This window comes from Hemibagrus wyckioides, linkage group LG14 (assembly GCF_019097595.1).
Source record: "Hemibagrus wyckioides isolate EC202008001 linkage group LG14, SWU_Hwy_1.0, whole genome shotgun sequence".
NCBI lineage: Eukaryota > Metazoa > Chordata > Actinopteri > Siluriformes > Bagridae > Hemibagrus > Hemibagrus wyckioides.
In genome coordinates this window covers 7,833,660-7,955,555 of record NC_080723.1, presented here as the reverse complement: position 1 = coordinate 7,955,555, position 121,896 = coordinate 7,833,660, and the positions used below count along the sequence as shown (strand labels likewise).

Sequence of the window (121,896 nt, the reverse complement as noted above, 5' to 3'; positions counted from 1 at the left end):
TTGACCAGAGTTCTTGTGGGGAGAAGAATTTATTGAAGGTAGCAGTGTAGCGGGTCTTCGACAGCGATGTTAGCTGGTCGGTCTTCAAAGCATCTTAACCCAAAGGTACTGTCTGTGTGATCAGACTTATACTTGGTAACAAAAGGTCTTCAAACAATAGACAGATACCATTAGGACCTCCTACTGGAGACATTACAAAGGACAGGATGGAAGGGCCACCAGTTGCTTGCTTGAGCCATTTGGTTCACACCTTTACATATACATATGCTAATTACAGGTGGGGCACAGGCACAATGTAATGTCAGACGTTGATTATACATGCAAGTAACTAGATACAAAATCCTTCATTCACCACAGTAGATGTCTGCGCAGAGCACACAAAGCAATCAAGGACTGCTCCCACCCGAGTCACAAACTGTTCAACCTCCTTCCATCCAGGAGGAGATACAGGTCCATCCTCACCAGAACCAGCAGGTTTAGGGCCAGTTTTTTTCCTTCAATCATAAATCTACTGTACGGTCCACCCTGTACATTCGGTTAATATAATATTTTTCACTGTTATACATTCTGTTATAATATAATATTTTCTCACTGTGTAATATAATTAATGTACATATTGTCCATTTCATAGATTACACCTAGGTTTTTTATCTATCTGTCTATCTATTTATATACATTTATATATACTATATTTATACATACTATATACTATCTGTATATACACTGTATATTATCTCTGTTACTGTTGTACATACATTGTACATAATGCACACATTTTTAGCACAATTATAATTACACCTGTCACTTTATCTGCTGTAAATACTACTTGCACCTACTTCTCTATGCACACTCTAACATAGCCTTATTTATCGATGTACATATTTACATATTTATCTGCACTTGTTCATTTGCCCAATTTCTACTATTTGCACTTCTGGTAGATGCTAAACAGCATTTCGTTGCTATGTACCTGTACTTTGCAATGACAAATAAGTTCTATCTAATAGTCCAGCAGTAGGTGGCGGTAATACACCAACCACCACATTACTGAAAGAAGAAGAAAGAGCGCACGAAAGCAGGAGGATAAATGAGGAGTAAAAGGGCTTTTAAGGTGTAATGGATCGCTTTGACAGCCAAAATAGAAAGACGGAGTCGAAAGTCACAAATGCGTTGATCTCAGTACCATGGGCTCGTTTCTCCACCTGGCTCGAGTGTGTGTGTGTCGTTACCTTTGATCTTGAGCTCGGACAAGCCATAGAGGTGAGTGACAGGCTTATATTTATCCACATGCTGTGGTACTGCACTCACATCACTGATCAACTGAGATCTAGCTTACATTTGTCACATAGTGCAGTATACACAGCTAGCAAAGTGACGCTGACCAGGAGGCTGCTGTAGGTTTAGATCTATGCCGGTGTTTGGCCAATCAAGGCCTCGTTAAGAGTACTGAGGATACCAATAGTGCTGAACGTACTGAGGATGTTATTGGTACTGAGGATGCTGAGGATACTGAGAATGTTACTGCGACTGAGGATGCTGAGGGTATTGAGGTTGCGAGTATTGCAGAACCCCAATTTTCAGGCTTCTTTAGCTGAAACAATTTTAAACAATATAAAAGCCATTAAAAAGAGTGAAACTTAAAGAATAAGAAGAAGTAGAGAGAGAGAGAGAGAGAGAGAGAGAGAGAGAAAGAGTTCCAGTGAAACACAAGTTTGTTGAGGTACAGGTGTGAGAAAATGAGACAAGACATGGCTCCAACACAAATAAACTGTATGGTTTACTCTAGTGCATTTTTGGATTCTCTAATGATAAATTTGCCCATGATGATCTGAAAAAGCATGATCTGATCTGAAAGAGCATGCAGCTGGTTATAAATGTGTCTGAGCATCTAGAGAGCAGAATACACAGAGTGGAATTTGCACATATGGTGTGCTGTTCTTGTATAAGTGACAGTCAATTATTTTTCTTGCAACAACCCTACTGTAAGTACTGCTGTGTTTCTTCCAAGATTTCATCAAATGTGAGAGAGAGGCTCTACTTGCTTGCGCTTGCATTACTCTGAATGCTGTCTCAGATCTGATCCTTTGGATTTCTGTTTGCTTGTTTAGCTCTGCCAGTAATACATCCTTTATGAGTCTTAAATGTCTGCAGTGCTACAGGACCTGTAACAACAAGAAATTAATTTTTCTTGATATAAATTTAAATTTAGCATCATTTATCACTTATCCAGTAACAAAATCTCTCTTCTTAATATGAAACACTGTACATTACAAGTAGACTAGCTTAGATATTAAAACACACACACAAACACAGATGTTTCAGTGAGTGTGTGAGAGAGAAGTGTAATCTTGGTAAAGTACATCTAATATTTTATTTGTTAGAAGCATTATCTCTTAAGAAGACATGAACTTGGCTCCTGTCAGTGATGAATTTAACATCTCTTCTTTAGCTGCTGTAATAGATTCCCCATGTGTGTCCTACGAGATTGCTCAGCCCTGTAGATCCACTTTCCCCAAAGTAAATCTTTTTATTTAATGTGCTAAAGACTTCATAATTAGTCAGACACACAACTGTGGTCCAGATTTCAGTTGTGAAAATTCTTTGGTGTGACAAACATTTTGAGATAAATTTGCTCACTTTTTTTAACTTATCCCAGACAACTGTATCAGATGTGAAGTGTTAGTTTGGCAGAGGAATCATGAGGTGTTCTGACCTTACTACCCTTTAAAGTTTGTGCTTGAAAATTAAAATAATGAAATTGATAGTAAAAGAATTTATAATTGCTGGAAAAAGGATTTTTGTGCACCGGTGTCATTTTCAAAAAAGGCATAATGGTGAAGTGACTCCCTAAAGTTCATTAAACACTCTAGTCATCTCCTGTGTGCTGCTGTAATCTGCGGTCCGTTCCTCCGTATTATTTTCATTTATTTAGCTCAGCATTCAGAGTAAAACATGAATGAATGTGGTTTATGTCTCAGTCATGCTCATATCTATTTAGCATATTAGATGACCTTGAAAATGAAAAGATAAGACGAGAAGTGTAAAGTAAAGGTTCAGCAGGTGTGTCTAGTGATTCTGTGCATTTCTCTGTTTACTGCAGCTCTAAATGTGCATCCCTGCCTTTGGATGTGTGGAGTTAAGATTTATTTATGGATTCAGCTATTCACTTACAAATGAGGCTAAATAAAATAGAATAAATAAATGCAGCACATTTTGTCATTTTACAGTGGATTGTTGGATCAATTTTACTGCTTCAAAAAATCATCCCATATATTACAAGCCATTAGGGGTAGCATCTGTTACAGCAGTATATGCCTTGCCTTGTCTCTTTTTGTAGTTGATCTACCCAAATGATGCTAAACTTACAGAGAAAGAGGTAAGTGCATGAGGTATGTGCATTTTTATGATAATGGTTAATTAGCTGCACTATTCTGTGTGTCTAATTTATTTTTTATTTATTTATTTCCCCAGAAAACAAGCATATGCTATTTAGCATTTCCTGACTCATTTTCAGGTAAGTTCAATCACGGTTATGATCAGAATGGTTAGATCCATGATACAGAAACAGTCCAATACCAAAATAAAAAAGTAGTCAAAATCATAGCTTCCAATGCTAAATAAATTGTAATTTAGTAACATCATATAATAAATGTACCAATACTAAAACACTAGTTATGTAACTGTGGTTCAATGCCCACCACCAAGGTCAGTGAGAAGCACCAGGACACCTTTTTGTGCCTATGTGTAAATGCAAAGACATCTGGAAAGTCACAAAACTACCAAATGACTTAGTGCTTGAGATGAGAATAACTCAGACCATAGTGTCATGGGAAATCAGCCCACCTTAGGACTGACTGGAAAGCTTTTCAGAGATGACTGCCACACTCACCCCACTGGGATAGTTGATGTTAATCTTGTATCCAGTATCATCCAAGTAGCAGCAGCAAGTGTCATGCCTCTGAGTAATACCTACAGTATGATAGGAGGTGTGGCATGTCCTGACAGATGCCTGGTATCTGACACGCCAGTAAGCCAACATGGCACACAACAAGCACCACTTAGGGGGTCAGTTTCTGTTCAGATTAGGGAGCCCCATGACATATGAACATACTATCTGTTATTAAATCTCTTTAGGGAGACCCAGTTAGGCATCTTGTATTAGCTCATGATATGTATCTTACAGGACAAGTGTAATACCCCAGTCCAGGGTCTTAGAACTGAACTAATGAAGGTCCTTTCTTGCTTCAGAAAGGCTATGACTAATTTATGTGTGACACTATACACAGTGACAAGGCACACAGTGTCTTTCACATATTATCCACTTCAAGGGGCCGAACCCACAAATGCAGATTATCTAGTCAAGGTTGCCAAATCAGTTTGTTTGTTTGGGACAACAAATCTGTTCTTGGAGCAAGCTAGCAAGGTATTCGTTTCACACTGAGAGCAGCAGTGAAAACACTGAGGTCAGTCATGAGTCATGGGGACTGGTCAGGTCTGCTAGGGAGATACCATGTTTGAACAACAGGAGGTGCAGTTCTTTGATGCTCAATTTCAAAGGAATTGTTGATAGCTTAAATGGTTTTGCCATGGCAAGGTGATCAATTAATATGCCTTGTCACACAAATGAAAAGTGTGACATAATTCCACTGTATGCTGTGTGATATGGATGCAGTTCACATGTGAACACAGTGTACACATGGGCCTTAAACTAAAAACCAACTTTTCAATAATTAAATGAGGGAGCCTAGTTAAATTTAGACATTTTTTCCCCAAACATTTTTGTATTTAATTTGCTTGAAAAGCTCAAAAAATAGGTCAGACAGGAGATTAGATGAGAATATCTAGTTTGCTAGATATCTACTTACACCAAATTTCATAGTCTTCTTAGATGGATTACCGCTCATGCTGAGCAGTGTGAGCAGTGGCAGCACTACAGCATACACTTCTATGTTGTAATACCTTTATTTTCTTTGCCACCTGTTTTATGTCCTGCCTCCACCTCAGCATTGTTATTGGTTATCTCCCTAATATTTCCCAATTGCTCTTACCTGATTTCAGTTTGCCCCTTGTTGAGTTGTGTATTTATTTTCTCATGTTCCTTTGTTCATCTTGAAATATATGCTCAATCTGTCCCAGCAGTGGGCAGAGATTCTTGTTGCCATACATGACACCCAGCAGTGAGCGTCTTTTAGAAGGGATGGCCAAGTTTAACCCCAACGTTAAAAATCATTTGCTCTAGCCATTTGGCAGTAGTTCACAAGCTACTGTTCAAAGAGGAGGACTGGAGATGATGAGGAAGTGAAGTCTCCTGTAGAGCTCCTTAGAAAGGCCCCTTCCTCCCTCTGTCCTGAGGTTCATGACATGGCCTCCCACAAATCTTGAAAGAAAGTGGAGAAATAATACCGGATGGTAGTTGCTGATAGGGTATTTAAAGTGTGTTTTTTTCAGGATGCTAGTTTAAATGCATTGCATGACCAGATGTTATAGAGTCATTAATAATATAAGAGATGAAGAGGAGAAGGGCTTGTGTGATGGAGCATTGTGAAATGGATGGGATCTAGCAGGCATATGGTGGAATTGCAGGATGATAAAAAAAAGATGTCTATTGTGATTTATATGCTGAAGTCACATGTAGTGTAATTTTGTCATCTGCCAACAGGATGCCTTGGGGACACACAGTTCAGTTTTAGGCTGCGGCAGTCTGTGGGACGAGTGAGTGGCATGTGGTTTGGTGACAAAGATGCATACAACAGGGAAGCACCACTAACGCTGCAGGTAACATGTAATATCATTGAATACAAAATAATTATACAGTATCTGTCATAAATTACTAAGTCATAGAGCTCTATTTTTATTTCCTTGTTAGAAGGAGATGGCTTACTTCTACGGCTATGTTTACTTTAGACAAGTAAAGGATGTCTCTGTCAAAAGGGGCTACTTTCAGAAGGTGAGACGATGGAATACAATAAATACCTTTATTTCTTCATGGAGGAATCTATTTATCACTGGGCTGAATGTCTTCAGTTTTGCTGTATTTGTTCCTAAATTAATGTTTGTTTGATTGATTGTTTTAATAAATAGATAAAAAAGTAGCAGTCCTTTTATTGGTTCAGTAAAGTTCAAACCAAGGAGCAGTACCTGACTTTTGACTGATTTCTTTCTTTGTTAAAAATATAATTAAATATAAATATATGTTAGCAGCTTAAATTTCCAATGAAAATGGAACATATACAGCAAACTGAAAAATCCACTGGAATTGAGAAGATTGTTGTAGAACTATGTACCATATTGTACCATTGGTAAATATGGGTTTCATGGTTTTAGGTCAAGGGACTGGGATGGTCATGTCAAGAGATTGAATCTGTGGTCATTTAACAATTATTGTATGTATTTAGACATGATGGCATATGATTTGGATCATTATCCTGCTGAAAGATCCAACCAAGGCCCAGTTGTAGCTTGGCACATGCATTCAGATTTAATTATCCTGTTATTTAGTGCAGTCCATGATGCCACATCCTGTGGCTAAATAATACTGAATTTTAATATAAGCAAATGTGAAAGCTGAAACTTTCCCAAATGGGGCAGCACTTCAAATGTCTTCGAGCATAGTTATAATATAGAACATAAACTGAAGATATACAAGGTGCCATGGTGAGCTTGTAATCATGGTGAGCTTGTAATCTGCTGTTGTCCTTTGGCTGCTCCCTGTTCAGGGTCGCCACAGCAGAACATCCAATCCACATATATGAGGATTACTGACTCAACTCTGTTATTTTATCTGGGCTAGGGACTGGCACTGAGAGTTAACCCCCAGTGGCTGGATTGGTGTCCTGGTGGTGAAAGCACTGTATCCTGCCGCTGGACTACTAGGGAGAAATTAAGTTTATTCACTAGTGAAAAATTAAACCATGGATGGCCACATAAGAATAATTCCTGATATCCAACCAGGAAAAATTTTCAGAATGAAAATATACATTGCAGTTATAAGGCTATCTTGTTGTTAATAAAATGTAATCATGGAGGTGTCTATGGTTTTTCACCACCCTATGGTCACTTAAGGACAGAGGTTGAAAATTTCATAATTTAGAGCTCTAAATGACCTCAGAAGTGGGAAGTCAAACACATCATATAAATAGAGCACACTTAAGGTACCTAAGATTTTATAGATACATATTATACATATACATAGATACCAGTGGCGGACCATCAGGGCCAGCAAGGCCTTCTCTGCTGGCCTAAACAGCAGTAATCTGAATCACTGACTTGCATTTTAATATATTTAGTATATTTTTCCATGAATGTGTACTAAATTTTTCCCAATAGTCTATTCTCTACATTCCATAGCTTTTCTCTCAGTTGCGCTGCTTCCAGTAGTGTATATTTATGATAAGAGTATTTATCCAATCATATTTCAGCTAGTAGCTTAGCTGCCCGGCCGTAAGGCCTTCAGAATCAATAGTGCAGGTGCCCAGAGCTTAAAATAAGTGGCGATGAAACTGTTCCATTAACCAATCAGATTTTGAGTTGGCTTCACTGGGGCCATCTAGCAGGCATTCGATTACATCAGCAATTTCCCGTCCTTTGATTGGATAATCGGAGTAGTCGGAGGCAGCGGCCCTAGTGTTTCTATATTCGCTGGATCTCATTTCGGATGCTGCGTCCTCCAGAGATTGCAGTTTGCTGCATACGGCATCAGGAATGTCTTTTTGAGAAGAGTAACCGTAATAAAATTGACTATTCCTTGTGAAATACTGTAGACTAACTTCTTTTTTACTTAACGGTTATTTAACGGTTGATTAGTATCTATTGCCGTGGCGTCTAGGGGCGATTCTAGAATTTTCATTTAAGGGGGGCTCAGCCCCCAATGAGGGTATAATAGTAAAAAATAAATAAATAAAAAAGGAAAAAAAGGTTTGACTAACAGGGTAGGATGGTACACCTATTGCAGCATTCCACTGTATTGCATCAATGTGTATAACATTTGAGTACTGAACAAGACAAATACGAGTCTTCCTGATCTCACACACACACACACACACACACACACACACTTGTCCTCTGATCCTCGCTCTGTGACGGATTGAAGAATGCGCTGAAAGACGGGGAGGAGCCGAAGTCTGCAGACGTTTTCATATGAAATTTAAAGGGGACCTAGGCGATCACGAATTTGTGTACAGTTTATGGAGAATCGCAGAATTTTAGGAGGGCTGAGTAGAAAATGGCCTAGTGACGCCCATGGTGGCATCATAATGATGGTATAGAGGTGGATTAATTCAGGACACCATGACACCAGTGAAGGCCTAGGTCTGAAATGCACGGCCTGCCACTGATAGATACATATTATTATACATATTATTAATATGTTTTTTATCCTAGAACAAATATAGTTGATTCTTTTCATTTACTTCAACAAAATTAACTAATTAACAACATTTAATTTACCAAGGGTGCCAATAATTGTAGTGCACAATTATCTGTACATGCATTTCAGCCCATTTTACACATTTCATGATTTTTTCCCCCTCAAATTAAGAACTATCTGTACTATCATGATCTTTGTAAATAAAACTAAACATCGAACTATTTTATTCCTGGTCCTAGTCTCTGGTGCTGGTCTCCAGACTGCCGTATGTTTACTTGTTCCAGTCTCTACTCCAGATCATTGCTCCTGAGTACTTTGAGAAGTCAGAGCCTTGTTTGGAGGCAGGTGAGTTAGACCTGTTTAACAATCGCCCTATTTAGATGCTATTTCAGGTTTATATGTTTAATAAGGGATGCACAGGTTTCTAACATTGTGTTGTAAATAATAAATCAAAAATTGCATAGCTGATAGCTATAATTTTAAAGTTATCAGCTATGCTAATTAGCTAATTACATTCATACAGTATTATTTATTCATACACTAGCCTAATGTAGTGTGTACAACCGTGATTAGCACACAAATAACTAGTATGATATATGTCTTGTAAATCTGTTGCAGTTTGCAATGAGATTGATCAGTGGCCCCCACCTGTGCCAGGCCAGACTCTCAGTTTGCCTGTGATGGGAGTCATATTGCAGGTTTGGATTCACCCTTCATTCATGCTTGTAGTTTAGTGGTAAAATGTGCCATGTCGAATCAAGCTTGGAAATGTTTACTTAAATGCTATTCATACCAACATCATCAGTGTTTTGTAATATTTAACAAGTGACTTATTGGGATATAACTGTATACAAATTCATTATATAGACTGAAAAGATCATTTGTCCTAAACAAATTTAAATACAGATATGAACATGTTCTCTCTTTGAGGAAGCTTGCCAGAAAATTTCAGACTAGGTATGTCCATCATGATCTCACAGGACAGAATAAAAAAAAAATATGTGCAAGGTTTTTTGGTTTTCTATTTTATATGTGGTCATTATACACAGAAACTAGCAGCCGTGCTTATGGGAAAAAAGCTGACACAGCAATAATGGGAGACGCACTGTTTGGTTTTAGCCTAACCTAAATATTGCACCAAATTTCTGTCATGTACAAACAAAAGTAATGTGCTTTTTTTATATATTTAGCTGTTGCTCCATATAGCTTACTGAGACTGCACGCTGTGCATAGAGCTGTATGACTCAAGAACTAAAGTAAATGTTGGTTGGTTGTTTGGGTTGGATTGGTTGCATTAGCCAACCAGGCCAAATCCAGTTGATGGGTTGGTTAGGCTGATAAGTTGGTTTGTTGGTTGATTGGTTTTTGGTTGATTGGTTGGATTGATAGGTTATTCGGTTGGTTGGTTTAAATTAAGCTTGTGTAATGCTTTATTTTTTAGGTCAGAATTCCTTCAAAAGAGGACAAACCAGGAGGAAGTCCAAGCAGACAGGGACCGAAAGAGGTATGAGCTTACTTTTCATGTGTGATGATGCACTTAGTTGAAATGTTGATTGATTCCCTTTTATGTTTGTGTGTTATGTAGAATCATCTCTCTTCTCCCATGGTTTTTCCTACCATCCATGAGCTGGATCTTTTCAAGTACGTATGTGGCTGCGTGGTTTTATCTGTTGCATAATTAATCAAAAACTGCTCATGTAATAATACATATAAAGGGCTGTTTACATGTTAATACGCATGATTAAATTTAAGATCATAAGACAATATTTTTTAATTGCATTAACACATTTCTAAGGTACTATATATGCCACTAGAATCTGCTCATGATCCAAAACATACAAGCTCATTGGTTAAGCATGGTGGAGGTAGTGTCATGGCTTGGGTTTGCATAGCTGCTTCTGGACCAGGCTCGCTAATCTTTATTAACTGATGTTTGTAGCAGCAAGATGAATTCAGAGTATTATAAGTGAAGAGAATTCTTAGTATTATAAGTTTCTGTCTGAAGATTTTTTGAACATTATGTTATTTATTGCATTATCAGGATATTATGTCAGAATATAGTTATACCATTGGAGATAGTAGAAGATACTTTTCCAATTGCACTGCAAATTTACAGTATGTGTGGATTTTCTCTAATTTATCTATCTCTAATTTATTTATACCCAATCTGTGATTATGAATAAATACATCTCCTGTAATTAATACTATTACTGTTTGTTTTGCCAACTGAGTAAAGAGTGAAAGAAAATTAAAACATTGATGACCCAATATAAAGTCATATAAAGAATTAGAATAAGTTATTGATCTAAACTGACCCAGTTGACCTTTGACCCGATCAGGTGTTTCCAGTCTGTCCTCATTCACATACAATTGCTGTGGGAGCTGACGTTGCTAGGAGAGCCGTTGGTCGTCATGGCACCCTCTCCTTCAGTGTCCTCAGAAACTGTGCTGTCTCTAGTTAGGTATACTCATTATTTTGCCTATTTTGTCTTTCCCATTCTGACCATGAATATTAGGAAAAATAATAATGCAGAAACATAGAAGCAGAACATTGTGTCTGCTTAAAGAGAAATATATCTAATGTTATACTGCATTTCAGTGCAGATAGTAAATTATACAAACCTTTCCAAAACTATTGGATGGGCAAGGCCAGTTCATTTGTTTTTGCTGTAGACTGAAGGCATTTGGGTTTGAGATCAAAAGAAGAATATGAGAAAAGAGTTTAGTATTTCAGCTTTTGTTTTCAGGCATTTGTATGTAGTTGTGTTACAGAAAATAGAACATGGCAGGGTTTTTTTATATCAGACAATTCAATATTTGGATGGAACATTTCAATATTGGAACATTTGGTGTGCCCCATTAGATCGATTGCTTAAGCAGTTAATAGCTCTGAATCTCTACTCTTGGTATCACTCTTTATTCTCACCTGTGAACACTGTATTTTTTTTTTATTTTATTTTTTTTACAAATGATAAGCTATCATGAAGACAGAGCTGTTGATAGGAGAAATGCAAAAGAAAATAGAGAAAGTCAGAGACCTTGCACAAGCATTGTGCATTGACAATACATCAATGTACAGTGTCATGAAAAGAATCAAAGCAGCTAATGAGCTATGAAGAAAACCCCCAAACAACATTCAGTGACATCAACAACAACCTCCACAGGGCAGAGGTGGAGGTATCACAATCCACAGTTCAAAAAAGTCTTTGAGAGCAGAAACATAGATGCCATACCACAAGATATACTGCTCAGAAAAATTAAAGTAACACTGAAAATGCATCAGATCTCAATGGGGAAAATATCATGCTGGATATCTATACTAATATGGACTGGGTAATGTGTTAGGAATGAAAGGATGACACATTGTTTGATGGAATGAAAATTTTCAACCTACAGAGGGCTGAATTCAAAGACACTCCGAAAATCAAAGTGAAAAACTGATGTAGAAGGGTCATCCATTTTGCTGAAATTTCATTGCAGCTACTCAAAATGGTACAATGGCTCCCATGAGCCTGAACCGAAACAATGTCCCAGAGGTGTTCTATTGGATTTAGGTCAGGCAAGCATGGGGGCTATTCAGTGGTATCAATTCCTTCATCCTCCAAGAACTGCCTGCATACTCTCGCCACATGAGGCCAGGCATTGTCGTGCACCAGGAGTAACCCAGGACCCTCAGTATCTGCTCCTAATAGTTATATTAGACTTTTGATCTCTAACCCAAATGACAAATGAATCTGCCTTACCTTACCAATCGTTCTGGAGAGCACGGTATTTACTTTGGGCTTTTTTCAGCACAAAAGTGTTTCCACCCAACTGCAGATGAGCCAATCAAGCATGAGAATCTGAAATCAGTGACAACAGCATAGGTGTCCTAAATGCTCCCAGGATTTAAAACGTTGTGGAGTTTTGTTCTGGAGTTGCCTTTTGATATGCACCAAAATGTAGTTCAGATTTCTTTTTGCTGAAGTGCTTAAGCTCATTTATGCTAAAATAGGGTGATCTATAGTTAAGTATCTGCTGTCTAATTCTGTCGTGTTCACTTTTTTTTCCCAGCTGCATCAGTCCACTGAGGTACTGCTGTGATTTTCGGCCTTACTTTACCATCCATGACAGTGAGTTTAAGGAGTACACTACCAGAACTCAGGCACCGTAAGCACCAACACATCTAAACACAACCACCACAAATCTACTTTGTGAAGAATTATTACAAATGTTCAGGCATTTTTTACAGGATAATTAAATACCAAAAGAATATGCAATAATTTCTCTCCTCTTTTTTATGCTTGTAATTTCAGGCCTAATGTACTACTAGGTGTTACGAATCCTTTCTTTATAAAGTCCTTTCAGAGCTGGCCTCATATCATGTGTCTGGGGGAGCTGAAGATGTCCAGTAAGTGGCGCTTTCTATGACATTCTTGTTGAATCAAATGCATTTCTTGTTGCATAAGTTAATTTAATTCAATAGTTTGTTCAATATCTAATTTTAGGAGATTTGCTGAAACAAGTTAAGGTCAAGAAACTGACCAAGTTGAAAACACTGGACACAAAACCAGGTGCATATAAATGCATTTCTTTAATTTTAATTGCAAAAAGCATAATGACTACATATTGTAAAATTAAGAACATCTGTCTGTATGTGTCCATCACATTTCTGTACGGTTCTGTTTCATTGTCAAGGTATATACACATTATACAAAACATTTATTCATAAAGACAAAGCCCTGATCAAGCGACTCTTAAAGGTAAATAAATCTGAGCCCAGTTAAACTCAACATCTTAATAGCAATGTTTCTTGAGTCAACTAATTCAAATCTTTCACAAACACACACACCAAAACACACTTACGCACTCATTTTCTGTAGGGACTTCAGAGGAAAAGGCCTTCTGAGGTGCAGAGTGCCATCTTGAGGCGGCATTTTTTAGAACTGACACAGAGCTTTATCGATCCACTGGTGAGGACTTTTTAAGTATAACAAATTAATAAATATCCTGATAATAGAATGATTAAGAACCCTTTTATGTTTTACAGGAGCGATACGTGGACAGCCTGATGCCACTGCAAATATCCATGACTCCTTGGAAGGTTAATTAAACTGGATTCTAAACTGATTACATTTTAAATGTTAAAGACAAATTAGCATTCATGCTAAAAGACTTGATTGTTTCAGATGTAGCAACTTAAAATGAATGAATATTATTCATATACCTGGTATACTATTATTATTATTATTATTATTATTATTATTATTATTATTATTCATGTAGACCAGGTATATGGGTGTAAGGATCAGAAATATGGATGGGCTGGAAAAAAATAGTAAAAGAGGGAAAAATGTGTGTCTAGACCCCTCCTCAGATCCGCCTCTTCAGTCAGGATGAGTTCTTGGGCACTCTGGATCATGCTGGGCCTCAAATCAACTCCATGCACAAAGGAGACTGGCTGGGCCTTTATAAGTAACTCAGTGTCTACAGTTTAACACTCTTTTCTTGGTCGGTGAATATACTGCTAACTCATATTTATCTGTTTTAAAGGCAATTCTTTCAGTCTCCTAATTTTGATGGCTGGTTTCGTGCAAAGCACAGGGAAATGACACATAAGGTGGAATGCCTTCATTTAGAAGCCATCTGTGATGCTGTGAGTACTAAATAAACCTGATACAAAATTTAAAATCCCTGGAACATACTAACATTGGGCCTCATTTGTCAAGTCAAAAAGCTTTTATTGTCATTTTGACCATATATAGCTGAAAAAAAACAAAAAAAAACCCTTTTTAGTAAAGTTTTATGTAAATGTTTGTGTAAGCCAAACCAAACTAAATATTCCAACTAAAAAACACGTTCCTATAAATGTTCCTGTGAAGTGTAAATCATGTTCCTGACACAGCTCATTTGCATTTATTGATGCCCTCAAAACTCCATAAACGTTCAAGCACACTAACAACTGTGAGTAGGAAATGATAGATCAGGAAAAAGGCTTTTGATTTATTTTAAATATTTTAATTAAAATATTTAACATTGTATTAAGTTTAATAAGCAAGTGCTTAAGCTGGGGCGAAGCACAGAGAGACTGGCCCTTGAGGTTTGTGTTAGTTATTAGTCATATGTTATTTTTGTGTGTTCATTTTGCACACACTCAAGAGCATGAATACCAAATTATTTGAATATCTGTTCATATCATGCTGGATAACTAAGGCCCATTGTATGAAAGAAATTTCTGCTGCAGTGTATTAAAATTGTTTTGGTGTCTTTTACTTTTCACAGGATCTGCTGAGTTGGACAAAAGACAAGTCTGAAGTGGAGACTGTTGACCTGATTTTAAAATTGCGTGAAAAATTGGTTAGTGATAGAATTGTGAACTAGAAACAGCATTACACCTGGTTAGAAGGAAGTGTCTTCAAAACATTTACTACTTCTCCTGTTGCATTTGCAGCTTAATTCTTCTAGATGATTGAAGTTATAGTTATTGTTACAGTTTCTCTTAGTTTTCTCATCTATATTTAAAAAAACACACTTGTAAAAGATCTGAGGTTAACTGAAGACTTGTCTGATTTTTTATTCCTGCACTAGATGAGAGCTCATATGCAGCAGCTTCCAGTGAAGGAGGAATTGCTGGACAAGCTAGAGAGCTACATCCATTCTGTGGTCAGCTCTCTGCCAGATGATCTGCAGACAGTACTATACAAAGACTGACATTAAAATGAGTTTAATGCAGGAATCAAAATTAGAGTTCAGCAGGTAAGCTCCATTTCAGACAGGAGTTCTAGCATTAATCAAAATACAGACATCCTCCTGAAAGTGTTTGAGGTAGGAGTATATAATATATGTGTAGCATCTGCGATCTGTGTGCCACATAGAAAGTGACACCATGGGGATGAAGGCTTGGTGTGTGATTCTGACTTTGTGGAAAAGAACCACCTCTGGATGTGATAGTCAGCTGTCCATATTTTGTCCATATTGTGTACTGTCCTATGTACCTGTTATAATGACCTCAGTACACCTCTTAATTTAATTAAATAACAAACTGTCAATCAGTAAATATAGTTTCAGATTTGAATGGAACTGAGTGTACTGCATGAGATGACTTTTGGAGACTCAGTCAAAACTTTTATATAGTATAGGAATAATGGTTGTAGTGACAGTTGTCAGGATTGTCTTATACAGTTTATATTTAGATTTCACACTGACATATTTATAAAGTAAAAGTGACCCAACACACAAGTATTTATTTATATTATAGAATTTATCTATTCTTGGGTGTTTTCATTAAAATATTAGTTGGCACTGAGAGTTTATGTTGATCTTTAATGTATTTAAATGTGTGTTAAAGAAAATGTGTATAATAAGTGTGATGTTTCCTATGTTTGTACAGTCACATGACAAAAGAATATTATTAAGGAAAAAAACTGTTGTGTGGAGGTAGATTTGAAATATACATTTAATAAGGCACTGAATAATTCTTTCTGAAAGTAAATAAGCAAGACTTAAGCTCCCAAACACATATGTAACTTTACAAAAAAAGTATACATTACACCATGACTTTTTATATCTGTGAGAAATGTTGAGGGAGAACATAACTGGTGACACAATGGTTGCTTTCATGCAAACAACTGTACAAGTCTAACTTTATCACAGGAAGATTATTATTAATGGTAGCTGCAGAGTCACAAAATTGCAGTTGTTGATGCTCCAGTAAGGGTTTGCTGAATTCAAGGCAATAATCAGAATTGTTTAGCAGAACCAGATACTCAGTACTGTAATGAAATAATCATCAGGAACATAATCCAATTACCAAGAAACAGCAAATTATTGTGCATAACTAAAAAAAAAATCTGCCTTGGGTATTCCACAAGAGGCCCGCTTTCTTGTCAGTTGTATGTTTATAATCACATATACACACTTCTGAACAAGCTTTCAAGGCCTTGTTTACTAATCTTGTACAAGGAATGTGATTAAATGATTGATTTTTGATGCTTTATAATTCATTATTTACTGGCCAATAAATATTCTAGATAAATTTGGATGGATTTATTCACCTGACATGTCAGAAAATCCACTGAGGTTTAGCAGAACAGAATTACTCTACATAAACATATTCTGCACCATTTTTTTTGTTATAAGCTTAAAAGGAAAGAAGAAACTAGTGGAAAATAAATAAATGCACTGAATCACAGTATCATCTCTTCCTGGGTGTCCACCAACTCTGTACTTGCTGCTTCATGACAGACTGCCTTTCCTGAGGGCTGAAGTGTAAGATGGTCAGGATGGCCAAGAGCGTTTGCTGACGTCCTTTTGAGTCTTGTAGTGTGAGGAATCTATAGATGACATTTTTGAGGTATTCTAAATTAGCACCATCTCTGCTCTGGTCACGAATCCTCTTGTCCAGCTGAGCCTGCAACTCATCGATCTCCTCCTTGTGCCTTTCTTCTGTAGAAAATAATTTCCCCTGTAGTTGATGCAAGCCTTCCTCCAGCTGATGCTTCTGTTTGCGCAAAGCTGAAATTTCCACCTCGTTTCGAGCCAGCTGTTCGGCATACAGTAGCAAATTGTTTTTTTGGGGGCTGGCTAATTTCAGAGTGTGAGCAATCATCTCACATTCCTCGTGTGAAGAACTGCCACTTTCAAAATCAATGTCGCTTTTAACTCCTCTCTCTGCTGCACAATCACTAACAATCTGTCCTTGAATGCTTTCAGCTCGAAGTTTTTCTAGTTCAAGGTCCTTCTCTTTGAGTAATGCCATGGTGCGCTCCCTCTGCTTGTGCAGCTCTTCCTCAAGATGCAAGAAGTTCTCTCTGTGCTGAGCCTCTAGCTTCTCCAGGTCCTGCTTATGAGCCTGCTGAAGGGCCACCAGTGCCTGTTGATGCTCCTTAATTTCCTGTTTGTGCATCATGTTGGCTTCATCTGACTGGACACGCAGATTGATGTACTTTTCCTTCAGTTCAGCCAGTTGGTCTCGAGCTTCCTCAAGCTCCTTGGTCTGGGCACTGTCTTTGCCATTCTTATTCTTTAGGACCACCTGTGCTCGGACTTTGTAGCGTTCAAACTCCTCCTTCACCTGCCGTAGCTCTTGCTGATAGTATTGCACTGAGGCCTTCTCCACATCCTGTCCTCTTGCTCCCTCAATTATTTTCTCAATTTCCAAACTTTGTTCTGGAGATTTCTGTGCAACCAGCTGCAACAGCTTCTTAACCTTCTCCAGCTTATCCTTCAGCATGTTCACATCCAGATTCATTTCATCAAGGCCAAGGTCACAGGCGGTGGTCCTGGTAGTGCTGACCGCAATAGATAGGGCCTTGTTCTCTGCATCCAGCTGGAGGATATGCTCGCGTTGCCTCTGAGCATTTTGCTGGTCCTTCTGCCTGGCCTTCTCACAGGCACCCAACAGCCCGGACAGCTCAGAAACCCGCTCTTCAAGATTTGCCACTCGTTGCTCCTCCAGCTTTGCCTGCTCCTGTAAGCAGGCTTCTGCCTGAGCAACCTGCACAAATTTAATTTGAAATTCAACAAATATAACATCTAAGCAAATGTCAGTAATAAGCCTTATATGGTTAAAGAAGAACTGTCAGAACAAAGCCATACCTTCTGAATCTCCTGCTGAAGTTGCTGGTTAAAGTGTGCTTTTAGATCAGCAATCTCTTGCTGCAGCTCTATCACCTGCTGTTCAGGCTTGCTTCTCTCAGCCTCCAGAACCTGCAGACTTGTTCTCAACCTTTCACACTCCTGAGTAACCTGCTTCAGCTGCTCTTCATAATCTAACCCCCGGTCTTTGCTCTGCATGGTTTCTGCAAGGGTTTTCCTGGCATCCTCATACCTAAGTTCAACATCCTGCCTAAGGCTCCTCTCCTCCTGGAGGAGTTTCTGAAGTTCACGAAGCATGTGGCCATGGTCAAGCTGTTCTTGATCGTGTTGGTGTTGCTGCATAATCATACGTGCTCTGCACTCTGCTAGCTGTTCCTGAACAGCTTGGAGTTCAAGCTGGTGCTGCTTATGTGCCTCCTCTGCTTTTTCCCGTGCCTCCTCCAACTCTTGCTTCATTTTACGCTTATCAGCTTGGAAAGAGGCTTCCATTCGAGACTTCTCCTGTGTAACTGTGGCCAAAGAGGTGGTCAAAGTAGAGAGCTGAGACTTTAGTTGGTTCACTCGGCGGTCCGATTCTGCATTTGCTGAGGCTACAGTTTGCTCCACATTCGCAGGGCTACTAGAACTGGCACCATTTTCCAGTTCACTCTTCTCAGACTGCAGAAACACGGAGTTACCTTCTCCATGACCAGCCTGGTCTTCATCTGCTGCATCACTCTGAGTGCTGCTGCTAGTCACAACACTTTCAAGCCCTGACTCAGCAGCGTCCAGGCTGTCATCACTGTGAATTGAACCATGGTCTTCGGCATGGTCGGTGGTCACAGGACCCTGTGCAGACACAGTCAGCACTTTCAAGCTAGCTTCCAACGCCTCCTTCTCCTTCAGTAAACTCTTATAGGCCTGAACAAGATCTTTGAAGCGGGTCTGGTACTGGATGAGCTGCTTCTTCTGACTCTCAATACATTCAAGCAGTTCTTTTTTGCTCAGGCCTCCACCGAAGCTCATACCAAATTTCTCCATGTTGAAAGTGACACTCGACTCATACACTCAGTGAGGTTTCATGATATCAAGAGTTAGCTATGTAAACCTGTAGAGGTGTAAGAGAAACAGCTCTATAACCGCAATGTTCTTTCAACAATTCTACTGACTTCATGCTAAGTTAAAAAACAAATAAAACACTACTTATGCTTCATCCACGCTAATTATAATAACTGCTAGTATAATTAAAAAACTTTAAATATTACATAAATCAGATACACAGTTGTTGACACCGGACCGTTGCTATCATAACAACTATCTAATAAACTACATAGCTTGTAGCTGTTCCATTTGCTAATAAACAAAGCAAACACAGAGGACAGTAACAATTCACATTGTCCTGATAGTCTTAAAGCGAAAACAGCGAAACAACACCTACACCTTAAAAGTAAAAGTCTTCTTGCTACGTATTAACCTTACTCGCGTCTCTTCCTGCTTCTCTTCCACAGAGCGCATGAGGAAGTGATGTCAGTACGTGACGCTCATGGGGATGTATTCAAAAACATTCAATGCATTTTTTATTTTACCACCAAGATTTCTTTCAAATAAGACTAAACATTTCTTAAATACGATTTTATTAAATATATTCAATTATATTTACAATAACTGTTGCTATGTTAATTTACTAAAGAATTCGTAAACAAAACGGGGGGCGGGGTGACCCAGGGCGGCGACAAGTTTCAGTGAATGATTGGCTGATGCGGTTGCAGACTGTTACACAACCAAAACAGCACGAGAGGACTCCCTGCGCCCCTGGAGACAAGGTTCTCGGCAAGTAGTCTCGCGAGAAAAGAGCACTCTACCACGCGTCTGAGATTCTCTGCATACAAAGCAAGCACACTGCTAAGTTGATCAGATCAATTATTAAATGTTGATTAGAAGCGCTTAAATACAAAACAAACAAATTAATTGACTAATACATTACAGAAAAGTAATAGATTAATACATTACAGGTGTACATTGGGTTTAGATCAACAATATTACAACTCTGGAAACAAAAAAATATATATTAAGAGACCACTGCAAACATCATTTTCTCAGGATTCACTATTTAGAGGTAGGTGTTAGAGTAAAGAACATTTTTGTTTTATTCTATAAACTACTGATAACATTTCTTCCAAATTCCAATTAAACATTGTTATTTAGAGCTTTTATTTGTACAAAATGACAACTGCTCAAAATAAAAGATACAGAGTTTTCAGACCTCCAGCAATGCAAAGGAAACAAGCTACTATTCCTATTTAAACAACACAATACTAATGTTTTAACTTTAAGGAACAGTTTAAGAATCAATTTTGGTGGAATAACCCTGATCACAGATTTATCTTGGCTGATCTTTCACATTGCTGTTGGGTGACTTGATGTCACTGCTGGTTCAATATTCAAGCAGCTCAGCTTTGTTTAGTGACTTGTGACCATCTGACCTCTTGGTCACATTCCAGATGTTTTCATTCTGGCCATGACAGAATCTTGATGTGGTGGTCCTCTATCCACATCTTTATTAACACAGCTGTGTGACATAGAGCATTGCCTTGCTGGAAAATCCGAGCAGAAGGAAGCAGGTTTTCTTCCAGGAAATCCTTGTACATGGCTTGATTCTTGCACCCTTCTGAAGCACCACCAGATCACTCTTCCTCCACCAAATTTCACAGTGGGTGCGAGACCCCATGGCTTGTAAGAATCTCCAGGTCTCTGTCGAACCATTAGATGAGCAGATGTTGGCCAAAGCTGAAGTTCGTATTCATCAGAGAAAATGACCATGTTCCAGTTCTCTACAGTCTAATCCTTATATTCTTTTGCAGACTTCAGCCTGGCTCTTCTTTCTCATTGTTGAAGGGCTTTTTTCTTGCCTTGCATGACTTCAGTCCTGCCTCTAAGAGCCTGTTTTGAACCGTCCAAACCATGCATTTTACTCCAGCTGCCATTTGCAATTGTTTTTGCAGGTCACTTGAGGTCATCCTACAGTTGTCAAGTGACATTCAAATGAGTTGGCAGGCATCCTGGTCAGTGGCGAGTCATTTTCCCCCTTTGCCAGTCTGTATCTTAACCTTGTTCTTATGAAACGCTGTCTTTGAAATTTTACAGATGGAATCAATGACACTCACTGTATCACTCTGCCAGTAAAGCCAGAATTTAACCCCTCTTTTCCTCACTCAAAAATTTTCATTCAAAAATTGAACTCTTTTATAGCATGGTTGATAGTTACTTTTCGACTCCAGTTACTTTTGCAGTACTACTAACACTGTTTTTGCCATCCAGCTGATTTGAAGAGGATAGTGATGACAACATCAGTGGTTTATATCTTTTCTTCATTAAAAAGATTTGGTTCATGTGAACACCTAATCAGTACTTCATTAAGCAGAATGAGGTGTGCCTCATTGTTGGAATTCAACAGACACTAGAATGGAATGGCTGCCATAGATTTAGAGATGCTGATTTGATCTCTTAATTTCTCTTCATTTTTTCCAGAGCTATATATAGTTCTAATTATTTGGCTAGTTCTAATTAGTTGTCTGATTAGTAGTCAGGATGGTTCTAGTTAGTAGGGTCTGTTGTAGCTGGTTAGATTAGCTCTAGCTAGTAGGGCTGCTTCTACTTAGTCAGACTGGTCCTCCTTACGTTAACTGGTTGTAATTTATCAGGCCACTTCAGTTCATATAATATTACAAGGCATCTTTTCTTTCAGTACTACAGTATGTTTTGTTGAGTTACTAATTTAGCTGTTTTAACCCATTCTTTTTTCTCTACTTAAGGCTTCTGGAAAACTATAAACAAAACAGAAACAAAACGTACACAAACAAAAATGCAGATTTGTAAAAGAATTTTCTCTTTATTAACACTGATGTGTATGGTTATCATGTTTATTCATCATCTGCACTCTTAATGCACCCTAAAATTAAAAAGGGAAATATAACAGAAATAACAGAAAACTGATATAATAGAAATATCTAGCATTGTTGTATAGTATGCTACATGCTGTACCATAATGAATCAAATACGTTTTTACAGTGGTGATTGACCAAAGACACTTCACTTCAGAAGATTCCTTTGACAGCACACTATAGCTCATGGTTTAGCATGACAAGCATAGCTTATATTAACGTTATTTTTAATATAATGCTAACATTTTCTTTGAGATCCTTACCTGTGACCATATTGCTTTCTTTTACAATATGACTTGGCCATTGGGAGGCATTATTATGTTAATGTGAAAATTTTTGTGTATTTAAGATATGTCCAGCTTCCACATTAGTGTTTCTGCTCTTGATGACAGCCAGAGGAAAGAAATGCAGTGCACAGCTTCAAGTTAAACTGAACTCCTCATAGATTTCATGTGCTGCACAGGTTCATGCTGTATGTGCTGTTTTAGAAGAAGACAGGTAAGATTTAAGGTGACAGGGAATATATTCAGAGTGTTGTAGGTATATTGGCTCAGATCCATGCACTCCTTTTCACACTTTGAAAAAGCTCCTTCACACGATGCATTTCCTCTTTCAGTCCACAGGAGGCATCCTTTTGCTCTAAATGTTGTTCAATCTGTATGAATAGAAAACCACAGCTTGAACCATCAGCCACAGATCCAACATCAGCCTTATATTTATCTGTTAAACACTAAACATACTGATATGTTTTACTTTCTTCTTTTCTGTCTTTGCATCTTGTTGTGTATCACATTGCAGTAAAGCCAGAGAAAGATGGTAAAGCAACACACACACTGTGATTCGTACAACAAAATGTTTCATGATGAAACACAGCATGTGTTGAAATGCCTGAAGCAAACGGAAGTGAAACTAACAACACAGTTCCATGATAACCCAATGAAGAGAAATGAGCAAAATATATCGGTTAACTTGACCGGTGATCTAATCAGGTTAGGATTCAAAATGCAGTTAATGATTTTGTTAATGTTCCTTTTGTCTTATTGATCACATATATAAAGTGGCCTTATAATCGATACAAACAAACCTAGATGTTTTATTTTATATAATAATAATAATAATTATAATAATAATTATAATAATAATAAAGTTTCAAAAGCCTGGAACAACTGAATATTTCCGATGAGCATACAGAATACATACAGGTTGTTTTTTTAACCTGTATTACTATACCATAGAAATACAGGGCTTTTCATTCTTTCTCTCATCAATATTTTATTCAGAATTACATACTATGTACTTCTGTTCTTGATGTTCTGTGGAAAGATTTCTATCTTCTTGTCTAATGTTACTGTGTAAGCAACAAACAATGTTTTAAAACAACAACACTATCAGAATCTTATGTAGAGTTGGACACACTCAGAGTGCTATTGGGGTTTTAGTGGTAAATAAAAACCAACTTATATTTACAGTACCCCCTTTTTTTTCTGTGGTATTCAGTGTCAAATAGAGATTAGTTAGATTGTGTGTGTGTGTGTGTGTGCACGTGTGTGCATGTGTTAATGCAACAGAAGATCAGTGTGCACTGAGAGTTGCCGGAAATAAACATAAGGTTTCATAAAGCCTTCATGCCTATAGACCCACAGACCTCCACTGAGACACAGTGACAACCAATAGAAATAGAAATTAAACTTCTAGAAATTAAATAAGAAAACAAATAAAAAAGTCTAGAAGAAGATCTGTTTGTTCCATACCTCAGTGAAATAGCGCTCCATGTACTTGTACAACTCTCTTAGTGCTGCAGGTTCATTGAATTCATTCTCATGTTTCTGTAGGACAAGAAAGAATAAAAGTACATTTTTGTAGAAACAGCATCTTAGCTGTGCTACCCAATAATAATAGAATATAGCAAACAATATACATTTGTATATAATTAGGTTATTTTGCATGCGATGTGTGGCAGACCTTTGACTCTTCTTGGAGAAACACTTTAAAATCCTGATTGCTGACAGGTGTCTGATCCTTTACCAGCTTATAGTACATCTTCACTTCTTGTTTATAATGAGGAATGTCTTTTGCATACAGAAGCTTGTTGGTTGGTGCATGCTGTTAAAAAGAAGACAGAGGACATTTTTTTAAAATGTGGAATTTGTTAACTGGGACAACTTTATTGTCTCTTCAACCCATCGATACTCCTGCTGTTTTTGTATATTTAGTGTATGAAGTGGTATCATGAATAATCCTTGCAAGTGCAAGAGGGAGCTTTATGTGACGGGGTGACAGTGGGTTTGGTGGTTTCTAGGAGCTAACGACACAGAAACTATATTGCAAAAATGTCTTTGACACACATTGACCGATGTTGTAACAAAGGGTAGGGAAGAGAAAGAAATTGTTCCATGCATTTGGCTTTAAGGCAACTAAATTGAGCTTTTTCACACTTCCATGTTACAAATAAGGAAGTGTAAGTAATAACTTTTAGAACAGTCTGTGCTTGGGATGAGCATGCTTAACTCACTTATATGGAGGAGGAATAGTTACATAGCAACAGGAGCAGGTCCTGCACACACTGCTTGCTTTTCTGAATTTGTCCAAAATATTTCGCCAGACAACAGAATGAACAGCTTGCCACTGTGTTTTTACAAGCCGGTAGTTTTCAAGTTGTCAGACTCTTTGAAATGTTACACATGTGGGTGCTGCCTTTGTAATGTTTTCCCAAATCCTGATGAACGAACAAAACCATTTCATTTTTTCCACTAGCTCAGTGGCAAATGAGTAAAAGGTCAAGTTCAGCTGAACTTGAATTATTTGTATATTTAGGGAAGCTGCTGTGAATGTGAGCTGTATTTGATTTTTGATTTGTAGATCATTTATTTGGTTACCTTGCCCAACTGGTGGTCTGTTAGGGAGAAGGAGTCCATGAAGGCTTGAGCTATGACAGACAGGCAACCATCCAGGTGAGGTGTCTTTTCAAGGTCACTAAACACAAAGTCAGGGTTCTTCAAAATGTTCACCCAGAAGCGCAGTGGCAGGCTGAGAGGGAAAAGAGGATTACATTTTTTAGTTCCTATGTTTTGTTGCTCATATTAAATAAATCTATCAGATTTCAGGGTCTTTCTTTGTCTTGTTGGGTCACAATTAGGACACTGGTCCAGTTGCTGAGACTAACCTGGACAGAGTGTATTATAATTGATGTATTATAAGAATGAGATGTATGAGGAGACACCTGTAAGGTAGAACATCATTTCCCAGCAGGCTGTCTGGCCCTAGCAGGGAAGGCCTTGCCAGACCTGTGCAAGGTGGAGAAAGCTCCTCAACCTAATGTTGCCCTGATGGTTGATATTGCTGAACATTACACCATTGTTGAGTGGACCAGTAAAAGCTAATGTCTATGAATCACCCGCCTGTCTGTGAGGAAGGTGTCAGAGTTAATTATCTTTCTCTCTCCGGTGGGGAACTGATCCCACCCTGACTAATTCTAATTCTCTGTTTACCCTTTATTCCTTTTACTGATCTATGTACGTATTTTAGTCCTCTGCATTTTGAGTTCAGCTGCACTTCTGGAATGTCCACATTATACTGTATAAAATATATCCACAATAAAAAGATATATTTTATATATTTATATATACTGCAGCTGCTGCATTGGAGGACAGAGTTAATGTTATATACAATTCTCTATGTTCAAACCTGTACCTGTTCGTTTTCCAGATATGAAGAACATCTGGATCCATGATCTTTTTCTTCTCAGCTTGTGAATCAAGGAAATCAAAGAAGTATTTCACTGCCAAGGGAGCTCTGTTGTTGGGCATTCCCCAGATACTCCGAAAAAGTGTCTCCACAAAGGTGTGCACTGCCACCTGATAGGGGTAATGAGAGGATAACTCTATCTGGATGTGTATTGTCATAGCACAACGTCTACGTCTTTTTTACATTAAAATAAATATATATATATATATATATATTTTATAACTGTAGATAAATTGGCACAGCTACAGCTTGTCCATTTAAAGTTTAGCAATGTTTAGCTGTTGACCCCTGCTGTGTGGGGTTCCCACCTATCTTAATAAAAAATAAATAAAACACTGTTTAACATTAACCTTTCTACACTCTTGTGTGTTGAATTACTTCAGTTTGTTTGGAGAAATTAGACAAATTCCTTTCTGTTTAGAAGATATGAAATATAAATGAATAACAATCTGTGAACACACACTTTGTTACCACTGATGTAACAAAGTGTGACACATGTAATCGCAAATTCAGTAATATTATCATCTTTAATAAATCTAAATAGGTAGTGCATTACAACAATCTCCACCAGTATTTGGAAAACTGCAGTGAGATAAATGCACTACATATTAGTGATGGCTTTAAGGTTATAAGCACTTGTTAGGTAAACTCACAGATGTTAAATGCCTATAATCAATGGATTGTGAACAAGTATTGACTAGTTGATTAACAACAGTTCATTCTTGCTCCTAAATCCAGTTTGCAACAAATAAAAAGTGGTTTATCTGACTCATGTTCTCTAATCCCACCTTAGTGGCAAGTAATTTGGTGAGATAAATCTCTTTGAGCTTCAGTTTCTTCCTCTCTGGGTGTTCGCTCTGGTCTGTGTCGATGTCTGGGTCAATCTGCAGACAGCAGAATCACAAACATTGATTAATCTAATATTCATAATTTTTTCAGTCAAACCAAATAATGCAACTTTCTCAAATTCACCCAGGCTCTAACAAAAATAAAGGAAAGGTCATTTTGAAGCCATGCACAAACACACACACACACTATAGACACAGTTGTTTTGTGTTATGACTCACCAAGTGGAAATACTTTGTAGTGAAGTTCTGATCATCTGTAACAATGAAAAATTATTAAATACTTAATACTTATAATATTTTTATTAAGATTTTTGTGTTATTCCAAGTGTTTGTTGCAGTGGTTCAGATTACTGTTCTTCCCAGGACCATTGACTCACATGGTTAGTGTATTGCACAAGCAAAAAGAAGGATAAATCCATAAGAATACACACAAGCCAAATCTCATGACATATATAAAAAGGTTAAGATTAGGGTCAGTAGAGTTAAAGGTAGGTTTAGCCTCAGGTGCAACTGACTACAATTTCTGTAAGTAGCATAAACTACAACTAAATAATCAGTGCTACATCCTGCACACATCACAATAGCTTGCAAAGGTTCTTTTAAAAGCAATGTCTCTGTAAAATCAGTCATTTCATAGTATGATACCATGTATCACATGTCTAGTGAGTCAGCAGAGAAGAAACTGCACTGAGTCAACATGGGAGCAAAAGTAGGAAGAAGCTTCTTCTCTTTAGAAAAAAGGAACAGGTGACACAAAAGGCATAATGTTTCACACTAACCAAAATAGTCTGTTAAAAAAACCTCATAAACTATAAAGCCAAGTGAATCTTAATATCATTATGTTTATATCAGTTTGTTAAAGGATGCAGGACTTTAGAAGTAGACTCAAGTAGAACTTACTGTTATACATGGTTAAATGAACATGATTAGAAGAAAACATGCTATTTAAATACATACATGGTTAAATTATTATAAATGTGAGTAAATAAATTATTTCACATAATATGTCAATATGAATAAAACCTATATGCCTCTTTCCCCCCCCACACAACTCCAAACAAGAACATGCACGTATGAGGCAGTAACCAAAAAAGAAGTAATTGTGACATTTGTTTTTGCTATTTGCTTTTTGTGAAAACTTACACTCACCTTTTAAGCTGGTCTGTGGACTAAGTGGGGCATGAACCTTTTTGGTGATTACTTTAATTGAAGCCCCATCTGGGATCTGTGGAATGAAACAAGATGATACACTCACACAAAACATAGGCACTTCCTTTTTTGAATCACTGTTGGGATTTTGTAAATATGTTCCAAAGTATTTAATCTAATACTTTGTGTGGTAATCTAAAACAAGGTCACATTTTCCCTCAGCTCTGCATATAATAGTGCTTTATCCGAAACAGTGTATTTGATACTTACTTGATAATGCTTCAATGTGTTCAGCATAGTCACCTCCCCCTGAACCTCAGAGCTTCCATCTATTTCCTCCAGTGGCACGTAACTTCCTTCCTTCATATATTCTATCAGTGTATAACAAAAGATAGAGAACTATCAGGTACAGTAAGTAAGAAGCCTCAATTGACCGCAAGATTTTATCTAATAACAATAAAAACCATACATTACTATGTAGCAGACAGCCCTAAAGGACCTCGACCCCCCCCATTCCCTGCTTAGACATTTCTATAATACAAGTTATGTACAAAAAGACTGATTTGTATTGTCTCCTGATTTCGTAATACAGATGTCTGTTTCAAAGACAAATAGTACTACTATTACTAATACAAGGAAGGATATAGTGAAAGTATAATTGGTTGTGAAACTAAATGTAGAAATCTGTGGGGAAATGCAGCAATTCTGGGTATTATAATAAGAAAAATAAGATTTGACCAGCAATGACCTTATATTTCATAACTTCTTGTCATGCAGTTTTTTGAAACTTGAAATACAGTTCCAAAAGGATGTCTCTTTTTTGAACTTTAATATTTACCCTCTTGAATTCCTCTAAACATTTTGTAATGCCATAATCTGAAAATTAAATGGATTTAATTGTGATTATATGCCAAGAACTTTAATATTAAATGGGGGAAAATCAATGTAATTCGTAAAGGGTTTTTTGACAGACTCTCATTTAATCCCAATACAGTTTGATGTTGTAACACTACAAAATGTGGAAAAGTTCAATGGGTTGAATACTTATGAATAGCACTGTGTATGTATTGTTTCTGTCACAGACTGCAGATCAGAATTTTTGTATATATACTGACCAATGCCGATATCTCTTAGTTGTTGAGTATATCGGAATCCAAATTTGCGCTGGAAGGTCTGCAGGATTTTGTCCTTCACCTGTTCTATTGTATCACATGTCAGGACGTTTACTTCCAGTGGTTCACTCACTTCTCCCTCTGTCCCAACAGCAAACAGCACCTTCAACTTCTGTAACAGGCAGGAGAAGGTGAAGGACAATTAATGGTTATAATAACTATGTTAGCATAGTACAGGATTCATACAGACATTTAAAGTGTGCACATTATTTGGGATACAATAAGGTGTTTTTTCCTACAGCTCGGGAGTTGTAATATCTGTGAAATTTTGTGCCTCTTATGTGCCATTTAAAGGCAGCTGAGTATGTAAAACAACTTACCTCTTAATCAGGGACTGTAAAAGAACCGACACTCTCTAATTTCATTGCAAAAGAGATCATTTTACATAATTTTTTACATACTATGTGGTGATAATTTAAGAACGTTCAAGATTCACTATTGCCCTTTAGTGTCTTGGCTTTAGCAGTGGTCTAAAGTGGAATCCTGGTCTGCTGTATTTATATGATGATAAGGTCTAATTTCTTGCTATTTATTTCAAATGCCAAGCGTCTGTTGCCCCAGTATCAAGCCTTATAAATACTAATTTAATTTTGTATACTATATGTTTCAGGCAATCCCTGTATTCATACCAGAACAATATTTTAAGCACTTGGGCTCTGTTCTCATTGGTTTTGGGTAACAGAATATCTACACAACACCTTATTGAGTTTAACTGAGTAAAATGGTTGAGGGATTTGGTCTCCTTCATTTTAAATCCTACTACTTGGCTGCCCATGTATATTCAATACATTTCAATTGAATGTTTTTTCTACATGTTTTTAACAATAGACACTGTCACAAAGCATTTTTACAGAAATACATACATACATACATATAGATTTACAGTGAACAAGACACAGGCAACAATGGAGAAACTCCCTGAGAAGACAAGGAAAAACCCTTAAGAGGAACCAGACTCAAAAGGGAACCTATCCTCATCTGGGTGAAACCGGATAGTATGATTATGAGTCCACAGCTGTATACTATAAAGTCAAGCAGTGCAACGTCTGCACACTAGTTAAGCTCATTGTTGTGGCTCAATGGTTAAGGCTACGAGTTAGCCTTAGATCAGAAGGTTGTGTGGTCCAATTTTATCAATCCTAAACAGCCATGATGGGGTCCTTCAGTATCCTAAATGAGCAAATGTATCTTATGTCATTTTGTAATATGTAAGATATGTAAGCAACCCATGTTGGCAGGGCAGTAAATTACTGTAAATTCTACAATATTTTTTACAGTGTCTACATTTTGCCATTCCAAATCAAAGCTGCATGTTTGATATATACACATATATACATATATATATATATATATATATATATATATATATACACTATATTGCCAAAAGTATTCGCTCACCTGCCTTGGCTCGCATATGAACTTAAGTGACATCCCATTCCTAATCGCTCTAATTCATCCCAAAGGTGTTCTATTGGGTTGAGGTCAGGACTCTGTGCAGGCCAGTCAAGTTCATCCACACCAGACTCTGTCATCCATGTCTTTATGGACCTTGCTTTGTGCACTGGTGCACAGTCATGTTGGAAGAGGAAGGGGCCAGCTCCAAACTGTTCCCACAAAGTTGGGAGCATGGAATTGTCCAAAATGTCTTGGTATGCTGAAGCATTCAGAGTTCCTTTCACTGGAACCCAGGGGCCAAGCCCAGCTCCTGAAAAACAACCCCACACCATAATCCCCCCTCCACCAAACTTTACACTTGGCACAATGCAGTCAGACAAGTACCGTTCTCCTGGCAACCGCCAAACCCAGACTCGTCCATCAGATTGCCAGATGGAGAAGCGCGATTCGTCACTCCAGAGAACACGTCTCCACTGCTCTAGAGTCCAGTGGCGGCGTGCTTTACACCACTGCATCCGACGCTTTGCATTACACTTGGTGATGTATGGCTTGGATGCAGCTGCTCGGCCATGGAAACCCATTCCATGAAGCTCTCTGCGCACTGTTCTTGAGCTAATCTGAAGGCCACATGAAGTTTGGAGGTCTGTAGTGATTGACTCTGCAGAAAGTTGGCGACCTCTTCGCACTATGCGCCTCAGCATCTGCTGACCCCGCTCCGTCAGTTTACGTGGCCTACCACTTCGTGGCTGAGTTGCTGTCGTTCCCAAACACTTCCACATTCTTATAATACAGCTGACAGTTGACTGTGGAATATTTAGGAGCGAGGAAATTTCACGACTGGATTTGTTGCACAGGTGGCATCCTATCACAGTTCCATTCTGGAATTCATTGAGCTCCTGAGAGCGACCCATTCTTTCACAAATGTTTGTAAAAACAGTCTGCATGCCTAGGTGCTTGATTTTATACACCTGTGGCCATGGAAGCGATTGGAACACCTGATTCTGATTATTTGGATGGGTGAGCGAATACTTTTGGCAATATAGTGTATATATATATATATATATATATATACATTTCAATTTAAATATATATTCTGAATTTTTATATCCTTGTACAACTGCTTTGTAAAAGTGCTCATTGCTATACAAATAAAATTTAATTGAAATTGAATGTGCTTTATCTTTAAACAATAAAAGATCAGTCATTGTCTGTGTCATCCCACCACAGGCTAAGACTGCTTTTTATGTCATTCATTTTCTCTATTCCTATTATTCCTATTATTAAACACATTACACTATGCATAATCAAAACCAAGAGTAAAAAAGTTCTATGATAATAATAAATTTTAAGACATGGTACAAGGAGAGAAAAGAGAAAACCATGATTCAGAATGAAAGGGGTAAAAATTTGCAATCACTAAAATCCATGGTCAGAGTCAAAAAGAAAGAATCTATAACAAATGTGAGTAATGCAGCATAAATAGCAGGAAATAAGAAAGGAGCAAACCAGAAGGCTGAAGTTGAAGCCCTGAGCCTGCCACAGGAGCCAGTCTTCATTCAGTGTGTACAAAGCTTTTTCAGTCACTGCATCTACTGGTCCTTTACAAATCTGCTGGTTTAGAGCTGATATCATTAGAAAGAGAGGCTGGCCAACTGACTCCTGTGAAAATAATCACACAAGCATATGCAGTCAATATATAGGCAGTGTAAGATGATGTAAAGACATGTGTGACTGAAAGTATGGACTAACCCTAAGAAAGCCATAAAGGCATATGGACATCCAGTTGGTGAGAAGTTTTTCTACAATAGACTCTGTACGACGCAGCATGAGTTTAGGCTGAGCGTTGCTGGGCTGATCCATTAGACTCTGGAATAAGTTCTCCATTAGCTGGGTGAGGTATGGCAGGTCACTATGCAGGGTTACAGTCAACAGTGATGCCACTGTACACCTGAGAGCCAGCCAACCAAACAGACCAACAAATCACAAAGACTGACATCTCAAACAATCAGGGCAGAGCAAGTTATAAGAAAAAACACATGGATTATGTTGGCTTTTATGCTATATTATATATCAAAACAAACAGGAAATCATGACATTTGTGTGTGACATCACACATTTGAACCAAAAGAACTGATCAAGCTCAGAGTTTATTGCAAGAGAAGGAAACTTCTATGTCTCACTTGTCCTTTAGGCTGAAGCTCTTCTGCTCCTCCAGAGCATGGACAAAACATGTGAGGAATGTCTGATCTTGAATTAATGAGGAGAAGGCTTGGCATCTCTCATCCATCTCTGACTTCACTGCATCCTGATCAGAACACATAAGAACCAACACATCCTTTTATTCAGAATATAAAAAACATAATTTTCAGTATTTAATAAAGATAAGAGTAGTTAAAACTGCTATCAAACTCTTCTCCACAAGTTGCCTAATTCCATAAAAACAGATCTACTCTATCATAAGCATACTTCAGCAGATTTATATTAAACCTCTTGTCGGATTTGAAGTGTTGCAGAAAACCTTTTAAGTAACAGGCACAATGAATGGCATCACAATCACAAAGTTACACAAATTAAGAATGTGTAAACTGATTAACTAATTCTAACAAAAGACACTCAGTGATGCTTTTTCTTAGATAGTGGAGTGTTCTTAGCCTAGTTTTTCTTCATTTCTCTGAATTAAATTACATTTACATTTCTGGCATTTGACAGATGCCCTTATCCCAAGCAACTTACAATTTATCTCATTTTTATATATCTGATCAATTGAGGGTTAAAGGCCTTGCTCATGGTCCCAGCAGTGACAGCTTGGTGGGATTTGAACTCATTCACAACATTCTGATCAGTAGTTCAATGCCTCAACCATAAGCTACCAAATCAGTAACATGTACAGTGACTTATACTATAATTTGTGGGTGCCATGTGCATTAATTTACAAAATTTTACTACATTTTTTCATAGCAAGGAAATGTCACTATCAACTGGCACACGTACAGGGGTTGGACAATGAAACTGAAACGCCTGGTTTTAGACCACAATAATTCATTAGTATGGTGTAGGGCCTCCTTTTGCGGCCAATACAGCATCAGTTCGTCTTGGGAATGACAGACACAAGTCCTGCACAGTGGCCAGAGGGATTTTGAGCCATTCTTCTTGCAGAATAGTGGCCAGGTCACTACGTGATGCTGGTGGAGGAAAACGTTTCCTGACTCGCTCCTCCAAAACACCCCAAAGTGGCTCAATAATATTTAGATCTGGTGACTGTGCAGGCCATGGGAGATGTTCAACTTCACTTTCATGTTCATCAAACCACTCTGTCACCAGTCTTGCTGTTTGTATTGGTGCATTATCATCCTGATACACAGCACCGCCTTCAGGATACAATGTTTGAACCATTGGGTGCACATGGTCCTCCAGAATGGTTCGGTAGTCCTTGGCAGTGACGCACCCATCTAGCACAAGTATTGGGCCTAGGGAATGCCATGCTATTGCAGCCCAAACCATCACTGATCCACCCCCATGCTTCACTCTGGGCATGCAACAGTCTGGGTGGTACGCTTCTTTGGGTCTTCTCCACACCGTAACTCTCCCGGATGTGGGAAAGACAGTGAAGGTGGACTCATCAGAGAACAATACATGTTTCACATTGTCCACAGCCCAAGATTTTCGCTGCTGGCACCATTGAAACCGACGTTTGGCATTGGCACGAGTGACCAAAGGTTTGGCTATAGCAGCCCGGCCATGTACATTGACCCTGTGGAGCTCCCGACGGACAGTTTTGGTGGAAACAGGAGAGTTGAGGTGCAAATTTAATTCTGCAGTGAGTTGGGCAGCTGTGGTTTTATGTTTTTTGGATACAATCCGGGTTAGCACCCCTTTCAGACAGCTTCCTCTTGCGTCCACAGTTACTCCTGTTGGATGTGGTTTGTCCTTCTTGGTGGTATGCTGACATTACCCTGGATACCGTGGCTCTTGCTACATCACGAAGACTTGCTGTCTTAGTCACAGATGCGCCAGCAAGACGTGCACCAACAATTTGTCCTCTTTTGAACTCTGATATGTCACCCATAATGTTGTGTGCATTGCAATATTTTAAGCAAAACTGTGCTATTACTCTGCTAATTAAACCTTCACACTCTGCTCTTACTGGTGTAATGTGCAATCAATCAATGGATTGGCCACCAGGCTGGTCAAATTTAGCCATGAAACCTCCAACACTAAATTGGCCAGTGTTTCAGTTTCATTGTCCAACCCCTGTATATATATAAAAATCATCACTACATTTTGTTTAAGCTGCAAAAACACAAAATGAGCAAATCTTTAAATCATGTTTCCATGTTTGTATGAGCTAATCAGACTTGAAAGTAAACATTTTCTCACCTGCCCAATTTCTTTGATCATCTGGTTTGCCAACGGCCCTCCCTAAATATAGTAAATTATACTAATTAAATCCCACAACCACAAAATACAAATCATTTTAACTGAAACATTAGACCAGGGGTGTCCAATCTTATCCGCAAAGGGCCGGTGTGGGTGCAGGTTTTCATTCCAACCTAGCAGAAGCTATACCTGATTCCAACTGGCTAATCAGTAGATCTTGGCTTTCAGTAGACTCAGGTGTGGCTTCTGCTCAGTTGGAAAGAAAACCTGCACCCACACCGGCCCTTTGCGGATAAGATTGGACACCCCTGCATTAGACAATCAGAACACACAAACCTCAGGAAAGAATATTTTCAAAGCAAAATGTTTATAATCTAGGTAAGGAATGGCAGCGACATTTTCAACCAGATCTGAACTTTCTGTCTGCAAATCCACAAATCCTGTATAAAACAGAAAATAATCACTTTAAAATCAGGAGTTCATTTTAAAGAATATTAAGAAACTAAAACTTAAAATCTTACTTGTCACTTAGCACCTCGAGAAATCTATGCTTCTATTAAGCCATTAGGAAAAAAATCTAGTAACCCTCAAGGTTCCCTTTGAAGAACCCTTTAATTGTTCTTTCTGGAACCATGCACCAAAATATTTTCTTTACCAGAAATGAACTAGAATGGTTAAAAGAAGCTACAAAGACATACCGATACCAAGAATCTTTTGAAAAGCCTTCTGTCAAATATACAGAGCTACAGCAAACAGATTCTTCTAACCTTGTCTGATCTCACTTCTGATTTCATTTTCCAGCATTTCCAGATGCTCGTTCATTTGTGCATTCATCTGCTGCTGGCTCTTACGGTGGATAAATACTCCAGCTAGACAAAATGACAGATAAAAAAGTTCCAGGCTTTAAGCTGCAACCAGTGTCCAAGGACAAAAAAAATCAAACATAGAAATCACAATATGGTAAATACTCACCAATAGCACCAAGAACAATCAAAATGATTAATGCCACAAGTATATATTTATATTCCAGAGTCTCCTGTGTCAAAATTTTGGTAACATTGCCAAATCTAATCTAAAACAAAACAAAACAAAACCTGTGCATCACTATTCAGCTGAGTTTTTAGGGTTCAAAGTAAAAAGCAGGATTGCATAATAACAGCTGATTAAAAAAAGAATAAAAATAAATAAATAAACAAATAAATAAATAAAACATACCTTGAGCAAGTCCACATTGATTTCACTGTCCTTATTTCCAGAAATCTTACAAATCACAGCACTGGACTTAACTTTCTCTATTATACAATCAAATGTCCTGTCTTCCTCTAAGGCCCACACCTTTAGATCCTCTTTAACTATATTTAATATATCTTCCTTTTTCTAAAGAGAAAAAATAGCAGTAATAATGAAATCAAATAAAGCAATAGACTCTTTGTTACATTGTACCTGAAACAGTAATAATCATCTGAAATGTTCACAAATCCAATACTGAGCTATCTAACACACTAGCACATGGCTGTTCACTTAAGTCTGGATATTTATCTTTTTACCTTTTTAATTAAAAGTCATATTAGAACATGGAAGGCCAAACACAAGGCAATTTAGCACTTAGTTCCTAGCAAAGAAGAATTAATTTCCCCTATTTAAACCTGCTGGTTTTTGAATTTAAGTAATTCTGAACAACGGGCCACATTTATCACTCTTTGAGTAAAGCTGTGTTTAATGTTTGCATGAGCTAAAACAAAGTGACATTTTCTCCTGGATTTACAAATGTTTCAGAAGTGTTGTTTTTCTTTCTAATGATTTTCCTCTCCTATAAATCGCTCCTGATAAGGACATATGCTAAACATATTAAAAATAAGCAATATAAATTTGACAGAATACTCTAGATATTAAAGTGCAGATTATATTTGTATTATATACTGTATATAACATTGATCATGTTTTACAAAGGCTTACATTTGTTAGAGAAGCTACTTTTCTTATGTATAAATTTACACACACTCAGGAACTCAGGTAGGATACAAATGTTTTTTGAGTTCATGAGATTTCCATGAATGCCACATTTCTTGTGTAAATGCTTGTATAAGTGATTTAGGAACGAATCTGTTTGTCCAGCTTGTTAAATGAGGCCCAATGCAGTTAAAACAACATGAGTGTGCTAGAAATCACATTCTAAAATGCTGTCCTACCTGTATGGTGACCAACACTTCATTGACCTCCTTAGAGGTAGAGAAGCTGGTGAATACTGGGTCTGGATGGTAAGAGATTTTACCTGGACAGACCACTGTTGAGTTCACCACTATAAGAGAGACAATGAATGGTCCAGCATCTCTGAATTCTCCCTGATTGTGAGTGTGAAACCAAAAGCTCTAGGAGAATATAAAAGATAATGGCATGAATAGGAAACTGCTACAGGTGTTTCTTTGTGCAGCTGGCTAACAAAATGAAATTGTCTAATTAACAAAATGAATTCAAACCACTTTACTTCTTTTTTGAGTTCTATTGGTTTGAATCTTAAATGTAGGAGAACAGCATGTGTAATGGTCTAGAAAATAGAAAATGGAATAGAAAACCATGTTCAACCAAATGGTTCCATATTCAATAAGATATCAAGATACCTTTTTTTCACTGCAGGATCACCTTCAGTCTTCAAGTTCTTCTACTAGGTTTGTTAGTTCACAGCATATAGTATTGTCAAAGTACTAAATTCACTGCCATTTAAAAGCAAATCAAATTTCATTTTGCGTTTAGTGATTGAGATTATAGGACAGTTTTGTTGTAAAAAGGAACAAAAGGAACACCTCTCAGACCTTTTATAGTAATTATAGTACTGTAATTATAGTACAATTATTGTAAATTATCAGACAATGGAGGCCCCTGTCTGCAGTTTATTATATTTATTAAATTCTGCCTATTCCAGCATTTGCAGCTGTTTGGTTCTTTTTTTCTAGTTATACTCATGTTGTTTTGGGAATTTCTTGCTTTTTTGGACTGTTATTTTGGATGCATGCAGAAGTTTTTCTCATTCTAATTTTATGCAGTGTACAGAGTAATTTGCTATGATATCACACATACTTAAGAGTCTAATCATTTTAACAGAATTCATCGCTGTGCATTTCATACCTTGTTGTCTGAGTTGAGGATGATCTCTTTGGAAGATGTGTGTATACTGACTGCATCCACAAACTCTAAATTGCTCCCCAGCACTCTAATCTTCCTTTCACCACTGAATGACAGATAAACAATAATGTATACAATTATAGGAAAGCTCCAGAGTATCAGATTAAGATACAGAAATATAGAGTACAATGAAGTTTAAAATGGCTAAACTGCATGAAGTGAGGATCACTGTTCACAGTTCCTTTTGTAAAGCAGATATGTTTATTTTTAGAATAATCTGTTGAAGTGAAAGGGAAGTGAAACCAGTCAGTGTTAACTTTCAGGAAGTGAAATCTTTTTTCATCTTTAAGCTGGCCACACAATTAGAGCACCAGAATATCCTGCCTCTGCTGTTCAAATACATAGATTCTCCAAAGATCAGTTTCATTGTGTAAAGCTAGCTGACAAGAAGTCCATTTCTCTTTAACTATATGCTCTACTGGTTTTCATATGTGCACAATACTGAATAGGGTAGCCAAAAATACCAAAAAGATACAATAAAAAAAATTGTGTCCTAGTAAACCAGTATTGATGTATTCATTAATGGAGACTTTAAAGCACTTTTGTACGTTAATCTGAATAAGGGCAAATGCCATAAATGTAAATGTAATGTAAATGTAAATGTATTTATCTCTGTTCTACCTGGACCAGGTGCTTCCAGGCTGCAATTCCGTACAGGTGGGCTGGGAATTATATCTGATGGTGGCATTACTATGACAACGTCCATCTGCCGTAACAACACACACCCTCATAATTTCTTTGTTTCCATTAGGAATATGGAACTTCAGTGTGTCATTAGAGCGCACCAAGACTGGTGTCCTGGGAACAGTTGATGCACAGAATAAATCAAATCTGTCTACAAGCACACAAGCACACAGACATTCAGTAAAACTCACTCCTTTAAATTGCAGTCCATAAAACCTTGGAAGCGAATTTTCACAACCAGTTCCAGATTTTTCCCTTTAATCACTGCATTGTTTTTGCCATGGAAGGAGACTTCATTAGGCCACACAGACAGGATCTCTGGCTAATGGGAATAAAGACAAGCAATTTGATACTGTAATAATGATACTTTAATTAATGACTTTATTTTACAAAACATTGTGCATTGGTCTACTTTTCCGTAAGACATCATTTAAAATAACAGATAAAGTATAGATCTATTTTTACTTTTATTTACTATGTCAGATTTTCAGGGGATCAAATCACCTGAGCTTGACTTAAATTCTTCTTGTAGTCTTCCACAAACGTCCCACAATAAATGATTGTTTATCCTGATTATTGATTATTTATTATTAATATAGCCATGGGGGTAACAGTCCAGTGATAAATAGAGAGCGTTGTGTCAGGAAGGGCATCTGGCGTAAAACATTGCCAAATTTAACCATGCGAATCGTCAGTACTCTAAATTTCATACCGGATCGGTCGAGGCCCGGGTTAACAACAACCGCCATCAGTGCCGTTGACCTACAGGGCGCTGGTGGAAATTGGGCTACTGTTGGTCAAAGAAGTAGAGGAGGGAGGAGAGTGTGTAGACAGAGAAAGAAGAGGAAAGGTAAGAGTGTAGGACTGAGAATAGGAACTCTGAATGTTGGTACTTTGACAGGGAAAGGTAGAGAGCTGGCTGACATAATGGAGAGAAGGAAGGTGGATATAGGATAGGAGCAGGATTCAAGCTGTTTTATTATGGTGTGGATAGTAAGAGAAATGGGGTAGGTGTGGTCCTGAAGAAGGAGTTTGTAAGGAATGTTATGGAGGTGATGAGAGTGTCAGACAGGGTGATGAGTCTGAAGATAGAGGTTGAAGGGGTGATGTTGAATGTTGTTAGTGGTTATGCCCCACAGGTAGGTTGTGAGTTAGAGGAGAAAGAGAGATTCTGGAGTGAATTAGATGAAGTGATAGAGACTATTCCCACGGGTGAAAGAGTGGTGATAGGAGCAGATTTTAATGGACATGTTGGTGAGGCGAACACAGGTGATGAGGAGGTGATGGGCAAATTTGGAGTTTGGACTTTGCTAAGAGGATGGACATGGCTGTGGGAGGTGTCTAAGGCCAAGCAGAAGGCATATGACGAGTTGTACACTAGGTTAGACACTAGAGATGGAGAGAAGGACTTGTACAGGATAGCTAGGCAGAGGGATCGAGATGGGAAGGATGTGCAGCAAGTTAGAGTTATTAAGGATAGAGATGGAAAGGTGCTCACAAGTGAGGAGAGTGTACGGAGGAGATGGAAGGAGTACTTTGAAGAGCTGATGAATGAGGAAAATGAGAGGGATAAAAGAGTAGAAGGGGTGAACTCTGTGGAACAGAAAGTAGATAAGATTAGAAAGGAAGGCTTTGAAAAAGATGAAAAGTGGAAAGGCAGTTGGTCCTGACGACATCCCGGTGGAGGTCTGGAAGAGTCTAGGAGAGGCAGCAGTGGAATTTTTAACTAGTTTGTTTAACAGGGTTTTAGAGAGTGAGAAGATGCCTGAGGAATAGAGAAGAAGTGTATTAGTGCAGATCTTTAAGAATAAGGGTGACGTGCAGAGTTGCAGCAACTATAGGGGGATAAAGTTGATGAGCTATACAGTGAAGCTATGGGAAAGACTAGTGGAAGCTAGGTTAAAGAAGATAGTGGAAATTTGTGAGCAGCAGTATGGCTTCATGCCCAGAAAGAGCACAACAGATGCAATTTTTGCTCTGAGAATGTTGATGGAGAAGTATAGGGATAGTCAGAGAGAGTTGCACTGTGTGTTTATAGACTTGGAGAAAGCATTTGACAGGGTGCCAAGAGAAGAGCTGTGGTACTGTATCAGGAGTCAGGAGTAGCAGAGAAGTATGTAAGAATGGTGCAGGACATGTATGAGAGGAGCAGGACAGTGGTGAGGTGTGCTGTAGGGCAAACAGAGGAGTCCAAAGTGGAGGTGGGACTCCATCAGGGATCGGCTCTGAGCCCCTTCCTGTTTGCTATGGTGATGGACCAGTTGTCAGAGGAGGTCAGACAGGAGTCTCCTTGGACAATGATGTTTGCAGATGACATTGTGATCTGTAGTGAGAGCAGGGAGCAGGTGGAGGAAAACCTGGAGAGGTGGAGGTTTGCGCTGGAGAGAAGAGGAATGAAAGTCAGTCGTAGTAAGACTGAGTACATGTGTGTGAATGAAAGGGAGGGAAGTGGAACAGTAAGATTACAGGATGAAGAGGTGAAGAAGGTACAGGAGTTTAAGTACTTGGGGTCAAAAGTCCAGAGTAATGGAGAGTGTGGGAAAGAGGTAAAGAAGTGAGTGCAGGCAGGATGGAATGGGTGGAGAAAGGTGTTGGGAGTTCTGTGTGATTTCAGCAAAAATTTCAGCAAGAATCAAGGGGAAGGTGTACAAGACAGTGGTGAAACCGGCCATGCTGTATGGTTTAGAGACAGTGTCACTGAGGAAGAGACAGGAGTCGGAGCTGGAGGTAGCAGAGCTGAAGATGTTGCGGTTCTCTTTGGGAGTGACACAGTTGGACAGGATTAGGAACGAGTACATCAAAGGGACAGCTCATGTTGGACATTTGGGGGACAAAGTTAGGGAGGCCAGATTAAGATGGTTTGGACATGTTCAGAGGAGGGACAGTGAGTATATTGGTAGGAGAATGTTGGACATGGAGCTGCCAGGAAGGAGGCAAAGAGGAAGGCCATATTATTATTTAAATTCATATTATTAAAATCAGGTTTGTGGGCCTCCTCACCCCTGCATCTATGGGGTTCAGGTCAGGGCTTTGTAAAGGCCACTCCAGTACTTTCACTTTAAGCCATTTTCTTACAATAATGGGTGCTTGCTTAGGATCATTGTTCTGCTGGAAAAAAACTTTGTGAGTGAGTTTGAGCTTCCTGGCTGATATCCAGAGAGTTGCTTTAGTATTTCTACTAAATACTTAGTATTTATGCTTTAGTATTTCTACCTTCCCTCCTTGCAGCAAAGTCAGTCAGTTTTCCAGCAAAATCCCCCAAAACATGATGCTGCCACCCCCATTCACCCTTTTTCCATATACAGCACTTATCATTATGGCCAAAAATTATGAGAAAACTGAAAAGGCTTGTTATCTCTTGCAGACTCCACTTTTTTATACTTTATTACTAGTCTTTGAGTAAGAGATTCTTGCATAACAGCCTTATAGGTCCTATATGGTCATACAGGACAAATTAGAATTAAAATGTTCAATACTTACAAAATACTAAAGGCATAAATCAAGATAAATCAATTTTATTTCTAAAAGAAAAACTTAAAAGTTAAAAAAATCTTTAAACAACCCGATGAAAGCAAACTGAATTCCTCTTTCACAACAATTAACTTCCTCCTCACCAACAGAAACCATGTTCTCACTAATACTGTGTGATCTTTTGTCACTCACCATGTAGTTTCTATCAGATGAAGTCTCCTTGCATATGTCCTAAATAGGGAGAGAGATGCATTTTTAATGTTTACTGTTTTTAGTATTATACTTATAAAACTCACATTCAAATTCCAAATGTTAAATTACTACCTAAAAACAGAATATTGTGCTGAAATATTAGTCATGATTAGATAAAAACAAAGAAGAAGAAAATGTCATTTAAGATGAAAACAGATCAAAATCAGATAAAATTCTAAGATGAAATCAAGTATAGATGCAAAATATGTGTATTTTATCTCACTTTTATTAATGTTGATAGTTTGAAGGATAAGTTGACCACTTACAGCTCACTTTATAAAAGTATTCAGATCTTGAAATAATCAGTACTTCAGATTAACATTTCTCTCCTCCATTGTCCTCTGAGTGTAAAATAAACTATTTATATAAATTATTAAAGGGACAATATCACACAAGAAAAATGGGCTGATGTCTGAGATCTGCATAAAACTACTTTCCAAGTAGTGGAAGTAGTCTGTAGTTAACTCTGATTTGTGCAATTCTGGTACTGACTCATTACTATGTGTGCATGACTCAGCTCTGAATGGGGAATTGTTTCAGTTATTGGTAGATTTGTCTGTGTTTTAGTTGATCCAAATATTAGCATACAAGATTCAAACCTCAAAAACATTTAACAAAAGAAAATATGGAAATATAACCTGAAAGAAGATGAGAGAAAGAAGATAACATGAAACATAAGTAAGTACAATTAAGCAAACATGAAAAACAGGAACAGAGAAAAGGCAGCTCTGTTCAGAAAAATAAATAACAAATAGACAGAGATAATGTTGCAGAACACAGGTATATTTAATAATGATCAGAGAGAGATAGGATAAAGCTAAAGAACAAATACTAACTAAAATAGCACAAAAATGTTAAATGGTGTTATGTTTCTGTTAGTTTTGTTAGCTATTACAGTAAAAAGAATTACAGTGCTTTTGATATAAGAAAATGTTGAGCACCCTGACAGTTGCAGATAACACTGGGCTACACAAGGCACATATACTACACATGAAACTAAAATGTAAAATCCAAAGAGGTAAGAAATCTTGGGTATATCTAAAACAAGTTGAGTTGGTCAGGTGGCCTATATCATATTCCAGAAGCAGGCAAAAAAAAAAAAAAAGAAAAAACACTTGCATGTTAAATAAAGATAACACTAATAGGGCAGGAAGTATATAACAAACAAACAAACTGATTAAGCCAGTGGCTACAATAAGTGTGGTGTAGAAACTTTATAGATCAGACCAAATATTCTCTAAGAAGTTACATTATATATTTGTTTAAAATTAGGTTAGCTAAAGTTAACCAGAATAAAGAAATTAGTGAGACATGCTGTATTTAGCTGAGTACATTACATAGGCTCACCTGTATGTGTAAATATGATGCAGATACAGGAGTCCAGGTACAAGTCTTGTTATCGCTTTGCCAGTAACACCCAGCTGAGACACAGGCTGCACAACTAAATATTAAAAACACATTACACTAAATCAGACACCTGACTCTTAGTGTGATCTAGAATATCATATAGTGTGATCTTACTACCTATATTTAATTTTGCATTTTAACCTCACAGACCAGTCAGTACACAACAGAATAACAGCTTACAAGGGCCAATCATCACAAAAAGGCATGATATTCAGTTTTCGAATCCTAGGTTTCAGGATTGAATGCTTTCTTGTTAAGCAATGACAAATTTAGAAATAAATAAAATAAAATAAAATGAAGTCCCAAAGTAACAAGTAAATACAAGTACTGGTTCATAATAACCAATGCACATTTAGAGACTACCAAAAGAAAACTGATTCTGACCTCAACTACTAAAGGAAATGAGATGTGTTGAAAAACTTATTAAGGCTATTTTGTACACTAGAAACATGCAGTCCTCCTTTAACCATTTTAGTGAATCAGTCTGAACATGTTTTTACACACAGACCTTCATTAATTAAGGGTTTAGCTGTATGTAGATGCATATTCAGATCCAAACATTGTCCGAGATGGCCAAACCTGTCACAAATTGCCCAGCAAAACTTGTTCTAGTGACAGATTGTTGGTTACAAAAGGGATTTTCTTACTGCTCATCTGAATGCATATTCTCTGTGATGTGTGGGCAACTCTTCAGTGTCAGGCTCTCTGTCAAGGTCTGATTACTGATAGTGGCTGTCACTATAACTTTGAGTCCTGGGGAAGTGGAGCAGAATGACATGTTGTTAGATCAAATCAACTCATTTTCTTTACCAAGTCTATAAAATGTAAAATGACCCACACAATTCTGAAGAATACTGTGAAAACACTGACCATCAGAAGGCAGGTGCTCTTCGGGGAAATTGCAGGAGCATTTGGGAATACGTGTAACTGTGCTAGACCTTTTACACAGATCCACAATTCCTGCCTTGAATGTACATGTTAAGAGAAGACCTTCTGTGGCATCCAGGTGAAGCTGTAGACTCAGATTGATCTGGAAGTGAACAACAATCAATAAAATTAATTTAATTAAAATTAAAAGCTGTAGCATCTTTACCTGCACTTTATGACAAAACTATATACTGATCGGAACTGCTCTGTGTACAATATTGTATTATGCTGTACTGTACTGCCTATCTTGTACTGTTTGTACATATTTGCACACACACAATTTATTTAAAACTGTATTAATATACATAATTCTAATTTGTGTTATTCTCTTTAGCTTCATGTTTTAAGTAGCACCAGGGCCCTAGAGGAATGTTGTTTTACTGCACTGTGTACTGCAACAGCTATATATGGTTGCAATGGCATTAAATGCTTCTTGAGTTGATTTGACTTTACAAGAAGAAGAAGGAGAAGAAGAAGAAGAAGAAGAAGAAGAAGAAGAACTGTATATTTCCAAAATAAAGTTAAATGATCTTAATATTTCATTCAGTAACCTTTACCTCTACAGACAACATAGAAACCTGAAATGAAATTAGCTCTTTCTGAATAGAATCTTTAGAAATGGAGATCCAAGTTGAATTCTGACACTTCTTCTGCATACAGCATCTAAAGTGAACAAAAATGAGTGGGAAAAATTTACAACCTATTGCCAGTGGGCTGCTTTTTTGATCATATAACCACAATAAAACTGTTGGATATCATGAATAGGCAAGTAAGCAAGTAGTTCGATAGGTCTGGTCATGTTCTGAAGAAATATAATCATCAGAACTCATAGTATGCATTCTACAACATCACACTTTAGATAAGTAAAAATGACTACTATTAATACTCAGGTAAGGGGTCATCCTGCCCAATCACTTCTCTCATAGTTCACATATCTTAACTAGCCTCACTCATGAATAATTTTCGGGTTCCTATATAAACTGCTAATTAAAATGCATCAGGAAGTAGCTAAGAAAAATGACAGTAACATGAAGTGACTGGTGGGTAAGCAACAGTGTCCTGTTTGCATAATTATTGAGGCAGTTATTGCAATCTTTTTTAACTGCTGCTGAATGTTTGGAATCTTGTATAGGAATATCTATGTATAGTTGTTGACCAGTTTGGAGCAAAGCTTTGTGATCAGGCAGTAATGAGGAATGACTATATCCTTCCTGGTAGTTCAAACTAACCTTTTTGTTTTCACCACAAAACTGTCACTAACTCAGTGTTTTTGCAGCATTCTGTGTAAACTATTGAGACTGTTGTGGGTGAAAATTTGGTTGGAAGAAGAGTTAAAAAAATAAATATAAAAGTTACCTATTTGTGACCCCACACCAGCCACAGAGAGGGTCCATGCTGCCAATGCAGGCTCTCAAAGTGTCAAACATACCACACTGAGTCACTGCAACACGGTTAATCTACAAAACCCACACACACACACACACACACACACACATTAGAGTTTAATTATTTGCTCAAACTGCTGCATTGAACTGTCTCCCTGCCTCTTAAACTCCTAAATTAATTTTACATGTCATTTAAATGTGCAGCAATGTTTTAAAAAAAATTAATAGAGATGGCCGTTTATCTCAGTTTGATCCTAGAAAGCCAAATGTGCAACACAGCTTTAACTTTAGAACAAACTCACCTGATTTCCCAACGCTATGTAGATATAACTAGAATCCACTGGGTCAAAATACATTTTGGGAAACACCATCCTGTCATCATCAGATCTGTACAGCACTTTTGCACAGGAAGATCTATAATCTGTGTCCAGCACAAGCTGTTAAATAACAGACAACAAGGCTTGGAATAATTATGTGGTGTTTTAACACAATGCATGGCCTTTGACAGCCATAAAGTGTGATATGTCACCAGTTTCCAATATAGAATGGAAAAGTGTGTACATCTTACTACATGTTTGCCAATGCCATAGTTCGCCAGTGCTTACAGATATAAGCACTGGCAATATATATATATATATATTATATTTATATATATATATATATATATATATATATATATATATATATATATATATATATATAATACTTAATAGTAGTAATAATAACATGAAAAAACTGTGTGCTGTGTTCACTGTGGAAAATATTATTATTATATGTTATTGCACACAACATAAAGAAATCTGTTTTTATTTGCATACAATGAGTATCAGACCTTTAGAAGTTGCCCATTTGCAGTTCCAATGTACAGCACAATCCAAGACCCATTCATTTGTGCTACCACAGATGTCATTGAATTGTGTTTGAATACCACAGCAAGGGGATCTACAACAGGGCTTGAGGGGTTCTACAACATCAGTAGTACAAAATGGTTATCAGTAGTAATATACATAACCCAAATGTTGTTGCTTTCTTTAGATCATTAAACTATAAAGAGTTTTATATCAACACATTCTAAACAGTAAATCTAGGACTTTCTGGGACTGTTTCAAACCTTTGGGACACATGATGGTTGACAATTGAATTCTTCAGTAGGATTCCCTGGGCTGATCGCAGTTATGTTGTAAATAGCCAAAACAGTGTTCTCAGGGTGATCTGGAAGTTCTGCAGTGAATATTCCCATCCATAAAAGAGAAGATTCGGGCAAGAGGGTGGAAGCCACAAGTTTTTGGCGAGGTAGGTCCTTACAGCAGCGTAAAGTTGCCACTTTCAGTGATTTCGTTATTCTTGGTTTATTCACTCTGTTTTCCATCTTTAAGAGAACCACTTTTCTGCCTGGAATAATGTTGGCGAAGAGGTAGGACTCAAACTGTGAAGATACCTGGAAACCGTGTACCCACTTAACACCACTAATTTTAATACTGGCTTCAGCTGCAGTTGCGCCTATTTTAGAAAAAATGTCACCATTCTGAGATCGGAGAGTGTTGCGCAATGTCACACCGGATTCGATTATACAGCCATTATTAATTTGATCATCCCCATCCTCTCTCCCCACCAACATGTATATATCGTTTCTTGTGTTTGAAGTAAAGACATCGACAAGAAACGCAAATGATGATTCGTCCACACGCGCTCCAAACGGCAACGATGTCTCCCTGTAGATAGTTTGGGTTATATCGTTTATATCCAGCACCTCGCAGTAGCCGCATTCTGAAGTGCCGCAGGTGACCAGAGTTCCGTTCCTCTCGAAAGGCAACAAGATGCTCAGTGCGTTCTGGTGCGTGGTGTTTGATATGTCTTTAATCTTTTCCTCTACGAGATCGTGACGCATCTGGTGAAGCTGAGAATCTGTAGCAACAAACACCTTACTGTTTCCCACAGCAAAGTGTCTGATCACTCCATTGAAGTTGTACACAGACGTGCAAATTGCTCCTTTTAAGAAAATAAATACTCCGAGTAGCACAGTCCTCATGATGTATGTACGCGTGGGGACTGAATCCTGGAGCCCTCAGCCGCTTATTCAGTTGATGCTGTTAAAGAAGTCCGAAGCCTGTGTCTGCTCAATTAGAGTGAATGAAAGCGGTGGCTTCCGTGTCACGAAAGCGCTCAACACATCCTGTCACCAGCTGAAGGCAGCGCAGCTGTTAAAAAGCACAGCTGCAACATATTAATTTTTCTTTAACGTTCTATTTTTAATGATGGTCATTATAAAGGCATTGGTCTTCATCGGGGCGAGTTCAGCACCATCAGCACCTTCAGCAGGTGATGAAGCTTATGCCACCACTTTTAACAGTCGTTTAGATAAAAACGGGATTAATCACAATTTACTGCTGCGCCCCAGTGGCGTTACTTGAAAACAAACATTATACACACATTCTTTGTTCACTGATTGATGAATAAGGCATGGTGGCCGAGAAGTGTAAAACACCTGAACAAAACCGAAACAATTCAGACAAACCGGACAAGGTAGGTATAGTTTGGGAATGGAATTCTTACCTACCGCTGATTGGACGAGACATCTGAAGATCTGATTTGTTGTGTTGTTTTCGGTTTTGTTGTACTTCTCGGCCACCGTAATAAGGGCCATTACACACAAAGGAATTAAACAAATGTTTACACTTCATGATCTTATAATAAAATCATCTGCTGTTTACTTTTAACTTTACTTTTTACTTTTGTTTTACTTTTAGAAATCAAGGTCATGTCTTGTGTTTTCGTATTTAATATTTGATAATGTTCAAAAAAATTCAGCATATATATATATATATATATATATATATATATGTATATATATTAGGGCTGGGGAAATTAACGCGTCATTATCGCGTTAACTCATTAACGCCGACAAATATTTTATCGCGCGTTAACGCAGTTTTTATTATTTTGTAAATAATTTAAAAAGTCTGCTGCTCAGCTCACTGGCGCTGAATACACACACACACACAGACAAAACACTGGTGACGGGAGGGGTGGGATCTCGTTTCGTATTGGCTTGGGATAAAGGTAATGACGTGTGTCAACCAATGAGAGCATTTGGGATGAGCAGAAGTGTACTGCGGCGGTGGCAGGAATCGGAAAAGAAGTGGATCGGAGCGAGAATGCGTGCGTTAACTCATGACAATCATGCGATTAATCGCGATTAAATATTTTAATCGATTGACAGCCCTAATATATATATTTAACTGAGTAAAAAACAGAATCTAGCACGTTAGTATGTTGACAATGTTGTAACTAACATTAAATTAATAAGTCCATAAAAATATATCAATTATTATTCTACTTCATGTTCTTCTAACTGTGTTCCAGTTCACAGCAGCTCCTACATTTGCAATATTGCCTGTAGTGACAATGAAAAGGATATACACTGAGACCAAATGCTCCACAGTTTTTTTTCCTAAATAGACCTAAATCGATTAAATAAGTGTACCTTGTAGGTTTACAGCCTCTTATCTACCCCATTTATAATTGATCAGTTTCTGAGCACTTACCAAATACTACCCTGTTAGTGTCACTGCTGTGTCACCACCCAAATAACATCTAGATGATATATTGTGCAGCAACAGATTGGCTACAGTGTGCAAACCTGTCCACCACAACTACTACAAATATAACATTGAGTAGTTTGAACTGAACCTGAATTTGGATGTTCATAGACGATTTTGATGTGGACCAACTGAATTCAGAACAAGACTCTTCTTACCTTCCTTTTCTGAAAAAGGACTGCAAGGACTAATTAATCTGCATCATGCTCTCAGCTCAGTTCCTCAAGGATTGAGATGTCAGAGCAACCTCATCACATGCTTACATCTGACACTGACATCATTCTGTACCTAAACAACTGCACCTGGCCATTTGCTGTTCTGTATTTGGTTTTGTTGCAGATTATTTTTGCACCTTAGAGTCACCATACAAAACCCTAAAACCGAACAGCATCCTTGGTACAGTAACAATAGCCTATGATTTAAAAAAAATGCCTTGTCTGTGTATATCTTAGCATATACCTCATCTGTGTAGCACACCTGTGCATGTACTTAAACAATAATAATGTGTTATGATTTTTAAGCTGATTGTAAAACCAAACTTGCTCTTGTCCACTGTAATTGTACTCCATCCAAATGACACACAAACATACACTGGTTATTCATTGTCTCATAGTCCCATGTTGCATTGTTATGTGAAAGGTTGTGTAATTACAGCATAACAGGGTTAATAATGAAGAAAGTTCATTCTTCAAGACAGATTCATTAATTCTGTTTTTCTTTATAAGCTTATTATTATTATCCCTAGGAAATTTCTCTTAGACAATTAATTTCTAACTTTAGAATCTAGCCATGGGGGTCACAGTCCAGTGACTTCTGTGCCAGTCCCAAGCCCGGATAAATAGAGAGCGTTGCGTCAGGAAGGGCATCCGGCGTAAAACATTGCCAAACTTCATCATGCGAATTGTCAGTACTCTGAATTTCATACCGGATTGGTCGAGGCCCAGGTTAACAACGACCGCCATTGGCGCTGTTGACCTACAGGGTGCCGGTGGAAATTGGGCTACTGTTGGTCGAAGAAGTAGAGGAGGGAGGAGAGTGCGTAGACAGAGAGAGAAGAGGAAAGGTAAGTTCAAATTTAGCAAAATAGCAAAACTACTGGAACATACACATGTGACATATCAAAACGCTAAGCACATTGTGGGGAACTGCATGACGTGTGTCCTGGTGACATCACGTGCGCACCACACCCCCAAAATCGGCGGAATCTCAAAATTACTGAAACATACACGACATATCAAAATGCTCAGCACAATAAGGGGAACCTCTGGACGTGTGTTCTGGTGACATATCAACTAGCCTCCAAAAGTATTGCCACCTTATCTCTCCACATGCCTCCAGACGGATCGACAAATTATTTGTCTGCTCTCCACCAAGTGTATTGGCGACTTGTCTATCCACTCGCCTCCAAAAAAGCGTCAGATGTTACGACTACTTGCTTCGTCAAGCCAACATCAAAGTTTACCACGACAAACTTTAAAATTCTAGTTCGTTTTTATGAGCTAACTGAATTTTATTAGCTATTTTTTTTTACCAGATAAATTATCTATCATTGTCCTTTTATATTAAATGTATGGTATAATTGCAGTCATGGGCTTGATCTTAAATAATTTTCAAAAATGAAATAAAAATCAGTAATGTTGCAGTACCACCTGAGTTCTATTGAGCTGTGGATTAGACTGTAACTGAGAGATGTTACATATAGTGAATATAGTGGTTTTCAGTCCCTATATATTAATCCATATCCCAAAATTTGTTCCAGAATTCTAAATTATTACTACACCAAAAGAGCGATTCAAATGTCACTTTAAATTTAAATGTGAAATTAATTTCACAATTTTGAGGGGCAAATCTGTAATCTTGTTTTTGGTTTCAGATTTGTAACAGTTAACTTTTAAATCCAGTTTAAGAATGTATTGTAATTTATAGCCAGCTTAAGGGGCACACAGGACATTTGTTAGATTGTTCTAACCTTCTTGGGTCTAATGCTGCTTTCCACATGCCTGGGAAGTGGGAAGTTGGAGCTTGGAATTACATCATCTTCTACCTCCTTGTAATCTTGTTACAAAATGGGGGGCAGATTTTTTATTTTTTTTTTACTTCGCCATGATCGATCGTGCCTTGGCCTAGTTTGACTAGTTTGGTTGAGGTGGACTGCCCAAATTTCTAGTGTCTCTGTGTTATAATTAATGTTATATACCTGCCAAATAGCTTTTCCCCTTGTATCACATAGGAGTGGGGGGTTGTTTTTGTGGATTATGCTGCCCCTAGAAGCATCAATCAGCCATTTATAACTATCGTTGATGTCTGTAATTGTCATATTTCAATGATTTTTGCAATCACAAGGCCACTAAATCAATTTTCTGAAACTGTTGGTCTAAATCTACAGTGAAATAGGACACTATGCACACTTCGGATGTGAAACTGTTCATCTAAAACTGTGTAGATGTAGGGAGCTGCAGCAATGCAGACTGATGCATCTCTCTGTGTTACACATGCATGATTACACATGAAAGTGGCCACACTTACACCACACCCAATATAAAAGCACAGTTGTGTCATAACACACACTCCATGAGCTCTGATACACAAAACAATCTGCAGCAGAAAAACAGGAAATAAACCTGTATAATCTGTATAATCTGTACAGCATACTCTGTTGCCACAAGTGTCATTGAATCTCTCAGCTTTTCAAATATTTGAATTTTGCTACATGAACTAAATAAATCCTTAATAGAAAAAGGATAGTTTCTGTAAATTTATTGTGTATTAATATAGCTTATTATTTTATCCAACAAAATGCAAAACAAGCATGGAGCTCATAAAGGAAGTGGTACTTATACAGTTCCACAAGACTTCCATTCCCATAAAAACAACAAGAACAAGTACAGCCTATCTGTATAAAGAACAGAGAACCACATCTACACGTGGGTTGCAGTAAATGTTAACAATGAACCAACACTTCTTGGCCTTTGTATCAGATAAAGCCACCATACTTTCCACTAAAGCAAAGTCATGAGGTAGTCTATTACTTGTAATGCCAATCAAGAATGTATTTTAATTAAAACCTAAGGAACAATTGATTGTGCTTTCAGTTATCTAACCTTAAATAATTTTATTGAGTAACTTCTATGAACCACAGAAAAATTCAGTTCTGTTCAATTTGATTTCATAGTGCTTATAACAATGGACACTGTTGCAAAGCAGCTTTACAGAAATATAAAAATTTTGAATAAAAATCAGTTGGGATCTGGGTGACACAGGAAAGTGGGTTCTTCCTCCAGTGTTCCTATCTTTAGAAGGAATCCAGTTAGAACACCAACAACAATAAAAATAAAATAAAAATAACCCATTAAATATTGGCTATTTAACTGGTATCCCTTCATGTAGCCATACAAAAAGTGATGAATTCTGGACAGGAAGTTAGGCATATACAGAATATATTCAGGTAAAGGCTATTCTTTCTGGAATGCTGGAAATCACACTGGAACAAAAAACATTTGCAACTAGCTAAGGACTTTAGAAAATTCATTCAAATTTACTCTTTTTTTTTTTGCAGTTTAGTGTGATTTTGTTGGGAAGCATGTTTTCCTCTAAGGGCAGATGTCCTCTCCACCAGATGGATGTTTTTTTCTGTTATTATAAGTCAGTTATGCTCTTATCATCTCCTTTTCAACATATATCCATATTGAACACCTTGTGTTTACTTTTTTCTGTAATTCTCTCATGTTCAAGTTAGACCAAAGGCCTCATTGCATTGAGTATTAGATGACCATTAGCAGTTTTTTAGAGTTATGGTTATACTACAGTGAAATGGGGAACTGCTGCCAGCAAATAATAATCATATAAAGACATCCAAAATGTCTGGAGTTTTATGATCCTACAAAACATGGACAGTATGATTTAATTCACGATTATCAAAATAGCAAGATTTTGCTTTCTTCAAGACTGATCTGTATGAAATGTACAGCAGGGTTCCCCAACCTTTTTTGTACCATAGGCCAGAGAATTTCTCCTATTTTAGCATGGGTTAGCTTGCGGGAATTATGCCGAGTCTCACTGCACAAAGTGTTCGGATCACCGTTGTTTTCACACTGCACAACTATCTGGGGTAGCATTCAGTTGCTGGTGTGTTCACATTGCACTATGGACTGGTGACAGGAGGTCACACACTGCATGACTTCATAATAGGAAGAATCACCGACAACTCTGTCTGGTCCGCAAACTGCGTTTCACAACCAAACATCTGAGAGAAATGAAAACGCAAGATCACACATGAGATCAGAGTTCTCGTGTGAGACTGGAAATGGTACCCCGCCAAAAGTTTGCAATCCAAATGGTCTGTGCAGGGAACAAGGATTGTGCGTTCTGCATAATTGATTAATGAATAATTATGCAATGTGCTGCTTTTCTGCTTTATTTCTGTTTGATGTAATTGTAAAGCTCATTTATTCTGATATAACTATATTTAAGACATTTAAAAAAAAAAAAAAAAAACCTATAAACTCTATTAAACTATAATATTGTGCTCTAACCAAAGCCACGCTTGCTGAAATTGTGCTCTATAATTCACGCTGCGCGATTGTCACTCATGTGCATAAGCTCCAATTTGCCTACGATTTCGGTCATTTGTCGGCAATTTCACAAAAATCAGGGCTAAAATTGTGCAGTATGAACTAGGCATTACTGATGTATGGAAAACCCACGACTGTGTCAACAGCGGGAGTGAGTTATATAAATATATCATTTTAAGTTTACTGTTTCTTTGCGGCCCGGTACCAAATGATCGACAGCCCAGTACCGGCCCCCGGCCTGGTGGTTGGGGACCCCTGATGTACAGCATTAGTGTGTGTATGTGTTTTTTTGTGGCAGTTCTAGTTTCCACATTCTCCTAGTAGCTTTTGGCAAACACTTGGATGAGGGAAGAAAGATGAATTTCTGAATTCTGTAGGCTCTGGAGTAGACGCTGCACTGTGGCTCTCCGACCCTGAGTCTGCTTCCACGTCACCAGGGCTGCCAACACCTGACAGTGATTGTTGTTTGGATGATCTGCACGGCAGTGGGAGATCTCTACTGAAGACAAGCCTAAATCTAGCAGCACCATCTCCCACTCCGAGCCGAGCCGAGCTGCCAGCTGATTCAACTGTTGATCAGAGGGAACCATTTGGAGGATATGTTTAGGAACAGCCCACTGAGCTGAGGGGGAGAGAGAGAGAGAGTTATTTTAGGGACATCACCAAACTGTATCTTCTAGTTTTAACATTTAAATCTAATGTAAATTGCTTTTCAGCATTAAAATTTAGCTAAGCCCATACCACTACAAACCAAATTGAATGTTAAAACAAACAGGAGAAAACGGAGCAGTCCAGGAACAAAAATAGCAGACATACACATTTACACCTCTGCAAACTTTTAACTAACAACCCCTGAGAGGAAGTCAAAATAAAAATCACTTTAAAGTGCTGTTGCTATTGCATATTCAATTCTTTTTTGTTCAGGTCATGTTAGATTTTTGTTTGAACAGCAGAATTTGAAAAAGAAATTTCACATCCCTAGTTTGTTTTAAGACAGTTTTCAAACACCTCACACAGCCAGGAGCAAAGTAAAGGTAGCCAGGGCCTCTGAGCTTGAACCACTATTGGTGCCCTATACATACATCATGACATAAGTCTATAACTTCTCCTACCAAGAACAACAAGAGCAGAGAGACAGAAAGGCACAGTAAATCCTCAGTGAAAGAAACTAAAACACAATACCTGAATCACAGATTAGAAACTGAGAGAGTTGTGCAAAAGGAAAGTCTAAAATTATAATAGCTAGCCATTAAAAGACAAGATTACAAAGGAAATGTGTGTATAGAGAGAGATTATCATATTAAAGAAAAGAAATGAAAAGAAATTATACGAAAAGAAAAGCATGTCTATGAATGCAGCAATTTTGTAATATTCACAACACATTATTTTACAGTTTCTTTTGCAGTGTCTCATCAGCAAGAAAGACGAGTCAGCATACAGAAAGGAGGTGCAGCGGCTAACAGCCTGGTGTAGAGCCAACCACCTCTCCCTGAACGTCAACAAGACTAGAGAGATGGTTGTTGACTTCAGGAGAGCACAGAGTGACCATTCTCCGCTGTTCATCGACAGATCCTCTGTTGAGATCGTCAAGAGCACCAAATTCCTTGGTGTTCACCTGGCAGAGAACTTCACCTTGTTACTCAATACCAGCTCCATCACCAAGAAAGCCCAGCAGTGCCTCTACTTCCTGAGGAGGCTGCGGAAAGCCCCTCTCCCTTCCCCCATCCTGACTGTGTTCTACAGAGGGATCATCGGGAGCAACCTGAGCAGCTGCATCACTGCCTGGTTTGGGAACTGCACCATATCGGATCGCAAGACCCTTCAGCGGATAGTGAGGACAGCTGAAAAGATCATCGGAATCTCTCTCCCCTCTATCACGGACATTTACACTGCACGCTGCATCCGCAAAGCAAACACCATTGTGGATGACTCCACACACTCTTCACCCTCCTGCCATCTGGAAAGAGGTACCAGAGCATTCGGACCCTCACAACCAGACAGTTTCTTTCCTCAAGCCCTCAGGCTTCTCAACACCCAGGACTGAATTGTACAAAAAACTCTCTCTCTCACAAACACACACACTCACATACACCCAGAACTGTACAAGACTAAAGAGAACTGAACTGTACAAAACTCTCTGTCTCTCTCACACACATACACACACTCTTTCACCTGTGTGGACACACACACACACACACATACACACACACACATAAACTTATATTGTTTAGTACTTATTGCACTACCTCAAACCCTGTTATTATTTCATTACGCTGCTATGTTTATATTTATGTTTATGCCTATTCTATTTGCACTACCTCAACCACTGCTACTCTGTACATCATTTCTTTTTATTCCATTTCATTTTTTTACATTTCATTACACGCTCTTTTTCGGCGCTAAGTGTCGTTTTTGTGTTGTCTTTTTGTACCTACTGTTTTTGCACTGTATTGTCTTTGCACTGTTTGCACCTAGTTGCACACTTTGCACTTTATGTGGCTAAGACAAAAACTTTGGTCCTAGCTGTGTGTTGTTTTTTTCGTATTTGATCTTTATGTTGTATGTTTATGTAGCACCAGGTCCTGGAGAAATGTTGTTTCATTTCACTATGTACTGAGTCAGCCATATGTGGTTGAAATGACAATAAACCCTCTTGAATCTTGAAAGTGTTATCTTTATAAATTGTTTTAATTACATAAACAAACAAACAAGAAAATATATGTAACTTAATTATACACTTAACTACTGTCCCATTTTACCTGAATTTTACATTATCGAAGTGAGGTAAACAAATGATTATACTTTGCAGCATATTTTCAACATAGAAATGTAGCTGCAACCTGACAGTTTGTAGAAGCATGACTGATGTAATTGATGAGCATTTTTTGCTGTCATCTGGTCAATTCACCAAAAAGTGTCAAAAATTAGCAAATGACCTGACTTTTCCCTTATTGTTCTGGATAATTTGGATCTACATGATCCACGCTAAGGATTAGGAGAGAATAAGTAAAAATGATTACTTTATAAACATACATGCATGATAACTTGACACTTATTTTGTTATAGTAAAACATCTTATACATTACAGGCATCATAAATATGTGAATGTATGAATATTTTCCTGATCTAAAACTGGCCTGATTCATTTTTTCACCCCACACCTTGCCACCATCACCTCCAGCATGCTCATTAGGAATGAATCTACACCTGCATCCCAATTTCTGTAAAGCTGTTCATGTTCATTGTTAAATTATATTATGTTGGCAACACTGGTTGTATCTTGGTGCTTTTCCTAGAGATTGTTTGCCCTAGTAATTGGTGATTTTGTATCAGTGTCACTGCCAACTGATTCCTGCCTCACGTAAAATCAACTGCCACACAAAATGCAAATGTAAACAGACGGTATGTATTTGTGGTCTCCTGATCTATACCATGGCATGTTTTAGACGTGTTAGTCAACTCTTCATAACGGCCATTTAAAGCAAATACTTTTACTCTGAAATAATTTCAGCAGCGATTTTGAGGAAAAGTTGCCTTACGACCACACAGCTTTTAGGCAGATCCAGCTTTACAGTATAGTATAAAATTTAACTATTTAACCATTCATTATTAGTAGTGGACATTAAAATTCCACCTAACTTTCACAAAGACAGCTGAATGCGAAACGGTATGATTTGTAACATTTATTAAAGTATTTCCTTTAAGAACTCGGTATGCTGTGTGGACACTGAAACTTACCGGTGATTTCGGACTGCTCTGTCCGTCTTCCATCATCATCATTATTGTAATCAGTTAAACGAAGCAGTTCCTCTTTAATCCAGAGAAAGCCATCTTCGAGGGACTGTACAAATACATTAAAAGCATTGGGGCCGCGGTCTGGAAGAATACTAAGCAGCTTTAACGTCTTGTCTTTGTTAGACCTCTGTGACAGAATTTCCTCCACTTGACTGTCGGTTAAAATGTCCTCTTGATATAAGTACTGAACTATCGTATCATCCACAACGAGCTGATCACAGAGATGCAGCCTCTGCGCTCGGAGAAGATTTCGGTGCTTTGGTTCCATATTTTAAGGACGTAAGGACGAGCAAAGCAAGTGTTTAGCTATGATTAATATAAGACATTATAATATAATCGCACTTTATATGTGCAGTTTGATTATTTACCGGTCATTTATTTAAAAATGTAGTCGGGTAAACTCAATTATTTAAACACACGTTTCTCTGCCACTGCGCATGTGCAAAATCATGACGCCTACATGTTTGTGCACCGAGCAAACGCATACAGCGCGAGCTTTTCCAATCCACCTACTGGTCACAGGATATGAAAACTTATTTTACTTTATAACTTTATAATTCGTCTTAAAATAAGTTAAGTGGTATCTTTAGGATAATCATTCGGAGTCGAATGATTTTTCAGCTATTTTGTATGTCGACTATTTTGATTTTTTTAAGCTGCTGTATTTGGACCATCATGATGTACCATATACAATTCAAGCGCTTCCACGCATGCTAAATAATACATATCTTTTTACGGGTGTACTTAAAGTTCTTGAACCAAAATAATTGCTGCTCAGAGCTATATTTTTTATATTGATTGTGGTATTTTTTCAAAAACGTTGAAAAAGCTTATATGTAAATATGTATTTTTTATGTTATAACTTTGTAACAGACTGTTATGCCCTTGGACATATTTAATTTAAATTTGTTTTCATAAGCACACACTGTAAACAAAGGTTTTATTTGAAACATGAATCCTTTACATCTTAAAACATCGTGTTTAATTCGACAGGAATAAATATCAAGATGTATTTTGGCTGTGTTTTGAAAACAACACCGTGCCTTTCTTCTTCCAGGTGACGAACTAATATCCCATACCCGAGGTGTCCGTAACGCTTCCGATCCATGTGGCGTCACTTCCTTTTGTGAGCGTCACTGAGGCGGTAAAAAATTGAAAATGGTGGTTACGCGGGCTACGTTTTAGATCAATTCTTGGTTTAGCTCAGGTAAACAGTTTCGGATTTTCAACTTTCTGTGAAGAGCAAGTTTCAGCTCGTAACTAGCCGAGGATTTCTCTTCTTCATAAGGTACGTTGATTGTAACGGTGTACTGTAGATTGCAGTAGTGGATAAGTAGACGGTGGTTGTTGTGTAGTGTTCGGTTCTTTCCTCCTGTAGTGTGTTAGACAGACAGTAAACAGCGAGCTGGAATTCAGATACTCATAGTCTAGTCTGGCTAGTCTGTTATTGTCCTCTGTCGTAACTTCTGTTTCTGTCACCTGACTTTATAAAGCTTAATGAGCTTGACTTCTGAGAAATTAAATTCGCACTCTCCCAGTTCAGTTCAGCAGTGCTTTTTTGGCATCAGTGTTATAAATCACATTTTTCTAAAGCACATAGTGCATGTAGATGAAGCTAAAAGTTATAACACACATGTCTGTGCTTATGCATAAACATAATAAACAAAAATGTAAGCAAACAAACAAAAAAAACACCCCTGACAGGTAAGCATCTGGACATATTGTGCATGATTTGTTCTTTTGCTAATTGATGTTTTTTCAAGTTGTATAATTCCTTTTACATACTTTATTTTGGGATTTTGTATCCAGAAAGTTTTAAGCAAATCTGAGATTGAGAAATCACAGGAAGCCGCTGTACTGACAATGTTTTATATATTTTTATATTCATTAATACACTGCTGTAATGGTTATTAGACAAGCATTCAACAATAAAGAATATATAAGCAGCTTATTTTGGGCACAGATTTACAAATATTTAAGGCAATGACTTGTATAAAAAAATAATAATATATATTCATCAAGTCCTGTAGATCTATTAACAATAAACAGTCTATATAAACTTTTGACATTAAAAGACATAGTATACTCACGCTCACATCACTGATTGACAGGTTTTTGTGCAAGGCATATCAGGAATGCAAATGCAAGTTCCATTCAAATTGTGTCAGGCTCCTTACGCAATGCAAAGGAGGGGGTAATTGCTATTTCTGTTTTGATATGACAGGGTCAAACTTGTAAGACATGGGAAATGCAATTGCAAATGGACTTAAAATTTGGCTGACACTTTAAGTTTAAGAAAATGCTACACAAACAGACAATGCAATTGCACAATTCTTCTGTATAGTTAATGTGTATGAATATCAAACAGGACTTGCAGCTTTGGAGCTATGAATTCTGTGGAGACAAGGTTTGCCCACCTATTACAGCCCATCCGGGACCTTTTAAAAAACTGGGATGTTGATTTGGCTACCCAGCTTGGAGAGTACCTAGAAGAGGTAAGATTGAAAAAATCAGTTTGTTATATTTACTTACTAAGACTGATGAGACAGCTTCTAACATTTATTTGCACAAGTCCAAGATATCAGATCTCAAAGCTTGTGTACTTATAACCAGATGTTTTAACAAATAAGTATACTGTCTACAAGCAAATAGCTGATTGGTGGTTATGGGTCTTGCTAAAAGGTATAATACAAGGGCTTTAGCATTTCAGCTCAAGAATCATGTATTGTTTTATGTGCCTATTTTCACAGATATTTCTGGCATTTGGACACAATGTATATAACAGACACAATGTGATTCTAAAGGGATTAGTCTCTGACTGTTTCACTGCTGATATGTGTTTTTTTTGCAGCTGGACCAAATGACCATTTCATTTGATGGTGGCAAGACCATGATGAACTTTGCTGAAGCAGCACTGTTAATTCAAGGATCCACATGCATCTATGGCAGAAAAGTGAGTTTCAGCCTGGCTATAGGATGAATATAAACGAACCAACTGGGCATTATGATCCGCCAGATGGCTGATCATAATGCGCAGTTGGTTCCTTTATGCACAAATAACATTGAGTCTCAAACAATATGTGGTTGTTTATTAAAAAAAAAATTTTAATCATGTTCCTTCCAGGTTGAACTGCTTCACAGTTTGGTGTTTCAGACTTTGGACTACATTTCAAACAAAAACCGCAGGTAATATTATATGTTGGAATTCAGCCATAACATTAAAACAACTGCCAGATGAAGTGACTAACATCTCCTTACATCTCCTGTCATTGGTGGGATATATTAGGCAGCAAGTGAACAGTCAGTTCTGTATTGGAAGCAGGAAAAATGGGCAAGCGATCTGAGTGGCTTTGATAAAAAGACAAATTGTAAAGTCATTCTAGACAAATCCCACAGATCTACTGTAGCGCAAACTCATCTTCTTTTGGTAAAGCCATTCCTGTGTTGATTTGGACGTATGCTTTGGGTGATTGTCGTGCTGAAAGGTGAAATTTCATCTTCAGCTTACTAGCAGACACCTGAAGGTTTTGTACTAAAATCTAGTATTTTTTAGCTGTTCATGATTCCTTCCACCTCGATAAAGGCTCTAGCTGAAGAAAAACAGCTTGAAAGCATGATGCTGCCACCATCATGCCGCACTGTGGGTATGCTGTTATTTTGCATCAAACACATACCTTTTGGAATTGACATATCCAAGATTTGGAGGTTGGGGTCTGAGCTATGTAACTTTGATGCAGTGCCCCTGTTTTTTAGGGTCTTTGTCACTACTTGCAGCATGAGGCAGTGCCTGCAACCCAGTCAGGTTGCACAGGTAGTCCAGCTCCTCCAGGATGGCACATTCATTTATTTTGTCGCAGTGAGGTTTTGTTTGTCTCCCACCACAATTTAAGTTTCATAGTTTTAACCTGGTGCATGATAATGCCTTCATCTGGCCAGGGTGTGTAGGCAGTTTCTGAATGACTAAGGCATTGATTCCATTGACTGGCCGTCACATTCCAATCAAGAACCTCCATGACATTATGTATTGGAGCATCTGAAGCTGGCAAGTAGTACCACAGGCTGTCCAGGAGCTCACTGATACCCTGATCTGGTCTGGGAGAAGATCCCCAGGACAACATCCATCGGCCCTACATGCATACAGGCACGTGGGGGCCATGAACACTACTGCATTATGAGTTGCCGTGATGAACTTCATGCAAGTTGGCTCAGCCTGTAGTTTCAGTTTTTTGCTTTGATTTTCTGTATGATTTTGAATCCAGCCTTCATTGGGTTGATTATTTTCAGTTAGTTTCCAGTGACCATTGTGACATCATTGTTCTCAAAGAATGACACAATGTATATAAGTAAAATTATTTCAACTTGAATATTTACTCATCAAGATCTAATGTATGCTTTAAGCTTTCCCTTAATAAAGGCAAAGTTAAAACAGCTTGTTAACTCAGTCTGAGATACACCGGTAAAATTGTTTCATTTTGTTCCCTTAGACGTGACAAGCAAGGCTCTGCATCTGCAGATGGTGTAAGTGATGGAGCCACAACAAACAATGAGGCAGATGACTGTGAGGTACTTAAGTAATAACTGTTTTTACAGTACTGGGCAGAAGTCTTAGGCAACCTAATTTTCTAATACAAATCTCTATCTTAGATATCTCTTTATTTTATGAATGATTCATTACTAAATAACTAAAATATTTAATATTTCCAAACATTACTTTTTAAGCAAAAAAAAGTTACAGAAAGTCAGTAACTGTAAGTCAGTCAAGAAAGCAACATATTATACAACAGGCCACATTTCACAAGTCTATCAGGGACTAACTACACAAATAGAATCAAGTGAGACAGTCTCCAGAAGAATGGTGGTCCAAATATTGTCTTTGGACCCTTTATTACTTTTTTTTTTTTTTTATTATGTAAAAAAGTTAAGTGAGTATTAACTCATACATGCCATATGACTAAGTATACTCTGCTCTTGCACAGTTTGATGTAGTGGGAGAGGAGCCTAGTACTCACAGTGTGGAAATGAAAAGTGATCCATCTGAAGTAAGTTTCTGTTATTTTCTTATAAATGAAACTAAGATGTATTTTCTGTGATGGTATGTTGTGTCTGGATGTGATCTCATGTATTTATAAGGCATTTTTAAGTAATATTATGCATATGAAAATGAATTTTTCTCAGGTATAATGTTTGGTGTGCGTTATAACTGCTCTGTGTTCCTATAGCCAGTGAAGATTGTTCGGCTCCCTCCCGAGTCTCTGATTCCTGCAGAAGCACATGAAAAACAAAAGTATCCTCTTCTCAGGTAGAAAAAACAGCTACAAGGCATCCATTCACTGACATTATCTCTGGCATTCTGCTGGCCTTGGGATCCATTTTGCCGGACAAGCACTAGAAGCAAAAAGTTCAGGCTAAACAACATTCTTCCAAAACTTTAATTGGCTAGAATGAAAAAAGAGAATACTTTATTTCCAATTAATATATATTTTGGGTCTGTTGAACAAAATGCATTCAAAACAAGCTCAATATCCTAGTTATCTAGTATGTTGTGCTTAATTGGTGCAGCATATAAAAGGGAATAATGAACAAAACACATAATGATGATGGTGATGCAGCCCTAAACCTAAGTTAACACTAGTTCAGATAGTTGAAACATTTGTGTTTGTTACAGTCTTAAGGGAGAGGTTCTTGGCAGTTGCAAAGATTTTCGGATCAATAACTTCACCCAAGACACGATGGGAATCCTGCGCCTGGGTGTGGGTTCCACTTGTGTTCAATTCAACAGAGAGGCTTCAGGTAATGGACCCTATTCTTCAAGTTTCTATTCTTCAAGTCAAGTCAAGTGTCTGTAAGTAAGGAGCTTTTATTGATATTTCAGCCATATATAGCTGATGCAGTACTTGTTGTTCTAGCCAAATAAAGTGCATAGAGTACAAGCTAGTGGAAATAGTACAAAACAAAAGACAGTGCAGACAAACAAAACAACACGCTACAGGACAGATACATAAAAGAGCACTGACCAGTGTACCGTGTCTGTATTGACCATTGGGCAAGTACAGTCATGTGAAAAAATTAGGACACCCCATTGAATATTCAATTCATGTTTCTCAGGCACCTTCTGATACAATGTAGAATTCATAATGGATTCTATGATGGTGAGCTGGCCAGGTTACATTTTACAGATCATTTAAAAAACAAAAAAGACTTTTCTTTGGGTTTATTTGTTTAGTTATATTACTTGAATCTTTCGATATCGTTAAAATGCCCATATGTTCAGCTATGTTAAAAAAATATAGGCTTTCATGGGGTGTCCTACTTTTTTAAGTGGATTTGTAGAAAATAACATGAGTTTTGTAAACGCCATATTCTGTTCTGCGCATAATGTGTACATGCTGATTGGTTTGGCTCAGTACACCCTCTAGCATTATTTTTCAACAAGAGTTCTTGAATTGTCCTGTTTTCTGTTGATTGCCTGGATTTTTCTTTGGTGGGCAGGGCAGGGCAGGTCAGAGGCTGTTGGTGCTATTGATCATCATGAGAATGATGATGACGATGGCCATGGTGATTATGAGCTTGCTCATCTGAGGGACAGTGGAATGAAGGTTGAACCAGAGTCTGACAAACATATCGAGAGACATCAGGTACCAATAAAATTGGTTTATGAAGAAAATATTAATTATGTTAAAAAGTAATAAAATGTTTAACAGAGCAAAAGTTTTTTTTTCTTTTTAAACAAATTGAAATTCTTATCTTGTTTTTATCAATTAATCATTTTTTTTTAAATTTGGGATTGAGACATAATGTAAAATGCCAGGTTAACTAGAATTGAACATAAATAAAATAAATAAATAATTATACTGTAATTACTATTTTATACTCATTAGAGCACACATACACTACTCACAAAAAGTTAAGGATATTTGGCTTTTGGGTGAAATTTATGGAAAATGTAAAAAGTTCATGCTACAGTGATCTTATATCATGAAAGTAGGGCATTTAAGTAGAAGCATGCAATGGTGATTTCCTCATCTCAAACAATTTATTGAAACAAAAGCCAACAACAGTGGTGGGTATACCACAACAAAAAATGTCAGTGTCTCAATAATTTGTCATGTGCCCTTGACCATCAATTACAGCTTGACAACGACGTCTCATGCTGTTCACGAGTCGACTTTGTCTACTGAGCCATAGCATTCCACTCTTCTTGAAGGGCGGCCCTCAGGTCATTGAGGTTCTGGGGAGTAGGGTTACAAGCCTCTACACAGCGACTCAGCTGATTCCATAGGTTTTCTATGGGATTCAGGTCTGGACAAAGTGCAGGCCACTCCATTTGAGGTACCCCAGCCTCCAACAGCCGTTCCCTAATGATGCGACCTCGATGAGCTGGAGCATTGTCGTCCGTGAAGATGAAATTAGGCCTGTGTTGTTCATGCAGGGGCACAATGACTGGATTAATGATGTTATTCAGGTAGTATTGGCTTGTCACTGTACCATTCACAAGGTAATGGGCAGTTCTGTATTGAGTATGCAGCGGTCATCAGCGTGGGATGTGGCCAAAGGACGTCCACTTCTATGCCTTTCTGTGACTCTTCCAGTCTCTCTGTATCTCTGTCGCAACCTGCTGATGACACTCTGTGACACTCTAAGCTCAGTGGCCACTTCCCTCTGAGAACATCCTGTTTGAAGCCTCGCAAATGGTGAGGTACTGTTGATCAATTGTTAGGTGTCGTCTTGGTCTCATGATGTCAAAATATGAACAGCATGATGAAGAGGACTGTTTAAATACCAATTCTAATTGAACCAGAAAATTTATTGGTCGATTCATGGATCAAACACCAGTTGTGAAATTTGACGTTAAGCACCTTGTTAGAGAACAGCAAGTTATGCAAAAAGTACTGAAACGCTGAACACATGGACATGTGCATTCAAAAGTGTAGAGAAGGTCAAATTAAGTTCACCTGTAAAATTTCAAAAAATTTCACCTGAAAGCCGAATATCCTTAACTTTTTGTGAGTAGTGTATATACAGTACAAAGGGCTAGTCCAGTACCAAAATGATAAACCCATATTGGGCTTTGGTATACCCCACATGGGCTTCATAAAGAGGGACCAATAAAGGTCTTGGGTATGTTGCCCATTTGGGCCCCATTTTTGTGTGCGATTCATATGGGCTAATTCAGATGGGGCCCACATTTAATCCATGGACAAACCCATTTAGGGCCCATACCTAAAGCCCACACAGGCCCCACCATGGAATGTTGGCTTGGTAATGTCTCATTCCTGCACAAAGTAAACACTGAACAAGCTTGTACTTTTCTGAAGGCAATATATTACTCTTCCTTATTTTTTTCCTTGATATTTTTTCTCATTGATGCCAAATGTCTTTTGCTTATTTTTGATGACTTGTTGCATAGCTATTGTACAACATCTCCTTATACAAATTTATTGTTATTTTTGTTGCTGTTGTTGTTTTGTTTTTTGTTTTTGTTAATATTATTATTTTATATTTTAATTGTTAATTTAGTTTATTTTTTGCTGAAATGGAGAATTTACATCACTGGTATAATTAAAAAGGAGGTAGGAAGTCTTCTAAGTGCATTTAAACAGTTGATACATTTATGCTCATTTTAACCAATAAGATGGTTGACAGGCTGAAGGACATAATGTCAAGGAGACATCAATTTGAGTATGAAGTACGGAATTGCTCTGTAATTCTGGGGTGTCTTTGAGTTTCCTTTAGGCCCCCAGTGTGAAGAGAATGCTGCGTGAGAGGCCTATGGTGCATCCAGCTGCTGAGGAGCCCAAGCAACTGCAGGTAAGAAGTCAGGATTTGCAGAGGCCAAATCCATAGTGTTTATATTCCATATATTAATGTTGACATGACACTAACTTAATTAAAATAAGGGATATATTTCTATCTAGTTTAGATCAAGGGTCTAGTTTGTCCACATGGAAAACAAATTATATAAATTTAAATACATTATAGATTGTGTGAGTGCAACCAAAACATTGACTTACTTTAGTGCATTGTTTTGACATTGAAATCTTATTATTGATTTTATTATTATTATTATTATTATTATTATTATTTGATTTTATTTTTTCATTTTATTTTCATAAGCAAGATATCATTTTTAACTTTCTTAAGTGTGCTAACCTTATTTCTAAAATGGCTCTGGCACCCATGGCACAGATAATGGGTTCCCTAAAAGAAGAATCTGCATTTAATAATGGTTATTTGGCAGGCAAGTCAGGAACATATGATGAACTTCCAACATATAGGATAAGCAATTGCCAAATCTGGCTTAGATAATACAGGCAGAACATTGTATTAGTAGTGTATGGTGTTTTTTTTGTTGTGTTTTAATGATATAAATAAAATAAATAGAATGCACACTGCAATGACAAACATAAATAGAATGCATAGGTTATTATATATTATTGATACTATATATATACACTTACTATACTATACTATATATATACTATATTATACACTTTGATAACATATGAATGCCCTGATATATTCATGTTACAGGAAACTGTGGATCCTTGGACATGGCATGACCCCTATGTACATATAGGAGAAGATAGACCCCTAAAAACAGGTAAAAGCGACTTCATATCGAAATGCTGTCCTTATAAATTCTATGAGAAAAATATGCAGTGGTACGTCTCGCATTTCTGACTCCCTGAACCGGCTGTATGTGAACAATTCATTTTTCTTAGGGAAGTGCTACAATGTGCCTGTTGGCCTAGATGAATCAGGCAAAAGGAAACGGAAAGGCAGCTCAAAAATACAGGACTTCTGGAGGTGGTGCACAAGTGCTTGTAAGTCTGTATTTTTAAGGTATTGCTGACTGACTGAAAAATAACATATTTTTAAAGAACATGTACAATATCAGGGTTTTTTTTTTTGATCAGGGTTTTTTTATTTGCTTTTAAATGATACAGAATACAAAAAAAAAAAACTCCCCCAAACACCAGACATAAACATAAGGAAACTATACATAATCAGATGTCTGTAAAAAAAAAAAAGGATAATAATAATAATCACAATAATAATAACAACAACAAATAAACAATACAAAGTGAACATAGAAGGTATTCTCCACCCCCTTTCTTTTACAATACCATATTGCCTGCTTTCATTCCTTCAACAAAAATTAAGAAAGGTTGCCAGATTTTATAAAATGCCCCGGTAGACCCTCTAACTATATACCTAATTTTCTCCAACTTAAGATGATACATGACTTCCCTTATCCAATGGCTAAATGACGGTGGAATAGGGTCCTTCCATTTAATCAGTATCAGTTTCCTAGCTAGAAGGGAGCAGAATGCCAATATTTTAGTTTTTCTTTTACCAACCCTAGTGTTCTCTGGGGGCACACCAAACAACGCGATAAGTGTGGATGGCTCCACCATCTCTCCGAATAATCCAGAGAATTTTGTGCCAGGTTTCCTCTGAAATTGGCTCACCTAAGTCTGTCTCCCACTTATTTTTGAGTAGATCTAAAGGAGTTGAATCATGCATGCTGAGTAGCTCATAGATTTTGCTTATAGCCTGTTTCTGGACTGATTTACATTCAAAAATTGAGTCTAACGGAGAAGTTGGAGGGCATGATGGAAAATAGTTAGAGTTCAGAGCTTCAAAGTTCCAAAGTTGCAAATACCTATAGAAATGTGACTTTGGAATATCAAATTTCTGTATCAACTGTTCAAAGGATGCAAAATTTCCATCAATATAAAGTTCAGTCAGTGAGACCAGGCCTTTTCTGGCCCAGACCTCAAATGCATTGTCCATCATTGATGGAACAAACATGTAATTTCTAGAAATTGGTGTAGCCTGTGGTAGCTCTTTAAGGGAGAACGATCACCTAATCTGATTCCAGATTTTAACTGAGTGTACAACAACTGGATTAGAAGTCAGACTAGAGATTGGCTGGGTGAATGGTATTTTAGAACTGAGTAAGGCTGCTAGAGAGGTGGACCCAACCGAGGCCTGTTCCAGAATTGTCCAAACAGGGGCAGCATCATCATCCTTTAGCCAGAACAGCAATGCTCTTATTTTGGCTGCCCAGTAATAATACATGAAATTTGGTAGCTCCATCCCTCCTCCCAAACGAGGCCTCTGCAGTGTACTACTTTTAATTCTTGGTGTTTTTTTGGTCCAAATAAAGGTCGATATTTGATTATTTAATTTGGAGAAGAAAGAAGGCACTGAAAGATATATAAAAACTTTGGCAGTACATTCATCTTTACTGTGTTAATTCTTCCACCTAATGAGAGACTAAGGTGGTCCCAGTGCTCAAAATCTTGTTTTAAATTAGATAAGAGAGGTGGATAGTTGGCCCCATATAGATCTTTATGATTATGCGTGACCCAAATCCCGAGGTATTTAAATCTTTTAGGACTAATTTTAAAGGGAACTGAACTTAAAGATAACAGATTGACCCCATCACCAACAGGCATTACTTCACTTTTCTGGATGTTGATTTTATAGCCAGATATTCTACCGAATTCCGTAAGTAAGCTCACCAATTTAATTATCAGGGATTATTAATCAAGGAATAACATGTACAATGTTTTTGAATTGCCAACCCAAACTCCCAGTGCTCATACTGAATGTATCTTAGTATTAATCCATTCTGCCCTCATTTTTTTTTGTATACACTGAAGATTTGATTCATCAAAATATGAATCTGAGAGCAAATGAGATGAATATGAGAATATTCGGTTTGCAAAAAGTGCATCAAAAACACAAAGTATTTTGCATATGAATTAAGCTAGTTTTTTTCTTTAATAATTATTCATAAAATAAATTTAGCATGCCTGAAAATAATACACCAGCAAATTGTTGCCAAAATTTATTTTCATCCTCTGTTGTCCAGCCCTTTCTCTTGATGTAAGAATTCATGTTCGAAAGGCTTTTAAGAGGGAAAATTAAACATTTTCATTGGTATTTCTCACAACACAGAGAATTTTATTAATGGATTGGAATTTAAAGTACATTTCTTGTATATTTGTTCCTGCTATGTACACTATACGGCCAAAAATACACTACTCTCAAAAAGTTAAGGATATTTGGCTTTTGGGTGAAATTTATGGAAAATGTAAAAAGTTCATGCTACAGTGATGATATATCATGAAAGTAGGGCATTTAATGAGAAGCATGCAATGGTGATTTCCTCATCTCAAACAATTTATTGAAACGAAAGCCAACAACAGTGGTGGGTATACCACAACAAAAAATGTCAATGTCTCAATAATTTGTCATGTGCCCTTGACCATCAATTACAGCTTGAGAACGACGTCTCTTGCTGTTCACGAGTCGACTTATTGTCTGCTGAGGCATGGCATTCCACTCTTCTTGAATGGCAGCCCTCAGGTCATTGAGGTTCTGGGTTGCAGGGTTACAAGCCTCTACACGGCAACTATGGGATTCAGGTCTGGACAAAGTGCAGGCCACTCCATTTGAGGTACCCCAGCCTCCAGCAGCCGTTCCCTAATGATGCGACCTCGATGAGCTGGAGCATTGTCGTCCATGAAGATGAAATTAGGCCTGTGTTGTTCATGCAGGGGCACAATGACTGGATTAATGATGTTATTCAGGTAGTATTGGCTTGTCACTGTACCATTCACAAGGTAATGGGCAGTTCTGTATTGAGTAGACACACCTGCCCAGACTGTAACACCACCACAACAGTGGCTGATGCATAGCGCTCTCCTTGACGTCTCCAACATCGTTGGCGGCCATAATTTCTGCTCAACGTGAATCGACTTTCATCAGAGAACAGCACTGAGGCCCACTAGTCCCCCGTCCAGCGTAAATGCTCCCTGGCCAATGCAAAATGCCTGGTGGTGTGGTCAGGTACCCTTGCAGGTTGTCTAGCACGCAGACCACACTGATGTAAACAGTTTCGAATGGTCTGACGTGACACTTGGCTGCCTCGCACCTCCCTTAAATGTGCCTGGAATTGAGTGGCATTTATCATCCGGTTCCGCAGGGCACTGTTCACAATGAAGCGGTCATCAATGTGGGATGTGGCCAAAGGACATCCACTTCTATGCCTTTCTGTGACTCTTTCAGTCTCTCTGTATCTCTGCTGCAACCTGCTGATGACACTCTGTGACACTCTAAGCTCAGTGGCCACTTCCCTCTGAGAACATCCTGTTTGAAGCTTCGCAATGGCGAGGTACTGTTGATCAATTGTTAGGCGTCGTCTTGGTCTCATGTCAAAATGTAAACAGCATGATGAAGAGGACTGTTTAAATACCAATTCTAATTGAACCAGAAAATTTATCGGTCAATTCATGGATCAAACACCAGTTGTGAATTTTGCTGTTAAGCACCTTTTTAGAGAACAGCAAGTTATGCAAAACGTACTGAAACACTGAAAAGTTGGATATGTGCATTCAGAAGTGTAGAGAAGGTCAAATTAAGTTCACCTGTAAAGGTTATAGTGCATTTTAGGTGCATCCTAAAATTTCACCCAAAAGCCGAACATCCTTAACTTTTTGTGAGTAGTGTATGTACCCATATGTTGTTCTCCTTCAATCTGTTGCTACAATGTTGGAAGCACACAATTGTTTAGAACAGCTTTGTACACTGTACTGGTGATTTTCCTTTACTGCCAATTACTGTCCTATTCATTTTAATAAGAGGCTTGAACCCTTTTCCAGCATGATAATGCCCCTGTGCACAAAGTGAGCTCCATTAAGACATGGTGTGTTAAGGCGGGAGTGGAAGAACTGGAGTGTCCTGCATAGAGCCCTGAGCAGTCAGTGTTTCAGTTTATCCCAAAGGGTTAAATCAGTGGATTTAACCCTTTGGGATAAACTGAAACACTGACTGCATCCCAGACCTCCTCACTCTTACATCAGCATCTGATCTCACTAATGCTCTTGTAGCTGACTGATCACAAATCCTCACAGCCACACTCCAATATCTAGTGGAAAACCTTCCTAGAAGAGTGGAGATTATTATAGCAGCAAACACAGAGGGAATAAATCTGGAGTGAGATGTTCAACAAGCATATATGGGTGTGATGGTGTTTATATACATTTGGCCATAGAGTGTAGGAGTATATACTATGCTGTGGCTGTAATTTTTTTGAGACCTTAAAACATCTAATGCTTCTCATGCTTCTGCTTCTCTTTTTGTGTAGATGAGAGTATGGACCGCAAGCTTAAGAATGGACCTTTTTATCCTGGTAAACTCTCAGGACATGTTTGACTGACTGCTCTCTACAGCCTGTTTGGCTTGAAATATAATAATGCATTAATCCTTTACAGAATTCAACTACATGTACACGAGCAAAATGGGTCAGCGGCTTAAATCACGGAAAAAATTTCTAAGAAAAATGGTATATTGCTCTTATAGAATGTCTTGTGGTTAATGTGTTTATTTATTTAGTTTATCTGTCTTAATGGAAAGTTGCAAATTGTAGTGTGTATCAGTGTTAGTGAGGCACTATGGCTGTTTTAGGGTGTGTACATATCTGATGAGGAGCTAAGAAGAACCTACTTGGAGCCAGAAAATCAAGAGGACAAAGATGAGGTGGTCCGACATCCAGACTTGGATGGTGAGAGAAATGAGCTTGTTACTTATACAGACTGCATGTACAGTTTTGTTAAGCAGATATTTTTTCCTAGAAAGGTATAGTCTATATCATATGACACTTGTTTGTTTTACCCAGGTGATGACTTCTCAGATCATGAAAATGAGAATTTGGTTGAAGATCATGGACCTAGAGATATTATTGAACATGACCCAATTTTCACTGGTAATAAATACAGATTCAGTCTAGTTCTCTCATAAGCATGAATGCATATTTTTTAGGATTACAGATGTATGTCTTTCCTTTTTGTTCCTAGATTCACAGATGGGCCACATTAGTTATGAGGACTTAGTCAAAAAGAGTGTGGTATGCATGGCCTTATAAGTTTTGTTCCAGATCCATGTTCAGTTTTCTCATAACTAATATGTGGTTTAATTGATTTTGTACAACTGTTAATCTCTTAAGTGATGAAGGTTGCTGTTTAAAAAACATTTAGACAGATTGAATTATTTATTTTGTTGTTAAATTAAGAGATGGAGGAATGTTCTGCTACACAGATCCAGAGATACAGCTCAAATTATATTCACTGGAGAGATGTGGAGTGATATAGCAATGTAAACTATGTAATACAAGCATGTGTGATTCTGTGTCTGCTCTGGCTGTAGGAGTTGTTCTTAGCCAATTCCCAGAAGTACGCTCAGGAGACAGAGCTGTCTCGCAGGGTAAAGGAGTGGGAAGATGAGATCAACCCTCGGCTCTTGGTTCAGGTAAAGAACAAGCTCTGTGAAGGAGAACTCGTACTTTTAAACCTGCTGGTGTTGTGGTGAGGTTCATCAGAATCTTGGATCTGCATGTGAGCTTCATTCCTGTATCTGCAGAACGCTACCTGTTTCTCTGCTATTTTCATCCTTGTGTTCTGTTTAATATTTGTCAGTAAAGCCTGTGTGCTCTTGTGTGTTAGAGCAGGAAAAAATTAATATGCACAGGTTCAGGGAACCTAAGCTCTATACCACTATTTAGATATAATGTTATATTTAAATGTATTTAAAATATTTTTGAAAAATAGTTTTAAATAACTAATATATAAATAAACTTTATGTATTTATATAAACGGTATTCATAAAATATCTAATATCTTGATTAGGATTCATCTTAAGTCCTCAAATGTAGAAGTGTGACAAGTATAAATGCACATGAGAGAGAGCATTTGATTAAAAAATATATATATTTCTACAAATGCTGCTTATTTTTAACATTTCTATTTCAGCTTTATTTTAGCTGTCTGGTCTAAATGACACATAAATAAATAAATAATGGTGGTTTGTCATGATAATTTGAGTAAGGTTCCCTGTTTTTAAAATCACCTTTAGTGTTAAATTATTGTTTAATAAAAATTTAATTACTGAACACTGAACAAAATTATAAACACAACACTTTTGTTTTTGCCCCCATTTTTCATAAGCTGAACTCAAAGATCTAAGACTTTTTCTATGTACACAAAAACATTGGCATGATGACTGCAGGAATGTCCACCAGAGCTGTTGCCCGTGAATTGAATGTTCATTTCTCTACCATAAGCCGTCTCCAAAGGCGTTTCAGAGAATTTGGCCGTACATCCAACCGGCCTCACAACCGCAGACCACGTGTAACCACACCAGCCCAGGACCTCCACATCCAGCATCTTCACCTCCAAGATCGTCTGAGACCAGCCACCTGGACAGCTGCTGCAACAACACAATCGGTTTGCATAACCAAAGAATTTCTGCACAAACTGTCAGAAACCACCTCAGGGAAGCTCATCTGCATGCTCGTCATCCTCATCGGGGTCTTGACCAGAATGCAGTTCGTCCTCGTAACCAACTTGAGTGGGAAAATGCTCACATTCGATGGTGTCTGGCACTTTGGAGAGGTGTTCTCTTCATGGATGAATCCCGGTTTTCACTGTACAGGGCAGATGGCAGACAGCGTGTATGGCGTCGTGTGGGTGAGCGGTTTGCTGATGTCAACGTTGTGGATCAAGTGGCCCATGGTGGCGGTGGGGTTATGGTATGGGCAGGCGTATGTTATGGACAGCGAACACGGGTGCATTTTATTGATGGCATTTTGAATGCACAGAGCTACCGTGACGAGATCCTGAGGCCCATTGTTGTGCCATTCATCCACGACCATCACCTCATGTTGCAGCATGATAATGCACGGCCCCATGTTGCAAGGATCTGTACACAATTCCTGGAAGCTGAAAACCTCCCAGTTCTTGCATAGCCAGCATACTCGCCGGACATGTCACCCATTGAGCATGTTTGGGATGCTCTGGATCGGCGTATAGCTGACAGCGTGTTCCAGTTCCTGCCAATATCCAGCAATTTCTCACAGCCATTGAAGAGGAGTGGGCCAACATTCCACAGGCCACAATCAACAACCTGATCAACTCTATGCAAAGGAGCTGTGTTGCACTGTGTGAGGCAAATGGTGGTCACACCAGATACTGACTAGTATTTCGGACATCCCCCGGGCCCCCCAATACAGTAAAACTGCACATTTTAGAGTGGCCTTTTATTGTGTAATCATGCTGTCTAATCAGCATCTTGATCTGCCACACCTGTGAGGTAGATGAATTATCTCGGCAAAGGAGAAGTGCTCACTAACACAGATTTAGACAGATTTGTGAACAATATTTGAGAGAAATAGGCCTTTTGTGTACATAGAAAAAGTCTTAGATCTTTGAGTTCAGCTCAATGAAAAATGGGGGCAAAAACAAAAGTGTTGTGTTTATAATTTTGTTCAGTGTATTTAGCTGATTTATTCTGTGGTGCTCTCCGTTGTCTAGGAAGACCATGGGGTTTTTGACATTCATGATTATGGGGACCAGATTGTCCATGCACTTGGTGCTGTTGGGATGAGGCGATCGTTTGCATCGCTTGTCAAGGGCATGGAAAACACAGAGGCCTGTAGATACATGCTGGCTTCTCTTCAGCTGGTTAGTAAATATGCACACACACACACACACTATGGTCATTAGATAAGTTGATTCCTGTTTAGAACGTGAAAAGTTTATTATAGTGAGACCTACACACTGCTAATCTTAAAGCTTCAAAATCGAATGAGAGGTTTGATTGTTTTGGGGCCTCATTTGTCTGATAACAAAGAAGGACAAGTGACAACAGAATTTTAGTTAGAATTTTAAAAAATGTTATCTATTTGTGTAGTAAATTAATGTTTTAGATTTTTTTAAATGACTAACAAGCTTGATGAGACATTTCTTTCTTCCACCGATCTAAAAAAAACGATTGAATATCCTGGCAAACTAGGTATATGAACACCTGTGTTCAGCAGCAAGCAAGAACTAGAAGAATTTAAGGCCTAGTGTTTGGGTCCACTGTAAGTAACAATGTTAATGCCCAGTCCTCTTTTCGGAACAAAACTCCCAGGTGTGTCATGCCCACAAATGCAAAGAAGCAGCCCAGATTCAGTTTCTTGTACAATTATGAACTGATCTTGAGTTTGGGATATTGTGTGTCTCCCCTCTTTAGGCCAATGACTACACAGTTGAGATTGATAAGAGACCTGGACTTGATGAGAGCATAGATACCATTCACCTGACGTTACTGACCAAACAGCGGGCACATGAACGCCTCAAAACCTACAGCGCCCATCTTGAGCATGAACTTCCCTAACCTTTCACAGTATTTATCCTGGCTCACTGCCTGCGTAAGATTAGAATAACACTGCAAAAGGACAGTTCATCATTTGGAACAGACAAGCTATTCCATTTGGTGCTTTTGTCATTTGGTCCTAAAGTCAGGCTTAAGTGAAGCTTTGGAGAATATAGCTCTTTGTGTATGAGATGTTCTTCATTATGCATGTTTGTACTATTGTAATGTCATTTGTTTCACAGTCTAATGGCTCTTGAATATTACTATATTTTTCTTGATTTAAAGTGCACCTGGTGCTTAAACCATTGACTATTACAATTTATACTGTTTATGAATTTTAATTGTTTGTCTTATCTTTTGAGGTAATAAACAACATGCATCATTTTCCAAAATAAACAGTTTATTTTTTATTCATTTTGTTTTGGATCATTTGGATAAACCTTTTTGAGATCTTATAGAACCTCAATTAAAGCCACAAACAAACTTACATTATTTTAATATCAATTTTAAAAAAAAATCATTTTGCAATATGTTATGAAATCTCCCTGTACTAGAAATACGGTCAGACAGGGAATAACTTCATATAATTCTTCATGTGTTGACGGATGCTTTCAGCAATCTGCGTGGCATTTTTCATTCGGTTGTAATAGTCCAGGAAAAGGCCATCTGGACTAATGAGGTATATAAGGATGGTGTGGTCCACAATATAGTCTCCGTCTTCGTCCTTGGGTCCAGCACTCGCGTAAACCCGGTAAGCCCTTCCGGCTTCCTTTACCTCTTCAGGTGTCCCAGTCAATCCGATCAGCCGTGGATGAAAATCTCTGATGTACTTAGCCATAGCAGCCACATCATCCCTTTCAGGATCAACGGTTATAAACAATGGCTGCATAGTGGGCAGGTTTGACTCATCTAGCAGCTTTACCACACTGCTCATCTTTTCCAGCTCATCAGGGCAGATATCAGGGCAGTGTGTGAAGCCGAAATATAAAAGCACCCATTGCCCCAGGAAGTCCTTTTTGGTCCGTCGCTGACCAGTGTGGTCCAGCAAGCAGAAGTCTCCCTGACCTATGGCCACTTTCCTCAACTGCTCTATCCGCTGCATCTGCAGCTTCTGCTGCTTTTCCTCATGCACATACAACCAGGTGCCAATTATAGCACCTCCAACAAGCAATGTCATGGCCAGTCGGGTTCTAAGCTTTATCCTGGCTGAGAAACTAGACTTTGGAGGGCTTTGGCTATTGTCCTGAAAAAATGTAGCTCGCTGGTGCTCAAATGACTGCAACACAAGTACTCTCTCACAAGGACGATGGAAATGTGCATGTTTCCTATTTTGACACCTGTTTGTATGTAGTGTGTAGCAGCTATACAACCTTGGTATAGAATAGTCATAAGGGCATGGATTTTGGCTTGCTTGTAGAGTGATTCTCAGCATGCTCCACGGTGTAAAATAGGCAAAAGATCGGACACCAAGCATCTTCAGACCTGGAGAAGAAGAAAAAATTCATATAAGTGCTTTTTGTTGAAGCTCCCCAATATGTATTTACCTAAACACAAATACTCAAGGATTTGGTTCCCAGTGAACTACTTGATGTACCTGTACAATCAATCATATCTCAGGGTTGGAAAAATGCTACCAAATGAATAAACCACATTTGTGCACGATACATGTGTTTATTAACTGAATGACTGTCTTCTTACTCTTTACACCCCACAATGATAACTTTTAACTGCACATATAGTGTGATACTTACAATAGGAGTCCGTTTAGACACACTACCGTACGCGTTCATTCAATGCTGCTTTTAAGAAGCTGAAAATATTACATAAAGTTACATTAAATAAAACAACAATAAAACAATAAAAATATATTTCCGTCCCTTCTCATCTCAGGATTAGCTTCATAACTAGCCCAACCCGGACTGCATGTGATGAGTAAATACAATTTTGCTTTCGAAAAAAACAGATTCATCTAGTCAGAGATATTGTTTTATTTAGCCGAGATATTGCTTTAATATTGACTACTTTGAAAGATATGTTTAATAAAACATTTATGTTCATTCTAATACATCTAAATTGTGATTTACCTTTGCAGTGGCCCTTGTATTTAGTAGCCGATTCTCGTTAGCTGATTCGTTATCTAATCCGCGCCACGTGCCCGATTTGTACCACGCATGCGCCCGGTACGGCACGCAGTAGAGGTGACGCTTCCGGAGGTATTACCCTCGTAGCTGAGACTAAAATATGTCCCGCTATCCCCACTGACAATGGAGTAATTACATTCAAAATAAGCTGGAAAGTTACTGGAAGCTATTTTAAATTAAAATTTACTCAGCACTCATATTAAAGAAATTGTTAGGAAACTAGCATGTAATACAAAAGAATATGGCACACACCGGTATATAGATTTATATAGAGATCTGTATTTCCCATGATGTACACCTGCAGTATGCATACCTAAGCAACATGATCCATAATAATTTACGTTTGTAATTCATTTTATACCTGCAACAGTACTGTCTTAAAATGCAACCTACAGCTGAACTTCTGTGGTTAAAACTATGGCGTCAAATTAGCGCCATAAGTATCGTACTCGAAAAAAAAATACCCTAATAGACGCGAATCACAGAATTGCACACACAATTTAAAAAAAAAATAAACAAAAAAAAAAGAACTCGAAACACTAGGAATTAAAAACAAATTTTTATTTTCCGTGCTTACTTTATTCGGATGTTTGTTCTTTCTGCTACTTTTTGCTCGTTATTTAATTTTCTCTTTATTCACGCTTCACTTTTCTGAGTTCTTTACAGGATGCTAGAGTTTGTTATTCAAAAAATCACAAGTAGAATTTTACGCAGATTAGGGGGCGAGATAAAAGTCTCTATTGGTCCACTGCTTTTCAATTTACTGCCCTTCTCCAGCCAATCAGTAGTGACGTCACTGACGCGCGACTCTCCGGTTAGTGTTTGAACCCGTCTTGAGCAAGCGAGAAGATTTAATTAATACGCTTAAAGCTTCTTATATGTTTGGCTATTGTAGTATCGTGTCAAACCTCCTGTTATTATGCTAGTGTATCACTGTACAATATTTAGCATCATAGCATGGCGTTATTGTTGCTCAAACAGCAGAGTAGTGCGCTAGCAGCACTAAGCTCATGTGTTCAGTTTCATCATAATGAAATGTATACCTTTAAAGTAATGTAATTCGCTTTGTGTTTACTAGATAGAATATTTGGAAGTGGTTTTGTATTTCTATTAACCCAGACTCTTAATCACTCTTATAACAATCGTCTCTTTCAGAGTCAAAAAACTGTCAACTCAAAATAACTCGTTAAATTTTAATTTATTTCTAGACTCTTTATTTCTGTGCTAGAAATAGATCAACTTCATTATGGAGTTGCATGCCACCATAAAAGCTTCAGAAGGATTTAGGGTTATTAGATGTAATACATTGTAGGGTGATGCTATAAATGTAATTAAAAAACATTTATTTGACAATTTGCTGCACATAGTTTAAAACTAATAAGTACAGATCTTGTTCAATGTCTCGGGATGGGGAGTTTGGTTCAATGGCTGTCCTAAACTGTGCCTGTGACCACAGAATCCACTCAGTCTCTATAAGCACAACCCCAGAACTCTGCTCCTCTAGTAAGAAAGCAATTTCATCCACACTTGCACAAACAAGTGGGACATTTAAAAACCATTTTAGACATATTACAACTGATTCATTGGATAATGAAGGCATCTAACTAACGTATACATTGATATTGATTACATTTGTGCAGTACAGTTTTTTTGTTACACTAATCGCCCATCTTCTCACTTGCTCCACACGGGTTCAAACACTAACTGGCGCATGTCAGTGACATCACTTTACTAATTGGCTAGAGAAGGGCAGTAGGTTGAGAAGCAGTGGACCAATGGACACTTTTATCTCACCCCCTAATCTGCATAAAACTCTACTTGTGATTTTTGAATAACAAACTAGCATCCTGGAAAGAATTCAGAAAAGTGAGGGGTGAATAAACAGAAAATTAAATAATTAAACAAAAAGTAGCAGAAAGAACAAACATCCAAGTAAAGTAAGCACAGAAAATGAAAGTTTGGGGGGTTTTTTTGTTTGTTTTATTTTATAAATTGTGTGTTCAATTCTGTTATTCGAATCTATTATTTTTTTTACGTGTATTAAGTACGATACTAAGTTACAGTTCAGTCAATCCACTGTAATACACTGAGTTTCACCTTGTCACAGTACAGCATTAACTCTCTGCTAAGCATTTCAGGTCATTCAAGATGTTCTTCCTCCAGAAAAAAAAAAAAGGTCTCTTTAGGTTCTTGGGCCTTTTGTTGCTTCTTTATCCCTGACTGCGCTTATTGGGACAAGATTTTGAGAGTTGCATGCTCCATAAACAGCCCAGATGATTTGGTTTAGATAGAACCTATGGCTACTGCCTTCTGTAGTGGAAGTCTTGAGAAAATAGCACACTAGGCACAGGCAAGAGTAAAAAAGGTTAGTTTTATTTTTACTAGTGTGCAACAGGACCCAAGGATCATCTGTTACACTAAGTTTTTGTAGACATCTTTCTAAACCAGAGATTTAGGAAAAAGGAACTAACTCCTTATAAGGTAACGATAAAGATTCATTGTCTACTTACTTTTGTCTTTCTCAATGAAGCATACTTTTATTTTTTATTTTTCATTCCTACACTATTAGTTGACCTTGGCTAGCTGCACCCTCTGTTCTGAGCATGGCACAACAAATCTTCATTCTACTTTCTTGCTACATCATTTATACTACAGGATACAACATTTTTTCATCACACTTCACACACCCCAAACAATCTCTTCTTAAACCCCCGGCCTAGGCATGCCTATAAAACAAAGACTTCCACAGATTGCAGGATGGCTGCTGCAGGTGTCCCAGCCCATTGCCCACGTTCCCGTGTACCGCAAACATTGTTGACCTCTGGCACCCCACAGTGGACCCTTTCGGACCACTTTTGGACAAGAGATTAAGAACATTACATTAAAATAGGCATCACTATTCTAACAGGCCAATAATTTATGACACATGATTTATGATTATACTGTGTGACCGAAAAGTTGTCTGTATCTACTGCTAAATGTTTTTTATAGTTTTAGTTTTGTTTTGTCAGCTCATTGAGGAAGGCAGAGATAACCAGGTGGTGATTGCTTCGCTCCCACTTTGGAATGTCCACCCCTTATAAATGAAATGTCACCTCATGTGAGTCCCTCTTACACATCATGCATGATGTCTATGCCCATATTTTCAGTTACCTGGAAATATTTTTTGATTGACACCAGTTACACTTACATCATTAAACTGTATGTAGTATGAATAGTTTCATCTCAGAAATATTGCTAAGATAAGAAATATGATGTCACTTCATGATGCAGAAAAATTAGTTCATGCTTTTGTTACCTCTAGGTTGGATTATTGTAATGCCTTACTATCTGGATGTTTCAGTAGGAGCATAAACAAGCTCCAGTTAGTCCAGAACGCAGTTCTTTACATCTTTACAGAAAGTTTGTTACATATTTAAGTTAATTAAATATGCACTCACATGCAATATTCCTTGGGATCCCTTTCAGTGTTCCCATTTTCCCACTATAGAAATCTCAGGAAATCCTGATCTTCTGGACTGACATGAAAGTGGTGGAACATTTTCTCTACATCGCAGATAATAGCAATCTGATGCTCAAGAAATCTACATAGCACTCCAGTCAGAGCATTCATTAAATCTGGCCCTGTGAGTAGGTGGTCATTTAGTGATGTGCCTTTGAATTTGCCTGAGCAGTGAAATACCACTTTTATTTTCTCTGGCTTCCTGGGATGATACACCCCATGGTGTGGAATATACCAAACATTGCCTTTGTTTGGTGCACCATTCTGCGGGTAAATTCTGCATTACCATCTCTAAAGACACTGTCCATAAATTTCACATAGTCCCCTCTGTATTTGAGACTTTTCACCAATTTTCTTTTCAGATGTTTCAAACGTAGCTGAGGATGTCTCTGAAAAGTAGGGGCATCTCCACATGTCCTCCTTTGTTTTGTTGAATTTTTCCCTTCAACTGGTGAAGAAATTGAATATCCTCCTGAGATATTATCCTTTCTCTTGGGTTCGTATCTCTAAAATCTGCTTCTAATGTCTTAATTACAGAGGCAGGTGTGATACAAACACACACACATACATATAACGGAATACAATTTTGATTTTTTTTTTTTTTAAATAAATGATAATATGACTACTCAACTTGATAATTCAACTAAATTATTTTATTTTGTTATTTAAATATATAATTATTGTTAACCTGTTAAAGTAGCATTCTTCTCTGGCTAACTTTAAGGCCCCCTATTGACCGGCCACCACTGCCCTCACACACATATAAGTGTGTCTCCACTTATATAGCTTTTCAGATAGAACCTATGTGCTGGGTTTATACAGCTTGTTTCAATCAAATCTTTCTGATCACCTCAACTCTTGTAGTAAAGCTGACTCTAACTATACTACCAGTCAAAAGGTTGGACATATCTTATTATTCAATGTTTTTTCTTTATTTTTATTGATTTCAACATTGAATATATATAATAAAAACACTGAAATTATGACAGAACAATTATGTAGTCAATAAAAACATGTTAAATTACCTATAATATGTTTTATATTTTCGATTCTTCAAAGTAGCCACCTTTTACTTTGATGACAGCTTTGCACACTCTTTGCATTCTCTGAGTCAGCCCATGAGGTATGGAATGGTTTTCTACTTTTCTTGAAGGAGTTCCCAGAGGTGTTGAGTACTTGTTGGCAGCTTTTTCTTCATTCTCTGGTCAAACTCATTCCAAACTATCTCAACTGTATTTAAATTTAGTGATCGGAAGGCAGTGGCATCTGATGCAGTATTCCATCACTCTCCTTCTTGAACAAATAGCTCCTACATAATCTAGAGCTGTGTTTGGGGTTATTGTCCTGTTGGAAAACAAATGATGGACCCACTAAGTGCAAACCAGATGGGATGGCATGTCACTGCAAAATGCAGTGGTAGCCATGCTGGTTAAGTGTGCCCTCAATTTTGACTAAGTCACAGCAGTGTCACCAGCAAAGCACCCCCACATCATCACACCTCCTCATCCACGCAGTGATCCAATTTCCATTTCTTGTGTTTCTTGGCCTGAACAAGACTCTTCTGCTTGTTGTTTTTCTGAATTAATTGTTGTTGGGTTTTTTTTTTTTGCTGCATTTCAACCATGAAGGTCTCCTTTGAACAGTGGATGTTGAATATGTCTGACTCTTGAACTCCAAGAGGCGTTTATGTGGGCTGTAATCTGAGGTGCTGTAAATTGGCAGTTCCGAGGCTGGAAAAGTTTAATAAAATTATCATCTGCAGCAGCTCTTGGCCTTATTTTCCTGGGACAGCCCTTGTGAGAGGCAGTTTCATCATAGTGTTTGATGGTTTTGGTGACTGCACATGGGGATACAAAGTTCTTAAGATATTTTAGATTAACGAACCGCCATTTCTTAATGTAATAATGGACTGTCTTTTGTCCGTCTTAACTGAATGTTTCTTGCCATCAATATGGATTTTACAGCAGTTGTAGCAGCATTAACAATGCTGTACCCACACGTACACTGCACAAGACACCTGATGGTATAAAGAACATTAAGAAGCCAAGAAATGTCACAAATTAACTCTAGACAAATGTGAACTGAAAACTGAAAACCATCAGCTTGGGAAGATGTTTTCTCTGACAAGCATATGTGCCGCTGAACGATGTATAGTTTTCATTGAGTTTTGTCACATTAAAATGCAAAGTATCTATCTAAAGTATCAAAGTATCTATCTATCTATCTATCTATCTATCTATCTATCTATCTATCTATCTATCTATCTATCTATCTCTTGAATATAGCCATTTGATTTTAATTTGTAACCTACATATTAAAAAGAATTAAAGAGATGCTTGAGATGATTTCATTTTCACTCAGGAGAAGATATTTCTTCCTGTTGTTGTTGCTGTCATCTGCCAGCAGTTGTTCTGCATTATGTGTTGTAGCGTGTTTTTTTTTGTTTTTTTACCATGAAATTCTGGCAACAACAGCTGCCAGTAATTTACTGTAAATGTGATACTTTTTTTTTTTTTTTTTTTACAGTGCATTGTCAATATCGCCTGCAAGAAACGAAATGGACGGGCCAAGGTCAGAGACAAGCTTGCCACAATGCTCAACACTCGCGTCACCGCCATCAACAAAGATCATCCTGTGAAGCACTCTGGGCAAATGTGGCCAAGACAATTTGCGATGAAGCGGAAGAGCCCCTTGGTATGACCAAGCCAGGGCAGTGATTCATCGACATGCAGGTCTGGTGGTGGAGCGAGGAAGTCCAACTGTCCATGAAGGCGAAGAAGGCCACGTTCAAGGCCTGGTATGCATCGCAAGCGGATGACGACTGGCAAGAGTATCGGCCATTGAAGTCGGAAGCGAAAAAGGTGGTGGCTGTTGCGAACGCCCGGCATCACGCCGATCTCTACATCCAACTCGACACACCCGAAAGAGCGAACCGAATCTACAAGCCCTCCAACGCCTGTCACCGCTCGACCCTGGACACTGGTCATGGAACGAATATTAAAGATGACAACCACCGTGTCCTCCACGATTCTCCCGCCATCCTGCAGCATTGGAAAGAATATTTTGAATCAACTTTCAACAAAGAATTCTCGCACCCACCCCCAGCGCCGCCCTTGTTCACGGACCAGTACCACAATCAGCTCGACCGAAGTCCGTCAAGAAGATGAAGAATGGAAAGGCCCCTGGACCCGATGGCATCCCTGCCAAAGTGTGGAAGGTACTTGGACACCGAGGTGCCGAAATCCTCGCCCAATTGTTCAACAAGATCCACTTCCATATATATACTACGATGGAAATGTCTTGGAGAATCATGATATGATATTTTTATCATATATTGCCCACCCCTACATATCGAGTTTTCCTTTGCTGCTGCTGACTCAGGCTCACTCATTAGATAGTTACATACATCCATATTGCTGTACAGCTGCTTTGTAACAATTGCCAAAAGCCCTATACAAATAAACTAAAGGAGTCTCCATGGTGGAAACTGCTCCCATCTATTTGCTTTGCAGTGCCTGGTGTAAAAACATCCTTTATACATTTTAGTTTCATTTCACTTCAGTCGACTTCATTCACTACAGAAATTTATTCCAGCTCTTCAGTGAGTCAGATCATTTGATATGTAGAATCTTATTATTTGTAAAATAATAAAATTTTGTCATTTTTTAATATGTGGCAAGATAATTGACATCACTTAATAATTTCTTGTGTCATTGCCATTCTTTAACAATCTTAAATTTTTAATTTGCTTTTTGGAAACTCTTTGTTGCTTGCGTTTTGGCATGCTCTCCACCAGTTTTTCACATTACTGTTGGATAACTTTATACCACTATTTTGCAAAAAAGCAAACAGCTCAGATTTGCTTGATGGTTTGTGACCATCCATCTTCCTCTTGATGACATTCCAGAGGTTTTCAATAGGGTTTAAATCTGGAGATTGGGCAGTGGTCTCATACAGAGCTGTATATATATATATATATATATATATATATATATATATATATATATATATATATATATATATATATATATATATATATATATATATATATATACTACCGCTCAAGAGATTGGGATCACTTGCATATTTCAGCTTGATTTCAGCTATGGAGAAAGACTCCATCAAGCTAATCCATCTTATTTATAATTCTGACATGTCAGCATGTCCTGTTAGCTATATTTTCTATTCAGATAATGAGAAAATTCTAATTTCATGTGTGTTTCCTTGGAATACAATACAAAAAACATGTGGTGCTATACTGTCTGTATGACAGCAAACTACATACTGTTGAAGATGATAAAGTAACTGATCAGCATCCCAGTGAGAGTGACATCTGGTATAAGACCTAAGATTATCAAACGTTGCAGTCAGGTGTACTTCTGCCTTGTGTGTTGTTTCTGTGTTATATCTGATTGAATAATGACAAAAATTGCTCTTTTATCAATAGTGCAAAGCGTTATTGAAGATGCTGGACCTAGTGTGGGAAGTGGACCCAATCACAGTATACCCTGACAGCTGAAATGTCTGTTTTCACGGAGATGTGGGACATGGACTCAGAAAAGGCCACCACCTATGTGAACACTCAGGAAATCCAGCATGAGGACTGGGATGTGGACGAGGAGGTGATAAAATATTTTAAATTAAAGTTACATCTTATTTTTATACTTCAGTCAAATGCTGCTGTAGCAATATGTATATACAAATAATATAAGAGAATACTTTTGTAAAGTTGATATTGTATATTTTGGACACAAAATATATCCAAAATTTCTCATGATTTGTCATGATAAGCCATAAATTCTTCACATTTATATGGATATAATATGTTTACCCAACTTTCAGGTCCAAGAGATGCCCACTTTCCACCCTTCTTGTCTTGAATTCCTCACTGACCCAGAGGGAATGTAATACTTCCTCATTTATACCAATATTTCAAAATTCAACATTTTAAATTGGTCTACCAAAATCAGTAAAGATGGCAATTCTGGCATACTGACTGAGTGCACAACAACTCTGTCAATTCAGTAAGCTTATTTTGATCTCATTTTGGTCATGTGACTAGATGATGCTTACTCACTATAGTACTCACTATAGTACTCACTATAGCAGCCCAGTTAAGCAGTAACAGGAAATGGCCTTTGCTTGCAAACAAACAAAAAAAGAAGAAGATGGAAAGACGATGGGATGTTAATTTTGTGGTCAGTTCTGTAGAGTGCAGTATGTATCTATGGTATCTAAGTTGTTTTTTATAAGTAACTACTGGCTTTTCTGCCCAAAGTCAGAAGGGTGTAATAAGTCCAGCATGTTATGATTATAGTTATTGTGCTGTTGTATCACTCACAAAAAGAAATTTAAAACATATGAAATAAACCACTGACTTATTACTGACCATTCCACAGAAGAGGACAACAAACATGAGTCTCATTTTGTGTCTTTATTTTTTCTATAGCGCAGAGGTTTCTTGACTTGTACACCATTGGAAATCTGTTGGGGAGTGGAGGCTTTGGATCAGATCTAAAAACTTTCTCTGGTGACTTAAATCTTTAATAAGGTTGTCATTTCATTACAGGGCCTTCTTTTTTGTAGGTGTACTTCACAGGATTCAGGTCCTCAATGTTTTTTAAATGAGGATTATGTAAATACTTTTTGTTTTTCTCAAGAAAAGGCAAGATAAGATACTTTTACTCAAAGTACAAAAAAGGTTATAGGGAACTAGAACATATTGCACATACTAAGATAATATTACCACAATTTTGTTATGTATCAATCATATTAAACACAGCAGGAACACGGAATCCAAATTAAAATAAGGAATCTAAAATGTAAATATAAAATATTTTAAATGAAATATTCTATATATAAGAAAATGTACTCAAAATACAAAAAAGGTGATAGGGAACTAAAACATATTGCACATAATAAGATAAAACAATATTAACACAATTTTCTTATGTACCAATCATATTAAACACACCAGGAACACGGAATCCAAATTGAAATAAGGGATTGAAATAAGTGGAACAGAAACAATAGAGACTATATGATAATTGTTAAAGGTAATCATTATCACAAGATGTCAGGAGCTGCTTGGTCGCTTCCTTACTTGACCACCAGAGGGCCTTCTGGCGGCACTAGTTTTAAGCTTGTATTTATGATTTCTGTCACGTGATCTCGTTTATATTTTCCCCAAGTGTTCTTTGTCCCACCTGTTTCACCTTTCTGTTCCCACCTTTCGCCATCACCTGTTTCCTGTTTCCCTTGATTAGCCTCTCTATATATACACCCTGTGTTTAGTGTTTTTAGTTGTTCAGACGTTGTTTCTGTTTTTCACCTTTGTCAAGGTTTATCGGTTCCTGGTCAGTGTATTGTGTCGCCCGTCTTTGTTTTGTGTTTTCTCCTGCAAGGACACCCAGGTTCTGTCTCCACCTTGTGTGGTGTCACATTTTTATTTCCTGACACAGGAATAAGGAAATGCTGGGACAATTTACACATTAGAAAATGTATTTTCCTATCAAATTTACTGGTATTATTATTCGGTTATGATGCACAAGTCAAGTTGATTATCTAGTTAGCTACATTACACTACCAACTGTCATAAGGTACAGGGCTAATCTATAAATGGTTTAAATAAAATGTTTTAGATAGTTATTATAGATATTATATATCACAATAACACAATGAACAGAGCTATTACTAGATTTAATGTCTAAGGCTTGTTCCAATTTTCGTTTTTCCATTAGTTTGTTAAATTGTTTTTATGTTGTGAACTTATCTGTGGAATCTCCATAGATTAGTTTTCAATGTAGATTCCACAGAATATTTTAAAGTTTCCATCTGTTGACTGCTACACTACAGTGGTGTGTTTTTGTTTTTAGGTAGCGATTAAATACATTCCTAAGGACAGCTCAGACCTGTACATCATTGTTGTAAGTAACTTTACTGCTGCTCTGCATAACAGCAACAAAGTCCAGTTTACAATTGATTTAAAGACCAAACCTATGTTTCTAGAATGTGTCCATTAACTTGTACCTGCTACTGTAAATAACAATAATGCAACTTGCTGCCATTTTTCAATATAAGAATCCTACATGCTGCATTAGCCATTGTTGCAGACTGCTTCCATAAGTCAACACCCCCACCCCAATCAGATAGTTAGGGTCATTAACTAGGGTCATTAACATATAAGCAGCAAGTATCATAATGTGAGCTTAAGGTAACTGACACTTCAAACTAGTGTACTTTCACCATGGTACCACATCTTACTGGACATCACATGACCTCCAAAATATCACACACATTAGTTAAGAACTGAAATTGAGATAAAGAAAAGATAACCAGCAAAGAAATTCCTTTGTGATTCTTACATTCATATGCTGCAAATCTCTTTGTTGATGATCTAATTCTATTCGGTTCAGTCACATTAGTCTTCGCTCACAGCATCATCTAGGTTTCATTTTCTTCTGCACTTATAGATGCCTTATTTTTCTGTTTCATCTACTTTGCTGCTGCTGTAAAGTGGAAATTTCCCCACTGTGGGATGAATAAAGGTTTATCTTATCATCTTGTGATTTCACAAACTATGCTAACCATGTTTATTTTATTGCTAGCCTGGTGAGACCTGCAAGCTCCATCTAGAGGTGGCTTTAATGCACCTCACTGCAAGTGTGTTCTGCAGCTTCTGGAATGGCCAACTGTGTCCTGTTAGTTCTGGAAAGACCAATCCCCTGCATGGACATGCATGAGTTGTGCATGAGTCAATGAGGTGTACTATATGAGCTACTGCCCAAAATAATCATGCTGCAGGTGATTCATCTTTCACTATGGCCCCTCTTTGGATAACCAAAGAATTTGTTTGCTACTGATTTGTTTATTCTTGACTGACTCATCATAAAACATTTGCTAGTGTTATCAGATGCTTCACAAAGTAAAAAGTCCCATAAAGATGGAGAACGGAAATGCAGATTATGGTAAAGTTAGTAATAAGAAAAATAATGTTTGTGTGTGTAATTTAGATAAATGTGTGAGGGAACTGTTTTCATTTAGGGCTACTAATGTGTGATATGGCTGTAAGGGTCCAGTCTTATTGAGACTTGTTCATTTTAGAGTACAATACATAGTTACAGTGCCACTGATCTGTGTGTTTAGATGAAATTTAATTTGGCTCTCTTGATTTCAATCCTGACAGTCTTGTGAAGTGTTCAATGACTGTTATGTTTTGATTTCATGCTGCAGGTGGTTGAGGCTGCCCGCTACTGCCAAAGCCGCAACGTTTTCGACCTCAATACCCTGGACATCAAATTGATTGAATTCGGCTGTCACGATTTGTGGTAGGACATGTTCTATGTGGAATATGCAGGTAATTGCACATCAAGGAGTAACAGAGATTCCACTGAATTAAAAGGATTGACATCCAAGTTGTGGTGATGCTTATGTTGTTGCTCTTCTACTCAAGAGCTCCAGATTTTTGGCCTCCAGAATAAATCCAGCAACGAGTACTGTGCCAACCGTGCTACAGTCTGGAGTCTTGGCATTCTCCTCTTTAGTATCGTCTGTGGAGAAATGCCCTTCAGTAATAAGGAGGAAATCGTTGCTGGGACCCTCAATTTCAAGCCTGGAGTGTCTGAATGTGCGAAAATACAAAAGCAGCATATTCGGATATTACAACAAATCTGAGAAAAATGATACTGAAGTTGCAAGCTGAAGTTAAAAATTAGTCACACAATTTCTGTTCACGCCACTGCCCACATAGCCTGCCACCATCTGATAAAGTGGTGCTTGAAGCAAGACCCTACAAAAAGACCAAGCCTCAAGTAGATCAGTGAACATGAGTGGTTCACAGAAGACCTTTCATGTTAGCCAGGCAAAACATCAGATTAAAATGAACTAACACAGAATGCAGGCCTGTTACAGAATCCAGATGACATGGATTGTACTAGAACACTAATGCATTCTCCAACAATAAAGACTTATGTAATTGTCTTTCTGACAGAAATATGAAATGAACAAGAAATCAAATAAGGAAACATTATGTTCTACTTCTATTTATTTTTAATTGAAACTTTTTTTTTTATTCAACAGATGAATAGTTGACATTGGATAAGCACATAAATAATTGACTGTAAATAAATTATGAACATTGTGCCTGACTGTTTGCTTTCATTCAATATCATCAGTGGTGGGCCATGCATTTCACACCTAGGCCTTCACCAAATTGATTTCTTCTCCTCTGTCAGCCATTGTAAGTTAAAATATAGATATTTTATTAGACATAATCGTATGCCTGCTAGATGGCCCCAGTGACTCCAACTCGAAATCTGATTGGTTAATGTAACAATTTCACCCTGGCCACATATGTCAGCTACTGGCTGAAATATAATTGGATAAATACTCATCATAAATATACACTACTGGAAGAAGAGAAACGCTATGAAATGTAGAGAATTGACTTTTGGGAATAATTTAATACACATTCATGGAAAAATATTTTAAATATATTAAAATGCAAGCCAGTGATTCAGATCACTGCTGTTTAGGCCAGCAGAGAAGGCCTTGCTGGCCCTGACAGCCCACCACTGAATATCATATTTATAATAATCTGCTTAGAGTCATCCACACACCTAGATTGCTTAACAATCTGCACTTCCCTTCAACAGTTCAGTCGATGATCTCATATGGAAATAATGTAGACTTGCATTTAAGATTCTTTGCCGTGGGTAGGTCACGATGTTATGTCAAAGCCTTCTGCAAACAGTGTGATATCTTTACTCGAGGACATAAGATTGGTGTTAAAACAGCCTTGGCAGGTACGTTGAGCGAAACAGAAGCTAACCATATGTATAGTATAGCTGAAGTTCTAAACAAGCTAAAATCACTCTGAGAAGAACTCAGAATAAAGTTGGATAATAATGATACCTGTCTGACCCATATGGCAAAATGGTGGGATTGAAAAGCAAAGGTCCATCATGTAAAACCCTTCTGTCCATCGTTTGATGGACAGAAGAATATTTTATTCGAATGTAATACTTTTACCCCTAGAAGAAAACTGTTTTATTCTGTTGACACTTTTGAAAAAGTTTTTAAACAAGTAAACCCATCTTCAGTTTTAAAGTTCCTAAAAAAGTTAATCTTAAACATCTTATATAGTTTTAATATTGAATAACAAAAACTGACTCTCGCCATGAATATAGCCATAGAAGCTGGCATGGCGTAAAGACAGAAAGAAAGAAAGTGGCAGATGTAAAATGAGATATCTCACCCAATGCAGAAGAATGCAGAATACAGAAAAAACAGTTGATAAAACAGAAGCCACACTTGAGCCAGCTATCAAACGAATCACTTACCTCAAGTCAAAAACTGAGAAAGGCTTTGAGTACTACACAATGGCAAGATCTAGAATACTTGATCAGCTGAGGTTAACGGCTAATTATTAAAACATACAGAAGTGAGTTGACTTGAGCTGAGCTGCATACAGCACATGTAGGGTTTGTGTGTAGGTGTGTGTATGTACATGTGTATATGTATTCATACATATGTACAGACAAGAGAGAAATACCTGGCATAAGTCATAACTTTAATTGGTTTTGACAGCTTAGATCAAAGGTCAAATATTAATGATATTTAATTATAAAGTAATTATCAAAAAGGTGACAGGTTAATGACTAATGAGTGTTTAATGATTTCCGTATATTGGATTTCCGGCTAAAGCGTTGTGGAGGGCTTAAAGTCTTTACTTTAATTGGTTTTACAGCCACACACAAACACACACCAACTCTGGAAGTAAAACCACCCACTTAAATTCCATCAAACCATTACAGTCTCTGATAGCCATTAGCATTTTAATTGACACACACACACACAGACTCCGGAAGTAACCCCCTGCCAGTTACTTCCGGAGTCTGTGTGTGTGTGTCAATTAACCATCTTTAAACATGGTGGCCAACAGAGTTGCCAACAAAGTGCTACAGAATTGGTAAACCATTATCACTTGAATAGCCCCATACAGACACAAACACACCAACTCCACAAGTAAAACAAAACCCACAACTCATCTTTAAACATGGTGGCCAACAGAGTGGCAGAGTGGTTAGCCGACTAAAACAATGGCTAAAGTCTTTACTTTAATTGGTTTTGACAGCCACACACACAGACACAAAATTTAAAAAAAAAAAAAAAATACCAGAAGTAATGACACACCCATCATTTTTCCCTTGAAATATTTTATGCCTCTGCATATGAAATATTGGTGATTCTTTGAGCACAACTACGGCCACTTGTCCTGATGCACCTAAAAAGTTGAAATCTTCTTTGGGGAGATCTGCAAAAACTTGAGCATGAAAATATTCAGTATTGGTTGTTGTCAAATGGTTGTACAGCCGTGTTTTTTTTCAGTGCAGAATCAGCAGTTGTAGCGCTTTTCAGGTTATCTGGACTGGGTCACATCCACTGGAGAATTGCTACTGGGACCGTAACTTTTGATCAGTGTGACTGGGAAAAGTTTTGTAAATGGTGTAAAAGAACTTTGACTACATTGTTAAAATGGATTTCTTTTCACCAGACGCCTACAAATGGAAATGGAAAAACAGTACATCTCTGCAACAGACATACCACATCAGAGCAACAAATTTTACAGTGAACAATCAACCAGTGATTCCCCCAAGCAATACTCCCAAACCATCCACCCACCCCCAACACCCCCAGTAAGATACCTTCAATGAACAATGGTGAATTAACCAATGATACCCCCAAGCAATACTCACATTCCAATGAGATACCCTCAATTATGTAATGATGAATTACCCATCACACCCCCTTCTTTTGTTTGGGGGAAAACACCCTAAAAGCTAACACTTCCAAAAGTTCGACATTCAGGTGTCTACCACAAGGTTTCACATCTTTGGAAATCCATCAGAGGCTGAAGAACTTTTAAGCTCGCCTTCAAAACTTTAAGACTTCTCCAACCATGGACTTCACAACGGGTAAAAACTTAAATTATCCTATACGTGATTTAATCTTATGAAATATTCAGAAGTTAGGCATACCCCATTAACTTAACCAGTCATTTTGTATTCATATATATGATTATATCTAAAGTTTAACTTTTTATTACAGAACAAGATCAGACTATGCTTATCTCATTGACAAGTGAAGCCTTCTAGGTAATTTCACCATCTGTTTTTAGAACTGTTTTATGAGTTAAAAAGGTATCATACATGTTATTAAGTTAATATTTTATATAATTTGCTGATTATTTAGAAAATGACATTGTGGTCATTTCTGACAACGAGTTTCCTCAAACCTACGCACAAGTCCCTAGAAATCTCAAAAGGCTGGAACATCAGGAACTACAGACTACCTCATCCCAGATTCCATTCCACACATATGAAAGAGCTCATTCCCGAAAAGGCTTACATATCATATAGAAATAGTTTTAATTCAATTTAGTTTACCTGTATGGTATTTTTACATTGGCTTAAAGCAGCCTTCCCAAACATTTAGAACTCTTAATCCAATCAGTTATTAGTATGGGAGCGACAGGTATTGCCTGACCATTTGGGTGATAATACCTATAACCCTATAACAATATGGAGCCAAGGTGTATGTGAATGTGACTATTTAAGGACATCTGGCTAGACGATAGTATCACCTGGCCATTTGAGTGATACTCAGTTCTTACACTAATTTACATTTAAAGTGAAACTCATTAAATTACATATGGGAAAGACTGTATAAAATGTTTGAGCAGGATTTGTCCTGCATTCTTTTTGACTCTGATGAACCCAAAGCATTTTGTCACTGCGACGCTGCAATAAACTTCGACATTAAGATCTTCGACACCCTCATCATTTTATTTTTCTTAAATTGGCGAGCCACCCAGCGAGGGATTTATGAAAAAGCAAAGAAGGTAAGAAAAATCTGTTTTTCTTACCTTTCCTCGCTTTTTGGAAATCCCTCGCTGGGTGGCTCGCCAATCTTTTACTTCTTTTACACTGTTTTATTTAGGGAACCCCCTCGTTTACAAACTCTAGAAAAGAAATTTTAAAGGCAGAATACAAATTAGAGTAGAGTTATTAAGCAGAAGCAGTTCTTAAACCTATTCTGTACATTTCTGTTTGAGATTCTAATGGAACTGAATCAACCTGACGCACTGTGGTGTTGTATTGGAATCATTGTTTCTAAAGTAACTGAAGCAAAGTGCTTAAGTGTAAAGGTTTCTAAAGTAACTGAAACTTGTGTAGTTGTTATAATTCTGTTAAGATTCTAAAGTAAGTGAATCAGCCCGACACAGTGTGGCGTGTGAAACATGTGAAACCCACAGTCAGGACCATTAAAGTCTGGCTGGATGGGGCTGACAGTGCTCTCCAGCAAAAGTTTTCACACACTAACTGGAGTGTATTCGCTAACCACCGTAGAGTCAGACACCAACGTTAACACCTACACCAACTCTGTTTTGGAGCATATTAGCAGATGTATGGACCAGGTGACCACACAGAAAACAATCATTCTGTTTCCCAACCAGAAGGGTTGAACTGGATGAACTTGGAGGTTCGCCTTCTGCTTAAAGCATGCAACACAGCCTTTAGGTCCGGTGACAGGGAGACCTATAGCATCACCAGGGCCAATCTGAGGAGGGGAATATGCAAAGCCAAATACGAACACAAACAGCGAATTGTGGAACACTTCAACTCTGCTGACCAAAGATGCTTGTGGCAAGGGATCAGTCTGACAGACTGATTGTTGTCTCAGGGAATATTTGATGGAATAGAGAACATAGTTGATAAGCCGTATGAGTGGGCTATCTCTAAGTTTGAAAATCATCCCAAAATGCCTAAAAACAAAAAAGGTCAAATTGCCAATGCGCTTTAAGCAATTCTTGCCTCATACAAAGTAACTAGAAAGACTCTAGATGTTAAAGGCTGAAAATGAACTACTCCAATCTAGACTCGATGACTGGCTAATTTCTAAAAGAAATTTACAGGCTAGTGAAACAATCTAGAAAAATGAAAAGGTCAGGATGCAGAATGAGATTGCACTTCTTAGAATTAACAACAGCATGCTAAAGTCAACTGTGGAAACACTGTCCAATGATTTGGAGGAAGCAAAGTTTGCATGTCAATTTCTTCTAAAAAAAAAAAAAATGGCACAACTGAGAAAAACACCAGTAAGGTATCTGTAGTTCACACATTCCAAGTTCCAGAAATGCTAGATTTGTGTGAAGATAGCGATGAGAACTCAGAAAGAGATTCTCAGTCAGTCCTTGGTCAGTACTCTAACTGTACAGTTGAATTACCCATGGCACCAATTCACGCTACTGCAGCTGTGTGCGCTGGTGAAGAAGGGGAGAAACCAATGACTTTGGCATCAAGGGCAGTAGGTGTTAAAAATCTCTATAGGAATAGATGCCGCAAGGATTCCTGTAGAAAAGAGGGCCAGGATACTGGAGATAGAAAGGAAAGATCACCCCCTTATAACTCTGATAATCTCCCAGTGTTTTATTCATATGGCAAAGAAGGACATATTTCCAGCAAATATTCCCATAAGAAAACAGGCCCCAAAATTGATTTCAATCAGTTACAGGCTACTGTAAACAAACTGAGTAAGGAGCTCAATAATATGCATAATTCTTTGCCTGCTATTTATCGCCAAGCAACTCAGCAAATTTGGAATGGTCAAAAAAAACAAGATGTCTTTTTTTCAGGAAGTGCATCATCACAAATTTGAAACTAGTGATGAGGTAATGGTAAATAACTACCAACCTGAGGGCCCGTGGTCCGCTAACTGGGTGAGACCATACAAAGATTCAGTTTACAAGCTCTGCCCCAAAATTAAATACCAACAACCTGTTAAGAGATGGTCCCACAAAGATCAATTAAAAACCATAAAAATCTGAAGGCATATAAATAGTCAAGTATATATTGTAAGTGTTTGTAAGGTTTTCTGTCTTGTGTGTAGAGGGGGGGCATACATTCATTCTATTTGCAAATGTTTTTCAGATTGCCAAAGATGTGGTGATAGACTAGGATGGTGGACCCTACCCCAAACCCATTGAGTGTGGTGACGAGACCCTATCCGAAAGCGCTAATCAATGACCTACAATGGATCCAGGTTCCAGTCCTGGTGAATCTTACAGCATGGTCTCCAGACATGGATGAACAGTGCCACGGAGAGAGTATGACAAAAATGTAAAGGACTTCTGGACAACACCATTCCTGATGTTTCACAGTCCTGTTGCAACCTGCTGAACAAACAGAGCACCTAACAGAGCGTCTTCCGGTAAATGATCCCAAGGAAGCCTCTTTCAGTCAGAAATTATTGGAATTTGTGGAGAGGGTACTGGGAGTCAGTGGGACTAGGAATATCGATTTGGATTAGTGCACAAGAACTCCACTAGAACAAAGTCAAGCTCAAGGCCCTAATGGGGTAGTTGGTTTTACCAATAAAAGCATGATTGTAAATTATTACCTATTCAACTTTAATTGAGATGTAATTGCAGATACTTCAATAATCAATGTAGGATGTTCCTGTTGGCTGTGATGGTTCCTGAATGCCTCTGCTCCAAACCCGGGAAACATTTGTACATAGAACCAAATTTTAAGAAGAAACATTGTGATAAGTTTGCCTTGTGGAATGGAGCCATAGCCAGTGTGCATGAGGTGATGTCTCAATGACAGGTAAGATTCTCTGAGGGCCGAAGGAGGACAACCTACTGCAGGGCTTCACCGCCACTGGGCACCTGTCCGAGATGGAAGGTGTAATCTGTGTAAAGGAAGTGATGTGATGCTTTTAGGCCAAAAGCATCAAAGGGGGGGCCATAAGAAACTTCAGACTGCTTCAACCCAGATTCCACTCCACAGTACACATCTGAAAGAGCTCATACCTTACAAGGCTTACATATTATATAGAAATATGTTTAATTCAATTCAGTTTATGTGCATGGTATTTTTACATTGGCTTAAAGCAGCCTTCCCAAACATTTAGAACTCTTAATCCAATCAATTATTAGTTATGGGAGCAGCAGCAAGACATCAAAAACCATCACTGAACAAAGGGTATACGTGACCATGATTACCATTTATTTTTGCCTGACCATTTGGGTGATAATACCTATAACAATATCAAGCATTTGAGTAACATTTCATGTTCAAAAGGTAAAAAAAATTATAATTGAAAATACCCCAACATCACCATGTGAATTCAGTTTTGAAAATTCTTCAAATAGTCTGTTACAATATGACCCTTACACAACCCTGTACGCGTATTTAACTGAAGCAGAACTAAACCAAAGTCTGTTAAGATTACAGAATAGTATAAATGATTTCCAACACTCTGTACAATTCAATCCTGCCTTAATTGATGCAGTAAATCAACTGAACGAAAATCTAAGGACTTCAGATGAGATCATTAGTCATAATGAAAATTTCAGTCAAAATTCCAGTCAAATCGTGTTAAAAAGGGTTAGCGTTGCAAAATAGTCTGAATAAAGAAGGTCATTCTACGCAGTTGAACCCTGCATTAATAGATGCTCTTAATCGGTTGAACGAAAGTTTGGCCTTATCTACTGATCACAGCATTAATGTCATCTTAACTTCTGAACCCCCTAAACAACACAGCCCATTAACTCCTCAAGATCTTCTCATGTTAAATGACAGTCTTGTTAACTTATTTGACCCTTCAGCCATTGGTCAACAAAACTCAGCAACTGATAATGAGAACATCTTTGAAATGCCAAGCGATCCAAATGCTCAAATAGATGTCAACGATACAAATCCAGATAGATGTTGCTCATCAAAATGCTCAGATTGATAACAGTGTAGGTCCTAATGCTCAGATCGGTAACGGTGTAGATCCTAATATTAGAATAATCAACCGGGACAGATTCAATAACACTGAGATTAAGAGAAGAGTTCATTTTTCCGCCATCACTAATGTCAACAGTTTTGCAGAATTTTATAATTATGTTTTAGAGATTATAAACAGCTTAAAGTTTAGAAGTGGCAGATGAAATTTCACAGACGGATGCCGTCACTGTTGAAATTAGAGGTTACACACTTAATTTGTCGCCACACATTCAATTAGTAAATGGGTCCATCAATTTGGAGTCTTTTCTAACTATGCTCGACAATGCAGTTCAAAGTAAACGTGAAATTTTTACGGACACTAGAATTAGTAATCCAAATTGTTCAATTAGTAATCCAAATAGTTCAACCACCACAGCTAGGAGAAAAATTGGAAAGATGTTAATTTCAGACATCTGTACATCTTTCACAACAAAGACAACATGTGCTTTGCATTGTGCGTTGCAGGCTTTTGAACCCTGAAAAGAACAGTTTTCAAGTTGAACAGGTCGCTAAGCAAATCCACCACGCTGCAGGATTAACTGAAAACACAGCAGTTACCTTTATAGACGTGTCTAAATTTGAGACGCAGTTAAACTGTGAAATTGTGATCTTACACTGTTGTAAAAACAAAACCGGATACTCTTTCTTAAAGACCACCAATACTCCCCATGAAAAAACAATTTACTTGTTTTTACATGATAACCACTATTATGGGGTTAAAAGCACACTGAACATAACTGTTTCATACAACCGAAAATGAAAGAATCAAGGAACAGGAAATACATCTTTTATGATTTTGAGACTAGACAGGAAATGGGAACTCATATAGCTAATTACAACTTTCACGGAAAGGAGTTGGTGTCCGAAGAGAATGGGTGTCTCATTGAGTTTTTTAATAAATACCGACGTAACAAATTAAACAACAGTTATACATTTATCGCTCATAATGCGCAAGGATTCAATTCATGTATTTTGTTAAATCATTTAGTGAAGGAAGGAATCACCCCTGAAATCATTGCACAAGTAGGTAAGATTCTGTGTTTTACCGATTCCGTGTTTTGCCAGTCCTACATCGATAGCCTGTCTTTCCTACCCATAAAGCTTAGCAGCCTCCCTAAAGCCATGGGGTTCTCGGGAAAAAAAAGAATGGTTATTTCCCCCATTTCTGAAACATCTAAGAACGTGAAAACTACGTAGGTCCAAAGGTTTTACGGTGTGGATAGCATGATGCCTAAAGACAGAGAAGAATTTTTCAAATGGTATGCAAAGGTATCTGGAAAAATCTTTGATTTTAAGAAAGAGATGGCTGAATACTGTATAAACAATGTCGACATTTTCACAAAGGGTTGTTTAGCTTTCAGAAATTAAATTCTGCAAAGTACAAAGGTTGACCCTTTTAAATGTATAACAATCACTTCTGTGTGTATGAAAATCTTTAGAACCATGTTTCTCCCCCAAAACACGTTTTAGCTATTCCACCACTTGACAATTACATAAATCTTACTCAACACCCTCCATTCAGTAGTTCGATACATTTCCACACAAAGCCTACCCATTCAACACGCATTGACGAAGGTGAGGCCAGATTTGGTAACTATTTTGTAGACCGTTACTGTGAAATCGGTCAGATGCAAAAGGTTTTCAAGTTTCTCGGATGCTTTTATCATGGTTGTGAAAAGTGTTTTCCCCAAATGGCCCCACATCCTCTTAGCTGTTCTAACATTAGCTTCGGAGATGTCCATCGAAAAACCATGGAAAGGATTAAAAATTTGAAAGTGACCCACAATTTGCAAATCACAACGATGTGGGAGCATGAATGGTGTAAAATGAAGAAAAGTGACAGCCACATGATAAACCTTCTAAGAGAGTTTGATTTTCCTGAATGTTTAAACTCTCGAGATGCACTTTATGGTGGGCAAACAAACGCATTACATTTACACTACATTGCTCAACCCGGGGAAAGAATCGATTATTATGAATTCACCTCTCTATGCCTCTATGTAAATAAGATGTACCCAATCGGTCATCCAACCCTCATTTACCGTGACTTTGAGATTCTGGAAAATTATTTTGACATAATTAGAGTGAAAGTACTGCCACCTAAAGGCCTGTGGGCACCAGTTCTCCCATTCTGTGTAAATAGCAAACTCCTCTTTCCTCGAAGTAGAACATGCAGCGAGCAGCAACAAAAACAATGCAAACACACAGATCAGGATAGAGCTCTCACAGGGACATGGGCTTCAATTGAAATAACTAAAGCTGTAAAAAAAAAAAAGTATACAAAATTTTAAAAGTGTTTGAAGTCTGGAACTTCCCCAATAAGTATGACAATCTTTTTATCGAGTCCTTAAAAATGTTCCTCAAGACCAAGCAGGAAAGTTCAGGATATCCAGCCTGGATAGTTGATGAAGACACTTCATCAGAAGTGTTAAACCATATTAAGATACAATAATCAAAACACAGCAAAAATAATAATTCTAAAAATAAATTTAAAAAATAAAATTCTCAGCCTATCATGAACCTTCTGACCCAACTATTTGCCCCTCAGCCCATTCTGTCTCAAACAGTATAAGTAAACCTTATAATAAGTAAATAAGTAAGTATAAGTATTCAGTAAAAAGGAATGCTTATTCAAATACAAATCAAATGTTCCATAACATGCCCCCACAATTCTTCAAACATGGCACTGTCTCCCCAACCACTGCAGTTAGTCTCTACATAGGCAAAATTCTGAAGATCTCTCTATTTTAAAGAGTGATGGGGGGTCTAGAGTGAATCCACTCAATAAGGACGCATTTTCTAGCGAGTAACAAGAGCTTATCGCAGAGTAGAAACTGGTTAGCCTTTAAGGCATTGTATTTTGCTGGCAAGCCAAGTAAAAAAAACAGGGTCCTTGGTAAAGTTTGTTTTAAAAATATCCCCCATCTTCCATGCCACTCCATCTGAAAACTTTGTGATAACTGGACAATGCCAAAAACAATGCATGAGAGTATCGATTTCACTCTAGCAAAAATTTGTATTGCATTTCGACCAGTAAATATGCTTCTAATAGATTTAACTGTATCTACCCAATTGTCATCAATATACTCAGTACTGAGATCTTTGTCCTAGGTACGGCAGATATGATCTATACCACTGTGATCCACTGATTAAAAAAAGGTAAGCTTTTGAAGTAAGGTGTATTGGTCATTTTCAACAAAAAATCATCTATATCGCAGTATACTGGCATTTCTCCAGGAGGCTTGACGTTACCAGAGTTAATAAAATGGCGAATCTGAAGGTATCCCCAGAAAACAATTTCAAGCTCAAATTTGTTAATTAGTTGGTTAAAAGACATTAAAGTGTTATCTAAAAATAGATTAACAGCCACTCTTCTACCCTTTCAATGCCATCTATGAAATAAGGATTTTTGAACACCTGGGAGAAAATCTCTATTGCCATTCAAAGGTGTCAGGCTTGACAAAAAGCCTTCTCCATGCACATTTCATAATGTCCTGCCATACTTTAACTGTGTTGAATATGATAGGGTTGTTTTTATTTTCAGGCCATAACTTAAGTAAGCAGAGTTCATACTGTTCGTAAGCAGACTTAGCATGTATGTTATAGTAGTATAACTTAGTATGGAATCACTGCCCACTCATCAACGCAGGCCTGGAATTTCAAAAAAGAATGCAGCCAATTTGAAATTGTACGGCTATAGCAAGCCCAATTGTAAAACTTTAAGTTAGGTAACGCCTGTCCACCACTATCTACTGGCAGCTGTAAGATCTTCATCTTAACCCATGGCTTTTTCCCTTGCCAGATGAATTTTGAAAGACTTCCAGATCTAAAATATTCTTTTTAGGAAACCAGAGTGGTAACATTTGCATGAGATATAATATTTGATTAAGGATGTTCATTTTAATGAGATTAATTCTCCCAATCCAAGATATGGGTAGGTTAAACCAGTGCTCTAAATCGTCTTTAATACTTTTAATAAGTGGGGCTAAATTAAGTTTCCGAAGTTTTGATAAATCAGGTGAAAGTTGAATTCCAAGATATGTGAGGACTGTTCTAGACCACTTAAAAAGACAACTAACCAAGTAGCATAGGGGTATAGCTTCAGATTTATCACAATTTATATTTTAATCCGATATCAAACTAAAAGAATCAATAGTCTTGTGAATAGAAGTTTCAGCGTTTGTAAGAAACAGAAGTATATAGTCTGCACATAATGTGCAATTTTATGAACTGACTGGCCAATCTCAACCCCATGGATATCCGTGTGGGATCTAATAGTCTCTGCAAGGGGTTCCAGAATTAAGGCAAACAGAAGAGGGTACAGATGGCAGCCTTGCCTTGTCCCTCGCCCCAATGGAAAAGGAAGAGACTGAAGGCCATTAGTAATAACACAAGCAGTTGGTGCAGCGTAAAGAGTCCGTATCCAGTTAATAAAGTCTGTATCTAAATTAAACCTGCCCAGCACTTCAAACATATACACCCATTCCACACGGTCAAACGCCTTTTCTGCGTCTAAGGAGATGGCAAACACTTGAGTTTTGGATGTTTGTGAATACAGTAATCCCCTGTTTATCGCGGGGGTTACACTCGAAAACCCACGATTAACTAAAAAATCCGCAATACACAGACGCCACCTCCAAATGCTTTTTTTTTTTATTGTTTCAGCCATAAATTACCCTCCCACACTCTTTAAACACACACAGAAAACATCTGCAAGCATATAGCAAGAAGAATTTTGGGTAAATTCGTAGAAATATCTCATTTATAGTGAGTACTGTATGTGTACTGTATGTATGTATATATGTCTGTATGTATGTATGTTCCTGGCCAAAAGCCTTAGAAGGTGCAGAGTGTTTGGGGGACATAATAGGGCTTGCAAAAAAGCCATGAAAATACATTGTACAGAGAACAAAAGGAAACACTAGGGACAGTGACACACGGAGAACTGGGTTGCTGGAGAATTCTGCTGCCCTTTCCCCAACTGCACGCATAGCCAGCAGCCAATCACAACCATGATTAAATGAATGGGGCATTCCGATTGGTCAGACTCGTTCCTCCAGCCGTACTGTATTTTGATTTTCAGCACCCCAGCAACGCGCTTCCCTAAACAATGCTACGCTGTACAGTATTTGATATATTATTAACATTTTACTTTATTTTAATTAATGTTTATATTTTGTAATTAATAATTATATTTTTTTCCACAAAACATGTGAGGGGGTGTTAATAAATTTATTCTCTAAATCTTTAGCAAAGCATTCTAACTCAAGTTGTTTTCCCTTAAGACTTTTTTTTCCATGCTGCCGAATAAGATATTATTCACCCCCTAGTATAAGCCTTCACTGTTTCCCAAAGGAGGGATGGATCTGTATCAGGCTGCTTATTGTTCTCCATAAAAATCATCCATTCTTTTTCAAGAAACTTAATTCTTTCAAGAATTTAGGGTTATAGCAGTAAAGATTGTAATTGCCAATGGCAAGATGCTGGGTTGATATAAGGTGGAGCGATTACCTTTTCACCAAAAAGCTGGCCAAGAATAAGAATGTAACGTCATCCTGTATCTTTTATCATATCCTCAAACCTAAAATTTAACTTCTTATGGATCAAAATTTGCTACTCCCCTACTGTGAGAATTATAAAGTAAAAACCCCAGAGACAAATTGCAAATCAGCATACTAGCTCGTCAAATGTATCCTGGTAACAGCAAGTACTTTTTAGAATGTTTTCAAGATGCCACAGCTAGGCTGTATGGTTATTTATTTGTAGATCTTGTAGAAGTTCAAACACCAGAAGAACTTTGTCTCCGGTCAGGGTTGTTTCCGTGAGAGGAGCCCGTTGTGTATGTTCCAAAAAAGAAGTCTTCTTCTTTTGGCTTTTCCCTTCAGGGGTGGCCACAGCGAATCATCTCTCTCCACCTATCCCTATCTTCTGCATCCTCAACACTTACACCCACTAGCTTCATATCCTCATTTATTACATCCATATACCTCCTCTTTGGCCTTCCTCTTTTTCTCCTGCCTGGCAGCTCCATGTCCAACACTCTCCTACCAATATAGTCACTCTCCCTCCTCTGGACATGTCCAAACCATCTTAACCTGGCCTCTCTAACTTTGTCCCCCAAACGTCCAACATGAGCTGTCCCTCTGATGTACTCGTTCCTAATCCTGTCCAACCTTGTCACTCCCAAAGAGAACCTCAACATCTTCAGCTCTGCTACCTCTAGCTCTGACTCCTGTCTCTGTCTCAGTGATACTGTCTCTAAACCATACAGCATGGCTGGTCTCACCACTGTCCTGTACACCTTCCCCTTGATTCTCGCTGAAATTTTTCTATCACACAGAACTCCCGACACCTTTCTCCACTCATTCCAACCTGCCTGCACTCACTTCTTTACCTCTTTTACACTCTCCATTACTCTGGACTGTTGACCCCAAGTACTCCTGTACCTTCTTCACCTCTTCACCCTGTAATCTTACTGTTCCACTTCCCTCCCTGTCATTCACACACATGTACTCAGTCTTACTACGACTGACTTTCATTCCTCTTCTCTCCAGCGCAAACCTCCACCTCTCCAGGTTTTCCTCCACCTGCTCCCTGCTCTCACTACAGATCACAATGTCATCTGCAAACATCATTGTCCAAGGAGACTCCTGTCTGACCTCCTCTGACAACTGGTCCATCACCATAGCAAACAGGAAGGGGCTCAGAGCCAATCCCTGATGCAGTCCCACCTCCACTTTGACTCCTCTGTCTGCCCTACAGCATACCTCACCACTGTCCTGCTCCTCTCATACATGTCCTGCACCATTTTTACATACTTCTCTGCTACTCCTGACTTCCTCATACAGTACCACAGCTCTTCTCTTGGCACCCTGTCATACGCTTTCTCCAAGTCTACAAATACACAGTGCAACCCTCTCTGACTATCCCTATACTTCTCCATCAACATTCTCAGAGCAAAAATTGCATCTGTTGTGCTCTTTCTTGGCATGAAGCCATACTGCTGCTCACAAATTTCCACTACCTTCCTTAACCTAGCTTCCACTACTCTTTCCCATAGCTTTATTGTATGGCTCATCAACTTTATCCCCCTATAGTTGCTGCAACTCTGCACGTCACCCTTATTCTTAAAGATCGGCACTAATACACTTCTTCTCCATTCCTCAGGCATCTTCTTACGCTCTAAAACCCTGTTAAACAGACTAGTTAAAAATTCCACTGCCGTCTCTCCTAGACACTTCCAGACCTCCGTCAGGATGTCGTCAGGACCAACTGCCTTTCCACTTTTCATCCTCTTCAAAGCCTTCCTGACTTCATCCTTTCTAATCTTATCTACTTTCTGTTCCACAGAGTTCACTCCTTCTACTCTTTGTTCCCTCTCATTTTCCTCATTCATCAGCTCTTCAAAGTACTCCTTCCATCTCCTCCGTACACTCTCCTCACTTGTGAGCAGATTTCAATCTCTATCCATAATAACTCTAACTTGCTGCACATCCTTCCCATCTCGATCCCTCTGCCTAGCTAACCTGTACAAGTCCTTCTCTAGTGTCTAACCTAGTGTACAACTCATCATACGCCTTCTGCTTTGCCTTAGACACCTCCCTCTTCACTCTGTGCTGTAACTCCTTGTATTCCTGTCTATTTTCTTTAGTCCTGTCCATGTCCCACTTCTTCTTGGCTAACCTCTTCCTCTGAATACTATCCTGAACTTCCTCATTCCACCACCAAGTCTCCTTATCTTCTTTCCTCCTTCCAGATGACACACCCAGCACCTTTCTTCCTGTCTCCCTGATCACTTCTGCTGTATTTTTCCAGTCATCTGGCAGCACTACCTGACCACCCAGAGCCTGCTTCAACTTCTGTCTAAATTCCTCACAACATTCCTCCTTTTTCAGCTTCCACCACTTGGTTTTCTTCTCCATCTCTATCTTTGACCTCTGCTTACAGACCATCAAATTTATCCTACACACCACCATCCTATGCTGTCTGGCTACACTCTCTCCCACTACGTACTTTACAGTCACTAATCTCTTTCAGATTGCCTCTTCTACATAGGATGTAGTCTACCTGTGTGCTCCCATCTCCACTCTTGTAAGTCACTCTATGCTCCTCCCTCTTCTGAAAATAAGTGTTAACCACAGCCATGTCCATCCTCCTAGCAAAGTCCACTACCATCTGTCCTTCAAGGTTACTTTCCTTAACTCCAAACTTGCCCATCACCTCCTCATCACCTGTGTTCCCCTCACCAACATGTCCATTAAAATCTGCTCCTATCACCACTCTCTCACCTGTTGGAATACTCTCTAACACCTCATCTAATTCACTCCAGAATCTCTCTTTCTCCTCTAACTCACAACCTACCTGTGGGGCATAACCACTAACAACATTCAACATCACCCCTTCAATCTCCAACTTCAGACTCATCACCCTGTCTGACACTCTCTTCACCTCCAGAACATTCCTCACAAACTCCTCCTTCAGGACCACACCTACCCCATTTCTCTTACTATCCACACCATAATAAAACTGCTTGAATCCTGCTCCTATACTACGAGTCTTGCTACCCTTCCACCTGGTCTCCTGTACACACAGTATATCCACCTTCCTTTTCTCCATCATATCAGCCAGCTCTCTACCTTTCCCTGTCACAGTACCAACATTCAGAGTTCCTATTCTCAGTCCTACACTCTTACCTTTCCTCTTCTCTCTCTGTCTATGCACTCTCCTTCCTCCTCTACTTCTTCGACCAACAGTAGCCCAATTTCCACCAGCGCCCTGTAGGTCAACGGCGCCGATGGCGGTCGTTGTTAACCCGGGCCTCGACCAATCCGGTATGAAATTCAGAGTACTGACGATTCGCATAGTTAAATTTGGCAATGTTTTACACCGGATGCCCTTCCTGACACAACCCTCTCTATTTATCTGGGCTTGGGACCGGCACAGAAGTCACTGGACTGTGACCCCCATGGCTAGATTATGTTCCGAAAAAGAAGAAAAAACTTTAAAGTACCGGAAACAATGTCTGTTTGATTGAAACAAACCCTCCCATTGTTGCAAACATTACATAGGTCCACCCCCCCCCACTCGGAGAAAGACAAAATTACGTGTCAACAGATTTCATTCTAAGTATATTCTAGCCTTAAACGTGTTCAGAGGGAATGTACCGCTGACAACGAAATAATACCTAGATTTAAAAAACAGAAAAAGTGGATCAAGCTTTTTGCAGATAAAAGATGTCTGTAGAAACAAAAAGGAAGGTTATTAATCAAACTGGCAGATTTTTCTTCCACTACTCAGCATGGCCATTCCTTTTATAATCAGCTTAATGATTATGATAAACTCTACCCATCTGCCCTGCAAAAGTTTTTAAACTTGGTTAAATTAGGAGATCAGGAAACCGCTCAACTAACCTTGGCCCTGCCTAAAATACAGGAAAGCAAAACAGAGACAACCGTGACTGAAGGTCCATCACTTCAGGGAGATGGAATCGTACTTGCTACCATTTCAGCCAGTGCTTGCTAACGTTTCAGCCAGTGCAAAAAAAATGCTTCGTACATTATGGAATTTTTTTTTAAATCCAACGATGTTGCTTCATGGAATAATAAGGATGAATATATTTTTAAAGGAAACACTGTCAAAGGTTTTCACATGGTGGATCTGCTTAAGAGTCTCACGGCCCCTCATAAAGTATCTGACGATCAGATGCCTTTTGGTTGGAAAGAATTTTTACATACTGTAGCTAGTCTAAATATTCCCTTTTCAGTGATACCTAATGGAGATGTTCGACGCAAAATATCCGACATAAAATGATCTAAAGATCCACACCCTTCTCCACATGATTTCCCTTCTCCACACCCTAAAAGCAAAGACTATGATTCCGTGACCCCCGAAACTGTTTTTAAATCACCCATTCTTAAGTGCCTTAATCTGCCTGGTATGATTTTTGAAATGACTGATGAGGGACTACTATTGTTGCATTGTATTTTGATACCATTTATTTCAATAAATAAGTTATAACAAGTTATTCTGCATCGAGAATATTTTTGTGAAGCATCGTGATTAATTAGTCCGCTACATGCACGAATGAAACATGTCCAGAGAGTTACCACATTGTACACACCTAAATAAATGTTTTTTATTTACTCTAGGGTACAGTTTTTTCACAAAAGATACAACAGCATTATCATTTCTATTTAAATCTTTACCATACATAGACATAATGTGGTTAAATGAATAACCTTTAGCTCTATAACAAAGAAAAGATCCGCAGCAGACTGAAGTAAAATTTTGAACTTGTACAGGGTTATATTTTATTTTGCTACAGTTCTTTCTCAAAAAATGATTGATAGAATCAGAAAAGAGATCGTAGTCTGGCGGGTTTACGTATGAGTCAATAAATTCCCCCAGACGTTTTGACATTAAGACATAAATCTAGCCGATGCTCAACTGCGTCAGGGTGTTCATAGGTTATTCATCGCTGGCCACCACACCACATAATATTTTATCTATTTCAGGACTTCTCATAACATCTGTCAGTTCTCCGGTATCCATTTGTTACTGGTAATCGATGAGCACATTTCTTCAATAGTTTATTTCTAGAATGCTGTCAAAACTGCTGTACAGAATTAGATACCCAGTTATCAGAAGGGCTTGTCGAAATCTGAATTCCAAACGCATATTGCTCAACTTCAATGACTATCAATGACAAAAGTCAGCAAAAATCATCATCGGGATTCAAGTTAAATGTGAATAAAGCAGTGTCAGACCGTCAGGGCCAGCAAGGCCTTCTCTGCTAGCCTAAACAGCAGTGATCTGAATCACTGACTTGCATGTTAATATTTAATATATTTTTCCTTGAATGTGTATTAAATTATTCCCAATAGTCTATTCTTTACATTAGCTTTTCTCTTGGTTGTGCTGCTTCCAGTAGTCTATATTTATATTTATCCCATCATATTTCAGCTAGTGGCTGACATCATGTGTTGCCCACCCTTAAGGCCTTCAGAATCAATAGTGCAGGCACCTGTAGCTTAAAATAAGTGGCAATGAAACTGTTCCATTAACCAATCAGATTTCGAGTTGGCGTCACTGGGGTCATCTAGCAGGCATACGATTACTTCAGCAATTTCATGTCTTTTGATTGGATAATTGGAGTAGTCCGAGTCAGCAAACAGTACAAACTAAATTATAAATATATATAATATATATATAAATATATATATATATATATATATATATATATATATATATATATATATATACACTATATTGCCAAAAGTATTCGCTCACCCATCCAAATAATCAGAATCAGGTGTTCCAATCACTTCCATGGCCACAGGTGTATAAAATCAAGCACCTAGGCATGCAGACTGTTTTTACAAACATTTGTGAAAGAATGGGTCTCTCTCAGGAGCTCAGTGAATTCCAGCGTGGAACTGTGATAGGATGCCACCTGTGCATCCAGTCGTGAAATTTCCTCGCTCCTAAATATTCCACAGTCAACTGTCAGCTGTATTATAAGAACGTGGAAGTGTTTGGGAACGACAGCAACTCAGCCACGAAGTGGTAGGCCACGTAAACTGACGGAGCGGGGTCAGCGGATGCTGAGGCGCATAGTGCGAAGAGGTCGCCAACTTTCTGCAGAGTCAATCGCTACAGACCTCCAAACTTCATGTGGCCTTCAGATTAGCTCAAGAACAGTGCGCAGAGAGCTTCATGGAATGGGTTTCCATGGCCGAGCAGCTGCATCCAAGCCATACATCACCAAGTGCAATGCAAAACATCGGATGCAGTGGTGTAAAGCACGCCGCCACTGGACTCTAGAGCAGTGGAGACGAATTCTCTGGAGTGACGAATCGCGCTTCTCCATCTGGCAATCTGATGGACGAGTCTGGGTTTGGCGGTTGCCAGGAGAACGGTACTTGTCTGACTGCATTGTGCCAAGTGTAAAGTTTGGTGGAGGGGGGATTATGGTGTGGGGTTGTTTTTCAGGAGCTGGGCTTGGCCCCTTAGTTCCAGTGAAAGGAACTCTGAATGCTTCAGCATACCAAGACATTTTGGACAATTCCATGCTCCCAACTTTGTGGGAACAGTTTGGAGCTGGCCCCTTCCTCTTCCAACATGACTGTGCACCAGTGACCAAAGCAAGGTCCATAAAGACATGGATGACAGAGTCTGGTGTGGATGAACTTGACTGGCCTGCACAGAGTCCTGACCTCAACCCGATAGAACACCTTTGGGATGAATTAGAGCGGAGACTGAGAGCCAGGCCTTCTCGTCCAACATCAGTGTGTGACCTCACAAATGCACTTCTGGAAGAATGGTCAAAAATTCCCATAAACACACTCCTAAACCTTGTGGACAGCCTTCAAGAGTTGAAGCTGTTATAGCTGCAAAGGGTGGACCGACGTCATATTGAACCCTATGGATTAGGAATGGGATGTCACTTAAGTTCATATGCGAGTCAAGGCAGGTGAGCGAATACTTTTGGCAATATAGTGTATATATATATATATATATATATATATATATATATATATATATATATATATATATATATATATATATATATATATATATATATACATATATAATTATGTATATCCTTACAAATGCATTTCAAGGCGGACTTTTCAAAAAAATCCTTTTGATTCTTCAAAATAGTTGGTAAGCTTTTTCAAGAACCATTTATGCTTTTGGGATTTCTTTTGCACAAAACACACAGTTTGCCTTTTTTCCAGATCCATAGGGTGGACTGTGGTTTTTTTTTTTTTGTTTTTTGTTTTTTTCTGCAGTGAAAGGAGACTTGTGAGACTGAATTGTGTTAGGTGAGGTAATGGTAAAGAACTGAAGAGATTCAGTTTGCAAGCTCTACCAAAAAGACCGGAAACATGTTAAGAGATGGTCCCACTAAGATAAATTAAAGTCATAAAAATCTGAGGTTCTTTTAGTAACTAATGCAGCAGTTAAGGTAATGGGGAAAAATGAATTCATGTGAACTATTGCAAATTAGCTAATACTCCTAGACATTAGGGATAGATGGCAGTTGTGTTTTTCAGAGTCCAGATGTCGCCTGAGGATGAAGACATGAACATTCCACCACTGATAAACACTATAGTGTCCTGCCAGCATTAAATAGGGACAGCTTTATTGGCAGTTAGGCATGGTTTATTTAAAATCTTTTCCTTGGAAAGATACGTTCCCTTTTTCTCTTGTGTGTGTGATTGCAGGAGTTCCAGCATTTCAAAGGAAGAGCAAGGACATTCAGCGCTTGGACCCTATTGCACAGGCTACCAAGATGGACATGCCTGAACGTCCACATAACACAGCAACATCCGCCACTTCCACAAGATTGCAACGGCGAAATAAAAAACAATGGACTCAAGCATTCAAGAGGATTCATACCTCACCATGAACTCATTCTGTTGTCTTAAGTAATGGAGCCTGTATACAGAATGCTGTATTCATGATTAATGAAAAGTTTAATTTGTGATCAAAAATGATCAAAGGGGGGATTGATAGATTATGTTTATCATTAATCTAATACATTTACATTGTGACTGCCTCTCAGATACAATATTTTATGTATTAGAGAAATCTAATACATTGGTGAGCCACCCAAACCACTGCTCAGCGAAATACAGCAAAATCTAACACAGCCATTAATGTCTACACCCCTAAGTGGAAATGTCCGAATTGGGCCCAAAGTGTCAATATTTTGTGTGGCCACCATTATTTTCCAGCACTGCCTTAACCCTCTTGGGCATGGAGTTCACCAAAGCTTCACAGGTTGCCACTGGAGTCCTCTTCCACTCCTCCATGATGACATCAAAGAGTTGGTGGATGTTAAAGACCTTGTGCTCCCCCACCTTCTGTTTGAGGATGCCCCACAGATGCTCAATAGGGTTTAGGTCTGGAGACATGCTTGGCCAGTCCATCACCTTTACCCTCAGCTTCTTTAGCAAGGCAGTGGTCATCTTGGAGGTGTGTTTGGAGTTGTTATCATGTTGGAATACTGCCCTGTGGCCCAGTCTCCTAAGGGAGGGGATCATGCTCTGCTTCAGTATGTCACAGTACATGTTGGCATTCATGGCATTCACACACCCTCAATGAACTGTAGCTCCCCAGTGCCGGCAGCACTCATGCAGACCCAGACCATGACACTCCCACCACCATGCTTGACTGTAGGCAAGACACACTTGTCTTTGTACTCCTCACCTGGTTGCCGCCACACACGCTTGATACCATCTGAACCAAATAAGTTTAACTTGGTCTCATTGGACCACAGGACATCGTTCCAGTAATCCATGTCCTTAGTCTGCTTGTCTTAAGCAAACTGTATGCGGGCTTTCTTGTGCATCATCTTTAGTAGAGGCTTCCTTCTGGGATGACAGCCATGCAGATGCAGTGTGCGGCGTATGGTCTGAGCACTGACAGGCTGACCCCCCACCCCTTCAACCTCTGCAGCAATGCTGGCAGCACTCATATGTCTATTTCCCAAAGACAACCTCCGGATATGACGCTGAGCATATGCACTCAACTTCTTTGGTCAACCATTGCGAGGCCTGTTCTGAGTGGAACCTGTCCTGTAAAACCGCTGTATGGTCTTGCCCACCGTGCTGCAGCTCAGTTTCAGGGTCTTGGCAATCTTCTTATAGCCTATGCCATCTTTATGTAGAGCAACAATTCTTTTTTTCAGATCCTCAAAGTTCTTTGCCATGAGGTGCCATGTTGAACTTCCAGTGACCAGTATGAGAGAGTGTGAGAGCAATAACACCAAATTTAATACACCTGCTCCCCATTCACACCTGAGACCTTGTAACACTAACGAGTCACATGACACCGGGGAGGATTAAATATCTAATTGGGCCCAATTTGGACATTTCCACTTAGGGGTGTACTCACTTTTGTTGCCAATGGTTTAGACATTAATGGCTGTGTGTTGAGTTATTTTGAGGGGACAGCAAATTTACACTGTTTATCAAATTTATACAGGCTGTACACTCACTACTTTACATTGTAGCAGAGTGTCATTTCTTCAGTGTTGTCACATGAAAAGATATAATAAAATATTTACAAAAATGTGAGGGTGTACTCACTTTTGTGAAATACTGTATATAGCGGCCTGACAACATGTGCAAAAATATAGTAGCAGCGGTTGAGGTAGTGCAAAATAGAAATTAACATAAATATAGCAGATGAAATAAACACAAGGGTTGAGGTAGTGCAATAAGTAATGAACAATATAAATTAAGTGTGTGTGTGTCCACACAGGTGAGAGAGAGAGAGTGTGTGTGTGTGTGTGTGTGTGAGAGAGAGAGAGAGAGAGAGAGAGAGAGAGAGACAGAGAGTTTTGTACAGTTCAGTCCTGAGTGTGTGTGTGTGTGTGAGAGAGAGAGTTTTGTACAGTTCAGTCCTGGGTGTTGAGGAGCCTGATGGCTTGAGGAAAGAAACTGTTACACAGTCTGGTTGTTAGGGCCCGAATGCTCCAGTACCTCTTTCCAGATGGCAGGAGGGTGAAGTGTGTGTGTGATGGGTGTGTGGGGTCATCCACAATGCTGTTTGCTTTGCGGATGCAGCGTGTAGTGTAAATGTCTGTGATAGAGGGAAGAGAGACTCCGATGATCTTTTCAGCTGATCCGAGGCGGTGCAGTTCCCAAACCAGGCAGTGATGCAGCTGCTCAGGATGCTCTCGATGGTCCCTCTGTAGAACACAGTCAGAATGGTGGGAGGGAGATGGGCTTTCTTCAGCCTTCTCAGGAAGTAGAGGCGCTACTGGGCTTTCTTGGTGATGGAGCTGGTGTTGAGTGACCAGGTGAAGTTTTCTGCCACATGAACACAAAGGAATTTGGTGCTCTTGACGATCTCCACAGAGGATCTGTCGATGAACAGCAGAGAATGGTCACTCTGTGCTCTCCTGAAGTCAACAACCATCTCTTTAGTCTTATCGATGTTCAGGGACAGGTTGTTGGTTCTGCACCAGGCTGTTAGTTGTTGCACCTCCTTGTTCTTGCTAATGAGACCCACCACGGTTATTTCATCGGCGAACTTGACGATGTGGTTGGATCTGTGCATTGCTGCACAGTCGTGAGTCAGCAAAGTGAACAGCAGTGGACTGAGCACACAACCCTGAGGAGCTCCAGTGCTCAGTGTGGTGGTGCTGGAGATGCTGTTCCTGACCTCACTGTTCCTGACCTCACCTGTTCCTGTTCCTGACCTCACCTCACTCACTCCAGACTGACTGAGGTCTCCCAGTGAGGAAATCCAGCATCCAGTTGCAGAGAGAGGTGTTCAGGCCCAGTAGGCTCAGCTTCTCAATCAGCTGCTGAGGGATGATTGTGAGTTTGAGTGAGGGATGAGTGTTGAATGCTGAACTGAAATCTATGAACAGCATTCGAACGTAGGAGTCCTTACAGTCCAGGTGTGTGAGGGCAAGATGGAGGGTTGTGGTGATGGCATTGTCCGTGGAGCGGTTAGGATGATACACAAACTGCAAGGGGTCCAGTAAGGGTGGTAGCTGTGTCTTGATGTGCCTCATGACGAGGCTCTCGAAGCATTTCATCACGGTTGGTGTGAGTGTGACGGGACGACAGTCATTGAGGCAGAAAACCGTAGACTTCTTAGGCACAGGGACGATGATCGTTGTCTTGAGGCATGATGGAGCTGCTCAGTGAGATGTTGAAGATGTCACTGAAGACATCTGCTAGCTGCTCTGCACACTCCCTGAGCACTCTGCCAGGAATGTTGTCTGGTCCAGCAGACTTCTGTGGGTTAACTCTGCATAGACGTCTCTTCACATCAGCCATGGTGAGACACAAGGTTAGCCCGGCTAGCTGAATGGCAGCGTCCGGAACTGTCACTGAGCCACATCTCCGTAAAAACAGCAGCAGTCTCTGAACTCACGCCGTGTAGTTCGCTGGAGTCGGATGTAGTCCAGTTTATTATCCAGGGAGCAGACATTTGATAGCAGTATGGAGGGGAGTGCTGGCCAGCTAGGGTTTGTTTTTAGCCTAGCACAGACACCCACCCTAATGCCGCACTTCCGCATTCTCGAGCACCACTTCCGTCGACTCCTCTCCCGGCCTCTCCATCAGGCGACGCCGAGGGCTTGGGGCCTGGTCTCCATAGCAAGCCGAGATCATGAAGCTTTTCCCGTAGATCATCGTGCACCAGCCAATAATTTAGTAGCATCTGGTGGTCGTACACATGAACACCGTTGTATCTGGTGTCCATATGATGTGAAAGTCGGGCTATCACAGGACAATAGCACCATTTTTGGTTCGGAGTTCGGATCTTGGACATCATAAATATCATCATATCATAAAAGACCCCACTGTGAAACTTTGATAACAAAAGTAACAACTGAAAAAAATCTACACTCTCTGTGTCATTTTTCAGCAATATAAGGTGCCACACTCACTGCTTATTTTTCTGTGTATGCGTTTATCACAAAACCCCTTTTCCCTTGCTCGAAGTCAATTAAAGACTTGTTCAGCCTCACATAAGCCTTTACTGTGTTTGTTTTGAAATGTTGCATTATAATGCAAATCATATTTAACACCAATGAAAACCTCCCCGTTCAGCTGCAATTCAATTCAATTTATTTGTCTAGCACCTTTTACAATGGACATTGTCTCAAAGCAGCCTTACAAAATAAGAGAAACAGAGAAAGGAGAGAAAAATATTATTAAATTAAATTATTAAACTATTTTATCCCTATTTTATCTCTAATGAGCAGGCTTGTGGCCGTGGCAAGGAAAAACTCCCTGAGATGATATGAGGAAGAAACCTTAAGAGGAACCAGGCTCAGAAGGGAACCCATCCTCATTTGGGTGATGCTGGACAGTAAATAATGTAAATATAACTAAATAATGTCCTTTCTTCAACAGCAATCAAGGGCCCATGAGGAACACTGTAGTTTCTGAGTTCATTATAGGCACAAGCTGACAGAAGTAATTGGCAGATCTTTGACAGTGTGAAAGTCCCCAAGTGGCTCTGTCCATGGCTGTCTCCTGGGTCACAGGCTGTCCACACAGATCCATCCACAGCATCAGTGAGCACCACCAAGCGACAAGACGCAGGGGTAGAGGCAGTGGTCAAACTGGAAACTCAGAACACTGGGAGCTCAGGAGTGGGATGTATAGCTCGACAGAGAAAGAAAGAGAGAGAGACAGGAAGATATACATATGCTTGAGATCATCTGATGTTTAAAGACAATGTAGGTTATGTGTAAAGTGTCCACACAGGCTGTCCACACAGTTTAAAGACAATGTAGGTTATGTGTGAAGTGCACGCAGGGACTCCAGCAAGATTAGCTATGACAGCATAACTAAAAGGGAGAGCCAGAAGGTGACAGACATGAAGGCTTCCCGGGACATGAAGCGTCCAACCACTTCACAGTCAGCAAACCTTAGCGACTTGCGTGGGTGGTAAGGCGACAGCATCCAAACATCCAAATACACCGAACATTCTATGCCCATGAACCTTCCAGATCTGCTCCTCATGTGTGTTTGTCTGAAAAAGCCCTTTCTCTTGCTTGTAGCACCTTGTTGCATTTTCAGCGCCTGAACTGCACAATGCAGAGATCACACTGCGCTGTAATAGAAAACAAGCCTGTTCAATGAAAAAAATATGAAATGTGACATTAAGTCAATTTTGATAGAATGTCACCTCTTTTTTGTTTGTTTTAATTTTGAATTTTAATGTAGACAATCATATTTTGTATCATGATTCAGCCCAAAAAGGTGAAAAAGTCAATGACAAACTCATTCAGCCCCATATAAGCCTTTACTATGTTTGTTTTGAAATTTTGCATTATAATGTAAACAGTCATATTTCATATCATAGTTCAAAAAAATTGCATAATTCTCAGGGCGCTACGAGCAAGGTAAAGCGGTTTTTCAGACAAACACATGTGTTTAGCTAAATGGGGCAGTTTTCTTTGACTTTTTTCACGTTTGGGGTGAACTACCATATGAAATGTGATTGTTTACATTAAAATGCAAAAATTCTTAAGAAACATGGGAACAATGATAAAAATATGAATTTTGATATGAAATATGATTTTTTACATGAAAGTACAAAAATTCATAAGGAACATGGAAACAGTGATATTCCATCAAAAATCACTTAACAAGTCAACTTTCATCGTTTTCATCGAACAGGCTTGTTTTCCTGCAACAGCGCAGTGTGCTCTCTGCATTGTGCTTCTCTGGCGCTGAAAATGCGATTCCGCAAGTCTCAGCACTCTACGAGCAAGGGAAAGCGGTTTTTCAGACAAACGCATGTGTGCAGCTGAATGGGGCAGTTTGATGAAAGATTATAAAGGGCTAAGTTTATTTTAAATAAAAAAAATTTTAATCCTGGTAAACTGTAAACGTAAAACTGTAATGTTGCAGCATATATGGCATGTGATTTAATGTTAAAAGTATGTGAGTGGCGCTCTGTGTTGTGGCAGGACTCAAAACAGTGTCCAGAATTGTAGAGGAGTGCCGTCGCCAGGCCCTGAATGTTCATTTCGCCAGGACATAAACTCGTTTGTTCTTTGAAAACATAGCGATGCACGCAGCAGCGCTTTCGCATCCGGTGTGCGACCTCCTTGAGAGACCATATTACCCGTGATCGTAAAAATCCCTCCCCATCGTATCATGTATAACACGTACTTCCATGAGTCTGATAGTTTAAAGTTTGTATATATTTTTTTAATGAACTTGAGGCTGTTTGTACAATATGTTTTCACAGGAATGCTAAGGGGGTGTAGCGTTTAAGCTATTGTAAAAAAAAAAAAAAAATGCTCGGAATTTGGAGATATTATAAGCATTCGATGCTGTTTTAACCGTAGGTGGAGCAAAACAATTGTATTAATTCCTTAGATTTGATGCACTGAAGTGATATATTTTGTAGATTATTCATTGTCAAATTAAACAAAACAATGTAGTAAAATCTCTTAATTTGGGAGGCTGAATCTGGACTTGAAAATGGAAAGACCATTCAGCATCAATTGGTATCTCTCTTTCTCCGCATGCGGACACTTTTACATGTGTCAAATTCGGCAGTACAGGACATAGTTGATGAGTTATTTGACATTGGGAAATTTGCCCAACAAAGTATAAGAAAAGTTATTGATAACGTTTTGAAAAACAATAATTGTACAGTTGATGCCTCTGTTGTAGTTTCATTGTCAGAAGAACTACAAACTTTGAACCCACTGAAATTGCTCTCAAGGGAGGGAGCTCTTGGCACAGAGCGTAAAAGACTGTCATTTAATAGGAGGAACTTTCCTGTTACTGAACCAGTTGAGTATGTGTTAAATGCACAAGAAAAGCATACCTTTGTTTATGTTCCTGTTTTGAATTTGCTTAGTAAACTTTGGAAAGAAATGAGATTCTAAAGACACTAGAGAGATCCAGTCAACATGTGTGTTTGTTTCGAGTCTTGGATCTAATGTTAAAGGCACAATTTTGTAGGTATCTACAGACAATTTGGGTGCACACTCACTTGCAGGATTTCAGGAGTCTTTTAATGTTGACAGGTTTTGCAGATTTTGTCTGGCAAATCATGTAGATATTCAGCAGTATGAGGTCAGAAGTGGGGCTTTTACATTGAGAACACCAGAACTGTTTGATGAAGCTGTTACTGTTCTGAAACAAAGTGATGTGTCTTCTGTTGATGGTGTAAAAAGAGACTGTCCCCTAAACAGACTGATTCACTTTCATGCTGCCAAAGGATTTCCCCCTGATTTTCTACACAATGTACTAGAAGGAATTGTACCTGTGGAACTGTGCATATGCCTGTCAGATCTGATTGCAAAGAATTATTTTAGATTAAATGAACTTAATGACAGAATAACAACATTTCCTTTTAAATTCTCTGACAAAACTAATAGACCCCAGAAAATACATACAAACTTTCAAAAAAATGGCACTATTGGTGGCAATGGACATGAGAACTGGGCACTTCTAAGGTTTCTTCCACTGTTAGTTGGCCACTGCATTCCAGAAGGTGAAAAAAACATGGCAAATAATTCTTGAATTAAAAGACATTGTTGAGCTGTTATCCTGCCCCTCATTCACATCAGAAATTCTGTCTTGCTTACAAGCCAAAATCTCTGACCACCGACAGTTGCTTTTAGAAGTTTTCCCTGTACTAAATTGCAGCCCAAACATCATTTTCTAGACCATTATTCCTTGCTTATGAAACAATAGTCCCCTAATGGTCCCCTGATTGAATTTTGGACAATAAGATTTGAGGCTAAACACTCTTTCTTTAAAAAGGTGGTTCGTGATGCTGGTAATTTTAAAAATATTTTGCACACTTTGGCCACAAGACATCAATTAATGTTGGCATATTATTTGAAGATGCCAAGTGTTTTTAAACCAAGCACTGAAACTGGACAGGTATCTGTTGTATCCTTGAGCATTTTGGATGCTGCTCTCAGCCTGGCTATTTGGAACCAGTTTAAAGGTCTCGACTCTGTTTCACTCACCTCAACTGTCTACTTAAATGGGACAAAATATACCAAATGAATGGTGCTCTCAGTTGGACAAACAAGTGGACTACCAGATATTGGGAGAGTACTTGAGATCTGTTTAGTGGATAGCCGCATTTTTTTCATTATTGAACTGTTCACAGCTGGCTTTTTGGAGCATCTGAGGTGTTACCAGCTTGCCAAAAGAGACCCTGCAGTAACTGTGGTTCTGCATCCTGACCAGCTGAATGACTATATCCCCTTGGTTGCATAGTCTGTTGATGGAAAGCTGCTTGTCACTCCAAGCACTAGCAACATAATATATTACTGTAGACTGTAGAGTTCCTTTATTCATAGTGTAATGTTATAGGCTTAATCTATGCTGCTTTTACTACTTTCAGTCTTGTTTTGTCACCCTGCATCTCCTTGATTGCATACCCTGTTAAAGAAAAGTTGCTCATCACTTCCAGGACGTTTGTTACAGTAAGGTATTGTGATAAAACATATTACCATATACCATATTTACTGTATACTGTAGAGTTCCTTTACGCATAGTACAATTTCATGGGCTTTGTTAAGGCTGCTTTTACTACTTCACTTTTGTTTTGTCACCCTGTTACAGCTGTTGGTGCCTTTAAGATGCTTCTCAGAGTTATTGTGTCATCTCAAGAGATAAGGCGAGTCACCCTAGAGAGTGTTCCTCAGTCAGTCATGGAGCTGTGTGAAACACTGCGCACCAATCTGGGCTTACATGGAAATTTTGTTTTACAGTTTGAAGATCCAGACTTTGGAAATGAGCTCTGCAATTTGACAGATATTAAAGATCTTCCAACCAACCGAGCAACACTGAAAGTTTTGTTCATGGCTTCTGATTCAATTTCTGACTCAGCATTAGATACAAGCAGTATGAGTGCTTCTACTTGTGCTTCTACAAATACTTCATCGGTGGAATGGCCTGATCCATTTGTTATTCCTGATTTCTCCCATGATGTTGAACTTCAGCTGAGCACAGCAAATGAAGCCTATGCCAGGGATGGGACAGTAATGGTCATCTACAAGGGCGTTAAGAGTGAAATACTGGACAAACTAGCTGATACAATATCCAAAATTACTCCCTACCCAAGTAAAGTCCAGTATGAAAGTGTAGCCAAAGCTCTTGTAGCAAAGCATCTGTGTCTCAAAGAGCCAGTTTTTGCCAAAGAATGGTATTGCTGGGTATTTAGTTTGAAATTCATGATGAAATTCATGGGCAATTACCGTCAGAAGCTGATGGCTGCTGGATGCCCTGAAGTTCTTGTAAATAAGAGAAAGAGGGGACACACAATAAGCAAGGCAATCAGAAGTCAAAAAAAGGAGAGATCCACTACTTGCCAAATCCACCTGAAGGACAAAATGCGGTTACATCAGAGGAAAATCGGAAGACTTTGCCTTTGACTTTGGTGCAGAAGAGTGATCCAGATTTGCAGCTTCTTGATAAAGTAATGGCTGTAACATTCTCTCAGCGAAGAAAGGAAATAATTGGTGATGAGCCACTCATCTCTGTAGTCATGGACAGACGGCCTGCATTATTTAATGAAAGACAGGTAAATTCTATATTTGCTGACAGCATTTGCTCTGCATTCATAATTTTCACCTGTACTTACTATCCCACAACTTTGCTGTTCTTTGAATCAAGTCTTATTACCCCAGCTCTGCTGTGTTTTGTTTGTCTTTCAGATAAGTGCAGAGTTCCAGAGAATAGTCATAGCAGATCTGCTGCAGTCATTCCTGGATGGACTAGATGCCTTTGTGCCAAGTCTCTTAGAGCTGTACAAAGCCGCTATTTCATCTAGCCGTAGGTTAAGTCTTAACAGTGTTATGCAGTGCATTCATAAGAAGGTATGAATTAAACTTACCTTGTTTGTAATTAAATTAAGCAATAAGTATTG

General features: G+C 38.4%; 6 protein-coding genes and 1 long non-coding RNA gene across 15 annotated transcripts; 3 read left to right on the top strand and 4 right to left on the bottom strand.

Annotated features, from left to right (window-relative positions):
* Positions 1-1,029: 1,029 nt before the first annotated feature.
* dennd6b (DENN/MADD domain containing 6B) lies at positions 1,030-16,331 on the top strand. Of its 5 annotated transcripts, none has more exons than XM_058408205.1 (20): positions 1,031-1,260; positions 3,338-3,376; positions 3,472-3,514; positions 5,660-5,775; positions 5,867-5,947; positions 8,605-8,710; positions 8,984-9,063; positions 9,807-9,869; positions 9,951-10,006; positions 10,705-10,827; positions 12,419-12,514; positions 12,661-12,755; positions 12,853-12,918; positions 13,043-13,107; positions 13,228-13,317; positions 13,395-13,448; positions 13,710-13,819; positions 13,898-14,000; positions 14,627-14,701; positions 14,933-16,331. In XM_058408205.1, exons 1-20 carry the CDS (start codon positions 1,117-1,119, stop codon positions 15,053-15,055), a joined length of 1,728 nt encoding a protein of 575 aa, XP_058264188.1. In that variant the 5' UTR covers positions 1,031-1,116; the 3' UTR covers positions 15,056-16,331. The 5 variants fall into 5 exon arrangements, with proteins under 5 accessions (XP_058264189.1, XP_058264188.1, XP_058264190.1 ...); XM_058408207.1 differs by having other exon boundaries at positions 1,121-1,260; positions 3,228-3,376; XM_058408208.1 differs by having other exon boundaries at positions 1,190-1,260; positions 3,338-3,389.
* Positions 15,783-19,452, bottom strand: gcc1 (GRIP and coiled-coil domain containing 1). 3 transcript variants are annotated; one of them, XM_058408194.1, is made up of 3 exons: positions 19,395-19,452; positions 17,942-19,028; positions 15,783-17,840 (listed from the first exon to the last, which is right to left on the bottom strand). In XM_058408194.1, the coding sequence occupies exons 2-3, from the start codon at positions 18,959-18,961 to the stop codon at positions 16,539-16,541; spliced, it is 2,322 nt and encodes a 773-aa protein (XP_058264177.1). In that variant the 5' UTR covers positions 18,962-19,028; positions 19,395-19,452; the 3' UTR covers positions 15,783-16,538. The 3 variants fall into 3 exon arrangements, with proteins under 3 accessions (XP_058264177.1, XP_058264178.1, XP_058264179.1); XM_058408195.1 differs by having other exon boundaries at positions 19,400-19,448; XM_058408196.1 differs by having other exon boundaries at positions 19,361-19,426.
* Positions 19,453-21,783: 2,331 nt separating this feature from the next.
* On the bottom strand, positions 21,784-48,574 carry plxnc1 (plexin C1). Its single transcript, XM_058408190.1, has 31 exons — positions 46,964-48,574; positions 46,685-46,816; positions 46,155-46,289; positions 45,824-45,924; positions 45,025-45,130; positions 44,411-44,570; positions 44,188-44,293; positions 43,481-43,574; positions 42,074-42,112; positions 38,602-38,732; positions 38,348-38,524; positions 37,670-37,772; positions 36,736-36,915; positions 35,762-35,923; positions 35,519-35,618; positions 35,314-35,415; positions 34,883-34,986; positions 34,547-34,588; positions 32,350-32,474; positions 31,919-32,117; positions 31,676-31,828; positions 28,718-28,886; positions 27,873-27,973; positions 27,603-27,678; positions 26,673-26,707; positions 26,394-26,489; positions 25,552-25,715; positions 24,738-24,888; positions 23,824-23,964; positions 23,613-23,687; positions 21,784-22,516 (listed from the first exon to the last, which is right to left on the bottom strand). The coding sequence occupies exons 1-31, from the start codon at positions 47,879-47,881 to the stop codon at positions 22,412-22,414; spliced, it is 4,482 nt and encodes a 1,493-aa protein (XP_058264173.1). The 5' UTR covers positions 47,882-48,574; the 3' UTR covers positions 21,784-22,411.
* Positions 48,575-52,600: 4,026 nt separating this feature from the next.
* Positions 52,601-58,085, bottom strand: cradd (CASP2 and RIPK1 domain containing adaptor with death domain). The gene is made up of 2 exons (XM_058408229.1): positions 57,761-58,085; positions 52,601-54,644 (listed from the first exon to the last, which is right to left on the bottom strand). Exons 1-2 carry the CDS (start codon positions 58,083-58,085, stop codon positions 54,340-54,342), a joined length of 630 nt encoding a protein of 209 aa, XP_058264212.1. The 3' UTR covers positions 52,601-54,339.
* On the top strand, positions 57,958-76,434 carry ncaph2 (non-SMC condensin II complex, subunit H2). 2 transcript variants are annotated; one of them, XM_058408204.1, is made up of 21 exons: positions 57,958-58,096; positions 58,875-59,105; positions 60,186-60,312; positions 60,669-60,770; positions 60,942-61,003; positions 62,302-62,380; positions 62,794-62,856; positions 63,037-63,116; positions 63,483-63,607; positions 64,307-64,452; positions 66,551-66,625; positions 67,349-67,418; positions 67,540-67,641; positions 71,979-72,023; positions 72,106-72,176; positions 72,299-72,395; positions 72,510-72,596; positions 72,688-72,737; positions 73,037-73,138; positions 75,199-75,348; positions 75,902-76,434. In XM_058408204.1, the coding sequence occupies exons 3-21, from the start codon at positions 60,205-60,207 to the stop codon at positions 76,043-76,045; spliced, it is 1,758 nt and encodes a 585-aa protein (XP_058264187.1). In that variant the 5' UTR covers positions 57,958-58,096; positions 58,875-59,105; positions 60,186-60,204; the 3' UTR covers positions 76,046-76,434. The 2 variants fall into 2 exon arrangements, with proteins under 2 accessions (XP_058264187.1, XP_058264186.1); XM_058408203.1 differs by lacking the exons at positions 57,958-58,096; positions 58,875-59,105 and adding an exon at positions 59,122-59,521.
* Positions 76,435-76,444: 10 nt separating this feature from the next.
* Positions 76,445-78,211, bottom strand: LOC131364825 (protein SCO2 homolog, mitochondrial). Of its 2 annotated transcripts, none has more exons than XM_058408228.1 (2): positions 78,109-78,211; positions 76,445-77,506 (listed from the first exon to the last, which is right to left on the bottom strand). In XM_058408228.1, exon 2 carries the CDS (start codon positions 77,496-77,498, stop codon positions 76,587-76,589), a length of 912 nt encoding a protein of 303 aa, XP_058264211.1. In that variant the 5' UTR covers positions 77,499-77,506; positions 78,109-78,211; the 3' UTR covers positions 76,445-76,586. The 2 variants fall into 2 exon arrangements, with proteins under 2 accessions (XP_058264211.1, XP_058264210.1); XM_058408227.1 differs by lacking the exon at positions 78,109-78,211 and adding an exon at positions 77,776-78,068.
* A 770-nt stretch (positions 78,212-78,981) lies between these two features.
* LOC131364829 (uncharacterized) lies at positions 78,982-83,882 on the top strand. Its single transcript, XR_009206531.1, has 3 exons — positions 78,982-80,102; positions 81,177-81,265; positions 81,656-83,882. It is a non-coding gene; the product is annotated as an uncharacterized LOC131364829 (long non-coding RNA).
* The last annotated feature ends 38,014 nt before the right edge of the window (positions 83,883-121,896 follow it).

Excerpts from the sequence above, each read along its gene's own strand:
- dennd6b (XM_058408205.1), top strand. The coding sequence starts at position 1,117 with ATGGATCGCTTTGACAGCCAAAATAGAAAGACGGAGTCGAAAGTCACA. Across the intron at positions 3,515-5,659 it reads ATTTCCTGACTCATTTTCAG|GATGCCTTGGGGACACACAG; the intron begins GTAAGTTCAATC and ends ATCTGCCAACAG. Across the intron at positions 9,064-9,806 it reads TGATGGGAGTCATATTGCAG|GTCAGAATTCCTTCAAAAGA; the intron begins GTTTGGATTCAC and ends TTTATTTTTTAG.
- gcc1 (XM_058408194.1), bottom strand. The coding sequence starts at position 18,961 with ATGGAGAAATTTGGTATGAGCTTCGGTGGAGGCCTGAGCAAAAAAGAA. Across the intron at positions 17,841-17,941 it reads TTCAGCAGGAGATTCAGAAG|GTTGCTCAGGCAGAAGCCTG; the intron begins GTATGGCTTTGT and ends AAATTTGTGCAG.
- plxnc1 (XM_058408190.1), bottom strand. The coding sequence starts at position 47,881 with ATGAGGACTGTGCTACTCGGAGTATTTATTTTCTTAAAAGGAGCAATT. Across the intron at positions 38,525-38,601 it reads ATGGACTGCAATTTAAAGGA|GACACCAGTCTTGGTGCGCT; the intron begins GTGAGTTTTACT and ends AACTGTTCCCAG. Across the intron at positions 37,773-38,347 it reads CCTGGAAGCACCTGGTCCAG|TGGTGAAAGGAAGATTAGAG; the intron begins GTAGAACAGAGA and ends TCTGTCATTCAG.
- cradd (XM_058408229.1), bottom strand. The coding sequence starts at position 58,085 with ATGGAACCAAAGCACCGAAATCTTCTCCGAGCGCAGAGGCTGCATCTC. Across the intron at positions 54,645-57,760 it reads AGAGCAGTCCGAAATCACCG|CTCAGTGGGCTGTTCCTAAA; the intron begins GTAAGTTTCAGT and ends TCTCCCCCTCAG.
- ncaph2 (XM_058408203.1), top strand. The coding sequence starts at position 59,427 with ATGAAGCTAAAAGTTATAACACACATGTCTGTGCTTATGCATAAACAT. Across the intron at positions 63,608-64,306 it reads ATTCAACAGAGAGGCTTCAG|GGCAGGGCAGGTCAGAGGCT; the intron begins GTAATGGACCCT and ends TTTGGTGGGCAG. Across the intron at positions 67,642-71,978 it reads GAGGTGGTGCACAAGTGCTT|ATGAGAGTATGGACCGCAAG; the intron begins GTAAGTCTGTAT and ends CTTTTTGTGTAG.
- LOC131364825 (XM_058408228.1), bottom strand. The coding sequence starts at position 77,498 with ATGCTTGGTGTCCGATCTTTTGCCTATTTTACACCGTGGAGCATGCTG.